Raw genomic sequence first — 134,745 nt, 5'->3', positions numbered from 1 at the left:
CAGGCAGAGTATGGCACACACAGGCCAAGTATGGCACAAACCAGCCAAGAATGGCACACACAGTGAAAGTATGACACGCAGGCAGGGTATGGCACGCATGCAGGGTAGGGCAGGCAGAGTATGGCACACACAGGCAGGGTAGGGAAGGCAGAGTATGGCACACACAAAGGCAGGGTAGGGTAAGCAGAGTATGGCACACAGGCAGGTTAGGGCAGGCAGAGTATGGCAGGTTTTTGCTGTAGTACAACCATTAATATGGGTATGGTCATGTGATAACATGGGTGTGGGTTCAAGTGGGTGCGGTTTCAAAAAGGGGAGTGGTCAAAACTGGCTTCCATTATCAGCCCTCCACCACGTAGGTCGGAAAAATTCCGGCCCTCGGTACAACAGAAGTTGGACAGCACTGGTCTAGGATATACAATATCATCTATTTGGTAACACAAGTAAATTTGTAGAAAGACCTTCAAAATGCTTTATTGAATGTAAAAATACCCAACATAGATAACCATACCAAATCACTAATAACTTTTATCTTTCTGACAGCTAAGATAACTATCGCTAAATTTTGGAAAACAACCCAAATCCCCATTTCCCATTTCAAAAACAAAACTGGGTCATGGTTAACGAACGACTAACTAGCGTTCTCACAGATAAACATGATGAGTTCATAAAGACCTGGGAACCATGGTATAGATACTCATTTCTGAATTCAAATAATTTATTTTCGCTTACTTTTTTTTTTTTATATTCAGAATTTTTTTTTTTGCATTAACAGAAGGTCCATTTACTCACATGGTTAGTAAAAAACATTACATGGTATAGAAAAATATGCCTGCATTTATAGTGTTACAATATATCGGTCAGTCTGATCATTTTATACATTCCCATATGTATATTTTTTCTATCGCGTAGTCTGAGGTGGTGTGGTATGGATATCTTCTTGGCGTCAGGTTCCAATACGTCTGATTCCGGTGCATCTAGTTGCCATTTGGTAGTGGACCTTCTTTCAAGTAAAGTATTCAACAAGAGTAGGAGGTAGAGACAGATGGGAGAAAGAGAGGTTGGATGGGGAAGGGATGTGGAGGGGAGTGTGGTAGTCAGGCATGTAGTGCTGAATGGGGGGGGAAGAGAGAGAGAGGTGTAACAGGAGAAGGTGGGGGGTCCTGTCAGGGATATTTGTGGAGTTGAAAAGAGGTATTCTTCATTTTCTTATGTGTGGGCAGAGAGGTTCGCCTAAATCCGCTTCTGTTGTTTTAGCGTTTTGGATTTTGTCAGAATGCAGATGGCCGCATGAATACGTACCTGGAGTCGGACTTCCATCCAGGTCCCGCGCCTTGCTAGGCAATAAGTATATTTTTGAGCGATATTGCGTAGTGTGTTATTGGTTAAGATTCTTACACGAGACATAGTTGCCTATAGGAATCTGAGTTGATAAATTCTCTCCAGTGAAACCATTTATCAATAAATTTTTGTGAGTCTGCAGCGGAATTTAGTTTCAGCTCCTCAAATCTGTGGATTTCTGCCACCTTATGTAGCCAGTCTCTGATTAAAGGAGAATGCAAGTGAAAATTTAAAAAGCATACTGCCCAATAGTCCTCCTATTGTTTAGTAAAAACACCACACTTTTGGCTCACCTATTCAAATATTTACTCAGTCACACTTACTTCACATTTTCTAGAACAGGCAGCCATCTCTAAAAGTATTCTCCCTTCCTTTCCCTCCTTGCTTCATACTGCACATGTGTTCCCTCCCCCCTCCCCTCTGCCAGATCCGCTTCTGATTGGCTGGTGGGCATGTGTAGCTCAGAACAGGAGACAGGATCAAGTTACACACATGCTCAGAGAATAGGAAGGCTGCCGCTGGCAGCCTACAGGAAGGACAGAGAGATTTCAGTGATGTCACTGTAGTCTTCACACTGCTGTAGGCTGCCAGCACCATATCTCAGAGAAGCAAGCAGGGATCTGGGAATTTAGATATGCAGTAAGTACTTAAAAAGAATGCCTTTAGACTTACTTTTAATTTATATTAACCTTTCATTGTCCTTTAAGGGAGCGGCAGTAGTTCTCCATTTAGTTGGTATGTTAGCTTTAGCCATATATATATAGTTACATAGTTACATAGGGTTAAAAAAAGACCATTGTCCATCAAGTTCAACCCATCCGAGTAAACCCAGCACACAACCTATACTTACCAATCTATACACTCACATACATAAACTATATACACAACCAGTAATACTAACTGTAGATATTAGTATCACAATAGCCTTGGATATTCTGCTTGTTCAAAAACTCATCCAGGCCCCTCTTAAAGGCATTGACAGAGTCTGCCATTACCACATCACTAGGAAGGGCATTCCACAGCCTCACTGCCCTCACCGTGAAAAACCACCTATGCTGCTTCAAATGGAAGCTCTGTTCCTCTAATCTATAGGGGTGGCCTCTGGTGCGTTGATTGTTTTTATGGGAAAAAAGAACATCCCCCATCTGCCTATAATCCCCTCTAATGTACTTGTACAGAGTAATCATGTCCCCTCGCAAGCGCCTCTTTTCCAGAGAAAACAACCCCAACCTCGACAGTCTAACCTCATAGCTTAAATCTTCCATCCCCTTTACCAGTTTAGTTGCACGTCTCTGCACTCTCTCCAGCTCATTAATATCCTTCTTAAGGACTGGAGCCCAAAACTGCACTGCATACTCAAGGTGAGGCCTTACCAGGGACCTATAAAGAGGCATAAAAATGTTTTCATCCCTTGAGTCAATGCCCTTTTTTATACAAGACAGCACTTTATTTGCTTTAGTAGCCACAGAATGACACTGCCTGGAATTAGACAACTTGTGATCTACAAAAACCCCTAGATCCTTCTCCATTAAGGATACCCCCAACACTCTACCATTCAGTAGATAGTTCACGTTTATATTATTTCTACCAAAGTGCATAACTTTGCACTTATCAACATTGAACCTCATTTTCCAGTTTGCTGCCCAGTTTTCCAATTTTGTCAAATCGCTCTGCAAAGCGGCAGCATCCTGCATGGAACTTATAGTTTTGCACAATTTAGTGTCATCAGCAAAAATAGAAACATTACTCTCTATGCCCACCTCCAGGTCATTAATAAACAAGTTAAAAAGCAAAGGACCAAGGACTGACCCCTGTGGTACTCCACTAACCACACTGGTCCAATTAGACAATGTTCCATTTACCACCACTCTTTGTAATCTATCCTTCAGCCAGTTCTCTATCCAATTACAAATATTATGTTCTAGGCCAATATTCCTCAATTTGATCATTAACCTTCTGTGAGGTACTGTATCAAACGCTTTAGCAAAATCTAAGTAGATGACATCAACTGCCATTCCAGCATCAAGGTTCCTGCTCACCTCCTCATAAAAGGCGACTAAATTAGTCTGGCAAGATCTGTTACATGTAAAGCCATGCTGGCACAAACTAATAGTATTGTGAACTGCAATGTATTCAACTATCCTATCCCTTATTACCCCTTCCAGAAGCTTTCCTACTACTGATGTCAGACTAACAGGCCTATAGTTTTCAGGCTGAGAACGAGATCCCTTTTTAAATAACGGCACCACATTAGCAATTCGCCAGTCTCTCGGCACCATGCCAGACCTCAACGAATCCTGAAAAATTATGTGAAGAGGCTTGGCAATCACAGCGCTCAGCTCATTTAATACCCTTGGATGAATCCCATCCGGTCCTGGACCTTTGTTTACCTTTACATGTTCAAGTCTCTTTTGAATTTCCTCCTGAGTGACCCACGCATCAGTAGCTAAATTACTAGAACTGGGTATATTAAAAGGAAAGCCTTCATTATCTGGCTCCTCAGATGTATAGACAGATGAAAAATAAGAGTTCAAAATTTCTGCTTTTTCCCCGTTCTCATCAACCAACGTACCCCCCCGTGATAATAAGGTTCCCACCCCTTCTTGCTTCATTTTTTTACTATTCACATAATTAAAAAATAATTTTGGATTCTTTTTACTCCTAGCTGCAATATCCCTTTCCATCTCTATTTTAGACCCCATGAAAAGCCTTTCCCAGTTGACACATTGCAGAGATGCCCTTATACTGGCAAAGTCTGCACGTCTAAAATTGAGCGTTTTAGTTACTCCCTTATAGAGCTGTCTCTGCAGCATTATCTCAAAGGAGACCATGTTGTGATCACTGTTCCCCAAATGCTCACCCACACAAATGTTAGAGATGAGTTCAGTATTATTAGATATTACCAGGTCCAAAATAGAATCATTCCTTGTAGGTTCTTGAACCACCTGAAATAAAAAGTTGTCATTTAGCATGTTTACAAACCTACTAGCTTTTTCTGACTTAGCCACCCCATTACTCTAGTCAATGTCCGGATAATTAAAGTCCCCCATAACAACAACTTGACCCAATTTTGAAGCCTCCTCCATTTGCAAAAGTAGCTGGGACTCATCCCCCTCATCTATACGGGGTGGTTTATAGCATACACCAATGATCATTTTCTTTGTGACCTTCAGCCCTACTGAAATTTCTACCCAAAGAGATTCAACGTTTTCATTGGTAATGTCTTTATTACATGGCTTTAAATCTGACTTTACATAAAGACAAACCCCTCCACCCTTTTTAATCACTCTGTCCCTCCTAAAAAGCATATACCCATTTAAATTCACAGCCCAGTCGCATTTTTCATCCCACCAGGTCTCAGTGATACCAATTAAATCATAATTTTCAATACATGCAATAGCCTGCAGCTCCCCTAATTTACCCGACAAGCTACGTGCATTAGCCAGCATGCAGCGGAGATTACTACTTCTTCCTCTGATGCTTACATTAGCTAAAGGACAGTTAGAGCTAAGGTGAAAATTAGTCTGTTTCCCTTGTAACAATGGAAGCTCCTTATCTGATAAACTATATGCCCCCCTCACTCCTCCCCCACAACCCTTTACTGGTCCCACTGCCCCATCTACACTAGCTTTCCCATAAGCTAACCCCCCCCCCTTGTCTAGTTTAAACACTCCTCCAGCCTCTTAACCATTCCCTCCCCTAGCACAGTAGACCCCCTTCCATTGAGGTGCAATCCGTCAGGGCTGTATAGATTGTACCCCAAAGAAAAGTCAGCCCAGTGCTCTAGGAACCCAAACCCTTCCTTCCTACACCAAGACTTTAGCCACGCATTTAGCTCTCTAAGCTCCCGCTGTCTCCCTAAACTAGCACGCGGCACCGGCAAAATTTCCGAAAAAATGACATTGGAGGACCTTTGCTTAATTTTAGAGCCTAGATCCCTGAACTCACTCTTTAAGGTCCCCCACCTACTGTTCATTTTGTCGTTAGTACCGATATGTACCAAGACAGCCGGCTCATGCCCAGCCCCTCCCAATAATGTGTCGACCCGATCAACCACATGCCGAACCCTGGCACCAGGAAGACAGCAAACTGTCCGGTTGAAGCGATCCGCTCGACAGATTACCCTGTCCACTTTCCTAATGATCGAATCCCCTATAACCACCATCTGTTTAGGCCTAGCTCTGCTCTCCTCCCCACCACTACTAGAGAAACTGGTCTCCCGGCTGTTAGAGAGATCAGCCTCATCTAGAACCGCCAGTCCAGAGTTCACACTCCCATCTTCTTCACACAATCTGGCAAATCTGTTGGGATGCGCAAACCCTGGAGCAGCCTCCCTTTTCCTTTTCCCCACACTAGATTTTCTAACTGTCACCCAGCTTACCAACCTATCATCCTTTCCTTGCTCCCCTCCCCCCATACTATCTGACCCCGCTAGCTCTTGTTCAGTAAGCAAGAGACTTCTTTCAAGATTGTCAATAGAACGCAGTGTTGCAACTTGTTCCTCTAGTGCTCTAACGCGAGCCTCTAAAGTGGCAACTCTCTCACATCCACAACAGAGGTATGCACTTTGGAACTGTTGTTCCACAACTGCATACATGCGGCAGGCTGTGCACTGTGTCATACCTTCAATGTTGCTACCACTCATTCTCCCAGTTACAGAAACAGTTAAACAAAAGTTGGTGAAAAAGGCTTTAAAATAAATACAAAACTTTGTACCTTGTTTTAACTCCTTTAGTTTGTAACTCCTGTGATTATAACTCCACTTACAGAGCACCCACTAACTCCTGTGATTATAACTCCACTTACAGAGCACCCAATAACTCCTGTGATTATAACTCCACTTACAGAGCACCCACTTAAAGAGCAATCACTTATAGAGCACCTACCACCAGAGCAAGCTCCACTGGAGTGCCAGTGGTTCTATTTATACAGTCTGTTAAGGTGAACTAATCAAACCCCACCCACCTCAAACTGAGGGTAATTACAAGGGAATGTAACTCTGGCAAACCTGCTGTAAGCCTTATAGTTAACCAAACTTTGTAAATTGGCACCAAAAAGAGCAAATACTTTTGAAAAAATTTAAACCCAATAGTTAGAAAACACAATGATTCAGAATAAAGTTAATAAAAAATACTTATCCCTTTTTTTTTGTTGAATTGAAAAAGCAGTTGATTCAGTCAGCCACCAGCCTGTTAGTATGCAAGCTCACAGAGTGCCGGTGGTTCTATTTATACAGTCTGTTAAGGTGAACTAATCAAACCCCACCCACCTCAAACTGAGGGTAATTACAAGGGAATGTAACTCTGGCAAACCTGCTGTAAGCCTTATAGTTAACCAAACTTTGTAAATTGGCACCAAAAAGAGCAAATACTTTTGAAAAAATTTAAACCCAACAGTTATATCTAGCAGTATCGGGACTAGGGAGTTCCTGTATGTTTTGGTTGGAGTGAGGGTGTCATGAAGAAGCATCGAAAGGGGTGAGTCCTTAAGTTCGATGTCTGTGATTGTTTTGATGGTATCTCGAATTGTGGACCAATAGGGAGTTAGAGCTGGGCAATTCCAAAATATGTGTATAAGGGTGCCTGGGTGGTTTCCGCATCTCCAACAGTATGGGGATATGGCACTATATATTTTATTTAATTTTGTGGGATATCTATACCATTTGGTGAGTATTTTGTAATTAAGTTCTTGTATCTTTGTGCATTGGGAAGATGTGTTTCAGCTATATTGTTATTGAGGTCTGTTTCCCATTTTTCTTTAAAGTGTGTTGCTGGGGATGGCCTAAGGCTTAGGATCAGTTTGTATAAGAGGGATGTAGCTCTTTTGGGGGCCTTATCATTAGACCAGATTCTTTCTATTTCTGTTAGTTCTGGTTTCGGTTTATGTGGCGGGAAGGTTGAGTGTATGAAATGTCTAATTTGTAGGTATTTAAACCTGTCTAAATCAGTAGGGATGGAGTCGCCTAATAAGTCTTCTATGGTTTTAAGTTGATCTTGTTTGTAAAAGAAATTTGTGCCTGAGTGCAATTCTAGCTTCCATCTTTTGTAGTTGTCTAAGTCTAGGCCCGGAGTAAATGCGGGGTTACCAAAGATGGGGAGGAGTGGAGTGGGTGTATTGCTCCATTTCCCTGTCTTAATTAATGTATCCCAAGTGTCTAAGGTGTATTTTAGTTTGATATCTGTCTTATCTCTGTATATTCTGTGGGTAGGGGATAGCCATAGTGCAGCCCAGAGTGGGGTAACGGATGATTCCTGTTCAATCCGTGGCCATAATTTAGTGGATCTGTGGAAGGACCAATCTAAGCATCTATTAATGACGGTAGCCTTTTGATACCCTTCCCAGTCTGGGAGTCCTCCGTCAAGTTTTGGGGTGCAGAGAGTGGTTCTAGCCAGTCTCGGGTTTTTGTTATTCCATATGAAGGTTTTGGTTAGGGTATTTAAGGTACGGAAGGTGTTTTTAGGGGGCGGATAGGGTATAGCTTGGGAGATGTAAAGGAATCGGGGCAGGACGTTCATCTTGAGTGAGTTGATGCGGCCTATCCAAGATAGGGTTGTCTTAGACCAAGTTTGTAAGTCAAGTTTAATGGAGTTCACAAAGTCACTGTAGTTTTTGTCTATAGTGGATTTTACGTCTGGGTATATTTTGATGCCTAGATAGGTGAAGAAAGAATGGGATATTCTAATGGGGAAGTTATGCATCACTTCCTCGAACTCGACAGGGGGAATGGATAGATTCCGGGCTATGGATTTTGTTAAGTTGACCTTGAAGTTGCTTATCGAGCCAAAGTTTTTGAGTTCATTTAGTAAGCTGGGTAGGGTAATTCTTGGGTTTTTGAGAAAAAAGAGTAAATCGTCGGTGTAGGCGGCTATTTTGTGCTCTCTTTTCCCAATTTTGATACCTCCTATATCTGGGTTGTTCCTGATTCTTGATAGAAAGCTTTCTATCGATAGTATAAATAGGAGTGGAGAAAGTGGGCATCCCTGGCGGGTCCCGTTTCGTATGTGGAATGGTAAGGAAAGTTCTCCATTAATTCGCAATTTAGCTTTCGGAGATGTGGAGATCCATGTGGAGATCCATGTTTGCATTTTAGGGCCTAGGTTGATGTGAGCGAGAGAGCTTTTGAGGAAGGTCCAGTCCACCCTGTCAAATGCCTTCTCCGCGTCAGTGGAAAGAAGCATGGCTGGGATGGACCGTTTTTTGCATTGGTGTATGATGCTGAATAATCTGTTGGTATTGTCTCTGGCTTCACGGCCAGGGACAAATCCAACTTGTTCTGGGGATATTAAGTCTGATATTATTTGGTTTAGCCTATTAGCAAGGACTTTTATTTTCGCTTACTTTTTGAATCAAATAACGAGGCAACACTCAGGAAGTATAAAAACTAAAGGAAAGTTTATTTAGATTATTTTTTGAACCATACTCTCATAGACGCTAATCTTTCTGAATTGTTTTTTTTGTCTCCATAACAAGGGACCTCAAAGGCACCTATATGTAAAGATAAGTAGATTTAATGATCAAGTCAACCGCCAGATTCATTGTTTTATTGTTTTGTCTTCAAGCATGTTATGCCGCTTTTTCCTTTTTCACCCTCTGGCCCCTTCGTTCGTTAAGATGGGACCACTTCTCTCTCCTCTCTATCTTCCTTTCTTTCTCTTTCAGGATACAAGATACTCAATACGAATACGTGTTATTTTGATATCCAACTCCCCTGGATACAATATTCCACCCCCTCAATTTAAACCATGCCTTCCCCTCATATAAGTAAAATAAGATATAAGATGAAAGGGCACCTGGACATGGAGCAAAGAGAGGGGGGAGAGAAAAAAAAGGAGGTACAAAAGGGAAATGGAGGGAAGAAGTCTACTGAAAATCCCTAGGGACACATAGCAGGCGTTGAATCGAAATAAACCTGCAAACTCACAGGTAGAATCCAGATCTCGGACAGAACTTTACAGAGTTTGGTTTTAGTTAGAGCAGTTATAATACCATCCTTTTTCCCCATGTATACATCTTTTGACTTGTACTTTACACCTCCCAGCAGGTCGGGACTCTGAGAAAGCAAGACCCCGACCCGCACAACCTCCCTCACGCCCTCCCCCCAATTACCTTCCCCCCTTCCCCCCCTTCCTTAAAGGAATGATACATAACGGATCATACTTAACTGATGATTGCATACTTTATTGATGTAACTACATGCAACTTTGTGAATCATTGACTGTAATGTTTTATGATCAATAAAAAAGTTTATAAAAAAAAAGTGCTTTACAAATATTTGCAGGTGTTTGTATAGCTGCAAATGGTGATTATAATCACATTAGTCATGAAAAAGAAAAGTCATATTTCATGTCTAGTTTAAACAGTATTGCCATTTTTTGATGTGGGCCCTTTGCTCTTAAGAGTCCTGGGCCAATACCTCTTTGCATATTTATTACAGTGGCCCGAGCTTCAACACCTATTTACAAAGTTTGGACAACTGGTATTAGCAGCAGTAGAAAATATCACTGCTTCTTCTGACTTGCACAAAAGCAGCACTAACATTTGTGTTTCTGTCTTTCTCCTTCTACATATAACTTGTACATATAACTCTTTATTGTTTGTGATATTATAACTGCATTTACCTCTACAAACAGAAAATGCTGGTGTAAATACCCTAATGTGTAAGCACCAGGGTGAATTACTTTTTTCTGCAAACTAAAGGAATTACGTAGTGCATTAAACTAAACTTTTGATAATGTCACATGTTACCATGTAGATATAAAGAGTAATTTACTAAAATCCAGGGTAGACGTGCAAAAGCACGGAGGGGGGGGGGGTTGGAGCAGTGCACTAAGTACAGTACAGGCCCCCTTTGCGGCTTGCAACCACTGCCATTCTAAGGTTGAACACACTCAGCTACTTAGTAGAAGCTACTTGTCACAGCTACTAAACACCAGAAAATACGCTGTCATAGACAATACTGGGAATTGCCTCTGCTAAAACTCACGTAGAGACAATTATCAGTAAATGATCATTGGCCATAACAGGTAGCTGCTACTGGTAGCGCTGTGTGTCTTTGCCCTAAAACTTGGGCGTATGAATGCCAAACATGTTAGGGGATGGGAAATGGATGACAACATGCCCCCCACCCATCAACGATACATGGTGGTGGGGGAGGGCCTCTGTGCTTAAAAATGGAGTGCCGAGACCTGCAGCATTTGAAAATAGAAGCCAGTGTGCAAGGTACAAAAAAAAAGCGGTTCCCATTTTCCACACACTGCCTTCTATTTGGTAAAAGTCCCCTATGAAATTACAAAAATGTACTTAATTTAAACTTGCAGTATTAGCAGCAACACTACTACAATACTATTGGTGGAGATGACACAACATTCATGCATTGCTTAATTAGCAGTGAATGTTGGAGACTTCCCTTATTTTATGTCTGTATAAATATCTATATAAAATACAGGTGAAACGGTTTAGAGTCTAGGTGCCCGGCTACAGAAAAGATATGCACCAGCACTACTAATTAATAATTAAAAATATATATATACATTTCTTTATTCTACTATGTTACTGTGATTCCTATATTTTCCATCATTTCGGAAGTTGATTTGTGGTGTTTTATAAATTTACCTCTATTTGAATTGTCAGTAATTGCTTTTTGTGCATTCTGTTCTGTTGGTCCTGGCCAAATATTAATAAATATTTTTGTCAACAGCTAAAAAAAAAATAAAAAAAAATTTACTGTTAGTTTACTGTCAGTATTTTCTCTATTCTATTTTTGTTTAATCAGTTGTCATTCTAAGGTGACATTGGCATTGTTGTCTAAAGCATTGCTATTACTTTGCAGTTTTAATAATTTGTTTTTGCATGTGGTTAACACTTCTTTTCATGTACAGGTATGGGATCTGTTATCTGGAAACCCGTTATCCAGAAAGCTCCGAATTACAGAAAGCCCGTCTCCCATAGACTCCATTATAATCAATTAATTCATAATTTTTAAATTGATTTCCTTTTTCTCTGTAATAATAAAACAGTACCTTGTATTTGATCCCAACACAGATATAATTAAACCTTATTGGATGCAAAACAATCCTATTGGGTTTATTAAAGTTTTACCCTTGGTCCCAAGCATTCTGGATAATGGATCCTATACCTGTACCAGATTACGAAGTTGCAATTGTAACTGCTTTTGTTTTGTATGAGATATTTTTGCTTTGTGTGCTGCTAATGAGTAATGAGTGAATTTTTCACCAGGCATGAATTCGTAGGGAAATTCCACATTTGACAATCAGTGGATTTTTTGCACAGTGAAAAACTCCCATTCACTTCAGGGCCCACTGACTTTCATCTAAACTGTGCAAATGTGCAGGTGGGAGTGCTTTTTTACCCTAAAAGGCTCAGAATGTAAAAGTATTCACACATACATTTCTGTGATGTTCCTATTAAGGTCACATTATAGGGGTTCTCCATCCATTTGTGTTCACAGTTCCCATAATTCTAATGAAAGGGTGATATAATTGTGGAGTGTTAAAAAGTGGAAGTTTTTTTATTCAAAATTAAAAATGTGCTGTAGAGAGCAAGAGACATCCCAGGCACAAAACAGGCAGTGAGATGCAGTGATTACTGGCACCCCAGGAACATGAGAACAGTCTATATTTACGAAACAAGCACATTATATGCAGTGAGGTGCAGTGGGTACTGATGCGAGTTATTTTACTGTAATTACTGTAAAATAAAATTGGTTTGTTTCTCAGCATGAAGCGCCACATGGTGCGAAACGCGTTAGGAGACTAGGATGCACCTGGTCATTGTTTGGTATAGTATGCTTTTCATATAATTTATGTTGTTGTTAATTTGAGCCAATAAATGTTGTTGTTTTTATTCCACTGAAAATCTTTGCTATTTATTCTCATACTGATTCAGGACTTATTCAGTGGGATATAACTAGTAGATTCTCTTTCTGAATCCTATTTATTATTTATTGTTTGTTTCTCAGCCATGCAGTCTTATGAGCTCTTGCTTAATTAACGAAAAATGAACAAAACAATGACAAAAGTAAGAAAAAATTACAAGAACAAAAACAAAAATAAAAACATAAATGTGCAATTGCTGTTTTGGAGGAAAGAGTTAACGCAGGACTGGAGCAAGGGTTATATGGATATTATAGACGCCAGGTGACAAAAAACTATTTAATTACGGCTAGTGAGTCAACCTTAAAGCTAATGTCAGACGAAGCGTCTGGGGTATATTTTCGGCAAGCTGAAAATCATTTGCCGAAAATAGCGCCATCCGCCTCTTACCTGTGCCAGCACCCAAATGAATGAAATACGCTCAGGTACAGGCACATGTAGCCGATATCCGGCAAAAAACACGAGATTTCGTATCTTTGGTGGATATCGGTCCGTGTCTACACCCGAGTGTATTTCATTCATTCGGGTGCAGGCACAGGTAGGAGGCGGATGGCGCTATTTTCGGCAAGCGATTTTCAGCTTGCCAAAAATACGCCAGACGCCTCGGCTGACATTAGCATTAGAGCATATACAGTATAGTACCTGTGGGAGTAGGTCAGCAAATGTACAGAGCTAGTGAGGATCATAAAGGTGACAGTCTGGATCAATCTAAAAGAGCAGCGAACATTCCTCGGGTCTCACCACCGACACAGAGCCTGCTAGCGCATGCGCAGTTTAAGCTGATTTCCTGCTAGCCCCAACTGCGCTTGTGCAAGCAGGGTTCATATCAGCAGAGAGACCTGAAGAATGTTCGCTTGAAGAGAAGATGTCGCCCAGGTATGCTGCTGCACTGCTCTTCTCTTTTAGATTGGGGTTTGCGATAGGGACAGTTTCTAAAGTTAGAGACTATGCGATAAGGGATAGGTGAGGGGGGTCGAGGCAGTCCGAGGGGGCTTTTCAGCCGGGGGGTGTAGTTCTCCTTTAAAAGGTTACTCCTGGCAGTTATGGGCTCCTCTACATTACAGTCCGTAACAGAGTGCCAAGCAGGTTTGGCCTCCCCTAGCCTTACTGAAAATCTGCCTATAAAAAAGTAGGTGTATTGTAATATGTTAGGATTTGTGCTCTTAGTATAATAATGTATTTCCTCTCTCACTTGTGAGAAGAAGTGTTTCTTGCAGTGTTCTGTAAGCATGTGTGCAGATTGACAATACTTAGCTGCCTGATGTTCAGCAGCGCCAGACTAAGCCAACCAGGTGCCCCAGGCAACCAGGTTGGCAAGCCCAGTTCTCCCACTGCACGTGAGCATGCATCAACGAGTATGCACAAACAAGCATAGCCGCACTGAAGATAATGAGCGGGGAGGAAATGCAGTTGTGAGGGGCACATGAAGGGAACAAGGGCCCGGACTAGGGGTAGGCAAAAGAGGTAAGTGCCTAACACCCCCTCTCACTGGTGCGCCCTAGGCACGTGTCTCTTCCGTCTACCCTTAGTTTTGGCCCTGATCTTTAGGTTTAAAATCACTGCGTGCAGGAGAGGACGCACTGGAGGGAGTTTGATTGCCATCTTGGATTTCTGCACTGTGTGGTAAATCACTGGTGCTGCTGGTAGGATCCGTAATCTCCTTCTGATCATGTGTTTGATTGGTGCCAGAGCAGGAGCTCAGCAAGAAGTGTCTACTCATATAAATGTGCAGGTCACACCCCTCTGCATATTTTTACCATTATTATACTTTCTGAGGCTAGTCTTAGTCTGTGCCACAATCCATTTTTTATTTTTGCCTTCCTGATTGCTGTTTTACAAGCTTGCCATATTTATATTCAATAAATGCAGCTTCTGCCCCCCTGACTTAGTATTTTTTAATTGCTTTCCTCTTCTTTCCTATTCATTTTCATACACAGTTAAGGTTCTCCCTTAAAGGAATAAATTAAGAACAGTAATAATTTAATATCACTTGAAATGACAACCAATTCTGTTTTAGTGGAAAACCTAATAGCCTAATCTGTTCACTGATCTGTTAATCCTAAAGCACTAAAATTTGCTTTCCTGAATTTGAAAAAAATATTTTTGTGCATTTTTGTCATTGTATTGTGAAAAATCTGATTCCAGATAAAAACCTAAAGATGACAATTTCACCATATCCCTGGTTTGCACAAAAATCCCTTGGTTTTGAATAATTTCTTTTTGTTCTATACAATATAATCGATATGTTAGAAAAATTGCAATTAGGCATTAGGAAAAAGGTATTTTTTTTTGTTCTCTGGTCTGAGCAGATGAAAAAAGAATATACATTTTTGGTCAGATATTGGGAAAAAAGGTTTTCGAGAGGCAGGTAAGAATAGTGTCAAGAATACAAGTGATAGAAGAAAATGAATTGTACTTTAAATAAAGTGTTTTTTTTTTATCTTTTTTCCCTGGCACAAGTACGGGCTATGAAAAGAAACAAATATAAAAGACTGGCGATCTATTGGTAGTACACATATACATTTCTTGCATCAATGTTGTAAACGTGACGCATACTCTCGCGAGATGAGATTTGTGACGTCGGTTGCAGCCGAGACGTTGGATGTAAATGGCGTTGTGGGACGTTTAAGCAGCGATCCAGGATTGCGGGTTTTATAAAGAAAGTTAGGATTGCTGGACGGTATGTATAGATCTAGTGTTTACAAATGGATATTGTATACAACAATTAGGCCTGAATACACTGACGTTTTTTTACTAATACTAATAATGCTTAAAAACTGTATACTTTATGGTACAAAGCCAGCAACATGTAAGTACGTTGTATATGGCAGTAACAATGTAAAAAAATCATCCAACAGTAGAACAAATACTTAGCTAGACCTTGAACATTAGTGTTATTTTTTAAATTAACCACACTATATGTGATCTTTATAGAAATGTTAGATTGAATCATGTGAATGATAAATTCAGTAAAGTGCCGTAAAGCGCTGTGGGATATATCTGTGGTGTGTATAGAAAGTAACCACATTAGAACTTGCAGTAACTTGTAGTTGTGGCATGAAGCTGTACTGTGTTACTAAATATAATTTATTGCCTGTTATTTAAAGGAAAACTATACCCCAAAACAATGTAGGTCTCTATAAAATACATTGCATAAAGTTGCTCAAATGTAGAACCCTGCTTCATCTAAATAAACCATTTTCATAAAAATATATATATATATTTTTTTACTAGCATGTGCTATTGGGTACTCCTAAATAGAAAATTGCCATTTCAAGAATTAAGGGCCACCTCCGGAGATTATAGGACTCTTATGTTCAGGAGCCAGTATTAAATTTAACAGTAAACTATGATGTGAAGTACTTGTAAGTATGTATATCTTTGTTTAACTTTTTTGGCAGAAATAGTAGCTGAAATTAAACTCTTTGAGCTTATCTGCTGGTAACCTGAACTCTCTATGCACAGAATCAATTTCTATTCCAAGAAATTGTAAAACAGTGGTTGACCTTACAGTTTTATTAGCCGACAAGGGAATGCCAAATTTGTGCGCTTACCACATAAAATTTTGGAGAAGAAAATTACAACACTCAGAGTGAGCTGGGCCAACAAACAAAAAATTGTCCAAATAATGGACCATTGTAGTGCAACCCGTGTCAAATTCTACAGCACCTTGTAAAAAACTGGCAAATGCCTCAAAGTAATAACAAGAAAGTGAACATCCCATCGGGAGGCAACGGTCAAAGTAAAAATGCCCATCAAAATGAAACCCCAACAGTTTGTAACAATCAGGGTGAATGGGCAGTACCCTAAAGGCAGCCTCTATATCACTCTTAGCCATTAAAGCTCCCTGACCACAGCGTTGTACTATGGCAATGGCACTGTCAAAAGAAGCATTAGAAACTATGGACAACTCATGGCCAATGCCGTCATTGACCGAACCTCCAGATGGGAAAGACAAATGATGAAATAGCCTAAAAGAACCAACTTCCTTTTTGGGAACCAATCCCAATGGTGAACCCTTAAATCCGAAAAGGGGGGCTATATGAATGGACCAACAACCCTAATCAAAGAAACTTCCTTTTGAATTTTTTCAGCAACCAATTGAGGGTCCACCCTAATGGATTTTAAATTATCAGGAAAAGGATGAACTCCCGGTCGGTCTGCTGAAGGAATCCAAAAACCAGACTCAAATCCCTTCTCTAATAAAATCGCCATCTGTCGCTTTGGGTACATCCTTAGGTATGGAAGCATTGTGGCTAATCTCACTGGTGTTATCTGCTCTATAACTGGGTTCCTTGGGGGATGGTTTAGCCTGACCTGACACAAATCGCTTGACACAACGAAAAGCAGGATGCCCACCCCCACAATGCGCACATTCATGCTTAAATCGACAATTAGCCTGCCAGCGACATGACAACTCATTAAAGGCCCAACAAGTATTGTATTTTACTGGGGCTTTGGCGCCTGCAGGAGGACCCTAACCCTGTGGCCTAGGAATCAACATGCCCATCCAAAGATCAATGTCCTTGTACCCCCAAGGAATGGACATTTGAATGGCCATCTTCTGACGAAAACGGTCATCGTAAATAAACCAGGCAATACCACCATAAGCTTTATAAGCTTCTAAAATAATCTCAATATGTTTGAACAACCATGGGCCTAACTGTGGCTGATTACCATTTAAAATGTTGGCATAAATGCAAAAGGCCTGCAACCAATTAGAAAAGGTCCTAATGACAGGCCTCCTTCTATCAATTTCAGTATCTTTCTTTTCTGCCTTAGCTAAAAATTCTTCAGACGCTGGCAGCAAAGAAAGCAAATCAACATACTCACCCCTGGTAATCTTGTCTTTGACTGCCTGGGGGAGATGTAAACCTAAAGGTGTAGCGTTGCATAATATAGCATTCCTAAATGCAAATTCAGAAACCCCTGTGCTTCATTGCTTTGCCGCCGCACCAGAGGTGATAACAGAAACTAAAGCATTTAAAAAATCAACATTGTCATATTTACCTATGACTTTGATCTGTTCCGGCTTCAGTCCAGCTGGCTCTGGCTGACACTTCTGTGGTGGATTCCTCTGAGGGGGAAGTGGTTGCCTGTGTGCTGGAGCCTGCTTAGCTGTAGGGCTGAGGTTGGCAGCAGGGATAGGAGCAGCTACAGACAGCTAGTGCCTGCACTGCTGGTGGAAGCTATGGCAGGGCGAGGAGTGCTACAGCTCAAGGGTACCTGAGACCCCATACTGCCACTAGCATTAGCGGCAGACTGGGTCCCAAGCACATGGGGGACATCGAAGGCCAAATCCCAGTAGCATCCAGATCAGGAACGGACCTCTTCGTCGGCGCTAACTTCAAAGCCGGCGGCTTTCTCTTGGCTGTCTTCTTTGGCTGTGGTGCCTGGCGTTGCGTTGCCATGAAAACCCAACGCTTCGCACCACTCACTCCTGCAGCACCACTCCTCGATGATGTCATTGCGTGGGGGGGAAGTCGCTTCCTCAGATGGCGGGCTTGGCGATCTGCGCAGGGCTGCTACCGATGCAGGCTGGCACTGGGACCACAAACAACGCCTGGATATCTTCATAGCCGGCTTCTGTCTGGATCCACCGGATGATCTCCTGAAGCTTGACGCTATTCTCCATAGTCGCTTGAGCTCGGACTCCTCAGTGGCTCTCCACGAAGCTGTCCCACGCTGAATGCAGGTATCCCACAGGAATTCCCAGCTTTTATACTCATAGGTTTTCCCGGGCTTAGTCTGTTACCACCAGCTTGACCCCCTTAACAACCAATCAGTATATTGTAAATAGTGTGCCCCTGTGACTGTAACTTATCCCTGAACTATACTGTACTTACACTACATTTAACTCCTTATAGGCTGTCACTCACCCATGACCCTTCAAGCTCATAGCCCTCAGGTTCCATTAGAGAGGTTATTATATGATCCGCTTATATATTAATACATATATATTAATAGTTATCATGTCACCTCTTAAGCGCCTCTTCTCCAGTGTAAACAGACCCAACAGACTTTATGAAGAACAGGCCATGTCAGACCAATTTAATTGCTTTTTATAATGAGTTTTGTAAGAAGCTTAACAGTGGGGGTGTAGTAGATGTTTGGATTTTTCCAAAGCATTTGATACCATGCCCCACAAACGATGGCTCCCTAAACTACGCATTTCGTCACTGTATATACTGTTTGCCCTACTTGTGTGCAAAGTTATCTTTATGCGATCATTAAGCTGGGCACCATTTTAATCAGTACAGGAGTAGTCAAAACTGGCTTCCATTATCCGTGTGGGCCAGAAAAATTACCACAGAAGTTAGACAGCACTGACTTAGAGGATTGTATTATAAATAATGCATCAGTGTTTGCAGATGACACAACTCTGCAGCCCAATAAATTCTATCAAGGATGTGGCATCCTTGCAGCAGGATCTTGACACTGGCAATCAGAGCGGTTAAGTGGCAGATAAGATTTAATGTGGATAAATGTAAGGTCATGCACCTGGGATGTAAAAATTTGCAAGCCACTTATATCCTTCATGGGACTGCACTTGGCAAATCTATAATAGAGAAGGACCTTGGAGTCCTTGTAGATAATAAATTTGGCTGTAGCAAGCAATACCAGGCAGCAGCTGCAAGGGCAAACAAGGTTTTGAGCTGTATTAAAAAGGGCATAGATTCATGGGAGGAAGGGGTTATTCTTCCACTTTACAAGGCACTGGTAAGACCCCATAAAGAATATGCTGTGCAGTTTTTGGTCTCCAGTGCTCAAACGGATATTATTCAGGTACAGAGAAGGGAAACTAAACTGGTGAAGGGTATGGAAAGTCTTTGTTATGAAGAAAGACTGCCCGGTTCGGGTTGTTTACACTGGAGAAGAGGCGCTTAACCCTTTTACTGCCAACAACGTACGGCGTTGCAGTAAACAACATGTGCCGTACGTTGTTTGGCACATGCCGCTTCAGCAGAGAGCTTTTAGTGATGACAGCCCCCTGGGCAACGAGCCAGTGGGTCTGTGATCGCGTCGCAGGGCCTGCCCCCAAGCAGCAGATGCGATCGCATCGCGCTTGCTGCTTGGTACCACTTCCTTCTTCCCCCCCAGCGCTGGCCGACTGACTTCTGAGACATGGAGGACAGGACTGCAGCACCAGGACTAGGCTAGCTGTTTTTTTTTTTTTTGTCTTTCATTTTGCACAGTTATATACACTTATATAAACTCTTACATACTTACACACTGTCACACAACTTTCACAAACGTACACACATGTATACACAAACACTTTTTTTTAACCACTTTGTTTTTAGTTTCTTTTCCCTAAAAACTGTTTATTATGACAGTGTGACTATTGGATCAGATATTCTGACCACTAATTATGCTGTTGTGTGACTATTTTGAATTCATCAGAATGTGTACTTTAAAAAAAAAAAAAAAAAAAAAAAAAAAATATATATATATATATATATATATATGATTTTCTGGGGGTCTCTGTATAGTTAGGGGGTGTTATGGCACATAATACGCTGTCAGGGGGCTCAGTATGCAAAAGCTGAGTTGGCAGGCGAGAAATCCATATGCGCTATTTTCATTTTGGGGTCAGTACCCGGTTCGGACTGGGGGGTGAAGGGCCCACTGGGACTCCTGTCCCAGGGGCCCTGCAGGTGCCCCCAGCCAGGCGCGTCCCCTAACCCCGCCCCCCCCCGCAGGGGCCCCCCTAACCCCCCTCAGGGCCCCCCTTCCAACGTCCTCCTCCGAGCGCGTAAATTTGACGCATCAGGGGAGGAGTAGTCGGGAGGGGGAGTGCCGCAAGGGTCGGGTCTGGGTCACCGGGGCCCACCGGGATTTTTCCCGGTGTCCCGGCGGCCCAGTCTGACCCTGGTCAGTACATACCGCAGACTTTGGTATATCTATGCATATTGGGCATCAAACTGTTCAGTAGACCTATTCCTATTTGGGGTGATTTGCCTTTGTATGCAAGAAATTGTGTGAGATAAATGCGGCAGATTGCAACATTTTTAGGCGATTTTCTGAAATGTCATAAAAATCGGCAAACAGGAAAGCTTTGCGACTTGGTACTTTGGCTTAAAAAGGAATGTGTACCCTTTATAGATTCGGGGGAATGTGTACTTTCCAAAAATATGACTTTCTGGGGTGTAAATGTGTTGATTTTGCAGGAGCTGAAATGATAGATCATATGGGGGTATGTTCCCATTGGGGCCCCTACATGCCACATATTTGGGTAAACCTATACATATTGGGCATCAAACTGTTCAGTGGACCCCTGGCCATCAAATATAGGGTGTTTTATCTTGGTACCTAATGCTATGTGGGAGATAAGGTGCTGCAAAATGGAAGCTTAGAGGGGATTTTTGGAAATGTCATCAAAATTGCCAACTTTAGAAAAGGTTTGTGGCTTGATACTTTGGAGTAGAAAGACATGGGTACTTATTTTAGATTCGGGGGAATGTGTACTTTCCAAAAATATATGACTTTCTGGGGTGAGTGTACTTTTTACTAGCTTTATCCCACATATGATGTAAATGTGTTGATTTTGCTGGAGCTGAAATGACAGAAATAATAGATCATATGAGGGTATGTTCACTTTGGGGCCCCTACATGCCACATACTTAGGTAAACCTATACATATTGGGCATCAAACTGTTCAGTGGACCCCTGGCGTTCATATTTAGGGTATTTTATTTGGTTACTTTATGACCTATAGGAGATAAGATACTATAGACTGGAAGCTTTGAAGCGATTTTTTTTTTTAAATATCGCAAATTTTGATATAAACCATTAACTTTAGGAAAGCATTGCAACTTGATAGTTTGGAGTAGACAGACAATTGCGACTCTGGATTCCCCAGAATCTATTTTTTCCAGAGATGTGTAATTTTCTGTGATAAACCTTCTGTTAGTGGAATTTTTGGCCCTGAAATCTAAAGTATGCAGCTTTGTGAAGCAGTGCTTTAGAAATTTGGTAGTGTACTCCTGGGAGTTTTTGACCTATACAAGTGAGAAATCTCCATAAAACTATATACAGTGGCTTGCAAAAGTATTCGGCCCCCTTGAACTTTTCCACATTTTGTCACATTACAGCCACAAACATGAATCAATTTTATTGGAATTCCACGTGAAAGACCAATACAAAGTGGTGTACACATGAGAAGTGGAACGAAAATCATACATGATTCCAAACATTTTTTACAAACAAATAACTGCAAAGTGCGGTGTGCGTAATTATTCAGCCCCCTTTGGTCTGAGTGCAGTCAGTTGCCCATAGACATTGCCTGATGAGTGCTAATGACTAAATAGAGTGCACCTGTGTGTAATCTAATGTCAGTACAAATACAGCTGCTCTGTGACAGCCTCAAAGGTTGTCTAAGAGAATATTGGGAGCAACAACACCATGAAGTCCAAAGAACACACCAGACAGGTCAGGGATAAAATTATTGAGAAATTTAAAGCAGGCTTAGGCTGCAAAAAGATGTCCAAAACCTTGAACATCCCACGGAGCACTGTTCAAGCGATCATTCAGAAATGGAAGGAGTATGGCACAACTGTAAACCTACCAAGACAAAGCTGTCCACCTAAACTCACAGGCCGAACAAGGAGAGCGCTGATCAGAAATGCAGCCAAGAGGCCCATGGTGACTCTGGACGAGCTGCAGAGATCTACAGCTCAGGTGGGGGAATCTGTCCATAGGACAACTATTAGTCGTGCGCTGCACAAAGTTGGCCTTTATGGAAGAGTGGCAAGAAGAAAGCCATTGTTAACAGAAAACCATAAGAAGTCCCGTTTGCAGTTTGCCACAAGCCATGTGGGGGACACAGCAAACATGTGGAAGAAGGTGCTCTGGTCAGATGAGACCAAAATGGAACTTTTTGGCCAAAATGCAAAATGCTATGTTTGGCGGAAAACTAACACTGCACATCACTCTGAACACACCATCCCCACTGTCAAATATGGTGGTGACAGCATCATGCTCTGGGGGGGCTTCTTTTCAGCAGGGACTGGGAAGCTGGTCAGAGTTGATGGGAAGATGGATGGAGCCAAATACAGGGCAATCTTGGAAGAAAACCTCTTGGAGTCTGCAAAAGACTTGAGACTGGGGCGGAGGTTCACCTTCCAGCAGGACAGCGACCCTAAAACAAAACATATCCATGTGTTAGAATGGCCCCGTCAAAGTCCAGATCTAAATCCAATCGAGAATCTGTGGCAAGATCTGAAAACTGCTGTTCACAAACGCTGTCCATCTAATCTGACTGAGCTGGAGCTGTTTTGCAAAGAAGAATGGGCAAGGATTTCAGTCTCTAGATGTGCAAAGCTGGTAGAGACATACCCTAAAAGACTGGCAGCTGTAATTGCAGCAAAAGGTGGTTCTACAAAGTATTGACTCAGGGGGCTGAATAATTACGCACACCCCACTTTGCAGTTATTTATTTGTAAAAAATGTTTGGAATCATGTATGATTTTCGTTACACTTCTCACGTGTACACCACTTTGTATTGGTCTTTCACGTGGAATTCCAATAAAATTGATTCATGTTTGTGGTTGTAATGTGACAAAATGTGTAAAAGTTCAAGGGGGCCGAATACTTTTGCAAGCCACTGTATATGTGGTATTGGCACTTTCAGGAGACATGGGACTTTCCAAATCAGTTGTATTTTTGTGCATGAAATAAGTTTTGCGACCCCCCTCTGTGTGGCCCCCCCACCTGTCTGGCTGCTTTGATGGTTTACTTTTGTGGAAGCTTTAAATGGTATCAGTACTGAGATTAAATGGCCCCCTGCATGGTTCACACGTCAGATTCAGCCTGTAATCCCCCAGTATTGTTTAACTATGTAATCTCCTGTACTGTTCACACCTTTTAATCCCTACATTGTTCACTCCCTGCAGTGTTCACACCTCAGGCTCAGGCTCTAATCACGCACATTGTTCCCCTATTCACAATAACTTTTGTTTCTGGTATGTTTGTTTATATTATGGAAAATGATTTTTTCAATTTTTTTAGACATTTAAAAGCCTATATCTTGTTACAGAATTGGAATTACACCAAAATTCTACCATATTTTGAAAGCTTAGGTTGTCCTGAAAAAACAATATATAGTTTTCCTGGGTAAACTAAAAGTCCCACTGAGGAAAGGCCCCTAAAGTTAAACAGTGCAAAATGTTCAAAAACTGTCTGGCAGTACAAGTTCCACTTTGGCCAAAACGGATGGCATTTAAAGGGTTAAGGGGGTATATGATAGCTATGTATAAATATATAAGGGGATGGTTGGATGGCTTTTTAGCAAGTAAGGAAATACAGGGTTATGGAAGATGGCTCTTAGTTCAAGTTGATCCAGGGACTGGTCCTATTGCCATTTTGGAGTCAGGAAGAACTTTTTCTTCCCCTGTGTCAAATTAGAGAGGTTTTTTGCTTTCCTCTAGAACAGCTAGCAGTTAGGTTTATATATAGGTATTAAGTTTGAACTTGATGGATGTGTTTTTTTTTTTTAACTTGACTTACTGTGTAAAGTACTTGACACAATATGATATACATAGGATTGTATTTTATTTTCTTGGTATAAGAATATGATGTATTGTACCTACTGATACTTTTAAATTATCTTTCCCTGACATATATCATAAATCTATGTAATAGAATTTTTTTTTAATTTACATCTAATTGCCCTCTAAAAACATAGCTTTTTAAGATAGTATCATTCATATACATAAATGTTCTTTCTGTTAATTTTGCAGGTGTGTCATATTACCTGCATGTGTAAAGCAAGCCTTGGAACACATTATTAAGGAGAAGACCATAAAATGGTAATGTTGCTAAGCTGTACTGCTCCCCTTCCACAAGAATCCCTCAAACTGATTTGTACCAGTATCGATATTAGAAGGCTTACTTATTAACTTGTGTGTAAAGTTATCTTTCTGCAATCATTAAGCCGGGCTCCATTTTAATCAATACAGTCTTTATTATTCATTGTTGCAAATAATTTTGTATATGAAGACAGAATGGCATCTTCAGACTGCTTTGCATCAGAATAATCTCCCATATTATTCCTACTAGTAGTGTTAATAAGCTTTTGGTCAGTAGAATCATTAAATCATTTCATATTAAATATCCAATGTGCTCTAGTGCATAAGCCATCGTCTCTTTCAAACATATATACACAATCAAATATCCATAGATCTGTGAGGAAAAGATTTTCCACCCTGACCCCCTGTATTTCTATTCTGTGGCATAGTATAATGTCTGTTTTTTAAGGGATATATTTTTTCTGGGAGCTGTTGAATTTAAATAGCTAAATAAAATAAGGGTTTTGCCTTTTCTGAGAAATGTTTCATTCATAATTTTTTGCATTCAGAATTGTTTTGTTTGTAGCAACATTTGCAGTTCATGTTTTGATTGGTGTGTCTTATAAATGCAGGCATGGAGCAATAGTATACAGGAGACTATTTAGTTTCCAAACATCCTATAATTTGTTTATTGAGATGCTGTGATATGATATGTTTAAAATGATAAAATAGATTTATTTATATATTTATGTCTTAATTTTGCTGCATTTTTTGGAACGACATGCAACTTCTCAGATGGAAGTATTCAGTTCCGGTAAGTTTTATTTTTAAACATTTTTTTAAAACGTACTAAACTTTATAATTATTCTTTATTGTGTTACTTTTGTTGCTTTTGGTAAGAGTCAGTGATTTTTTCAAATGCATGTCCCTTCTCAGTTATAGCTTTTAATGCTAACGGACTAATGCTGCACAAATATGGAAGACCCCTCATAGAGGAACATGGGGGATCAGATAGATTATGTAAAAGCATCAGGCAAACTAAGACAATGTTATTATAGATGTTAAAAAAGCTCAATTTCTGCTGTCAGTATCTATAGCTCTACACCAGGGATGTCCAATTGGCGGCCCGCGACCCCCCTCTGTGTGACCTGTCTGGCTGCTTTGATGGTTTACCTTTGTGGAAGCTTTAAATGGTATCAGTACTGAGATTAAATGGCCCCCTGCATGGTTCCTGTACTGTTTACACCTTTCAATCCCTACATTGTTCACCCCCTGCAGTGTTCACACCTCAGGCTCTAATCACGCACATTGTTCCCCTGTTCACACCTCAGACTGTAGGAGCAGTGCCAGCATTGTGTCAGTGTATGTGTCTGTGCCATACACACAGGCAGCATAGGGCAGAGAGAGTATGGCACACATAGGCAGGGTAGGGCACATACTCTGCCTCCCCTACCCTGCCTATGTGTGCCATACCCTGCCTGCCCTATGCTGCCTGTGTGTCCCATACTCTGCCTGCCCTATGTTGCCTGTGTGTGCCATACTCTGCCTGCCTTACTCTGCCTGTGTGTGCCATACTCTACCTGCCCTATGCTGCCTGTGTGTGCCATACTCTGCCAGCCCTATGCTGCCTGTGTGTGCCATACTCTGCCTGCCCTATGCTGCCTGTGGGAGGTGAACCTGGCAGGGGTTTGTTCTGGGAGTTTGTTAGATTTTAAAATAGTCGTTATATGGTCCCTAAGATGTGTAATTATGTGCTGGGGCTTGCTGTGCTATCCACAGGGGAAGAGGAGGTTGAGTCTTAATAAGACATAATATAATTCTTTCACATATGAATGAAGTGTGATATCCCTACAGTGAGCACCAACCATTTTGGGTTTTGCTGCGCTACCACCATTAATGTGGGTATAGTCTTAAAAGCTCTTGTGATAACATGGGTGTGGTTTAAAAAGGGGGAGTGGTCAAACTGGCTTTCATTATCGGCCCTCTACCGCGTTGGCCAGAAAAATTCTGGCCCTCGGTACCACAGAAGTTGGACAGCCCTGCTCTACACTATAGCTTTGGATATTAAATTTGTTTACAAAGTTATTCGAAAGAAAGAAGATCAAAACACGGCACCACCCACAGCTGTATCGGTTTGTAAACTAGGACCAAATTAAAACTTAACCTTTAATTAACCATTAAAAAATATCAAAAAAGCATTAAGGTCAGGCGGATCATGGGGAAAATTAAAAAGACAAAGGACCGCCCCTCTAGTTCGAACAGACCAATCCCGGGAACCCACCCCGGGAAGCAGCATACCCAATGCCACACCCCCCACCTCCTTTCAACTCTGTATGCGTATACTGAGAAGCATCTCATGGAGACGTTTAATCTAAAACAGTTGCGGCACTACATGGTTTCCGTTCTCAAGTCTCCCTAGCAACGCCTCTCCCAGCCAACACACTTGAGATAAAAACATTGAGGGTAATGCTCTCATTTAAACCCCCAGATCCACGTGCATTCATGAGAAAGGTCCACTCACTCTGTTTCTAAATCTCCACTTCTAATCCCCATGGAAATATGTGATAAACCCATAGCTCTCAATTCCATACTGCGACCATGATGGCATTCGTAAAAGTATCTGCTGACAGGTGGTAGTTTTTTATGTGCCTTTACATTGTCAATACTAGAAATATGCTCAAGTACTCTCTGTTTAAAAGCCTGATAGATCTTTCCTATATATATATATATATATATATATATATATATATATATATATATATATACACTGCTCAAAAAAATAAAGGGAACACTTAAACAACACAATGTAACTCCAAGTCAATCACACGTCTGTGAAATCAAACTGTCCACTTAGGTAGCAACACTGATTGACAATCAATTTCACATGCTGTTGTTCAAATGGAATAGACAACAGGTGGAAATTATAGGCAATTAGCAAGACATCCCCAATAAAGGAGTGGTTCTGCAGGTGGTGACCACAGACCACTTCTCAGTTCCTATGCTTTCTGGATGATGTTTTGGTTACTTTTGAATGCTGACGGTGCTTTCACTCGGGTGGTAGCATGAGACAGAGTCTATAACCCACACAAGTGGCTCAGGTTGTGCAGCTCATCCGGGATGGCACATCAATGCGAGCTGTGGCAAGAAGTGTCCAGCGTAGTGTCCAGAGCATGGAGGTGCTACCAGGAGACAGGCCAGTACATCAGGAGATGTGGAGGAGGCCGTAGGAGGGCAACAACCCAGCAGCAGGACCACTACCTCCGCCTTTGTTCAAGGAGGAACAGGAGGAGCACTGCCAGAGCACTCCATGAGGGTGGTATGAGGGCCCGACGTCCACAGGCGGGGGTTGTGCTTACAGCCCAACACTGAGCAGGATGTTTGGCATTTGCCAGAGAACACCAAGATTAGCAAATTCGCCATTGGTGCCCTGTTCTCTTCACAGATGAAAGCAGGTTCACACTGAGCACATGTGACAGATGTGACAGAGTCTGGAGACGCTGTGGAGAACGTTCTGCTGCCTGCAACATCCTCCAGCATGACCGGTTTGGCAGTGGGTCAGTAATGGTGTGGGGTGGCATTTCTTTGGGGGGCCGCACAGCCCTCCATGTGCTCGCCAGAGGTAGCCTGACTGCCATTAGGTACCGAGATGAGATCCTCCGACCCCTTGTGATACCATATGCTGGTGCGGGTGGCCCTGGGTTCCTCCTAATGCAAGACAATGCTAGACCTCATGTGGCTGGAGTGTGTCAGCAGTTCCTGCAAGACTAAGGCATTGATGCTATGGACTGACCCACCCCTTCCCCAGACTTGAATCTAATTGAGCACATCAATTAGGGACATCATGTCTCGCTCCATCCACCAATGCCACATTGCATCACAGACTGTCCAGGAGTTGGTGGATGCTTTAGTCCAGGTCTGGGAGGATATCCCTCAGGAGACCATCTGCCACCTCATCAGGAGCATGCCCAGGCATTGTAAGGAGGTTGTACAGGCGCGTGGAGACCACACACACTACTGAGCCTCATTTTGACTTGTTTTAAGGGCATTACATCAAAGTTGGATCAGCCTGTAGTGTTTTTTTCCACTTTAATTTTGAGTGTGACTCCAAATCCAGAGCTCCATGGGTTAATAAATTGATTTTGGGTTGTGTTAGTCGATGGCTTGTTCCTACCCAAATGACTCCTGACTAATTTGTCACGCAAATTGTGTGCATGTCGACAACAAGTCTGCGGATATTGGCCAATGGCAGGAACTAGAGCTGGATCAGTCTGCAATACGTGCCAGTGTCGCCTGAGAATCTGTTGTATTGAATTACGTTTATTGTTGAAAGTTCCAATAAAGCGTATTGTAGGAGTTGATTGACCTTTATACTTAGTCTGTAGCAGATTAGTGCGGGGTATACGGATTGCACAGGAAAATGTCCTATTGATCACATTATGCCTGTAGCCTCTATCCAACAACCGAGCTTTTAATTCACCTGCTCGCTATTTGAAAATATTGTGATCCGAGCAATTCCGGCGCAACCTTAAAAATTTCCCAATAGGGATTCCTCTTTTGGTGGCTTTGCATTTCATGATAATTCTATCTAAAACAGAGGGGTGTGTTGATGGGCGCGGCCTTTGCACCCACATACGCCAATTTCTTTTTGGGATGGTGGGAGGCGAACGGAGTGTTTGAAGATCATATGGTGGCTTTTACACAATATATACCCTTTTGGTATCACTATATAGAGAGGATTTGATCTTCTTTTGGACAGGCAGTATGGATCTACTTAAATTATTTTCTGCACTTCGTGACAATAATCTTAATATGCGTCTAACACATGTAGCAAGTCAGTATAGGATTGATTTTTTGGATGTCACTATTTCTGTCAGTTCTGACTGATATATCAGTACAGAACTTTCAACAATCAATGGCATTCAATACAACAGATTCTCAGTCGACACTGGCACGTATTGCAGACCGTTCCAGCTCTAGTTCCTGCCTTTGGCCAGGCTTGCTGTCGACGTGCACCCAATTTGCATGACAAATTAGTCAGGAGTCATTTGGGTAGGAACAAGCCATCAACTAACAGGACCCCGAATGGGACACATGCTTGTGGCAAATGTAGGGCCTGCAAGCCCATGTTTAATCTATGCCAATTAACAGATAGGTTTGGTGCTGTACATAAGTTTAAACAACACTTTACCTGTTGGACTGAAGGAGTCATTTATGTGCTCAGCTGCCGGTGTGATAAGATATTTATAGGAAAGACCCGGCCTTTTAAACAGAGAGTACTTGAGCATATTTCTAGTATTGACAATGCTTCTGATTTAGTACATAAAAAACTACCAACTGTTAGCAGACATTTTACGAATGCCATCATGGTCGCAGTATGGAATTGAGAGATATGGGTTTATTACAGTGGATCTTTCTCATGAACGCAAGTGGATCTGGGGGTTTAAATGAGAGCATTACCCTCAATGTTTTTATCTGAAACGTGTGCCTAAGGAAATACTATGTCTTTATGCAAAGCCATAATTAAAGCCATGCACTAAATAAATTACTAGGGATAGCACGTGGGGTTTGGAAGTCCTATTGGTAGCGATTTCAGCTGGTTGCTAAGAAAATTATCATTTAGTGTATGCTGCATAAATGAGGGGAAGATTATTTACAACTAGGTCAAGTTGTTATAATGGGTGAACTTCAGTTATGCAGACATTACAGCAATGGGGTAGTTAAGTCAGAAACAAGTATTTAGGTAAATACTGTATGCAAACTGACAACTTTTTATTTCAGGTAGTTCAGGAACCTACAAGGAAAGTTTTTCTTTTGAATCTTGTAATATCTAATAATGCTAAATTCATTTATAGCATTTGTGTGGCTAACCATGTAGGGCAGGGGACCCCAACTGCCGGTCCACGGGCTTCTTTCTAGTGGGCCCCCCCCGGTCCGTGGAAACATTTTTGCGCTTGACACCGGTCCTTGGAGCTAAAAAGGTTGGGGACCACTGATTTAGGGGACAGTCATCATAACATGGTCTCCTTTGAGATTATATTGCAGAAACCACTGTTTAAGGCAGTGCTGTCCAACTGGCGGCCCGCGGGCCTCTGTGTGGCCCCCCACCTGTCTGGCTGCTTTGATGGCTTACTCTTGTGTAAGCTTTAAATGGTATCAGTACTGTGATTAACTGCCCCCCCTGCATGGTTCTCACCTCAGATTTAGGCTGTAATCAGGCTGTATTGTTTAAATATGTAATCCCCTGTACTGTTCACACCTTTTAATCTCTGCATTGTTCACCCCCTGCAGTGTTCACACCTCAGGCTCAGGCTGTGATCACCCCCATTGTTCCCCTGTTCACACCTCAGGAGCAGTAGAAACCCACAAATAATCCCTGCATACTACAAAAAGAACATATACTGAGGTGGTACTGCAATTAAAACGTTTTTAAATATATAGTTATTGTGCAGACTGTTGGAGCAGTGCCAGCATTGTGTCACTGTAGGCTGCCTGTGTGTGCCATACACACAGGCAGCATACGGCAAGCAGAGTATGGCACACACAGGCAGGGTAAGGAAGGCAGAGTATGGCACACACGGGTAGGGCAGGCAGAGTATGGCACACACAGGCAGGGTAGGGAAGGCAGAGTATGGCACACAGGCAGGCAGAGTATGGCAGGTTTTTGCTGTACTACAACCAATAATATGGGCATGGTCATGTGATAACATGGGTGTGGTTTCAAGTGGGTGCGGTTTCAAAAAGGGGAGTGGTCAAAACTGGCTTCCATTATCGGCCCTCCACCACGTATGTTGGAAAAATTCCGGCCCTCGGTACAACAGAAGTTGGACAGCACTGGTTTAAGGGATTAACTGAAACGCTAAATTTTATATGTGTAGACTTAGTAAGGGCATCTCTGCAATTTATAAAATGAAAAATACTTTTCACAGGGTTGAACATAAAAGGAAAACAGAATGTCTTTAACAAGCTGCTTAACAAATTGTATAGATATCAGTATATTCCCCTTTCAAAACTATTTTGGTTTAAAGGAAAAAGAAAGGTAAAGTCACTTGGGGGTGCCAAAATGTTAGGCACCCCCAAGTGACTTTAACCGCCTACCTTTTACCCCGGGCTGGTGCCGCTGTCAGGAGAAAACAGCACCAGCCCGGGGTAGCTGCCGGCGCTTCCTCCTTCCGGCTTCGCTGCGCGCGCATGCGCAGTAGAGTGAAAAGCCGAACTTAAACATTTAAGTCGGCTTTTTCGCTCTACTGTGCATGCCCGGCCACCGGCAGTTTAGGAAGTGGAAAGCGGAAGGAGGAAGCGCTGCGCTCCAGGTGCCCCGGGCTGGTGCTATTTTCTCCTAACAGGGGCACCAGCCCGGGGTACAAGGTAAGCGGTTAAAGTCACTTGGGGGTGCTTAACATTTTGGCACCCCCAAGTGACTTTGCCTTTCCTTCCCCTTTAATAGAACCTTTGAGGTTGGTAAGGAAAAAACGTGTGTGTGTTTAACATAGTAAGTTAGGTTGAAAAAAGACGTACGTCCATCACGTTCAACCATAATGCCTATATATAACCTGCCTAACTTCTAGTTGATCCAGAGGAAGGCAAAAAAAAATTTGCCGCAGAGGGGGAAAAAATTCCTTCCTGACTCCAAGATGGCAATCGGACCAGTCCCTGGATCAACTTATACTAAGAGCTATCTCCCATAACCCTGTATTCCCTCACTTGCTAAGAAGCCATCCAACCCCTTCTTAAAGCTATATAATTTATCAGCCAGCACAACTGATTCGGGGAGGGAATTCCACAACTTCACAGATCTCACAGTATAAAATCCTTTCTGGATATTTAAATGGAACCTCCCTTCTAAACGGAGTGGGTGCCCTCGTGTCCGTTGGAAGGACCTACTGGTAAATAAAACATTAGAAAGGTTATTATATGATCCCTTTATATATTTATACATAGTTATCATGTCACCTCTTAAGCGCCTCTTCTCCAGTGTAAACAGACCCAACTTGGCCAGTCTTTCTTCATAACTGAGACTTTCCATACCTAGCAAACTCTGCAGACCAGTCAATTCTATTCAGGATGTAGCATCCTTTCAGCAGGATCTTGACCAACTGGCAATCTGGGCAGCTAAGTGGCAGATGAGATTTTAATGTGGATAAATGTAAGGTCATGCATCTGGGATGTAAAAATATGCAAGACACTTATTCCCTTAATGGTACTGCACTAGGCAAATCCGTAATGGAGAAGGACCTTGGAGTCCTTGTAGATAATAAACTTGACTGTAGCAAGCAATGCCAGGCAGCAGCTGCAAGGGCAAACAAGATTTTGAGCTGTATTAAAAGGGGTATAGATTCACGGGAGGAGGGTGTTATTCTTCCCCTTTACAGAGCGCTGGTAAGGCCCCATCTAGAATATGCTGTCCAGTTTTGGTCTCCAGTGCTTAAACGGGACATTATTGAATTAAGAGCGTCCAGAGAAGGGCAACTGAGCTGGTAAAGGGTATGGAAAGTCTCACTTATGAAGAAAGACTGGCCAAGAGGTGACATGATAACTATGTATAAATATATAAGGGGGATCATATAATAACTTCTCTAATGCTTTATTTACCATTAAGTCCTTTCAATGCGCACAAGTGCACCCACCCCGTTTAGAAGAAGGGAGGTTCCAGTTAAATATTCGGAAAGGATATTTTACTGTGAGAGCTGTGAAGTTGTGGAATTCCCTCCCCGATTCAGTCATGCTGGCTGATACGTTATATAGCTTTAAGAAGGGGATTGATGGCTTCTTAGCAAGTGAGGGAATACAGGGTTATGGGAGATAGCTCTTAGTACAAGTTGATCCAGGGACTGGTCCGATTGCCATCTTGGAGTCAGGAAGGAATTTTTTCCTCTCTGCGGCAAATTAGTGAGGCTTCAGATGGGGTTTTTTGCCTTCCTCTGGATCAGCTAAAAGTTAGGCAGGTTATACAGTGGCTTGCAAAAGTATTCGGCCCCCTTGAACTTTTACACATTTTGTCACATTACAACCACAAACATGAATCAATTTTATTGGAATTCCACGTGAAAGACCAATACAAAGTGGTGTACACGTGAGAAGTGGAACGAAAATCATACATGATTCCAAACATTTTTTACAAACAAATAACTGCAAAGTGGGGTGTGCGTAATTATTCAGCCCCCTGAGTCAATACTTTGTAAAACCACCTTTTGCTGCAATTACAGCTGCCAGTCTTTTAGGGTATGTCTCTACCAGCTTTGCACATCTAGAGACTGAAATCCTTGCCCATTCTTCTTTGCAAAACAGCTCCAGCTCAGTCAGATTAGATGGACAGCGTTTGTGAACAGCAGTTTTCAGATCTTGCCACAGATTCTCGATTGGATTTAGATTTGGACTTTGACTGGGCCATTCTAACACATGGATATGTTTTGTTTTAAACCATTCCATTGTTGCCCTGGCTTTATGTTTAGGGTCGTTGTCCTGCTGGAAGGTGAACCTCCGCCCCAGTCTCAAGTCTTTTGCAGACTCCAAGAGGTTTTCTTCCAAGATTGCCCTGTATTTGGCTCCATCCATCTTCCCATCAACTCTGACCAGCTTCCCTGTCCCTGCTGAAAAGAAGCCCCCCCAGAGCATGATGCTGCCACCACCATATTTGACAGTGGGGATGGTGTGTTCAGAGTGATGTGCAGTGTTAGTTTTCCGCCAAACATAGCATTTTGCATTTTGGCCAAAAAGTTCCATTTTGGTCTCATCTGACCAGAGCACCTTCTTCCACATGTTTGCTGTGTCCCCCACATGGCTTGTGGCAAACTGCAAACGGGACTTCTTATGGTTTTCTGTTAACAATGGCTTTCTTCTTGCCACTCTTCCATAAAGGCCAACTTTGTGCAGCGCACGACTAATAGTTTTCCTATGGACAGATTCCCCCACCTGAGCTGTAGATCTCTGCAGCTCGTCCAGAGTCACCATGGGCCTCTTGGCTGCATTTCTGATCAGCGCTCTCCTTGTTCGGCCTGTGAGTTTAGGTGGACGGCCATGTCTTGGTAGGTTTACAGTTGTGCCATACTCCTTCCATTTCTGAATGATGGCTTGAACAGTGCTCCGTGGGATGTTCAAGGCTTTGGACATCTTTTTGTAGCCTAAGCCTGCTTTAAATTTCTCAATAACTTTATCCCTGACCTGTCTGGTGTGTTCTTTGGACTTCATGGTGTTGTTGCTCCCAATATTCTCTTAGACAACCTTTGAGGCTGTCACAGAGCAGCTTTTATTTGTACTGACATTAGATTACACAAAGGTGCACTCTATTTAGTCGTTAGCACCCATCAGGCAATGTCTATGGGCAACTGACTGCACTCAGACCAAAGGGGGCTGAATAATTACGCACACCCCACTTTGCAGTTATTTATTTGTAAAAAATGTTTGGAATCATGTATGATTTTTCTTCCATTTCTCACGTGTACACCACTTTGTATTGGTCTTTCATGTGAAATTCCAATAAAATTGATTCAGGTTGTGTCTGTAATGTGACAAAATGTGGAAAAGTTCAAGGGGGCCGAATACTTTTGCAAGCCACTGTATATAGGCATTATGGTTGAACGTGATGGATGTATGTCTTTTTTCAACCTAACTTACTATAATGATGTATATTTAGTTATATATAAAAAAGCACAAAGGTGTGTCCCCCTTAGTATCAGAGGGAGATTATTTGGTTAAGTAGGGAAAAGGCAGAAATGTTATACTGTTATTTTTCATCTATCTACACTGCTGGGGTACCCTTTAATGAAGGCTTCCATTTTACTAGATCCATTTGATAGTATAACTATTGATGGATGGGCCCCCTTCTGTATGTCTATGATGTCCTCTAATGTAATTGTAATGAACAGTCATGTCCTATAGCAGGTTCGATTCTTCTTCAAAAAAGAAAGCAGCAAGTTTTATTGTACCATTCCTCTTATCATTTAATTTGCAATTCCCTGCACTCTTTCCATCTCTTTTATATCCTTTTTAAGGACTGAGGCCCAAAATGGCATTGCATGCTCAAGGTGAGGCCTTACCAGGGATTTATATAGAGGCAAAATTATTTTTCCATCCTTTGTTAATGCCCTTTTAATAAAAAACAGCAATATATTTGGTTAAGTAGCCTCTGAGCTACAAGTAGGGATTCACCGAATCCAGGATTTGGTTTGGTATTCGCCAGATTCTGGCTTTTTCGGCAGGGTACAGATTCGGCTGAAGCCATGGTACTGGCCGAACCGAATTTGAATTATAATTAGCATATGCTAATTAGATTTTGGAAGGGTTAAATGTTGCCGCATGAACACGGAAGTGGAAAATTTTTCGCCATCCAACTTTTAACTTCGGTTTGGCATTCGTATGAATCCCTTACAATAGATTCGGGGGTTCGGCCGAACCGAAAAACTGGGTTTGGTCCATCCCTATATACAGGTCCTTAAATCATTCTCAGTTCAGTCCTTCCCAGTACAATTTTGCTTCATTTGGAAAGAATGACTACAGTTATGAAAATTACAATTTTTAATTTGCCTGCTTATCTAATTTTCTTTTTAATCAACTGTCTTTTTAATAATGGTGAGAGTTTGTTTATATGTTTGTTTAATGCAGATTGATATGATTGGTAACCAAAAGATCAATTCACATGAATATAATAAAAGGACAATATCTTGCACAACCAAATTTAACTATTGCACACGTAAATACTTTAATAAAGCATTTTTTGCTTAATAAAATAAAATTGTGTTTTGTGTTTGTGGAAGCACATTTGACCCAAGCATCATTTTGCTGGGAACTGGGTACACTTAGATACTTACATAGTAACATAGTAAGTTGGGTTGAAAAAAGACATACGTCCATCACGTTCAACCATAATGCCTATATATAACCTGCCTAACTTCTAGTTGATCCAGAGGAAGGCAAAAAACCCCATCTGAAGCCTCTCTAATTTGCCGCAGAGGGGAAAAAATTCCTTCCTGACTCCAAGATGGCAATCGGACCAGTCCCTGGATCAACTTGTACTAAGAGCTATCTCCCATAACCCTGTATTCCCTCACTTGCTAAGAATCCATCCAGCCCCTTCTTAAAGTTATATAATGTATCAGCCAGTACAACTGATTCGGGGAGGGAATTCCACAACTTCACGGCTCTCAGTAAAAAATCCTTTCTGAATATTTAAACAAAACCTCCCTTTTTCTAAATTGAGTGGGTGCCCTCGTGTCCGTTGGAAGGACCTACTGGTAAATAAAACATTAGAAAGGTTATTATATCATCCCCTTATATATTTATACATAGTTATCATGTCACCTCTTAAGCGCCTCTTCTCCAGTGTAAACAGACCCAACTTGGCCAGTCTTTCTTCATAACTGAGACTTTCCATACCCTTTACCAACTTAGTTGCCCTTCTCTGGACCCTCCCTAACTCAGTCATGTCCCATTTGAGCACTGGAGACCAGAACTGAACAACATATTCCAGATGGGGCCTTACCAGCGCTCTGTAAAGGGGAAGAATAACCCCCTCATCCCGTGAATCTATACCCCTTTTAATACAGCTCAAAACCTTGTTTGCCCTTGCAGCTGCTGCCTGGCATTGCTTGCTACAGCCAAGTTTATTATGTACAAGGACTCCAAGGTCCTTCTCTTCTTCTGCAGAGTTTTGTGTCATCTGCAAACACGGATACATTACTTATAATACCCTCCCCTAAGTCATTTATGAACAAGTTAAACAAAATTGGACCCAGTACAGAACCCTGAGGGACCCCACTGAGAACCTTATTCCAAGTAGAGACTTTACCATTAACAACCACCCTCTGTACCCGATCCTGTAGCCAGCTTTCTATCCATGTGCAAACGACTTCACTAAGATCAATAGACCTTAGTTTAGAAAGCAGTCGTTTGTGGGGTACTAATAATATACTTAAAACCTTTTTGGGGTTAAGTCTCGGCCTCTGCCGCGATGCACTTCTCATTTTCTATCTTTGCCTTCCGGATTGCTGTTTTACAACACTTGTTATAGTGTTTATATTCATTAAACGCAGCTACTGTCCCCTCTGACTTCTATGTCTTAAAAAGCTTTCCTTTTTTTCCCTATTAACTTCTTTACCTCAGAGTTAAGCCACATAGGGTGATTCTTAACACTTCTAGTTTTTCTTATTAATGGAATAAATTGAGAACAGTAATGATTTAATATAATTTTAAATGACGACCATTTCTGCTCTGTGTGTTTATCAGAAAACATAAGGCCTTATCTATACCCTAAAGCGCTGTCCTTAAGGAGCTAAAATTTGCCTTCCTAAAATTCAGTGTCTTTGTTGCCCCAGTGTAAATTTGTTTCCTGCACCAAACATCAAATGAAATAACATTATGGTCACTATTACCCAGGGGTTCAACCACTTGCACATTTGTTATACGTTCTGGGTCATTAGAGATCACTAAATCCAATATAGCATGGTTCCTGGTTGTCTCCTCAACAACCTGTGACATAAAGTTGTCATGCAGCAAGTTTATAAACTTGTTCCCATTTACTGTCCTGGCAGTACTATGGCTCCAGTCAATATCAGGATAATTAAAATCCCCCATTATAATCACTTGCCCCAAACTAGCAGCCTTTTCTATTTGCAACAGGAGCCGAGCCTCCTCCTCCTCACTTACATTAGGGGGTCTATAGCATACCCCTACAATTAGTTTGGTAGATTTTTTACTATCTGTGAGAAGCTCAACCCATAAGGATTCTGCTCCCTCTGTTACCTCCATCACTTCCTCTTTAATATTTGCTTTTAATTCTTGCTTAGCAAACAGACACACTCCTCCTCCTTTTCTATTGCCCCTGTCCCTCTGAAACAATGAATAACCCCCAATGTTAACTGTCCAGTCATGAGACTCATTCAACCAAGTTTCAACAACACCAATCACATCATATTTCCGCACCAATGCCAGTACCTCCAGCTATCCCATTTTACCAGTCAGACTCCTTGCATTGGTAAACATACATTTAATACTGGTACCAGAAATTAACCCTTATTGAGTGAGAGTCTGGACCACACTGATTAGCAGGATCGTCAGTGGGGATTACAGTGTTAACCTTCACTTGTTAGCTTATTCCAAGGGCCCGGTAAAGTTTTCTTGAAGCAGTACACACCACACAATAAAGTTCATCTTGTTTGTGTCCAAGATTTTAGATATAGATATTTTTAGAAGCTTAGCATAGTCTCTAAGCCCAGTAAGCGTGAGATTTGTGGTAAGCAATTATTTGCTTGCTTAAATATAAGTGGAACTACAACATGATGATATTGATTTGTTGAACCAATGGTGACGTGAACAAAAAAAAAAAAAAAATCTTAAATCCTTGTTGTAGAGTTGGTCATCATTCATTGAAAGTGATACACTCATTACTTTTATCTTAAACTATATTTTTGCAGTTTCCTTATATTTATTTATTTAAACCTTGTTTTCACCCACTTATGGTTTTTTTGTACAACTTTTAACTTGTACCCCATTCTAAGATGAGACATATTGCTGCCTTGTTTGCACTGGAGTTGGATCCTGGTAAAACTGACCATAGTGTATGTAAATGTAATAGAGTACTTAGATTGTAAGCTCCACCAGGACGGGTCTGATGTAAATGATGTTAAAGTGCTGCACAGTAAGTTAGCATTATATAGATAAAGGATAATTATGAAATAAATATTTTTTTAATTTTGCTTCATTTTATTTTAATTCTAGTAGATTGTCCATTAAAACATTTAAAATGTATGCTGGCTTAATTATGTTTTAGACAAAAGTTCTTTGGACAAGTATATCAACCTTGAAGATTATGTTTTATGTCGAAAAAGGAAAGAGCCATTAATTGGTAAGTCAGCATATACTGTAAAGCGTAATGGCACGCCTGGGGATTTTTCAGTTTGGGTTTTTGATGTCAGAATACTATTTTCTTGCTATAAAAAAAAAAAATAATTAATCTTACGACAAAAGCATGACAAATCAGAATGCAAAAATACACTTGTCGAGATTATGTTGAAGTCAATGGCAAAATTGCTTCTACAACTGCTAGATCTTTCTTTGCTTAACTTACTTTCCCCCTGCAGTTCCTCCTATTGCCAAAACTGGGGACTGAGCAGGTGGGAGCTTAAAATAGCTTTTAAAATCTCTTGCACAGTCCCCAATTTAGATGCAGCATGCCACCCCCAGATCTTTGCAGCCTTAGGCCTGGGCCTTTGTGACCTGCCCACAAATTCAGGCCTGCAGGCATTTAACCCTTTTACTGCCAGCTGTTTTGGTCAAAGCGGAACTTGTATTGCCAGACAGTTTCTTAACATTTTGCACTGTTTCAATTTAGGAGCTTTTCCTTAGGGGGACTTTTAGTTTAACAAGGAAAACAATATATTGTTTTTTTTCAGAACAACCTCTTTCAAATCTTTCAAAATATGGTAGAATTTTGTGTAATTCCAATTCTGTAACAAGATATAGGCTTCTAAATGTCTACAAATGAAAGCAATATCATATTTTTCATAATATAAACACACATTCTAGAAACAAAAATTATTTTATGCACGAAAATACAACTAATTTGGAATATACCATGTCTTCTGAACGTGCCAGTACCAAAATATATATAGTTTTATGGAGAATTCTCACTTGTATAGGTCAAAAACTCCCAGCAGTACACTACCAAATTTCCAAAGCACTGTTCCAGAAAGCTGCATATGTTAGATTTCAAGGCCAAAAATTCCACTAACAGAAGGTTTATCCCAGAAAATTATACACTTTTGGAAAGAGCAGAGTCTGGGGAATCCTGAATAGGTAGAACTATCTGTCTACTCCAAACTGCCAATTGCAATGCTTTCCTAAAATTATTTTTTATCAAAATTTGTGAATTTTTTGAAACATCACTTCAAAGCTTCCAGCCTATTGTATCTTATCTCCTACAGGTCACAAAGTAACCAGATAAAACACCCTAAATATGAATGCCAGGGGTCCACTGAACAGTTTGATACACAATATATATAGGTCTACCTAAGTATGTGGCATGTAGGGGCCCCAATGTGAACATAAGACAGGGGGACTTACGGCACATAATACACAGTCATTGGGATTTTTTTTTTTGTAGAAACTGACTTGACAGCTGAGAACATTCATATGCACTATTTTCATTTGGGTGCCTCAACTATACAGAAAAACCCAGAAAACCATATATTTTTGGAAAGTACCCATGTTAGATTTGTCAGAATGTGCAAAGAGTCCTTTCTACACCAAAGTACCAATCTGCAAAGCTTTCCTAAAGTTTTTGTTTTTTTGACATTTCAGACAAAATCGCTTAAAAATGTTGCAATTTGCAGCTTTTATCTCACACAATTTCTTGCATACAAAGGCAAATCACCCCAAATAAGAACACCTACGGTCTACGGAACCGTTTTATGCCCAATATGCTTAGATATACCAAAGTCTGTGGTATTTGCTGACCCCAAAATGAAAATAATGCACATGGATTTGTTGCCTGCCAACTCGGCTAACTCCCCTAACTATTCAGAGATCCCCAGAAAACCATATATTTTTGTAAAGTACACATTCTGATGAATTCAAAATAAGTAAATATTTTCTACACCAAAGTACCACATGGCAATGCTATGCTTTTTAAAAACAGATCAGGAACACTAATACAGGGATAAAAATGCAATAAAACCACAAAAATTGTGCAAATCAATGAAGCAACAAAATAATACTTTTAACCCTTTAAGTGCCAGCAGAATTTGACATTTCAGTTCCCCTCAGTGCCAGACATTTTGTAAACATTCTGTGCTCTCTCAATTTAGGGGCTTTTACTGGGGGAAGGGTTACGTTTAGGTAGGCAAACTATATATTGTTTTTTCAGGAGAACCTGAGCTTTCCAAATCTGCCTTTGCCTTTGTTGAGTTTTGTTATTTCCACTTCTGGAACAAGATTTAGAGCTTGAAATACAAAAGAAAAAATGCTATTTTTCATGATATGGGGATTTATACCAGAAACATATTTTATTTTGTGGACAAAAATTCAACTGATTTGGAAAGCCTCATGTCTCCCGAACGTGCCAATACCTGATATGTATAGTTTTATTGAGATTTCTGACTTTTATAGATCAAAAACTCCCAGCAGTAAATTACTACATTTTCAAAGCATTACAGCAGAATACAGCATACTTTAAATTCCAATGCCAAAAATCCTGGAACATTAGGTTTACCCCAGGAAACTAATATTTTTAAAAGTACACATTCTGACGAATCCAAAATGGGTAACTATGTCTTCCAACTCCTAAGTACCAAACGGCAATGCTTTACTGAATTTAGACATCATATAAGGTAATGGAGGACACCTGACACTGCAGGGCTTTGCTGCAATTAGTGTTTTAATAGTGTGTTCCACTACATGTTTCGGGCAAAGCCCTTTTTCAAGTGAACAACATAACATCTGAACAAAAAAACATTTAAGTGGCTACAAGACCCAAGTCCAACCTCCCCCATCACCGCATTGGTTCCAAGCAGTCCAAAGGGAGGGGTTACTGCTCCAGGGCACTCAGTTAGGAGCCTGACCCCAAGGAAATTTTTTAAAGTCCAAAGTTATTTTTTATACATGGCCCAGGAACTACCAAGTAAATTGGTCTTCCACCATAGTGTAACTGTAAAAGAAAAACAAATTCCGGGTACAAGCACAATACATATACTGCCCATCTTAACTGATACCTATTTTCTACTTGGGTGTCTTACCACATGCTGGCAAAGTCTCACTAGGGCAGTTCATTTATATCTGTAAAAGAACAGAGGTTACCATTAGAGGTGTATAGTTTACAGAAAACATTTTACACTCCATGCATCATTTAAACCAGTGCTGTCCAACTGGCGGCCCATATACCACAAGAGGAGGGGATTAGGTATGTGGAAGAAGCCCTATAAGACAAATATTCCACACCAGATGGTCTATTTTCTAATTGATTGCCTCAGCCTAGTGTTGGGTAAAAACTATTTCAGGTTTAATGGAAAGTATTTCTGGCAAAAGCAAGGGACGTCAATGGGTTCTTCAGTAGCGCCTTCATTTGCTAACATCTTTGTATACACCCTTGAGCAGAAATATTTCATGGCACATCGATTCAGTGGTTGTATAAAATCATATCTGCGCTATGTGGATGATGTGCTAGTAATTTGGAATGGAACAAAAGAACAATTCCAAGAAATGGTGAGGGAAGCAAATTTAAAGCACCCCACTATAAAGTTTACTTATGAAATTGGGGGGACTAAGCTAAACATCCTTGATGTGCTACTGGCTATTGAGAATGGTCAGATTTCCACAGGCCTGTTTAGAAAGCCAACGGACAGGAATAACCTGTTAACTGTAAAGAGCTTCCATAACCCCAGGGTTATCACTGCCATCCCCAAAGGTCAATTTATGCGGGCACGCAGAATAACATCCGAAGATAAAAAATATAAGACAGCAGCTAAGGAGCTGATAGGCCGTTTCAAAGAAAAAGGCTACAATAAGCATAAACTCATACAAGTAGCAGAGGAGGTGCAAAAAATACCAAGGGACACCCTACTAGAAAAACCTAAAATATGTAGAGAAACTACACCGCAACCCATTTTTGTGAGCAAATACTGTGAGGCTAGTAAAAAACTGGACACTTTGGTTAAGCAGTACTGGCCAATATTGGCAGCTATTCCTGGGTACCCTGAAGTGCGGCACAGCACCATGTCTTAATTGCGTTTGCTGCTCTGGGGTAATTAAGGGTGACAAGTTTAACCATCCAACAAAAGGTTACCCTATAAAATTAAAGCATTTTTCAACATGCGATACAAAGAGTGTGATCTATATGATCAAATGCCCCTGCGGCAAGGTGTATGTTGGCCAAACTAATAGACCTGTCAAGACCAGGATAAAGGAACATAAGGGGGACATTAGAAATTTTAAAGAAGGTTCCGCCAGCGATACAGCTGTGTCCAGACATTTCCACCAGGTAAAACTTAACCAATCGCAACTGCGCTGGATGGTGCTAGAGGTAGTTAAGTACCCCTCAAGGGGGGGGGGGAATATAACAAAACTACTCTTGCAAAAGGAGGCAGTATGGATAAAAAAACTGAACAGTTTAGCGCCTAATGGTTTAAATGATGCATGGAGTGTAAAATGTTTTCTGTAAACTATACACCTAATGGTAACCTCTGTTCTTTTACAGATATAAATGAACTGCCCTAGTGAGACTTGGTCAGCATGTGGTAAGACACCCAAGTAGAAAATAGGTATCAGTTAAGATGCGCAGTATATGTTTTGTGCTTGTACCCGGAATTTGTTTTTCTTTTACAGTTACACTATGGTGGAAGACCAATTTACTTGGTAGTTCCTGGGCCATGTATAAAAAATAACTTTGGACTTTAAAAAATTTCCTTGGGGTCAGGCTCCTAACTGAGTGCCCTGGAGCAGTAACCCCTTCCTTTGGACTGCTTGGAACCAATGCGGTGATGGGGGAGGTTGGACTTGGGTCTTGTAACCACTTAAATGTTTTTTTGTTCAGATGTTATGGTGTTCACTTGAAAAAGGGCTTTGCCCGAAACATGTAGTGGAACACACTATTAAAACACTAATTGCAGCAAAGCCCTGCAGTGTCAGGTGTCCTCCATTACCTTATATGATGTCTACATGCAATTAGTGCTACAACAGGAGCGATAGCCTGCTTGAATGAGGTAGCTGTACTGGAATACTGGACTTTTGCTTTACTGAATTTAGCATTTTCTATAAAAAATTAAGAAAATTCTAAAAAATCGCCTCAAATCTTCCACTTTCAAGCATCATATCTCCCACATAATATTAGGTACCAAGAAAACACATCCTAAATATGAAAGCCAAGGGTCCACTGAACAGTTTGATGCCCATTGTGCATAGGATCACCAATGTATCTGGCATTTAGAGACCCGGCATGTGCATTATGTGCCATAAGACCCCCTAACAGTACGGAGACCCTAGAAAACTATACATTTTCCGAAAGTACACATTCTGACAAAACAAAAATGGGTAAATATATGTTTTGTATCTTTTGCAAACTACCAAACTACAAAGCTATGCTAAACAGAACGGTTTTTATGACATTTCTGAAAATCGTCACAAACCTTGCATTTTACCACATTATGTACCCCCACATTTTGTAACGTATCAACATAAAACATTCTAAATATGTACGCCAGGAGTTTACTGAACAGTTTGATGCCCAATATGCATAGATTTACAAAACTATGTGGGGTACAGAGGATGCCAAATTGAAATACAGCAGACAAAATGTCCAGATTCGAAGACAAGTAATAGTACATACCCACAATGAGACTACTGCACATTAAACACCCTGTGCATCTGTATACTCCAGGGCATGGGCTCAGAAAGTGGACCTTATTTTTATGTGAAATGCAATAAAATTGCTAAAAATAAAAAAAAATCACTAAAATCATTTTTTTTTTTTTTTGCCTAATATCTGCGGTCAGAATAACAGTTTGAGTATTTTGGCTTGGGCAAATAAGTTTTACAGACAAAGTCAAGCAAACAACAACTATGCATTACTGAAAATGCAATAAAATGGCTAAAAATGCAATAAAATACCTAAAAATGCACCAAAATCACAGAAAATGTAGTAGACACTAGGTAAAATGTGTTTTGTGTGTGTACAAGTAAGTGTGAGTGCTGTAAGTGCTGTGAATGTGTGAAACCACCCCCAAAAATGTATGTGTGTGTGTGTAAGTATAAGTGTGTATTAGTGTAATAAGTGTGTGTTTGTGTGTGTATTTGGCACTTACTTGGGGTCTAGAAGCTGAGGATCTGCAGAAGAGACACGAGCAGGCACAGCAGCAGCCCATGTGAGGGCGCGGTGCAGAAAGGAGGGGGGCCAGAGGGGGAAGCTGGAGAAGGCAGAGGCACTGCAGGGGAAAGCCACGTGGATGGCAGGTATGTGCTATGGGGCCCCTGGGCGATCGCGCCCCAGGGGCCACTTGTTCCCCACCTGTGCTCGTTGCCTAGGGGCTGGGGAACGAGTGGGGAGCCGCTCCTCCGCTCCCAAATCCGGAAGTAGAATCTACGTCCTGTGGTACTTAGGTACTTTGATACACAGGACATAGATTCTACGTCCTGTGGCACTAAAAGGGTTAATAAAAGTGTTTGTGCATACATGTATGTAAATATCCACATACACACTTACTTATTGAAATAAAGGTTGTATATGAGGTATACTGATCCAATCGTATCAAAACTACATTAATAAATACACGGCCAGTTCCCAAAATTTACCTAAGGTAGATATTGACTTCGGTGTATATAAACCCCAGGTCCTCCGCTAAGAGCCAGCACCCCGACACTGGAAATCAGAATAGTCAAGGAACTCACCGACGCTGCAGTCTGGTTCGGGTGCTTGGAGCCCCGAATTCGTAGCCCAAGGGAGCAAAACTTAGAATAAAACGGCTCTTGAAGCGCCACAACCGCCAGAGAATAAATAAAATCCGATCTTTATTCACATCCTTTTAAAAACCCAGAAAGCCTGTTCTCTGGCGGTTGTGGTGCTTCGAGAGATGTTTTCTTCTAAGATATACATGTATGTACACATCTAAAAGTTGTCAGTGTGTAAATGTGTAAATAAGTGTGCTAAAACGTGCAAAATAAAAAGAAACAAAAAAAACAAACTGTTCTAAATTGTGTGCTATATGTTTGTAAATGCATGTAAATGTATGTAAGTGTGTCTAAATGTGTGTATTAAGGCAAATAAAAGCAACATGTCCTGGAGGTAGAAGGACACAATTATCACATGGAGGGGTCCTGGAGTCTTCTGGAGGGTCAGTGTGCATAACTCATCAGGCAGCAGGAAGTGAGTGGGCGTCACTGGAGGGAAGGAGTAGCAGAGGAGGTTGGTCTTGCGTTGACCGCATCGCAGGACCGACATGACAGCCCCCCTGGCTCGTTGCACAGGGGGCTGTCATTGTTCAGAACTCTGCATACTCAGGCATGCGTGGTTGGCAGATAACGTATATTTCTGCAGTCACAAATGCCATACGCTGTTGGCAGCAGAAAGGTTAATATGTGATTGTGTAATATAGGGTTGCTTCTTCAAAGCTGATTTATTGTTTAAGACAATTTTACTTTAAAATTGCTTATTTTTGTTTTATGCTTTTCTTTCAAGCTTAAGAAATTAAATCTTGTACAGGTACCTAAACTATTACCTTTTATGTTTAGGTTTACAGTATATTGTACAAATGAATTCAGATGTTAGGTCCGAGACCGCTTTTCAGTGTAATCTTTGTCTAAAGAAAGGACCACTCTATTGCATAATGCAACATCTCAAAAGCTTCAAGCACAGACTGAATTATATTGTAAGTATAAATTCTTGTCAGGTATTTTTTCTGCTCCAGGGTTTATCCATTTTCATTGTTTTAGAGTATATTGTTATTTTGCATTGGTTGAAGATTAACTCTACCCAAACACAGCTTTAGCTTTTTGAAAAGTAAACATAATTTCAGGCAACTTTGCAATACACTTCTATTAAAAATATGCAGCCTTTTCATGATCTTTGATTTAATAATATAGTTTGGAACAGTTACCTAAACATAGCCCCCTGTTCTCTTGCTGATCTGGCTGACTACTTTGAGACTCAAAATGTAACAGTAATTGACTGTCCACTGCCTGCCTTTAGCCTGCATCCTCCAAATCCGATAATTCCCTGCATACGTGATGTCAATAAGGAAAATAACATCACAGTGCAATGCATTGGGTTAAGATGGTTCCTGCATGCTGTCTGTAAACTGTGGAGTTTTTACAATTTGTAACATTAATGTTTTAGTCCCTGCTCCCCAAATGATGCAAAAAGAGAAGAACAGTTTTGTAGCTGGATATCAGTATATAACATATTTTCACTCTTTTTGAAGGAACAGATTACTGTAATGGGTATTTTATGGGTTTCTGTGTTGTGTGTTTTTTTTTTTTATTTTATTTGGTTTCAACAACATAACAAACAGTGGTTTGACATTACAGTGTGTGAGTAAAGGCCAGAATTGCTGTAGTTGAGACTGACAATAATTGTACAAGCAATAAACGGAGACACCATAGGCACTATGCCTACAGCTTGAGACAGAATATTTAATGAAGTTTATATATATATATATATATATATATAGATATATATATATGAATTGTGGGGCATGCCCATAATAGGTATTAGGTAGAAAAAAAAAGTGTCAGGGGCCTGGCATTTGGGGCAGGAGATGGTAGGGTTTCTGTCCCTTGTTGTAACCTCAGTGGTGTAATTCCAAACTGAATAATCCTGTCTCTTGTGGAAATCAGGTAGCTGTACAGGTCATTTGTTGCATCCTCCCACTTAACGTCATCTAATTGAGGAATATCACCCTCCCATTTGTGTTTGGCTGTCTCAAAGTGTGCCCCTAGAGTTTCTATGAGCTTCTTATACAGGTCAGGCACAAGCTTGTATCTCCAATGCTTGTTGCAGTTGGAGGTAACGATATTTGTTATGAGGGATGGCTGGTTTAATTTTTTCCTTTAACTGATCCAGAGTTGGGAATGTGCCATCAATCAGGAGGTATGGTCAATGATGGACCCCATGCCTGGGCCAATTATGGAAGTCTGGTATGTGCTGGAGATGTTTAAAATTAGAAATTCTCCAAAAGGGAGAGCGGGGTGAAGGTGGGGGATGGCCATAGTAGTCAATGTAGTGGCTAGTGACCATATCTTTTGTAGAGTTTTCAAAACAGGGGGTAGTTCTGGAGGTAACCCCCGGTTTTCCTGTATGGTCTGTTTCAGGAGACCTCCATGGATCCTGGACAGTTGGGACGTAGGCCTGTGAGGGGGTTGTCGTCATTGGGGTTAAGCCAGTTATGTATGAACATTAGCTGTGCTGCATAGTAGTAAAAGTGGAGATATGGTAGGGCTAAATTCCCCTTTCTCTTGTGGGGCCATTAACGTTTTCCTGTATACACTGAGTAGTTTCCAGGCCCAAACAAAAGGGAAAAGAATGGAGTCAATGTGGTTGAAAATTTGAGAGGTCAGCAATATTGGTGGATTTTGCATGACATACAGGAATTTAGGCAAATATACCATTTTACATAAGTGCACTGAATCCCATACGCTGAATGGAAGACCTTCCACTGTGTGGGACTCTTCAACAAATTTTGGTTTGTTAGCTGGAGTTTTATGACACTTTTTCTGGTCCTCCCTGAGAAATTTTTAGGGCATATTTGAATACAGTTGAAAGCAGAAGTTTGGGCACCCCTATTTGTAACTTATTTATTATGTTGGGTTGAAAAACCCAACATACTGTTCTTCGACTTTAGCTTATTCTTCCATTTTTTCCTACTTATTATTCTTAGCGCCCCCATTTTCTAAACGCTACTTCTCCTACAGTTTTAGGGGGTACAACAACCAAAGTCTTTACACTTCGTTGCCCTATAGTGGAGCAGGTTGCTTTTTTTTTTTCTAAGCAATCCCGCCCCCATCTTTGTGGCGCCGATCCGAACACCCCAATTTTCCCATTGACTTTGCCAGGGAAGATTTTCAAACTGCTGCCACACTAACATAACATTATAATGGTTTCACCCCGAATGAAACATTGACATTTGTTGGATGACCCCAAAGTGGGAGGAGCCAACAACAGCCAATCAAATTTCACCTATTGACTTTTATGGGGGAATTGAAACTGCTCCTAATCTTACAGCTTTGAGGCTACACTCCCCAGACTTGAATCACATATTCATGGGGTCAGCCTGAATGAAAATATGATGATTGTTGGATACCCAAAAGTGGGCGGAGCTGTGAATAGCCAATCATATTTTATCTATTGACTTGGTGAAAATTCAACATTCTCACAGTAATAACACCAGGGTCCCCACACTTTGCAGGGTGTTAGGTACCAGGTAACTGCAGTATAAGGTTAGAAAAAGTGGGTGGATCCACTAACAGCCAATCAGATTTCACCTATTGATTTTTATTGGTTTGATGCCAAAGTTCCCAAACTTTGCACAGTCAGTCACTGGGTGACTACGCATTCAAGTTTTTTTTTTTTGTTTTTTTTTTTTAAATTGGGCGGAGCCATCAACAGCCAATCAGATTTTACCATTTAACTTTCAGTGGGGAAATTCAACCTGCTAGCATTCTCACAGTATTAACACCAGGGTCCCCAAACTTTTCACAGATGATCAATAAGGTACTGCAGCTTTAGTTTTTAAAAGTGGGCGGAGCCACCAACAGCCAGATTTTACCTATTGAATTTTATTGGTTTGATGCCAGGGTTCCCAAACTTTGCACAGTCACTGGGTGACTTTATACTCGAGGTTAGAAAAAGTATGCGGGCCACCAAAAGGTTAGAAAAAGTGGGCGGGGCCACCAAAAGCCAATCACATTTCTTTCATACTTTTTAGTGGGGAATTTTTAACTGCTGCCATTCTCACATGTTTAATGTCAGGATCCCCAAACTTTGCTCAGTTTGTCACTGAGTGACTACATTCCAAGTTTAAAAAAAGTGGGCGGGGCCAGTCCAATTTCACCTATAGACTTCATATGTTTAAATTTAAACTGCTGCCATTCTTTAAATATTAATACTAAGGTCCCCAAATTTTGCAGAGCTCCTCACCAGGTAACTGTGGTTCAGAGAAAGATCAGATTTTAACTAGAAAGGGAAGTTTGAGAACAAACTTCATGTTGGGTTGAAAAACATGAAGTCACTGAATGGGCTCTGCCCACTTTCTTGGACCACAGTTATACAGTAAAAACCACTGTGCAAAGTTTGGGGATCCTGGTTTTAATAGTATCTGAATGGCAGAAACTTAAATTTCCCCACTGAAAGTCAACAACATCTGATTGGCGGTTGGTGGCTCCACCCCCTTTCTCTAACCTGGAACTGCAGTTACCCAGTGACTAACTCTGCGAAGTTTAGGGACCCTAGGATTAATAGTTAAAGAACGGCAGCAATTAAAATTTAAACCAATAAAAGTCAATAGGTGAATTGTGATTGGTGGTTCCGCCCACTTTTTCTAACCTTGAGTCGAAGTCACCCAGTGACAAACAGTGGGCACCCTGGCATAAATAGTTTGAGAATGACAGCATTTTAAACTTAAACCAATAAAATTCAATGGATGAAATCTGATTGGCTGTTAGTGGCCCAACCTACTTTTCCTATTTTTGAACTGCAGTGCCCCAGTGACCAACTTTGAAAATTTTGGGGACTCAGGCATTCATTGTGAGGCTGACAGCATTTTACACTTCACCATTGAAAGTAAATAGGTGAAATGTTATTGGCTGTTGGTGGCTCCGCCCACTTTTTTCTAACTTTGAATGGCAAATACCCAGTGACTAACTCTGGAAACTTTAACAACCCTGGAATTAATATTTAAATAATGGCATCAGTTTAAATATAAACCAATGAAATCTAATGGGTGGAAATGGATTGGCTGTTGGTGGCTCCTCCCACTTGTTTGGGAACCTTGACATAAATAGTGTGAGCAAAGCAACATTTTAAATATAAACCAAAAAAATTCAATAGGTGAAGTCTGATTGGCTGTTGGTGGCTCCACACACTTTTTAAAATCTAAAAATGCAGTTCTCTAGTGACCCTGGTGTTAATACTGTGAAAATGGCAGCAGGTTGAATTTCCCATTGAAAATCAATAGGTAAACTCTGATTGGCTGTTGTTGGCTCCACCCACTTTTTCTAACTCTGAACTGCAGTTACCAGGTGACTAGCTCTGCAAAGTTTGGAGACCTTAGTATTAATATTTAAAGAATGGACGCAGTTTAAATTTAAACATATGAAGTCTATAGGGGAAATCTAATTGGTTGTTGTTGGCCCCACCCACTTTTCTAAACTTGGAACATAGTCACCTAGTGACAAACTGTGCAAAGTTTGGGGACCCTGACATTAAACATGTGAGAATGGCAGCAGTTAAAATTTTCCCACTGAAAACAATGAAAGAAATGTGATTGGCTTTTGGCGGCCCCGCCCACTTTTTCTAACCTTGAGTACAAAGTCACGCAGTGACTGACTGTGCAAAGTTTGCGAACTCTGGCATCAAACCAATAAAATTCAATAGGTGAAATCTGATTGGCTGTTGGTGGCCCCGCCCACTTTTTCAAAACTAAAACTGTAGTCCTCTAGTGACCAACTGTGAAAAGTTTGGGGACCCTGGTGTTAATACTGTGAGAATGGCAGCAGGTTGAATTTCCCCATTTAGAGTCAATAGGTAAAATCTGATTGGCTGTTGGTGGCTCCACCCACTTTCCAAAACTAAAATTGCAGTCCTCTAGTGACCAACTGTGAAAAGTTTGGGGACCCTGGTATTAATTCTGTGAGAATGGCAGCAGATTGAATTTCCCCATTGAATGTCAATAGGTAAACTCTGATTGGCTGTTGGTGGCTCCACCCACTTTTTCTTACCTTGAACAAAAATACAAAAAAACCTTAAATGCGTAGTCACCCAGTGTCTGACTATGCAAAGTTTGGGAAGCCTGGCAACAAACCAATAAAAATCAATAGGTAAAATCTGATTGGTTGTTGGTGGCTCCGTCCACTTTTCAAAACTAAAATTGCAGTCCCCTAGTGACCAACTGTGAAAAGTTTGGGGACCCTGGTGTTAGTACTGTGAAAATGGCAGCAGGTTGGATTTCCCCATTGAAAGTCAATAGGTAAACTCCGATTGGCTGTTGGTGGCTCCGCCTACTTTCCAAAACTAAAATTGCAGTCCTCTAGTGACCAACTGTGAAAAGTTTGGGGACCCTGGTTTTAATTCTGTGAGAATGGCAGCAGATTGAATTTCCCCATTGAATGTCAATAGGTAAACTCTGATTGGCTGTTGGTGGCTCCACCCACTTTTTCTTACCTTGAACCACAGTTACCTGGTGCCTAACTCTTCAAAGTTTGGGGACCCAGTGTTATTACTGTGAGAATGGCAGCAGGTTGGATTTCTGCCAAGTCTTATTTCTGATTGGCTGTTCACATCTCCGCCCACTTTTTGGCATCCAACAATCATCATATTTTCATTCAGGCTGAGCCCATGACGGTGTGATTCAAGTTTGGGGAGTGTAGCCTCAAAGCTGTAAGTTTGGCAGCAGTTTCAATTTCCCCATAAAAGTCAATGGGTACAATATGATTGGCTGCTGTTGGCCCCTCCCACTTTGCGGGTTTTTGGTTTTTTTTTTTAAAAAAACCTGAGTGCGTAGTCACCCAGTGACTGACTGTGCAAAGTTTGGAAAATCTGGCATCAAACCAATAAAAATCAATAGGTGAAATTTGATTGGCTGTTTGCTCTGCCCACTTTTCAAAACTTAAACTGCAGTCCTCTAGTGACCAAGTGTAAAAAGTTTGGGGACCCCGACGCTATTACTGTGAGAATGGCAGCAGGTTGAATTTCTGCCAAATCAATAGGTAAAATCTGATTGGCAGTTCACAGCTCCGCCCACTTTGGGGCATCCAGTAATCATCATATTTTCATTCAGGCTGAGCCCATGTGATTCAAGTTTGGGGAGTGTAGCCTCATAGCTGTAAGATTGGCAGCAGTTTCAATTTCCCCATTAAAGTCAATGATTAAAATTTGATTGGCTGCTGTTGGCCCCTCCCACTTTGGGGTCATCCAACAAATGTTGCTGCTTCATTCGGGGTGACCCCATGATTATGTTATTCAAGATGGGGGGTGTAGCTTAAAAGCTGTAAGTGCGGCAGCAGTTTGAAAATCTTCCCTGTCAAAGTCAATGGGAAAATTGGGGGGTTCGGAGCGGCGCCACAAAAAGACGGGGGGCCGGATCGCTTAGTAAAGCACAAACAACCTGCTCCGCTATAGGGCGAAGATGTGTGGGGAGTTTGGGTATTGTACCCCTAAAACTGTAGGAGGAGTAGCGTTTAGAAAATGGGGGGCGCTAAGAAGAAGAAGTGGAAGAATAAGCTAAAGTCGAAGAACAGTATGCTGGGGTTTTCAACCCAACATAACTATTGATTTTCAATGCAGACATTCAACCTACTGCCATTCTCACAGTATTAACACCAGGGTCACTAGGGGACTGCATTTTTAGGTTTTAAAAAGTGGGTGGGGCCACCAACAGCCCAAATAGAAACAACAGCTCTGGCACTCAGGAGCTGCATACGGGACTAGCCCTTTAGATATCTTTATTACGGAAATGCAACGTTTCGGGGCAAAAGCGGACCCCTTTGTGGGCCACCAACAGCCAATCAGACTTTACCTATTGAATTGTTTTGGTTTAAATTTAAAATGCTGCCTTTCTTACAATATTTATGTCAGGGCTCCCAAACTTACTACATATTCAGGGTTAAAACAAGTGGACGGAGGCGCATGCGTGAGCCAAACAAGATGTTCGCACCTTGAGTTGGCTCTGCACCGCCCTTGCACTTAATAGCTAACGGTCGCAAAATATCCCCTTAGCCTGGCTGTTCCTGTCTATCCACGGCTTTGTTAACGACTGGGGACAGCATATGGCCTCTCAGAGATCCCGTCGCAACCGACATAAACGGACTAAAGCAGCTGCAACTCCACCCACGGGCAGTCGGCCGGTAACTGCGTACCTCAATAGGCCTGAAGCCTCAGCGTCATCTCCAGATCCCACACAGATGGCCTCGCAAGGCAGCCTATTTGATGATACATCGCGTAGTTCGCCTCTACAGGGAGAGCAGTCTGGGTCCTCGGATGAGGTACTATTAAGTAAATTTAAAATTATGCTGCAACAAGAGCTAGATGTAATAGCAACTAAGATATCTTCAGATCTTGCTAAACAAGTTGCGGATCTGGGCACACGTATAGCCGATACTGAAGCTAAAATAGATGATATTATAACGGTCATTGACTCTCATGAACAAGATATCAGTACACTCCAGGCCCAGCTAAAAGAGGCCATGGACAAAATCAAAGACGCAGACAACAGGTCTAGGCGCAATAATGGGAGAATTAGAGGCCTACCTGAAACCATTATAGATTTGCCAGCCATTATACAGAACCTGCTTCAGGCCCTGGTCCCCGAAATCCCCACGGCTAGATTGGAGATGGACAGGGTTCATCGCGCCTTGCGGCCTAGACGGCCAGACGACCCACCCAGGGACATTATATTACGTTTACACTTTCACCAGACCCAGGTGGCGGTCTTGATGGCGGCTGGGAAAGCTACCAATTTAGTTTTTCAGGATCATCCTTACCAAATCTATGCGGATCTATCTCCTTCTACACTACAAAAAAGAAGAGCTATAGGGCCGATCTGCAAGATACTTCAGCAGCAAAATATCCAATACCGTTGGCTTTTCCCATTTCGTTTGGCCTTTAACCACAACAACAGGCAGCACACAGTAGCTACCCTGGAGGAAGGCCAAGTTCTGCTCGCGAAATTGGGAATTATATCTCATGGCCCCCGAGACTCGCCATCTTCGACATCGCAACCACATCTGACTCCACTATGGAATAAAGTTAGATCCAGAGCTTTCAGACTGCGGTCATCCCAATCATCCTCCATTCCACCTTGATGGTTGCCGGTTCCAGATTGCACCAACCTTACTCCCATAAGCACAGTTAATTTTTATTTTTTATTCCCCCCCCTTTTTTTTTTTTTTTTTTTTTTTTTAAAGTTTCCCTTCCTTTTCGCATATGGATATATACAAAATTGAGGCCATGCCGGCCATACAAGTATTCTTGATCGGGACACTTACACAGGTACTTTTTGTCCATTAGACTTTGAAACACGACCACTACGTTACAGGTTCTATAGGAAATTATTACATATGGCCACGGTCCCCTTTTTCTTTTTTTTTTTTTCCCTGTGCATAAGCACTATTGGGGATATTGAGTTAGGCTACATAAGTGCAGGCCGGATCATGTGTCTCCCCCTATCCGGTACTCCAAAGTCTCCCCTGACAGGGGTTTCATAGGTTTTTACCGGGACTCACAATTGTATTATTCGTACCTATGGTACAATGTTTTATTTACGGTTATTTCGTTTTGTTTAGACGGGTTAAGCTAAGTTTTTATAGATGTATATATGTATGTAGGGTTGGCTGTGGGCAATTCATGGAGGCACTGACACCAACTTATCACCATGGCCTTTAAAATCCTTAGCTTAAATGTTCAAGGCTTTAATTCACCAATCAAAAGAACTAAGGCCTTTACCTTTTTCAATTCTTTACAAGCTGATGTTATATGCCTCCAGGAAACGCATTTTTCTCATACTTCATTCCCTAAGTACTTTCATAAGAAATTTTCGAGCTTCATACTCTCTACGAGTTCTACTAAAACTAAAGGGGTTGGTATATTTTTTCATACCGCTTTAGCGGTGACAATTGATAAAAGGCTTATAGATCCTGAAGGTCGCTACATAATTGCAAATGTTTGCATAGGAGACTCCCCGCTAACCATAGTAACTTACTATACCCCTAATATTGACCAGGTCAAATTTTTTTTTCTTTTGTTATAGTAACCAACAAGGCCCATTAATACTTTGTGGGGATTCCAATTTAGTTTGGAACGACAGACTTGACCGTTTGTCACTATCTGGTAAACAAACATCCCTTAGTGCCCTCAAGGCAACTCGGTCCTTTAGCGAGCTCCTTAATTCTTTCTCCTTAATAGATGCATGGAGGGAAAAAAATCCAGAGGTTAAACAATTTTCTCACTATTCTGCCCCCCATAAAGTTTCCTCAAGAATAGATCATATATTTCTTTCTCCCTCTCTCGTTCCATTGCTCTACTCTTCTAGAATGCTAAATATCAGTTGGTCAGATCACTGCCCCATTTTAACCTCGTTATCTCAACTTCATGAACGCCCAAGAGTTAGATTCTGGAGGCTAAATGAATCATTATTAAGCTTTCCTGAAATAACAGAAAATATCAAAAAGGGCCTGTCACAATATTTCTCCGAAAACTCCCAGTCTGGGCTCACGGCCTCAACACTGTGGGAAGCGCATAAACCAGTGATTAGGGGACAATTTATCCAAATTGGTTCCCAGCGGAAAAAGACGAGAGAAAAAGCAATTCAGCTTCTTTCTCAATCCTTAGACCAATTGGTTCTTAAGCAAATGGAAGATCCCCTGGTAGATTATCAGCCCCAAATATCTCAACTCCAAAAAGAATTAGACCTACTGTTGACAACAGCAGCCGAAAAGAAACTTAGATGGGCCAAACATAAACTATTTTACACCTTAGATAAACCGGGTAGGTCCTTAGCACGCAAACTAAATAATCATGATTCCTTTCCCTCCATCCACCGCATACAGACAGCTCAGGGCACCCAAACAGGGAACCCTCTTAAGATAGCAAATGAGTTTGCTTCATTTTACCAAAAATTGTATACCAATCCAGCGCCCATATCCCGTAACACATATGATAAATTTTTTCATGATCTTAACCTCCCCAAACTTTCTCAAGAACAATTGGCTTTAACTGAACAAGAGATCACAGCTGAAGAAGTAACTAATGCTATCAGGAATCTCAAATCAGGTACCGCTCCCGGTATAGATGGGTTACCCAATATATACTATAAAAAATTTACTAAGGAACTTACCCCACATCTTACTGCAATGTTAAATAGCCTTAAGTCTGGAGGCTCACTAAGACAGGAGTCCCCTCCAAGCTAAAATTTCAGCCATACCTAAATCTAACTCAGATCTATTGGATGTTAAGAATTATAGACCCATCTCAGTTTTGAACACAGATATTAAACTACTGGGCAAAATCATAGCGTACAGAATCAATACTTTCCTCCGGTCATTGATCCACAAAGATCAAGTGGGGTTCATACCGGGAAGACAGGCGTCTGATGCAATCAGACGACTTACTCTATTAACCCATTACACTACACAATCTACTGTGCCCTCCATGCTCCTTAAATTGGATATTAGGAAAGCCTTTGATTCCCTATCGTGGGACTATTTATACTACATGTTAAATAAATGGGGCTTTGGAACTAACTTGATCTTATGGGTTAAAGCGTTATATAGAGCCCCTACAGCACTGGTTAACATACTAGGCTTCTCTTCTCCCGCTTTCCCCATAGGCCGTGGGACCAGACAGGGATGCCCTCTCTCCCCAATATTGTTTGATCTAGCTATCGAGGCCCTAGCAGCAGCGATCAGAGCCAACCCAAATATTATGGGCCTTGAAGTAGGAGAAACCCACCACAAAGTTAGCCTTTTTGCAGACGACTTGACCCTGATTGTCTCTAGACTCCTTACCACACTTCCCAACCTATATAACATACTACAGAAATTCGGAACCATATCAGGTCTATATATCAATCATAACAAAACTGAAGCGCTCAATATTAATCTACCAGATCATGCAGTGAAGCTTTTAAAACTTAACTTTGACTTTCTTTGGCAGCCTCATTACATTTCTATACTAGGGGTAAAGTTAACCAAATCTTACGACTCCCTATATAAATTTAACTACCCGGCAATGTTCAAATCTCTAGTGTCTCTCTTGGAGAAGTGGAACTCTCACAATATCTCCTGGATAGGTCGTATAAACTCCATTAAAATTACACTACGGCCAAAGTTGCTTTATCTATTTCGCACCCTCCCTATCTCTATACAGAACACAGATCTGTTAAGATTTGAAGGTCAAATTATGAAGTTTATATGGAATAAGAAACCCCCAAGAGTTAATAAGAAGACACTCTATCGCCCTCGAATTAAAGGTGGTTTAGGCCTACCAAATTTATGATACTATTACAAAGCAGCGCAACTAGCCCAAATCCCCTTAAAGGAACTGTAACACCTTAAAATGAAAGTGTATAAAAGTAACTAAAATATAATGTGCTGCTGCCCTGCACTGGTAAAAGTTGTGTGTTTACTTCAGAAAGTCTACTATAATTTATATAAATAAGCTGCTATGTAGCCATGGAGGCAGCCATTCAAAGGAGAAAAGGCACAGGCACATAGCAGATAACCGATAAAACACTATTGTATTCTACAGAACTTATCTGTTATCTGCTATGTAACCTGTGCCTTTTCTCCTTTTTTCCAGCTTGAATGGCTGCCTCCGTGGCTACACAGCAGCTTATTATATAAATTATTGTAGTGTTACTGTAGCAAACACACCAGTTTTACCAGTGCAGGGCAACAGTGCATTTTATTTTTATTACTTTAAAGCTCTTTCATTTTTTGGTGTTACTGTTCCTTTAATGCATGCTCAAACGGATACACCCCATTGGGTTTCCCTAGAGTCCCATTTTTCCTATCCCCTTTCCCCAACGGGTTTGATATGGAGTCCAAAAGCAAGCAGGCCCCCTACATGTAGCCCCTGCCTTCGGGTGACCCTGAAAACCTGGGACTCGACAGTTCAAACTTTATCTCTTAGTTCACCCCATACCCCAGCCGCCCCAATCTTGGGCAACCCTAAGTTTATCCCAGGTCTTAACTACAAACGATATACATGGTGGACAGCTAACGAAAAATGGGCAATTGGTCATTTGTTAACCAGAACCGGTCCCTTTTTACTACAAACTTTCTTAGACACCTATAAGGTCCCCCTATCTGAATGGTTCCGCACGAGACAGGTTTTGCACTTTGTACAATCTCAATGGAGTTTATCTAACCAACATGACAAGTCAGAGACCTTTTTTGAGAAGTGGTGTCTAAAAAACCCTAAACATAGGAAATCTGTCTCCATGTTATACAGTGCCTTTTTCCCAGATGATAAAGCTACAAGTCTATCATACGTTACGGCATGGCAAACTGACTTACAAACCAGCCTGTCATTAGAAGACTGGGAATCTATATGGTTAACGGTTAAAAGTTTTTCACGCAATGTTTCTCTCCTGGAGGCTAATTATAAAGTGCTCTTTAGGTGGTACCTAGTCCCAGCTCGTATAGCTAAATTTTTGCCCACAGCCGACCCAAGATGTTTCCGGGGATGTGATCAAACAGGCTCGATGTTCCATATATGGTGGTCTTGCCCTAAAGCTCAGAGATTCTGGATAAGAGTTTTTACCATGGTCCATTCTATTTTTGGGACCTCGGTCCCTAAACACCCAACTATTGCCCTATTAAGTCACAAACCTGATGCTCTCACAGTAAAACAATTTCAACTTTTAACAGTTATCATGATGGTAGCCAAACGTATTATTGCAAAAGCGTGGAAAACGAAACAAATCCCGTTTGAAGCTCTCAAAAACAAAGTTGATGGTTTCATGGCCATGGAAAAAATGTCTAGTATTTTATCAGACTCGCATAAGCAATTTATTAAAATCTGGGAGCCATGGCTCGTGTATAGATATGGAGAAGCCTATCCTACATCTCTCCTATCTCTGTAACCTTAACATAAAATAACACTATCATAGATATCGCCCACAGACAACTAATGGTTTTTCTGTTTGGTCGGATCCCCGAGTAAAAATCGTAAAAGTCTTAAAGTCATAGCTACTTACCCCGTCTATTGTATATAGTTCTAGTTATTCAGTTTTTAAAGATAACAAAGTGAGGGATCCAGGGTGCCCCATAGAGAACCCCCTGGCCCCCGACGGAAAAATCCAGACTACTTATTAAACTATGTTTACTACCTGTATCTTATCATAATGCTTTGGTACACTATGATATTGTAACTATGCTTGTATATAAGGTGATATTTGGAAAGTAGCCTGTATGTTTTTTGCTTTTTCAAATAAAAAATATATTGAAATAAAAAAAAAAAACAACAAGTGGACGGAGACACCAACAGCCAATTCATGTCCGCCCATTAAATTTCATTAGTTTATATTTAAACTGATGCCATTATTTAAGTATTAATTCCAGGGTTGTTAAACTTTCCAGAGTTAGTCACTGCAGTTCCAGGTTAGAAAAAGTGGGCGGAGTCACCAACCGCCAATCAGATGTCTCTCGTTGACTTTCAGTAGGGAAAGTTGAATTGCTGCCATTCAGACACTATTAAAACCAGGTTCCCCAAACTTTGCACAGTGGTTTTTACTATATAACTGTGGTCCAAGGTTAGAAAAAGTGGGCAGAGCCAACAATAGATCAGATTTCATTCAGTGACTTCACGTTTTTCAACCCAACATGAAGTTTGTTCTCAAAATTTTCTTTCTAGTTTCATTTTATAAGTGAAAAGTAGTAAACTACTACTGCAGAAATCAGATTGTTAATTTATTTCACAAACTTTAACACAGAGAAAAAACAAACTAGTAATTCTGGCTGTGGCATGTGCAAGAGTTTGGAACCTGAGGGCTATGAGCCCGCAGGGGCATGGGAGAGTGACAGCCAAAATAGGTTAAAAGCAGTGTAAGTACAGTAGTTCAGGGATAGGTCAATTACAGTCACAGGGGGCACGCTATTTACATTATGCTGATTGGTTGTTAAGGGGGTCAGCTGGTGGTAACGGCGGGAAAACCTATGGGTATAAAACCTGGGAATTCTGGTGGGATACCTTCATTCGGCGTGGGACATCTTCGTGGAGAGCCAGTGAAGAGTCCGACCCACCCACCCAATTTTATTGTCAACTTTTGGTGTGAAATGTTTATTAAATAAATAAAGATTAAAAAAAAAAAAGGGTATTGTCGCAGCAATATGTTGATGGTAACTGGAATATTTGCTTGGAGGGTAATTGTTACATGGTTAAAAGTCGGCCTGCTGTGTATGTTGTTATCAGGGGCTGGCTGGTACAACGGGTTGTTTGATACGGTACCAATTAACCAGTTATTTTCATTCTTGTTATATATTAAAATTAATAAAGCTGCTGCGGCCTTTTATCCCCACCAATTAATTTGTATGCCTCATTTATTCTTATTGTATAGTGCTGTCTATGCTTCCCATGAAAAACCCTTATCTGTATTTATGAACACCCCTGTAGCATAGATGGTAAACAACATTTATATCTAGCTTAGGCTAGTGCCACACAGGGTTGATTTAGTCCAAGAATTAGGCGAGTGCTTGCTCTTGTGTCATCCCTCACAGAGACTGCATCAGTCTTGATGCAGACACACTGACAGGATTTCTTTATTGATTTGCAGATGAAAACAGTTTTTGGGGGGGAGGGGTGCAGTTAATTGATTTAAAGGAGCAGAAACTGAAGTTAATGGGAATGTAATAATTTTTTGCCATTTCCGCCAGTACCTTTTAACTAAGTTTGCTAAAGTTGTTTAATATTTGTGTTAACAAATATGCATTGCTTGTTACAGCGTCAAAAGTATGACCACATCCTGCCTTTATATGGAAAAAATACTCCTTTTTATGAACAAGAATTAATCCTCAGAGAACAGGCAAAAGAAATTGAGCAAAGTGAAGGGTCAAATAAAATGAAGGTAAGTGCTATCTTAAATGGGCCATTCACATTTGAATTAAATTTTAATATGATGTAGACATTGATATTTTTGCAGACAATTTGCAGTTGGTCTTTGTTTTTTTATTTAGCTTTTTGTTCAACAGGTCTCTAGTTTGGTATTTTAGCAGCTACCTAGTTGCTAGGGTCTTATTTATAATTGCAGCTGGGGATTGTTTTGAATTAAATATGGGAATATGAACGGAACCTCCCTTCTTCTAAACGGAGTGGGTGCCCTCGTGTCCGTTGGAAGGACCTACTGGTAAATAAAACATTAGAAAGATTATTATATGATCCCCTTACAGTGGAGGAAATAATTATTTGACCCCTCACTGATTTTGTAAGTTTGTCCAATGACAAAGAAATGAAAAGTCTCAGAACAGTATCATTTCAATGGTAGGTTTATTTTAACAGTGGCAGATAGCACATCAAAAGGAAAATCGAAAAAATAACTTTAAATAAAAGATAGCAACTGATTTGCATTTCATTGAGTGAAATAAGTTTTTGAACCCCTACCAACCATTAAGAGTTCTGGCTCCCACAGAGTGGTTAGACACTTCTACTCAATTAGTCAACCTCATTAAGGACACCTGTCTTAACTAGTCACCTGTATAAAAGACACCTGTCCACAGAATCAATCAATCAAGCAGACTCCAAACTCTCCAACATGGGAAAGACCAAAGAGCTGTCCAAGGATGTCAGAGACAAAATTGTAGACCTGCACAAGGCTGGAATGGGCTACAAAACCATTAGCAAGAAGCTGGGAGAGAAGGTGACAACTGTTGGTGCGATTGTTCGAAAATGGAAGGAGCACAAAATGACCATCAATCGACCTCGCTCTGGGGCTCCACGCAAGATCTCACCTCGTGGGGGTGTCAATGATTCTGAGAAAGGTGAAAAAGCATCCTAGAACTACACGGGAGGAGTTAGTTAATGACCTCAAATTAGCAGGGACCACAGTCACCAAGAAAACCATTGGAAACACATTACACCGCAATGGATTAAAATCCTGCAGGGCTCGCAAGGTCCCCCTGCTCAAGAAGGCACATGTGCAGGCCCGTCTGAAGTTTGCCAATGAACACCTGAATGATTCTGTGAGTGACTGGGAGAAGGTGCTGTGGTCTGATGAGACCAAAATAGAGCTCTTTGGCATTAACTCAACTCGCTGTGTTTGGAGGAAGAAAAATGCTGCCTATGACCCCCAAAACACTGTCCCCACCGTCAAGCATGGGGGTGGAAACATTTTGCTTTGGGGGTGTTTTTCTGCTAAGGGCACAGGACAACTTATTCGCATTAACGGGAAAATGGACGGAGCCATGTATCGTGAAATCCTGAACGACAACCTCCTTCCCTCTGCCAGGAAACTGAAAATGGGTCGTGGATGGGTGTTCCAGCATGACAATGACCCAAAACATACAGCAAAGGCAACAAAGGAGTGGCTCAAGAAGAAGCACATTAAGGTCATGGAGTGGCCTAGTCAGTCTCCGGACCTTAATCCAATAGAAAACCTATGGAGGGAGCTCAAGCTCAGAGTTGCACAGAGACAGCCTCGAAACCTTAGGGATTTAGAGATGATCTGCAAAGAGGAGTGGACCAACATTCCTCCTAAAATGTGCGCAAACTTGGTCATCAATTACAAGAAACGTTTGACCTCTGTGCTTGCAAACAAGGGTTTTTCCACTAAGTATTAAGTCTTTTTTTTTTAGAGGGTTCAAAAACTTATTTCACTCAATGAAATGCAAATCAGTTGCTATCTTTTATTTAAAGTTATTTTTTCGATTTTCCTTTTGATGTGCTATCTGCCACTGTTAAAATAAACCTACCATTGAAATGATACTGTTCTGAGACTTTTCATTTCTTTGTCATTGGACAAACTTACAAAATCAGTGAGGGGTCAAATAATTATTTCCTCCACTGTATATACTTATACATAGTTATCATGTCACCTCTTAAGCGCCTCTTCTCCAGTGTAAACAGACCCAACTTGGCCAGTCTTTCTTTATAACTGAGACTTTCCATACCCTTTACCAACTTAGTTGCCCTTCTCTGGACCCTCTCTGACTCAATCATGTCCCGTTTGAGCCCTGGAGACCAGAACTGATCAGCATATTCTAGATGGGGCCTTACCAGTGCTCTGTAAAGAGGAAGATTAACCCCCTCCTCCCGTGAATCTATACCCCTTTTAATACAGCTCAAAACCTTGTTTGCCCTTGCAGCTGCTGCCTGGCATTGCTTGCTACAGCCAAGTTAATTATCTACAAGGACTCCAAGGTCCTTCTCCATTACGGATTTGCCTAGTGCAGTCCCATTAAGGGTATAAGTGGCTTGCATATTTTTACATCCCAGGTGCATGACCTTACATTTATCCACATTAAATCTCATCTGCCACTTAGCCGCCCAGATCGCCAGTTGGCCAAGATCCTGCTGCAAGGATGCGACAGAATAGTCCACCAAGTTTAGCAGGTCCCCTTAATTTGGACAAAGCTATTTTCGATTTTTTTTTCATTCCAAATACATTTCACGAGTGCAGAATCTAGCTTTCTAATATCTGAGTGTCTAATAAGTAAAGGTAAGCTGATTAAAGAATATATCATCTTAGGAAAGATTAAAGTTTTGAAATAGATCACCCTGCCTTTTAAATTTAATGGGGAATGTGTCCATTTTTTACACATTGAGATGATATTATTAATGATAGTAGTAAAGTTCAAGGAATTCACATTATTTAAATCTATGGGAATGGTTAAGCCCAAATATGGAGTTGCATTTTTGGGTGTCTTAATTGCAGCTTTTTTAAAGGAGAGCTAGATATAGAGCCAAATGGATTTATTACCTCAGTCTTGTCAACATTTACTTTATATCCTGAAAAGGACTGAAAATTCACAAGCATATAAAAATACAGCTTTAAGAGAGTTTTTGGGATTTTTTATGATTAGCCTCAAGTCATCTGCAAATGCTTGTACCTTAAGTTGCTGCTTGTTAATAGTGATACCTTGGAAAGCCTTAGAAGAATTGAAAGCTTTAATCAATGGTTCTAATGCTATATTAAATAATAAGGGAGATAAGGTGCAGCCTTGTCTAGTCCCCTTAAAAATGTTTAAGGTTTGGATTGGGCACCTCCTAAAATGACTTGAGTTTTGAGATTAGATTAAAGATATTAGGGCTGAGTCACTAAAGTGCGTTTTAACGTGCGCTATTTATAATTTAATGTTGTTTCTTATAAATTTTTGCGACTTAACGCACGATTCACTATTAGCACACTTGCGCTAATTTCCGTTCGATACTGCGTGCGATATTGTAGTCGCGCTAGATAACGTGTGCGCTACTTTTCGCATGCGCGCTAAATAACGCACGTGCAGCGCAGTATTTTTCGCATGCACGCTAATTATCGCAAGTGCGATAGCTTTTACACGCGCGCTAATTGTCGCGACATTACGCACGCGGCAATCGCCAGCATAAAACTGGTGACATTTTGCCCTGGGAGAGCACAGAAGTGCTAGAGAGGTGCTGTATAAATGTTTATTTGCAAAAAAAAACCCCCCAAAAACAATAAAAATATAAGTAAGAAAAAAAAAAGAAGTGCTAGAGATAATAAAATAGGGGGGGGGCATTTAAGAATATTTAGCCAAATACTTAGGGGTCCGTTTTCTAAAGTGGCTTAAATTAAGTGGGAGATTTTAGACACAGAATAAATGGCAAATATGTTATGGGCACTTTATTAAACGGGAACGGGAATAATTAGACATTACCCAGTTCAAAAGTAGTAAAATAACAAGTTTTATTTTAACAATAAAATTTAAAACATTAAAAACTTTGGCCTTGCTGGCCTTGATTTCCCCCACATCCTGCTGCAGCTGGGCCATGTCCCCCCCGGAGCTTGGCCAACTGGGCCTTTATAGTGTTCAGGTCCTCCTGCACTGACGAAGTGTGGGGTCAGTCCATCCAGGTGTTGTTTGGGTCCCCACATCTTCGGTCTGTTGTGAGGGTGGAGGACCTGGTGCCCAGTGTTTGGCCTGGGGAGAGTCCAGAGCCGGTGGTGTAGCTGGGGGGGACTCTGCAGCGTGGGGGTCCTCGGGGGACTGTGGGTCCTTGGGGGCCTGAAGAGCCTCTGCAGCCTGGGGTGCCTGGGGATGAGGTGCTACGTCCAGCTGAAGTTCTGTGAGATAGTATTGCAAGATGTTATTTTGTGTAATATATTATACATATATATATATATATATATATATATATATATATATATATATATATATATATATATATATATATATATATATATTCATACACCATCATAAATAACGGGGCCCCTCACAACAACATTTTTTGGGCCCCCCTCCCCCTGTGAACCCTCACATCAATACAAAGGACACACAGACATTGTTAGCCAGGGCCCCCTAAAACATTCGTTGCCCTTCCCCAAATGACTCATACTATGGGCCGCTCCCTGCTGCTTCCCTGCACACCATAAGGAACAATAATACCTGGGTGCCTGTGGCAAATCAAAATCTAGACAGGCATGGGGTGACGGCACACACAGGATTTTCACAAGGAGTCACGAAGATGTGAAATAATATTAAGAGGTTTATTGTGACCAACGTTTCAGTTCCTCACTGGCATTATGGTTGAACGTGATGGACGTATGTCTTTTTTCAACCCAACTTACTATGTTACTTTCGTCATCCCTGACATTTCTTACATTTGTACTTTTAGTTCAAATTACTTGCTAAATCTTTTACTGAATGTATTCTGTAAAAGCATAATAAAGTACAATAATTACCTTCCGCAATTTCAGCGACCAGATCTAAATTCCTGCGCTTCAGATCCGACCATATGCGCTGGAGCAGGCGGAGGTCCACATCAAGGGCAAACCTGGCGAGCAACCCATCTTTGAGCTCGTGCAGGATCGCCCTCTTCCTCTCGTGGACCCCTAAGGGCCCCAGCGGCAGGCTGTCCTATCCTGAGCGCAGGAAAAAGGTCACAATATAGCGCCTCTCCCCTGGTAGCGGATCAGAAACCCCAGGCATGATGCTCTCTGTAATGTGACTGCAGGCTCAATGACACAAAATGGCTGCAAGTCACACATGTCACGAGATTACAAAGTCGCTACAAAATGTCCGCAAGTCGGGAGATTACAAAGTCGCGACAAATGAGTCGCCAAAATATACCTAGTAATGTATTTATGGTGAATAAATATTTACCGCTATAGTACTGCATATTACGGCGACTAAATATTTACCGCTATAGTACTGCATATTATGGCGACTAAATATTTACCGCTATAGTACTATATTTTATGGCGAAATTACAAACATGCCAAAAATTTCGTAAAAAAACACATACTTGAATAAATAACACTGCTAAGTCCATAATTTATTGCCAAAAACTCATTAACTGTACTTTTCTATAATTATCACCTGTCTGAAGTAGATGTTAATTTTCGCATAGACCAATGCGATATTTAGCGCGCCTAAGTGTTTGTGAATCATGCATTCGTATTCATTTCTGCGCGGAAATTAACGCATGCGTTAAAACTAACGCATGCGGTAGCGCGAAATTTAACGCATGCGATACGCGACTTAACGCACGCGGTAATACTATTGTGAATCGCACGCTAATTGTCGCGACTTATTTAAGGCAAAAAAAGTGCGATAAAATTTATCGCACTTTAGTGAATCAACCCCATTGAATGTAATGGTAAAATGGGCCATTAACACCAAATAAATCCAAACAACTGAAAAGATAGTCCCAAATCAAATTAACAAAAACTTTCTCATTATGGAAATGTAAGGAATCTTCTGTTTCTTGGTAAAAAATATTAAATTGAGTAAAGCTCTTATGTTCTAACCCTGATCTATTTTTAATAAAACCATTTTGAGCTTCGGAGATAACAGAAGGAAGGATCAGGGACAAACTATCAGCCAAAATTTTTGATAATAACTTAGTATCTTGATTTAATAGAGATATTGGCCTATAAGATGATGTATAAGATCTTTCTCTTTTTCGGTATAACTTTGAGACTAGAAAGTTCACTAGAGGAAATTTTTTTACCACGTAGTAGAATATCATTAAATAGGTTAGTTAGGAAAGGAGACCTTTTGTCCTTCAGAAGTTTATAAAAAGTAGGGGGGAGGCCATCAGGACCACCCACTTTTCTAGTTTTTAAATTATCGATGGCATCAGTAACTTCTACAATTAAAATTAAGATCTTGTAATTGTTCCAAAGAAATTTGGGGGATCTTGCAGTTAGTTAGAAACAATGTCTGTCTTGTTATGTGAGTATAGATTTTCATATTAATTTTTGAATATATCAACTATTTTATTGGGATTATTAGTTAATACATTGATTTTATCTTTAATTCTACTTATTTTAGTATGTCTATCATGTAATGTTGTTTGTTATATTTTGTAGTTTGAAATGCAAATAATTTGCCTTTTATTTAAATTACTATATTTAGCTTGTATTTATGAAGCAAAAAAGGGGTTTCTAAAGTCAGTACAGGCCTTGAGGTCTTCCCTCTCCTCCGAAGAGGGAAATTATTTAAAGGAGAAGGAAAGGCAAAAATGAAGTAAGAAAGTTTTCAAATCTGTCCAATCACAGTGCCTTGAGATTCTGGCCCTTCAGTGCCCTTTCTGCCTGTACCTGCAAGGGAGCTTCAGCTCCGGTGTGTGCTTGTGTGTAAGGGGAGGGGGAGACGAGGCAGGGAAAGCTGAAGCTGCTTGTTATCTACTGTGCCAGGGGGTGGGAAGGATGAAGCTCGGTGTAGGTGTGTGTAAGGTGGGGGGGGGGGGAGATCAAGCCCGTCTGCTGTCCTAAGGGAAAAGGAAAGGGGAGGATCCTTTCAGAACCGGAAGTCTCAAATGTACCCCTTTAACTGCCAATGACGTACGGTGTTGCAGGAAAAGGCTGTATCTGCCAATGACGTACGCCCGAACGTCTTTTGGCATGTGCCGCTTCTGCAGAGAGTTTTAAGCAATGACAGCCCCCTGGGCAACAAGCATGGGGAGCTGTCATGTGTGCCCTGCGACGCGATCATCGCAGGGCCGCCCCGCAAGCAACAGATGCGATCGCATCGCGTCTGCTGCTTGCTCCCCGGTTCCTGTTTGCCTCCCCACTCACCAGGACTGCAGCAGGACGGACTGCCATGCGATCCCTGCTTCTGGATAGGAAAGTGTGTTTTATTTTTTGGATTTACACACTTACACACACTTACATACATTTATACCTACATACAGCACACAATTTAGCACTTTTTTTTTCATATACACTCATATACACACATACTGTCACACTTTTTTTTGTATTTTTTTCCTTTTTACCACTCATTTTTAGTTTAGTTTCCCTAAAAACTGTATAAGTGTTCCTGATCTGTTTTTAGCATAGCTTTGCCTGGTGTTCCTATTTGGGGTGATTTGCCATTGTACGCTAGAAATTGTGTAAGATAAATGCGGCAAACTGCAACATTTTTAGGCGATTTTCTGAAATGTCAAAAAAACCACTAACTTTAGGAAAGCTTTGCAGATTGGTACTTTTGTGTAGAAAGGACTCTATACCCATGTTGAATTTGTCAGAATATGTACTTTCCAAAAATATATGGTTTTCTGGGTTTTTCTGTATAGTTTGGGGGCGTTTCTGGGATGAGCGTACTTTTTTGTAACATTATCCCACATAAAGGATGTAAATTTGTTGATTTTCTGAAATGACAGATCATATGGGGGTATGTTCCCATTGGGGCCCCTACACGCCACATATTTGGGTATACCTATACATATTGTGTATCAAACTGTTCAGTGGACCCTTGGTGTTCAAATTTAGGGTGTTTTATCTTGGTACCTAATGCTATGTGGGAGATAAGATGCTGCAAAGTGGATGCTTTTGAGGGGATTTTTGTAAATGTCATCAAAATTGCTTCATTTAGAAAAGCTTTGGAGTAGAAAGACATGGGTACCCATTTTAGATTCCGGGGAATGTGTACTTTCCAAAAAAATGACTTTCTGGGGTGAGCATACTTTTTACTAGCTTTATCCCACATATAATGATGTAAATGTGTTGATTTTGCAGGAGCTAAAATGACAGATCATATGGGGGTATGTTCTCTTTGGAGCCCCTACATGCCACATACTTTGGTAAACCTATACATATTGTGCATCAAACTGTTCCGTGGACCCCTGGTGTTCATATTTAGGGTGTTTTATTTGGTTACTTCATGACCTATAGGAGATAAGATAATGTAGACTGGAAGCTTTGAAGTGATTTTTTTTTTTTAAATTTCACAAATTTTGATAAAAACCAATAACTTTAGTAAAGCATTGCGACTTGATAGTTTGGAGTAGTTGTGCCTATTCTGGATTCCCCAGAATCTGTTCTTTCCAAAAATGTGTAATTTTCTGGGATAAACCTTCTGTTGGTGGATTTTTGGGCCTTGAAATCTAAAGTTTGCAGCTTTCTGAAGCAGTGCTTTGGAAATTTGGTAGTATACTCCTGGGAGTTTTTGACCTATACAAGTGAGAAATCTTCATAAAACTATATATATTTGGTATTGGCATGTTCAGGAGACATGGAACTTTCCAAATCAGTTGTATTTTTGTGCATAAAATAATTTTTGTTTCTGGTATGTGTGTTTATATTATGGAAAATGTGATTTTTTTTTTTGAAATTTTTTTTAGACATTTATCTTTTTACAGAATTGGAATTACACCCAAATTCTACCATATTTTGAAAGCTTAGGTTGTCCTGAAAAAAACAATATAAATATAATATAATATAATAAACTAAAAGTCCCCCCGAGGAAAGGCCCCTAAAGTGAAACAGTGCAAAAACTGTCTGGCAGTAGAAGTTCCACTTTGGTCCAAAACGGCTGGCAGGGTTCTGTCCATGGTTTTTATCTTGTACATTTGATTTCTAAATTATACTATTTACATAACAAATGATTCACTAAAATGAAATTTACTAAAATATTATTCTTGAACCAACAAATGGATTTTTTTTTTTTTACTGGGCAGTCATCTCAGTGCATTGTTCCTGATTCTGAGCTTTCAGAAGGAACCAGTGCTACACATTAGAACTGCTTTCAAATAACCTATTGTTTCTCCATGTGAAATTTCAAAAATTAAATAAAAGGAAAATCTGTTTCCGCCGTTAAATGTATTTCAGTGCAGGATTCTGCTGAAGAAGCTCTATTAACTGATAGGTTTTGAAAAAAAATAGCATTTTCCCATTACCATATACCTTTATGAGGCTTTGAGAACTGCAAAGCATTTGGTGATATATGGTATATCTGGTGGTCATGCCCTGTGGCACAAGAAGTTTGGAATGCAGCAGCACAAATTATCTGCTAGTTAAAGGACACGTAAACAGGACACTTTATGATCCTGCTAATCCATTTGAGGTCTTAATGCAGTGTTGGACTGGCCCATCAGGATACCAGAAAAACTTTTGGTGGGCCCAGGTGTCAGTGGGCCCTCCTGCTAACCCAGCCATTTTCTTTGTATGCCTTTTTCTCGGTCGTCCCTAGGCAGCACAGGTACTAGTGGGTTAATGCAGTCTTCCCATTAGGAAGCAGGATAACAAAGAAAAAAGGCTAGGGTCTGTCCCCTGACTCCCCTCCTTCTTCCCTGCATTAGCCCCACCTCCAACAGTTTTTTTACTATCCTGCTTCCTAGAGGCAGGAGGCTTGGGAGCTTTGTTCCCTTCAGTTTACTTTATTTTTCTTTATTTTACCTTTATTTTTTTTCAGGTTACCTTAAGCTATTTCGCTTTATTTCTTTCTTTCAGGACACAGTCCCTTCCCACCACAGCAGGCCACTATGCTGCCAGGGAGTTTGTAGTTACATTTAGTGCTTTTGCACTGCCAAAGTAAGGAGAAAAGGGCATGCTGCAGCGCTGCCAACATCAGAAGGAAGGGGAAAAACGGCATGCTTCAGCGCTGCCTCTAAGCTTCCTAAGCGGGTACATGGTTGCACGGTATGCTGTAGCGCTACCTCAACCGCCCCCAGCTGTCCCGCACAGAGACAGACCATAGCGCTGTCAGAGGAACTACCAGGACTTCCCTCATCCGCCCACAGGCACTCTCCTCGCATTGGGTGCACTAAGTATAATTGTGCTGTCTTTTCAAATATGTCGCCATTTTTTCCTTACATGCACCAACCGGAAGTTCGGGTTCTCAGCATGCCGCACGCTTCCTCTAAGGCACATACGGCAAAGAACACCAGGATGCAAGTGAAAATTCCGCACAGGGTTCCTTTGCACAACAGGAGGACGCATAAAGGGCAATTTTAGTCCCAAAGCTCCTAAGGTACGGGTAGTACAGCACACCCTCTATCCTTTTCTCCTCCTGCACTCTACTAAGCTCTATCTAGACAGCCTAACAGGGCTTCCGACAATTCCAACTCTCCCAGACCTGACACAACAGACCCACCAAGGTCCACAGACCCAGCTCACGGCACGGGAAAACGGCACAATAAGCGAGCTAAACCCAGGGAACATTCCCAAGACACTAAATGGAGCAGACTTTCTTTTCAACCTACAGAAATTCCATCAGACATTCCTGACTGGTTTAAACCCTTCCAAACAACATTGCTGGGTATTTCTTCTTCACTTGATAAGCTTTCTGCCATACAACTAGCACACCAGGGTACTTCATCAGACAAGAATATTACCACTGGCCCAATAACCAGTTAACTGACAGTCCCCATTCAGCCAGAAACAGAGGGCTATACCTCTGATGAAGAGAACCTAGCCTTCAGTGACTCAGAAAGTACAGATCCGGTCACCCATTCAGCGGTCCTATCCCATAGATCTCAGGCTGAAGCTGTTAACGTCTTACTTACAGACATGTTTCAAACCCTGGGCATACAAGAGGAAGTGAAAGAGCAAAAGACACTAGATAGGCTCTTCCCGCCGACACCAAAAACATTTTCCAGTACATGAGACCGTAAAAGAGCTCATTAAAAAAGAATGGAAAACTCTGGATCGCTGATTGGCTAAAAACAAAAGAATTGACACCCAGTATCCATTTGACCAAACTCACAAAGACTTATGGGATAACATCCCTAAGGTTTGACGCACCAGTAGCCAGACTGGCCAAACGCACCACCATCCCTCTAGAAGACAGTATGTCCTTTAGGGACCCCATGGACAGGAAGGCTGAAAATTTACTCAAAAACATTTTTTCTTCCACTAATTAAGCTTTCAAACCTACAATAGCCTCAGCTTGTGTGTCACGCACGGCAGTCTTATGGCTAGAAGAAGCCCTTACAGAGGTTACAGATGAATCATTTGACATGCACGCACAGCTGTCTAAGATCCTCAATGGGGTCCATTTTCTCTGCCATGTCGATCGGAGCCAGAAGGGCCCTCTGGATGAAGACCTGGAGCGCGGATCTGGCTTCAAAGAAAAATTTAGTAGCCATGCCCTTCACAGGTGCCTCCCTATTTGGCCCGGAATTATCAACAAGATCACAGGTGGGAAAAGTAACTTCCTCCCTCAGGATAAGAAAACACGCCCAAGCGGTCCTTTCGTTCCACCGGTTATAACAGACGTTCCCCTCAAGACTCAAGACCACAGAGCACATACTTAGGCCCCACAAAAAGCTACCTTTCCAACAAGAAACCAACTTGGAACACTCAGACGCCCCTTTAAAGGAGCCTCAGACAAACCTCCCCGGGATGCAGGAGGCAGTAGGGGGCCGCCTCTTTCTATTCAGGGAGGCATGGCTATCCACAACTACGGACAAATGGGTCCATCAACTCGTTTCTTAGAGATACAGGATCCAATTCCATCACAATCCCCCTACAAGTTTTTAGAATCAAATACACCCCCTACAACTCAAAAGAGACTCGCTCTCAAGCAAGCCATTAAAGCCATGTTACTTTCCAAAGCAATCATACCAGTCCCAACTTCAGAAAGGAAAACAGGCTTCTACTCAAACCTCTTTCTAGTCCCAAACAAGGACGGGTCATTCAGACCAGTGCTCGACCTGAAGGCCTTAAACAAATTCCTGTAGGTACCATTATTCAGGATGGAGTCTCTCCGATTGGTAATAGCCAACGTTCAACAAGGAGATTTTTTCACATCCATCGACCTTCGGGATGCTTATCTACACGTCCCAATCCACCCGGACCATCAAAAATACCTACGCTTTGCATTCGCAGGAAGACATTTCCAATTTCAAGCCCTCCCCTTCGGACTGGCCACGGCTCCCCAGGTCTTCTCGAAGGTGATGGCATCTTTAGTGGCCTACATGCGACAACAAGGACTACATGTTCTCCCCTACCTGGACGACCTTCTACTACGTGCTCCGTCCCACTCTCGATCTCTCGCCCCCGGACCAACAAATGCATACGCATCCTAGAAACACATGGGTGGCAAATACACCTCAGAAAAAGTACATTGATCCCTACGCAGTCCATTGTCTTTCTAGGCGTCCTTTTCGACTCCAGCCAACAAAAGGTTTTTTTCACAACAGAGAAGCAGATATGCCTCAAGGTGGCTGCACAACAAGCCATCACCTCGTTCACACTCACCGCAAGAGCCTGCATGCGACTCCTGTGTCTGATGACCTCAACCATAGAGGTAGTCCCTTTCGCCCAATTTCACATGCGACCACTACAACTAGACTTCCTCAGACAATGGTCAGGACTTCATCACGACCTCAGAAGCCCAATGTTCTTGTCCCGCCCCACAAAATGCTCTTTACGATGGTGGCTCCAACCCAACAAACTAATGGGCAGGACCTGCTCATTCACCAATTGGGCCGTAATCACAACAGACGTCATCTTACTCGGTTGGGGCGTGTTCTTCAACCACAGAATGGTACAAGGAAAATTGTCGCCACAGGAGGCGAAGCTCCATATCAACTTACTAGAAGTCCGAGCTGTATACCTATCCATCACTCACTGGGCAAATCTCCTACGTGTACGCCCAGTCAAAATCCAGTCAGACAACACCACCACAGTGGCTTACATCAACCGCCAGGGAGGCACAAAGAGTTGCGCCTATACCCAACATCCACCCAATCCTCCGCAGGCTTCTTTAGTTCCAGACGACAGCCATAGTCCTCACTCCATTCTGGCCATGAAGATCATGGTTCTCCGACTTCCAAGCACTAGCAATAGCACCACCTTGGAGGCTCCCTCTAAGACCGGATCTCCTCCACCAGGGCGGAATCCACCACCCTAGGCTGGAAAACCTGACTCTCATGGCATGGCTATTGAGACTGCCATCTGGTCACAGAAGGGCTTCTCCCATAAGGTAACATCCACGCTTATGAAAGCCCGTAAACCAGTCACTGTAACATCCTATCACCGGATCTGGAACACTTTCCTTACGTGGTGCACAGAGGGGCAACGCAATACTTTCAAATGCCATATCCCCACACTACTGGACTTCCTCCAAGAAGGCCTTGACAAGGGCTTGGGAGTTAACTCTCTAAAGGTAAAAGTGTCCGCTCTTTCATTACTATTTCAACACCAACTCATGCTACATCAAGATGTCAGAACATTCCTTCAGGCTGCAACACAGCCTTTCACCTGAATCAGGAGATCATTCTCCCCTTTCTCTGTCTCAAGCCGTCATCTCCACAAGAACGACTTCTCCACAACCTAGACGTGGTGAGAGCACTAAAGTTCTATATTCACAGAACAGCAGACTTCCGCAAGTCAGACTCCTTATTTGTCCTATATGGTCCCCAACACAAGGGTGCTAAGGCGTCCAAGGCATCCATCGCCCGCTGGATCAAAAGCCTAATTACTTCAACCTACTGGGACAAGGGTTTACCTATCCCATTCAAAACCTTGGCACACACTACCAGAGCCCTCAGCATGTCATGGGCACTGGCCAACGCAGCATCCGCCGAACAGTTATTTAAAGCTGCGACATGGTCCTCCATACATACTTTCATGAAGTTTTAGAAGTTCAATGTTTTTTCTTCAGCTGAAGCAGTTTTCGGCCACAAAGTTCTTCAGTCTGCGGTGAGGTCATAACGCTCACCCTCAGTTGCCATGTTAGAGCACCTACAGACTTCTACTGTTTTTCTATGGTTATAGGTTTTCTCTGTTCCTACTCCCGTTCTCTAAATATCCCACCCACTCTCTTTGCTTTGGGATAAACCCACTAGTACCTGTGCTGCCTAGGGACGACCGAGAAAAGAGGATTTGTTTACTCACCGATAAAGCCTTTTCTCGGAGTCCCGTCATCGTAAATCTATGTATATTAGGCATCAAACTGTTTGGTGCACCCCTGGGATTCATATTTCTGATATTTTATTTTGGTCCTTGGCAACATGTGGGAATTGTGATGTTGTAAAATGTAAACTAAAGTTTGGCAAAGCTTTGCAGCTCATTGGCATGGAGAATAATGCTCTTGTATCCATTTGAATTTTGGCCAAAAACACACTTTTTTTTAGTGACTCTGCTCTTTATAAAATGTGAATTTGTTGATTTTGCAATAGCTGAAGTGACATCAATGACATTTCGTATTTTCGTTTTGGGATCTCCAGTGGGCATCAAATTGTTTAGAAGAGCCCTTCTGTTTATATTTTATTGATCTTGGGACATGTAGAAAATACAGTGCTGCAAAATACAGGCTTTGAGAAATTTGCAGATAATTTGTCAAATAAAATTTGGCAAAGTTTTGCAGCGGGATAGTTTGGCATAGAAAGACATTTCCCTGTTTTGGATTTACCATATGTACTTTCCAAAAATATATGGTTCACCTGTATATTTTTGCAGTAATACCCCAGATTAAATGCAGTAAATGTATTGTTTTTGCAGTAGCTAAACTGACCACCATGCCAGTCTGCATTCATTATTTTGTTTTTGGGGCTCTACATGGCACAAATTCCTTTTATATTGCTTTTTATTGGTACCTAATGACAGCTGAGAAATATGATGCTATTTTGGATAAACCAGAATATGTACTTTTTTTTCGTCAGGTACCTATTAGAGGATTTTCTGAAGTGGTGCTTTAAAATGTCCATAAATCTATACATAATTGGTATTGCCATGTTTGGAAAACATGGAGCTTTTCAAATCAGTTGTGTTTTATGCATCACGTTTTGTTCTTCCTGCATTTGGTGCTTGTTTGCACCACAGTATAAACTAGTAGAATAAACGTAACACCAAATTTTTTTAAAAAATTTAACATTTGGTGGTTACATTCTCTAGCGATTTAGAAGAATGCTTTGAAGGTGATTTACAGGTTTTTTTTGTGCTGGTTCAGGGAGAGGAGCGAGCAGTGAACACTGTTTTAGCTCCTGCTCTGTTTAGATGTCTGTGTGAGTGGAGATTGCAGAGATTGTACAGGGAGGGGGAAGCTGAGCCCTTTTAATACTTGGCAAGGTTAGTATTCAAAATCTTCTTAAGATATGAATATTTCTGTATGATAAATTTGCTAATAAAAATGTTTTGAAGGCATGTGTTTATTGTAAAATATTTGTGTTACTGGTCATTTAAGAGATCCACATAGGGGAACACAGGCAGGCTAGAAAGGGAAGTTTGAAAACAAACTTCATGTTGGTTTGAAAAACGTGAAGTCACTGAATGAAATCTGATTTGCTGTTGTTGGCTCTACCCAGTTTTTCTAACCTTGGACCACAGTTAGGTAGTAAGCCACTGTGCAAGGTTTGTGGACCCACTTATTTAAGCCAATGAAATTTAATGGATAAAATCTGTTTATGGCCCAACCCACTTTTTCTATTTTTGAACCGCAGTCCCCCAGTAACCAGCTTTGCAAAGTTTGGGGACGTAAAAATTGTGGTACTGACAGCCCATAGAAATTTTATGGGTGAAAATGGATTGGCTGTTGGTGGCTCTGCCCACTTTTCTAACCTTTAACCTTAGTCCCCCAGTGACCGGTACCCCGGTATTAATACTGTGAGAATGGCAGCAGGTTGAATTTCCCCATTGAAAGTCTATAGGTGAAATCTGATTGGCTGGCAAAGTCAGTGGTAAAATTGGGGTTTGCACCACAAATAGACGGGGGGCGGATCGCTTAGAAAAGCACAATCAACCTGCTTTGCTGTAGGACAAGAAGTATGTAGGAGGAGTAGAGTTTGTAGAAAGGTCTATGTAAATACAGCCATAAGCACGCATCGAAACACTGCTTATGGCTGTATTTACATAGACCTAAGTCCTCTATCAAAAGAAACAGGGTTTATTTTCTTCTTTTGTCAACACATGTTCTTTAGTGTCAAACTTCTTTTTGTCTGAAAAACTCCTCAGGGCAGGGGCATGAGTCTGCTCAGTTTGCTAATCTCTACCTCTCCCCCTCCCTTTTGCTCCCCCTTCCATCAGAATTTGCTCCCCCTTCCAACTCTTTGTAATCTGAGCTACCAGCAGCTAGAGCTGCAGCAGGGAAGCTATTGAGACCAAGATGGCAGCTGCTATCCTAAAGGAGAAGGAAAGGCTAGTAAAGAGTTAATCTCAAAATGCAGGCATACCTTCAGTTGTCTCAATAGTGCCCTTAAGTCTCCCCATATTTCAATAGTTCAGATGATCAGAAGCCAAACAGGAAGAAAAAATGCTGAGCTGGGTAGATCCCTATAATGCAATGCTCCTGCACAGACACTGCGACCAGATCTTCAGTTAGCACATGCGCACACTCCCCCTAGGGCCCGGTTGCCATGGGACACAGCAAGCAGGAGCGGTGAGCTGTGAGGGGGTAACGGTGAGCGCGGGTGGGGGGAATCAGTAGGGGACTGTGCAGTTGGTGTGTGAGCAGGGGTGCGCTCCTGATATGTGCTCAGTTGAGCGGAGCGGTGCTCAGAGAACAGAGCGGGGGGTGGGTGGTATCTGAGAGTTGGTGTGTGAGCCGGAGTTGTGAGCATGAGCAGTAGAGACAGTGAGGGAAAAAAAATGGGCATCCCTTGTTAAAGGAACAGTAACACCAAAAAATGAAAGTGTATAGAAGTAACTAAAATATAATGTGCTGCTGCCCTGCACTGGTAAAAGTTGTGTTTTTACTTCAGAAAGCCTACTATAATTTATATAAATAAGCTGCTATGTAGCCATGGGGGCAGCCATTCAAAGTAGAAAAGGCACAGGCACATAGCAGATAACAGATAAAACACTATTGTATTCTACAGAGCTTATCTGTTATCTGCTATGTAACCTGTGCCTTTTCTCCTTTTTTCCAGCTTGAATGGCTACACAGCAGCTTATTATATAAATTATAGTAGTGTGACTGTAGCAAACACACCAGTTTTACCAGTGCAGGGCAACAGTACATTATATTTTTATTACTTTAAAGCTCTTTCATTTTTTGGTGTTACTGTTCCTTTAAAGACGGTGGCGCCGTACACTTAAACACATATGTAGTTTGTAGTTAGTGTATCTCTGTAAATCTTTCATTAGGCAAGCCAGGAATATAGCGTTTTTACACGGCAATAGTAGTACTATTTAATAGTGTGCTTAATAGATTTTGACTTTCCTTGTCTTTTAAACAGAGGGAGCTTCTAGAGCTGTTTACTCATGGTAAAGCTTTCTGCAGAATAAATATAGCTTCTAGCTTGCATTAATGTCTAATCTATTGGCAGTGAAATGCCTTTGCTTTTCCTTTAAAGCAGTACTGTCCAACTTCTGTGGTGCAGAGGGCCGAAATTTTTCGTCCTATATGGTGGAGGGCCGATAATGGAAGCCTGTTTTGACCACTCCCCTTTTCTAAACCACACCCACTTGAACCCACACCCGTGTTATCACATGACCATACCCATATTAATGGTGGTAGTACAGCAAAAACTTGCCATACTCTGCTTTCCCTACCCTGCCTATGTGCGCCATACTCTGCCTGCCCTATGCTGCCTTTGTGTGCCATAATCTGCCTGCCATATGCTGCCTGTGTGTGCCATACTCTGCCTGCCCTATGCTGCCTGTGTGTGCCATACTCTGCCTTCCCTACCCTGCCTGTGTGTGCCATATTCTGCCTGCCCTATGCTGCCTGTGTGTGCCATACTCTGCCTGCCCTATGCTGCCTGTGTGTGCCATACTCTGCCTGCCCTATGCTGCCTGTGTGTGCCATACTCTACCTGCTCTACGCTGCCTGTGTGTGCCATACTCTGCCTGCCCTACGCTGCCTGTGTGTGCCATATTCTGCCTTCACTACGCTGCCTGTGTGTGCCATATTCTGCCTGCCCTATGCTGCCTGTGTGTGCCATACTCTGCCTGCCCTATGCTGACTGTGTGCTGGCACTTGCTCCTACAGTTTGCACAATAACTATATATTAAAAAACTTAAATGCAGTACCACCTCATATATGTTCTTTTTTTAGTGTTTATTTGTCGGTTTCTACTGCTCCTACAGTCTACTGTCTGAGGTGTGAACAGGTGATCAATGTGGGTGATTTCAGCCTGAGCCTGAGGTGTGAACATTGCAGGGGGTGAACAACGTAGGGAGTAAAAGGTGTGAACAACACAGAGGATTACATTTTTAAACAATACAGGGGGATTACAGCCTGAATCTGAGGTGAGAACCATGTAGGGGGCCAGGTAATCACAGTACTGATACCATTTAAAGCTTACACAAAGGTAAGCCATCAAAGCAGCCAGACAAGTGGGGGGCCACACAGAGCGGGGTCGCGGGCCACCAGTTGGACAGCCCTGCTTTAAAGGGTTAATATAGATGTCAAGCCTATAATCACATTCACCAGAGCCAAACAATGCTCAAATTTTTATTATCAGTATAGGATCTCTTACAGAGAACCTTCAGGACAATAGGTTTTCCAGATAAGGGGCCGTTCTATTAGCAAATGCCTTAAGATTACTTAAAGGAAAACTAAAGCCTAACTAAAGAAGTAGGGCAGAAAAGATCTAAGCCTCCGCAGATGCCCAGTAACTCCCCATCTTCTTTTCTGTTGATTCCCTGCACATTCTCTGTGCTGCTGTTTTTACTGAGTTTAGGGACCGACTACATGGATAGAATATACTGCATGAATAGAATATAAATGTAACAGTAAAAGGCTGATTAGTAATTAATTCAGATTCACATTAAATGACAGATCTGAAACCAGGGCAACTGCATCAAAACTGGATAATTAACCCTGTAGAATCAGCTTTTATGATAGACATATCTAATTTTCTGCTTGATAATTTGCAACGACCCCTAAGCTCAGCCACTAAACAGTGCACTGAGCATGTGCACTGTCCCAGACAGTTCTAACAGAATCCAATATAGGAATCTACTGTGACAAATGTAAAGACTTATAATCATTATTTCTTTAGAGATGCTGGAACTTTAAATCAGTCCAGTCAGTTTATTATATAAAATATGGCATTTCTGGCCATATTCATTTTTTGGGTTTAGTTCTCCTTTAAAACATTTCTCATCAAATATGGTTGTTTTGCTATCAGAATGATTAATGCTAATGTCATGTGCTGTTGTATTAAGCAAAATCAAATCAGTTAAAAAGGAAGATATGTATATTATATGAGATTATATTTATCTATATAATCCTAGATAATGTGTTTTCTCAAATGTTTTTTTCTAGTTCTCATACCCATACTTCATATGAATGCTTAAATACCATATTTAACAATGTATGCATCAATTAAAAGGAATCATTTTCTTGTCTCCTAGATTTCAATAAACCTCACAGCCACTGGAGTTTATAAAGACGGTAAGTTATTAACTCAAATTGTGAAGCATGAGAAAAATAGTAATTTAAAAGTATAACTTTCTGCATATATTTATATCTATAATATATATTTATTTCCTGATATTTATATTGCTCTGATTATGCATAATTTACATAAGTCCCTGCCCCAGTGGAGTTTACAATCTAAAATCTAAATTCACGCATAACACAGTAAGACCAATTATATCACGATTCAATGAACTTGTATTATATGACCTTGAATGTAGGAATTAACCACAGGAAACCCACACAGACACAGGAAGAAAATACTGCAGATAGTGCCCTGGCTGTAATCACACAGGACCCCTTCACTGCAGGGCAGCAATGCTACTCACTAAGCCACCTTGCTCCCCGATTAATATTTATCAACCCATGAAAACCCAAACTTGCAAAGCGTAATAATTGATATATGTATTTGCATAAAGGCAGTGCTTCTCTTTTGTCCCAGCATGTCTCATTATTCATAAAATTCCAGTGCAGTTATAATAATGTTCTGTGCATGTCATGAGATAGGCCTGTAAGGGTTAATCAAGCAGGCCAAGGTATCACAAAAATCTTCCCCCTGTGACAGAAACAGTATATGTGTAATTTACTACGGCCGTTCATACAAGTCCAAACATGATTAGATTTGGGTACTCGGTTTGTCAGATAGGAGTATCTGGGCAGGGGCAGGTCACACAGTAGTGATGTTTAGTCTGTATGGGACCGGTGGGATCATTTAGAATTGATGAATCTAATTTCATCTTTCTATTATGTTCCCACAAGGAGTTATGGACATTGGTATCATTGGACCAGTCCCATACACTCAGTCCATACACAGGAGGCCATAAAACTCACACTGTGTCCTGCTAATGGTGACACCCCTTGCATTCCTGAGGGAGGGAGAGTGTCCAGTTACCTGATCCCCTGCAAACTGGGATAAATAGTCAGCTCTTCTGACTATACGCTGATATTCTGTGGAGGACCAATTTCTATTGGAAGTTTATCCTGTGGTTTCCCCTTGCCTCCAGGACTAGAAGGACTTTGCTTGGTATAGTATAGGACTTCTATATTTTTCCCTTTTATTTTAAAACTCTTTGTACTTGTTTTACCGTATGTCCTTTTTTGTAACATCTTGTTTTAATTTGCACTGTTATACTTTTTAGAATATTAAATATAAAATTTAATAAGTTTGTCCTTGATGCTCTAAAACGTACCTAACCTCCGAGTGTGTAACTGTGTTGTGTGCCTTAGCCCTCTGTATGCTGTGTGCTGATTAACCCTGTGACTGCTGGTAAGGAGAGTGTGTGTGTTGGTTCTTTACATTAACCCTTTCTCTACCAGTGTGCTTGGCATCTCTCATTGCCAGTGTAAGAAGTATGAGAGTGGTGGCAGCAAGTTGTGTATGAGTTTGTGAGTCAGGGGTGTGAGACTGAGCAGGGGACCCTCTAGACAGCCACGCCTACAGTCACGTGCGTCTGAACTGCCGTAATCGTGTCTACTTATAAGAAAAAGTAGCACAAATGCAAAACATGGAGCTATCAACAACAAAAACTATAGTCGAAAAGAAAATTCAGCACAAGCCCATTTCATTGAAACAAGGGGTTATGCTGCCATTTTAAGATGTCTGTATGGTAGTGATGTTATCTAAACAATACTACTGTGCCAACCAAGTACAGGGGTGTCTTGAAAGTGGGGTTATATCTGTGCTATAAGTTGGGATATTAACTCAAAACAAGCAACACATTAAAGGAGAAGGAAAGGCTACCAAAGAGTTAATCTCAAGCTGCAGACATACCTTCAGTTGTCTCAATAGTACCCTTAAGTCTCCTCAAATTGCGATCGTTCAGATGATCAGAAGCCAAACAGGAAAAAAAAACGCTTGTTACTGCGTGGATTCGAGCGAAGGGGGGGGGGTCAGGGCGGTGTTACTGGTTACTGCAGGAATTCGAGCGGAGCGGGGGGGGTGTTACTGGTTACTGCGGGGAATGGAGTGGAGGGAAAAGGGTATGGGCATCCCTTTTTAAAGATAACGGGCGCCGTTCACTGAAACAAGTATTTAGTTTGTATTAAGTGTATCTGTAAATCTTTCATTAGGCAAGCCAGAAATATAGCGTTTTTACACAGCAATAGTAGTACTATTTAATAGTGTGCTAAATAGATTTTGACTTTCCTTGTCCTTTAAAGGAACAGTAACGCCAAAAAATAAAAGTGTATAAAAGTAACTAAAATATAATGTGCTACTGCCCTGCACTGGTAAAACTGGCGTGTTTGCTACAGTAACACTGCTATAATTTATATAATAAGCTGCTGTGTAGCCCCGGGGGCAGCCATTCAAGCTGGAAAAAAGGAGAAAAGGCACAGGTTACATAGCAGATAACAGATAAGCTCTGTAGAATACAATGTTATCTGCTATGTGCCTGTGCCTTTTCTGCTTTGAATGGCTGCCTCCATGGCTACATAGCAGCTTATTTATATAAATTATAGTAGACTTTCCGAATTAAACACAAAACTTTTACCAGTGCAGGGCAGTAGCACATTATATTTTAGTTACTTTTATACACTTTTATTTTTTGGTGTTACTGTTCCTTTAAGTAAGTAGGCCTTCTTTTCATCACTTTGGAAGTAATACCTTTACATTTCCAGTACTATGCTGTTTGATTTAATAGACTACCCTTTTATAGCATGCTTTATTCAAGGCAGCTTTAATAGAATACATTTCTGCAATGATTAAATGTTGTTCATTTATCTTTTTGGTTTAAAGAAATGAGCTAGAGCTCTAAGGTAGCCTTTATGTAGTATCAACATGGACAATTTAGTGGACTGCATCTTCAAGTTGCCATATCTCTTGGCTAAGATAGTAAATGTTTGTTGGGCATTAGCTGGCACTTAAAGAGAATCTTCTTCCAAAAACAGTTGTTGCATAATGAAAGAATGTATTTGTACGCAAATTTCAGGTATAAATTTGTTAAATATTTTAAAGGGGTTGTTTACCTTTCCTAACTACTACCCATAAAATGTTAGATTATGATCCCCCAAGACTGCTAGCCTATGTCTCACACAGATTATGTCTCTGTTTAGTAGAATGTGCCATTTAAAAATTACTGCAATCGCTGCAGTTCCTGAGAGACATCAAGTTTTCAAGGGGGCAGATCTTTTATCTTTTATGCAGTGCAGAGCGTCCTGACATCAGAGACTGCACTTTTCCCTTACTATCTCTTTCCCTTACTATGCTCCCCCAGCAATTTGTATGAAATCATAAAAAACTGCTCACTGAGGCAAACCTGTTCCCCCTTCCTCCCCCAGCATGTGTGGCAAAAGATATTACCCTGTCTAAATCTTTCTGATAGTTCACATGAAAAGCCGCTCTCTGAAAACAAAACCTCACTCGCAGCAGCATCCCAAACAGTAGCAAAGCTTGTAAGAACCTGTTACTTCCTGATAACATATCCAACCAATCGTAGAATAGCATGCAAAATAGGATATAAGATGTTGACATGCACAGTACTGCCAGTACTAAGCATTACGCAGAGGTTCAACGTGTTCATACAGTAGTGTGTAAAAAGTGGTCGGCAACCCCCTCGTCTGGTGCCTCTACTAACTCCTGCCCTAGACAGAAATGCTAACTTAACAGGTAATTTTCTCAAAGACAATTGAAATTTTCTAAAGGCATACATTACTGATTTACTTAAAATTACCTAACCTGGACTAATAATTGCACTTATTTGAAGATGAACAACCCCTTTAAGGTTGTTTATAAATTAAATTGCAACTGAAAGTAGAATTTGTGTATACCTTACTGTTCTTTGACTGTGACTCTTGAAACAGTGTATCAGAATTTAGTTCTCCTGGTTCATTAATTAGCTGGTTCCTGTTATATCAGGGGGCTCAAACTCAATTTACCTGGGGGCCGCAGGAGGCAAAGTCAGGATGAGGCTGGGCCGCATAAGGGATTTCACAAAAAAATTGGCTTTCAAGGGATAATGCAAGGCACGGCGGGCCGGAGCTGCTGATTGCGGAAATGGCGTTATGCCATCATAACAGTTATTATGGGAAGACGTTCTGTGTGCACAATTAGCTCCTTAGCAGCTAATTGTGCACACAGAACGTCTTCCCATAATAACTGTTATGATGGCATAACGTCATTTCCGCAATCAGCAGCTCCCGCCCGCCGTGCCTTGCATTATCCCTTGAATCGCAATAAAAATCGCGATCCATTCATTGCTTTTGAGAAGGCGTTGGTGCGGGCCACAAAATATTGTACCGAGGGCCGCAAATGGCCCGCGGGCCGCGAGTTTGAGACCCCTGTGTTATATTGTCATAAAATAGTCCAGGGAATATAAACAACCAGGCAAATATTTGTTTCAGTAGCAAATTACAAAACTTTTTGGAAGAGAATGTTTTTGTTTAAATGAATGTTTAATTTTTCAGATTTTTGGAAATATAACCTGATAAGACATCAGAAGTAAGTTTTCAGTATTTAAATTTATCAAATAAATGGTAAATATTTTTTATTCTAAGTTTTATTCTATGTCTTAATAGGAATAGTTCCTCGTTATTGCTTTTGCTAGTTTTTCAAGAAACCTTGTTAAAATTTATTACTGCATTTGTCCTTAAACTGGGCATCTAAAGATCTGCTTGTTAATTGTGTTGCTAACCCATGTTCTATTTTCTAGGATGAGTGCTTTGAAAGAAAAAGTAAGTTTCATAATATTGTAGCCAGAAATGTTCAGTAACATCAGGCTTCATTGAAGTACATTCATTTGTCGTGTTTTGTTAGTCTCGTTACATGTCAACTCTGCAATTAGAATCAGAATTTAATCATCAGCCCACTGTAGCAACAGCTTATATGACCGACACATCTAATTTTCTGCTTAATGGTTTGCGTCTCAATAGATGGCCAGAACACACTGGGATATATAAAATAATGAACTCCTTTGACTATATGAAGGCCTGAGTAATTACCCAGTTTCAGTAAGGTTTAGTTGTTTGTTTAATGTTTTTGGTAAATTTTTGACCTAGAGACATGCCTGCTTTAGCATAAACTTTACAGTTACATGGATTAACATGTTTACTATGCTACATTTCTGTGAAGGCCTTTTACCATGAGGTTATAAATGTGGAAAATTGTAATTACTTTTGTTAAGCACATCTGACACCCATGCATAGGGTACAGGGTCAGCCACTTTTTGGCATCTTATTTAAAATGTATTTGGGTATTTAGATTTGTTGAACCTCAATAAGTTTCTGACTGCACAGCGAGTTTGGGAGCTGCTAGCGAGTGTTGCATGTAATCTAAAGTGTTGCATGTAAATTTAAGTGTATAGCAGGCGTTTAAAACAAAAAAGGCGTTTGGGGTTTACTGTGCATGCTGGGAGTGCTGGTTGAAAGGAGAAAGTAAGTGCAATTAACTAACTGCTGTGTGACTTGTAAGTGCTACCTGGCTGATTGAGCATACTAATTAAGGGGGTGGAGTAAATCTGGTAAATTCTCAACAGACATTTGGCTGTTTGATTTGAACCTCAATAAGTTTCTGACTGCACAGCGAGTTTGGGAGCTGCTAGCGAGTTTTGCATGTAATCCAAAGTGTTGCATGTAAATTTAAGTGTATAGCAGGCGTTTAAAACAAAAAAGGCGTTTGAAACTTAAAAGGCACTATACAAGGGATTGCACTCGGGAGACTGTAAGTACCCAGTTGCAATATGAGTTGCAGTATGATTGCTGGTGTTACTCAGTGTGCATCTTGTCGCATGTATGTGGTCCTGGAGCAGCAGTTCCATGCAGCATTTACTTGTGAGAGATGCAGGTGGGTTTTCCTCTTGGAATCTGAGGTGCAGAATCTAAGGGGGGAACTGGCAGCACTGAGGGCAGCTGCAAACATGGGGGAGAACAGGAGGCTCACTGAGCAACCACTGGCAGGGGCCGGTGTAGTGGGGGGGGGAGAAGGGACAGTGGAGGTTAATGAGGGAGACAAATTTGTAACAGTTAAGAGGGGCAGTAGGGGACACAAGGGTAGGGGGGCTGGTTCAAAGCTTGTACAAACCAACAGATTTGCCGCGTTAGGTGAAGATGCTGGGGAAGGCAGCTCTGAGCTGGCGTGTATGGAGCAGGCTGACTCTCAGAGCACCCTGGGAGCCGGCACCTCTAATACAGGTGGGGGGAGTAGTGCTAGGAAGGGAAGGCAGGTTATAGTTGTAGGGGATTCAATTATTAGAAAGGTGGATAGGGTAATTTGTCGCAAAGACCCTACATGCCGAACTGTGTGTTGCTTGCCTGGTGCTAGGGTTCGGCATGTGGTGGAACGAGTGGACAGATTGTTGGGAGGGGCTGGGGAAGACCCGGCGGTCTTGGTACACATAGGTACCAATGACAAAGTTAGAGGAGGGGGGAAGTCCTCAAGAACGATTTTAAAAAGCTAGGTGCAAAGTTGAGGGCGAGGACTTCCAAGGTAATTTTCTCAGAGATATTACCTGTGCCACGAGCAACATTAAGAAGGCAGCGGGAGCTCAGGGAGATTAATGCGTGGCTGAGAGATTGGTGCAGGGAGGAGGGCTTTGGGTTTCTCCAGAACTGGGCTGATTTCTCAATCGGCTACAGGCTCTTTGCCAGGGATGGGCTGCACCTCAATGATGATGGGGCAGCTGCTTTGGGGGAAAAGATGGCTAGAGGGTTGGAGGAGATTTTAAACTAGGAGTGGGGGGGAGGGTGCAGCGGGAAATTCTGTGGTAGACAGGATAGATGAGGTAGTGGGCATAGTAAGGGAAATTGGGGGAGGAGACTTGCTTCGGGATACTGATAATGGCAGGGAGGCCCATAAGTTGTTTACACGTCATTCTCACGCCGGAACCAGTATTAAATGTATGTTTACCAATGCAAGGAGTCTGACTGGTAAAATGGGAGAGCTGGAGGTACTGGCGTTGGAGCAGAAATATAATGTGATTGGTGTTGCTGAAACTTGGTTGAATGAGTCTCATGACTGGGCTGTTAATATTGGGGGGTATACATTGTTTCGGAGGGACAGGGGCAATAGGAAAGGAGGAGGAGTGTGTCTGTTCATTAAGCACAACTTAAAAGCAAATATTAAGGAGGAAGTTATGGGGGTAACAGAGGGAGCTGAATCCTTATGGGTTGAGCTTCTCACAGATAGTAAAGAATCTACCAAGCTAATTGTAGGGGTATGCTATAGACCCCCTAATGTAAGCGAAGAGGAGGAGGCCCAGCTCCTGTTGCAAATAGAAAAGGCTGCTAGTTTGGGGCAAGTGATAATAATGGGGGATTTTAATTACCCTGATATTGACTGGGGCAATAGTACTGCCAGGACAGTAAATGGGAACAAGTTTATAAACTTGCTGCACGACAACTTTATGTCACAGGTTGTTGAGGAGCCAACCAGGAACCATGCTATACTAGATCTAGTGATCTCTAATAACCCAGAACGTATAGCAAATGTGCAAGTGGTTGAACCCCTGGGTAATAGTGACCATAATGTTATTTCATTTGATGTTTGGTGCAGGAAACAAATTTACACGGGGGCAACAAAGACACTGAATTTTAGGAAGGCAAATTTTAGCTCCTTAAGGGCAGCGCTTCAGGGCATAGATTGGGGCATTATGTTTTCTGATAAAAATACAGAGCAGAAATGGTTGTCATTTAAAATGATATTAAATCATTACTGTTCTCAATTCATTCCATTAATAAGAAAAAGCAGAAGTGTTAAGAATCACCCCATGTGGCTTAACTCTGAGGTAAAGAAGTTAATAGGGAAAAAAAGGAAAGCTTTTAAGAAATATAAGTCAGAGGGGACAGTAGCTGCGTTTAATGAATATAAACACTATAACAAGTGTTGTAAAACAGCAATCCGGAAGGCAAAGATAGAAAATGAGGAGCGCATCGCGGCCGAGGCCAAGACTAACCCCAAAAAGTTTTTTAAGTATATTAATAGTAAAAAGATGCAGGTTGAGGGTGTGGCCCCATTGAGTTATAATAACAATATGGTTACAGCGGATACAGAAAAGGCAGATGTGCTTAACCAGTTCTTTTCTTCTGTGTATACAGTAGAGGAGCAAGTGGGCCAAGTCTCACCCAATAGCTTCACTGTTGCCTCAGCTCCAACTACACAGTGGTTGGCACAGGATATGGTGCTTAAAGGGTTACACACGATAAATGTAAACAAGGCACCTGGGCCAGATGGAATACACCCTCGGGTACTGAGAGAGCTAGGGGCAGAATTGCAGTGGCCCTTGTTTCTGATATTCTCAGACTCGCTCTCATCAGGTATGGTACCTAGGGATTGGAAGAAGGCGAATGTCACTCCCATATTTAAAAAGGGAGTAAGATCTCAGCCTAGCAATTATAGGCCTGTAAGTTTGACATCCGTGGTGGGCAAGTTATTTGAAGGCTTGTTAAGGGATCACATTCAAAATTATGTAGTGGAGAATGGCATTATGAGCAGTAATCAGCATGGCTTTATGAAGGACAGGTCATGTCAGACCAATTTAATTGCTTTTTATGATGAGGTAAGTAAGAAGCTGGACAGTGGGGATGCAGTAGATATAATCTATTTGGATTTTGCTAAAGCATTTGATACCGTTCCCCACAAACGACTGCTTTCTAAGCTAAGGTCTATTGGTCTTAGTGAAGTCGTTTGCACATGGATAGAAAACTGGCTACAGGATCGGGTACAGAGGGTGGTTGTTAATGGCACATTCTCTACTTGGAGTAAGGTTCTCAGTGGGGTCCCTCAGGGTTCTGTACTGGGTCCACTTTTGTTTAATTTGTTCATAAATGACTTAGGGGAGGGTATTATGAGTAATGTATCAGTGTTTGCAGATGACACAAAACTCTGCAGACCAGTCAATTCTATCCAGGATGTGACATCCCTGCAGCAGGATCTTGACCAACTGGCAATCTGGGCAGCTAAGTGGCAGATGAGATTTAATGTGGATAAATGTAAGGTCATGCACCTGGGATGTAAAAATATGCAAGCCCCGTATACCCTTAATGGGACTGCACTAGGCAAATCCATAATGGAGAAGGATCTTGGAGTCCTTGTAGATAATAAACTTGGCTGTAGCAAGCAATGCCAGGCAGCAGCTGCAAGGGCAAACAAGGTTTTGAGCTGTATTAAAAGGGGTATAGATTCACGGGAGGAGGGGGTTATTCTTCCCCTTTACAGAGCGCTGGTAAGGCCCCATCTAGAATATGCTGTTCAGTTTTGGTCTCCAGTGCTCAAACGGGACATTATTGAGTTAGAGAGGGTCCAGAGAAGGGCAACTAAGCTGGTAAAGGGTATGGAAAGCCGCAGTTATGAAGAAAGACTGGCCAAGTTGGGTCTGTTTACACTGGAGAAGAGGCGCTTAAGAGGTGACATGATAACTATGTATAAATATATAAGGGGATCATATAATAACCTCTCTAATGTTTTATTTACCAGTAGGTCCTTCCAACGGACACGAGGGCACCCACTCCATTTAGAAGAAGGGAGGTTCCATTTAAATATTCGGAAAGGATTTTTTACAGTGAGAGCTGTGAAGTTGTGGAATTCCCTCCCCGAATCAGTCGTACTGGCTGATACATTATATAGCTTTAAGAAGGGGTTGGATGGCTTCTTAGAAAGTGAGGGAATACAGGGTTATGGAAGATAGCTCTTAGTACAAGTTGATCCAGGGACTGGTCCGATTGCCATCTTGGAGTCAGGAAGGAATTTTTTCCCCTCTGAGGCAAATTAGAGAGGCTTCAGATGGGGTTTTTTGCCTTCCTCTGGATCAACTTGTAGTTAGGCAGGTTAGGTATAGGCATTATGGTTGAACTTGATGGACGTATGTATTTTTTCAACCCAACTTACTATGTTACTATGTTACTATGTAATGGTCCTAGCTAATGTTTTTTTTTTTTATAACATATCTGCATTACTCTTCCTATCTGCTAGATTTTACATTTAGCTGACCAACAAGAGGCCGTCTTAAAATATTTGGTAAGTTGTCAGCATTTTTTTTTAATCAGTACTGTTTAAAAAGGATTTCTGTTGAAGTAGCAATCATGACACATGTTTAAAACTAAGTTTTCATAATACATGACAAAAAGCCTATCCTAGAAATTTGACTACTATAAAATACAGGCTACAGAGCTTAAAAACACTTAATTTTTGTCAACTTTTGTTAATTTTTGTTTTCCCAGCCTTTTATAATATTATATGGTCACAGAACTCCCTGGTGACTTTAGAGCCGAGTTTATTTCTCCCTTCTTATATATTTTATGCAATCACTCAATATAATTTTTTTTAAACATGCTTAACAGAAATTACCAAGTAGCAATCAAAATTATCTTTGGTCTAGGTCATATGGTTTCAGTGTCAGTTATAGGGTGTACTAACAACAATCATAAATGTATCCAAAATGTAAAAAAATCTGTGATACCAAAAGGACAGAGGTATCTCTGTATGGTATCTGTGCTTCTCCGTCCCAACTGCATCATAATCTTCATAGCAGACTTCACAGTAAGGCAAGAAATCTCAACAGAGCAAAAGCTGCATCCCAATAACTATAAAAGAGCATAGTAAATCTACAATTGCATTAAAGCAAAAATGATTAGAAATTACATTAAAACATTTTAAAAACTAGGATTCTACACGGGCTTCTATTCCAATACATCTATATAAATATCCATATCTTTCCATATTTATAAATACCTTTTAAAGGAGAAGGAAAGTTTTGGCATTTTACTGCCGATCGATTTGCCACATTAGTGCCACCTAGAACAATATATTTATTCTGCAGGAACCATTAACATACCTTAGTAAACAGCTTTAAAAGCTTTCTCTGTTTGCTTAAGATAGCAGCTGCCATTTTAAGTTGCTGCAGTCCTGCAGTCTCTAGACGTTATAGCAGAGATCACACATTCCTAAGGGAAGGAATTCTTAGCATTTTGGTTGGAGGGGGGGGAGTAAGAGAGAGGAGAGAACTGTGCAGACTCTGGCTCCAGGAATTAAGGCTGTTTCTGAAAGAGGAAGTCAGACACTGGAACATCATGTTTACAAAAAAAAGACAAGAAATCCTGTGTTTATTTTGATAGAGAACTCAGTGCAGCATTACTGTAAGTGCTTATGGCTGTATTTACATAGACCTTTGTGATAAAGCGTATTTAATTTTTACCTTTCTTTCTCCTTTAAAACAAAATTAAATTAAAAAACCTCACATAAATCCACATTATCCACTGTTTCATCTATATTATTATCTATTCCAAACATTGTAAATTTAATTTCCTTTACACCATGTTCACTTTCAAGTGATTTCAATGTTTATACAGATGGGCACTTAGCTGGCTTATTGTGTGCCATAGTGATCCCCACCCAGTGGCTCATGAGCAACATGTTGCTCACCAACCCCTTGAACGTTGCTCCCCCGTGGCCTCAAAGCAGGTGCTCATTTTTGAAATTCTGGTAGAGAGGCAAGTTTTGGTTGCATAAAAACCTAGTTTAATGCCAGACAGAGCCTTCCGTAGGCTGGCAGTCCACATTGGGGCTGTTAGAAGCCAATTATAGCTCTTATTGCTACCCCTAATTATAATTGGGGGTATTACTAATATCACTGCATGATTTGCACCACAAAAAAAGCCATATACTTTTCTAAGCCACATTATATTGTTATCTTTAAAGGAACAGTAACACCAAAAAATGAAATTGTATAAAAATAATTAATATATTATGTACTATTGCCCTGCACTGGTAAAAGTTGTGTCTTTGCTTCATAAACATTACTACAGTTTATATAAATACCCTGCTGTGTAGCCATGGGGGCAGCCATTTAAATTGAAAAAAGGAGAAAAGGCACAGGTTACTAAACAGATAACAGATAAGAAGCATAGATTCCCATTGTATTCTACACAATTTATCTGTTATCTTCTTATGTAACCTGTGCCTTTTCTCCTTTTTTCAATTTAAATGGCTGCCCCCATGGCTACACAATAACTATTTCTATTAACTACAGTAGTGTTTCTGAAGCAAACACACAACTTTTACCAATGCAGGGCAACAGTACATTATATTTTAATTATTTTAAAACATTTTTATTTTTTAGTGTTACTGTTCCTTTAACTTTTAACTAGAATAGGATCAGCCTGTACAGTATTCCAGTTTCTTTTTATACTGTTACTTAAATTGTAAACCATAAAACATCTTGCTCCTTCTATTTCCTTAGATGTTAGTTTACCTTTATTTATGTCTTATTTTGTTTTTAAAATATCTATTTTTTCAATGCTGTCTTTTAAAAAAAAAAAAAAAAAGATATTTTATGAACATAAGGAGGAGAAAGGAAGACCTAAAAAAGTTAGGAAGTGAAATGTATTTTAGGTTAGGGTTTTCAGTTTCAGCAAATAAAGCTATCTGAGTTATCATAAAACAATGTTACTTGTGTTCTGTCTGTGTGCAGGATTCCTTTACAATTAGATCCCAAGAAGAAGCAAATATTGTGCAGGATCTAACCAACAAACTTGAAGCTGCGGTGCAGGTGTTTAATCAGTATACTAAACAAAGCAGGGTATGTTCACCCTTAATTTGCATTAAAGAAAAAATGTTGATATATTGTAATTTTTACAAAAAATGTATTGTAAATGTATATAACAAGTTGTGTTAATATGTTTAAATACAGTCATGGCCAAAATTGTTGGCACCCCAGAATTTTTTCAAGAAAATCAAGTATTTCTCACACAACAGTATTGCAGTAACACATGTTTTGCTATACACATGTTTTAGTCCCTTTGTGTATTGGAACAGAACAAAAAGGAAATAAAGCAAATTGAACATAATGCCACCCAAAACTCCAAAAATGGGCTGGACAAAATGATTGGCACCCTTAACTTTATATTTGGTTTCGCACCCTTTGGAAAAAATAACTGAAATCAGTCGCTTCCTATAACCATCTATAAGCTTCTTACACCTCTCACTGAGAATTTTGGACCACTCTTCCTTTGCAAACTGCTCCAGGTCTCTCTTATTGGAAGGGCGCCTTTTCCCAACAGCAATTTTAAGATCTCTCCACAGATGTTCAATGGGATTTAGATCTGGACACATTGCTGGCCACTTCAGAGCTCTCCAGCTCTTTGTTACCATGCATTTCTGGGTGCTTTTTGATGTATGTTTGGGGTCATTGTCCTGCTGGAAGACCCAAGATCTCGGATGCAAATCCAGCTTTCTGACACTGGGCTCTACAGTGTGACCCAAAATCCTTTGGTAATCCTCAGATTACATGATGCCTTGCACACATTCAAGGCACCCAGTGCCAGAGGCAGCAAAACAACCCCAAAACATCATTGAACCTCCACCATATTTCACTGTAGGTACTGTTCTTTGTAGGCCTCATTCCGTTTTCGGTAAACAGTAGAATGATGTGCTTTACCAAAAAGCTCTATCTTGGTCTCATCTGTCCACAAGATGTTTTCCCAGAAGGATTGTGGCTTACTCAAGTACATTTTGGCAAACTGTAGTCTTGTTTTTTTTTATGTCTCTGTGTCAGCAGTGGGGTCCTCCTGGGTCTCCTGCCATAGCGTTTCATTTAAATGTCGACGGATAGTTCGCGCTGACACTGATGCTTCCCTGAGCCTGCAGGACAGCTTGAATTTCTTTGGAACTTGTTTGGGGCTGCTTATCCACCATCCGGACTATCTTGCGTTGCAGCATTTTATCAATTTTTCTCTTTCGTCCACACCCAGGAAGATTAGCTACAGTGCCATGGGTTGCAAACATCTTGATAATGTTGCGCACTGTGGACAAAGGCAAATCTAGATCTCTGGAGATGTACCCGTAACCTTGAGATTGTTGATATTTTTCCACAATTTTGGTTCTCAAGTCCTCAGACAGTTCTCTTCTCCTCTTTCTGTTGTCCATGCTTAGCGTGGCACACACAATACAAAGACTAAGTGAACTTCTCTCCTTTTCATCTGCTTTCAGGTGTGATTTTTATATTGCCCACACCTGTTACTTGTCCCAGGTGAGGTTAAAGGAGCACCACATGTTTATAACAATCTTATTTATCCACAATTTTGAAAGGGTGCCAATAATTTTGTCCAGCCCATTTTTGGAGTTTTTTGTGACATCATGTCCAGTTTCCACAATCTCACTGCCCTCACTGTAACAAAACACCTACGCTGCTTCAAATGAAAGTTTTGTTACTCTAAAATAAAGGGGTGGCTTCTGTATCGCTGATCATTTCTATGGGAATAAAGAACATCCCCTATCTGTCTATAATCCCCTCTAATGTACTTGTACAGTGTAATCATGTCCCCTTGCAAGCCCCTTTTATCCAGACAAAGCAACCACAGTCTAGCCTCATAGTTTAAATCTTCCATTCCCTTTACCAGTTTAGTTGCATGTCTTTGCACTTTCTTTAGCTCATTAATATCCTTGATAAGGACTGGAGCCCAAAATTGCACTGCATACTTACCGGAAACCTATAAAGATGCAATCCCTTGAGTTAATGCCCTTTATGTAAGACACTACAGGTATGGGACCTGTTATCCAGAATGCTTGGGACCTGGGGTTTTCCGAATAAGGGATCTTCCTGTAATTTGGATCTCAATATTTCAAGTCTACTAAAAAATCATTTAAACATGAATTAAATGCAGTGGTATTGTTTTGCCTCAAAAAAGATTAGTTATATATTAGTTGGGACTAAGTACAAGATACTGTTTTATTATTAGAGTGAATACTGTTTTATTATTAAAGTTAATTTTTTAAACATTTTTAATATTATTCAAATAAAAATATTTGGGAGATGGTCATTCCGTAATATGGAGCTTTCTGGATAACAGGTTTCCGGATAATGGATTCTATAACTGTACTTTATTTGCTTTAGTAGCCAGGGAGTGATACAACTTTTTATATACAAAATCCCTAGACCCATCTCAATTGAGGATACCGCAAACACACTACCTTTTAGTGCATGACATTTATTTATATTATTTCTACCAAAGTGCATAACTATACATGTATCTGTATCATGAAGAAAAATAATTAAAAAAAAAAAAGTGGCATAACAGAGATCTGTTATCAGGAAACCTATTATCCAGAATATTATTTTATGTTTAAATAATTTTTTTGAGTAGACTTAAAGGAACAGTAACATCAAAAAATTAATGTGTTTAAAAGTAATTAAAATATTATGTGCTGTTGCTCTGCTGTTGTTTTTGCTACAGAACAGCTACTATATAAATAAGCTGCTGTGTAGCCATGGAGGCAACCATTCAAGCTAGAAAAAAGGAGAAAAGGCACAGGTTACATAGCAGATAACTAGTAGATAAGCCCCATATAATGGGGGTTTGTCTGTTATCTGCTAAGTAACCTGTGCCTTTTCTCCTTTGAATGGCTGCCCCCATGGCTACACAGCAGCTTACTTATATAAACTATAGTAGTCTTTCTGAGGCACACACACCAGTTGTAGCAATGCAGGGCAACAGTATTGTAATTACTTTTATACACTTTCATTTTTTGATGTTACTGTTCCTTTAAGGCATGGTGATCCAAATTACAGAAAGATCCCGCGCATTCTAGATAACAGGTCCCATACCTTTACAATATATACACATGCTTTCATCATCTTTGGACAAGATGAGTTAATATTTGTTCTTATATTATACTTCATTAATTTAATTGCATGTATTTGTTTATGAGGTTATGCTTAAAACATTTAGCCCATTTTTTAAAACTAGTAGCTGCAAAGCATAATTCCTTCCTTTTACAAATCATGGGTACGGCACCACAAATTTTTGGTGCACCTTTCAGTGCACAAAAGGGGTTTTCTTCAAATTCTGTTTGCAAGACTCATAAAAGGCATTAAAGCAGTTAAGGTAGGATATCTATGTAAATGCATGAGGGGACCATGTAAGTCACCAATAGATCCTTTAGAACAGTGCTGTCCAACTTCTACGGTGCCGTGGGCCGGAATTTCTCTAGCATACATGGTGGAGGGCCGCTAATGGAAGCCAGTTTTGACCACTCCCCTTTTTGAAACCACACCCACTTCAAACCACACCTATTTTATCACAATGGTGGTAGCACAGCAAAATCCCAAATGCTTGGTCCTTACTGTGGGGATATCAACCATCATTCATATGTGAAAGAATTATGTCATATTAAGATATACCCTTAAATTCCATATGCCTCCTCCTCCCCTGTGGATAGCACAGCAACCCCCAGTACATAATTACACACCTTAGGGAAATGTGGCTATTTCCAACTGCTAACAAACTCCCACAACAAACCCCTGCCAGGTTCACCTCCCACAAGCAGCATAGGGCAAGCAGAGTATGGCACACACAGGCAGCACTCTGCCTGTCCTATGCTGTCTGTGTGTGCCATACTCTGCCTGTCCTACCCTGCCTGTGTGTGCCATACCCTGCCTTCTCTATGCTGCCTCTGTGTGCCATACTCTGCCTGCCCTACCCTGCCTGTGTGTGCCATACTCTGCCTGCCCTACCCTGACTGTGTGTGCCATATTCTGCCTGCCCTACCCTGACTGTGTGTGCCATACTCTGCCTGCCCTACCCTGACTGTATGTGCCATACTCTGCCTACAGTACCTATCTCTGAGGTGTGAAGAAGTGAACAATGGGAGTGATTACAGCCTGATCCTGAGGTGTGAACACTGCAGGGGGTGTACAATGCAGAAACTAAAAGGTGTGAAAAACACAGGGGATTACATTTTTAAACAATACAGAGGGATTACAGCCTGAATCTGAGGTGAGAGCCATGCAGGGGGGCAGTTAATCACAGTACTGATACCATTTAATGCTTACTCAAAGGTAAGCCATCAAAGCAGCCAGACAGGTGGGGGGCCACACAGAGGGGGGCCGCCAGTTGGACAGCACTGCTTTAGAAGAATGAAGGATTTCCATTGAGATTAGAAGAAAGGGGGTTACATCTTAAGGTATAAAAGGATTTTTTATAGTAAATTGGGATGTTGTTGTACAGGTATGGTATCTTTTATACAGAAATATAGGGATCTGAGATTTTCCAGATAAGGGATCTTTCTGTAATTTGAATCGCCATACCTTAAAGGAGAAGGAACGGCTAATAAAGAGTTAATCTCAAGCTGCAGGCATACCTTCAGTTCTCTCAATAGTGCCCTTAAAGGACAAGGAAAGGCAAAGTCACTTGGGGGTGCCAAAATGTTAGGTACCCCAAAGTGACTTTAATCGCTTACCTTGTACCCCCGGCTGGTGCCCCTGTTAGGAGAAAACAGCACCAGCCCAGGGTACCTGGAGGGATGCGCTTCCTCCTTCCTGCTTCGTTAAGCTGTGACTCTACTGCGCATGCACGCGCGGCGATATAGTAAGGAGGAAGCGATCGCTGCTACCCCGGGCTGGTGCTGTTCTCTCTGTACAGGGGCACCAGCCCGGGGTAAAAGGTAGGCAATTAAAGTCACTTGAGGGTGCCTAACACAAGTGACTTTGCCTTTCCATGTCCTTTAAGTCTCCCCATATTTCGCCTGTTCAGATGATCAAAAGCCTCATAAGAAAAAAGAAATGCTCAGCTCTGTAAAGAAAATTTTCATAATGCCACGCTCCTGCACCAAGACCCCTGTACGTGTGCAGTTTGTAAGACTATGAGGAAGCTTCCTGCTGAATAGCTCAGATCACACATTCCTAAGGGGGAGAGGGAGTTCTTAGCATTCTTGTGGGAGGGGGGAGTAGGAGAGAGCAGTGCAGACTCTGGCACAGGATAAAAGGAGACATGAAATCCTGTTTTTTTTATAGAGGACTCTGCAGCATTTCTGAGAGTGCTTATGGCTGTATTTACATAGACCTTTCTAATAAAGCTTACTTTGTTTTTACCTTAGTTTTTTTTTTTTTTACTTCTCCTTTAACCCTGCTAAAAGTCATTTAAAAATTAAATAGACCCAGTAGGATTGTTTTGCCATTAATATGAATTCATGCAGCTCAGTAAGGCTTAAGTCCAAAATATTGTTTTATTATTGTTTTATTTTTTGTATAAAGGATCTCATACCTAGAGAATTCTCTTTTTGAAGCAGTTAAAAATTACACCGCTTTAGAAAAAGTGAGAAAATATTAGGTTACTGAAGTAATTCTTACCATAAAGTTGATTCAGATCAACTAGATGGGGGCTTAAAAAATCTTTTTATTGTGCCTGCACCTGAAAACAATGAATCCACTCGTGTACAGGTACATGCAGCCGATATCCGCCAACAAATGTGAAGTCTCACATTAGTTGGCAGATATGGGCTGCGTGAGCCTGCACCCAGGCAGATTCAGTGCTTCCAGGTGCAGGCACAACAAAAAGATTTTTCAAGCCTACAGGTGAATTGTCAGCCTGCACTTAAAGGAGAAGGAAAGAAAAAATTTGAAACCAATATATTTGGAAAGGGCATCAGCCCCTGTCTTCAATCGCTATATTAAAAACTTACCTGCTGCTTTTGGATCGGCGCACAATCCCTCCGAAGATTCGCCCGTGTTTGTAGTTTGGCGCCGACATTTTCAAAATCGATGACGTCACTTCCCCCTTCGCCTTCTCCTAATGCGCATGCGCAGCTTCGTGACCCCTGAAGTAACGCTGCAGACTGGCGCGCTCGTCTGTCAGCAGCAATATTTGCCATATTTGCACAGTAAGTTTGGGGAAAGAAGCGCTCAGGTTTTTTTCATTCTAATTGCACTTGAGAGGGGCTATTAGTGTCAAATTGATTGATATATGGATATTATGGATATATGGATAAAAAAAAAATTAAAAAAAAAAATAAATTAAATTATGTTTTATTTATGCTGGTTTTATGTGGGATGGCTGGTGGCTGTGGGCTGGCTGGGGATGAGGGACTGTGGCTGTGGGACAGTCGCTGTGGGACAGTGGCTGTGGGATGGCTGGGGATGAGGGACTGTGGGGTGGCTGTGGGATGGCTGGGGATGATATTTGATTATAGGATGGATTATAGCCTCGGGGAAGGGATGGGGCTGTGGGATAGCAGGTATAGTAGGGAGAGATAGTGCCTATAGTAGCAGTGGGGGGGATAATAGCCTCTGGGAAGGGACTGGGGCTGTGGGATAGCAGGTAGCAGCTTTCTGCTCTATCCAACACGATTTCAGCACAGCAAATGCAGCCAGAGGCACCGTGCAGGACTAGAAAAAACACAGGAGCATTCCGATTGGACAGCAGATTGAAGTGGGCGGGGCTAAGGGGTGAAACATTTTTTCAGAGACTGCAGATCTTGAAAAGAAAAAAAAAAAAAACGGAGCTCTCTGCTGTGCACTGAGCATGTCTGTGTCCTGGACAATCTGTGTTCAGTGAGACAGGAAGCTGCACAGGCTTAGAGCAGGTACTGCATTTACTGACAAGACTTTTCCATGTCAGAGCCAGATGAAGCACGGTGAGTTCAGGAAATATGTTAAGGACTGTGTTAAGGCTAAGTTATTGAGCTCATGTTGTTTTTAGACTTTCCTTGTCCTTTAAATACAATCTTACAATCCACCTTGTGGGGTCTTACCATAAAATCAGTTGCAGCACTGATTTAAAGGGCTGCTATCATTCCTTTTCTTTTCCACGCTTTTATACTAATCATTATTGGAGGACAAAACACAGCGTGCAGTAGTACTTGAAGAAAGCAGTGCTTCAGATGTTTTTTTGCTGCAACCCCCTTTTCTGGCAGGATGCACTAAATTTTGAAAATCACTTAAGTATTTACTGCTGAGGTAGATTTAATAGGCTTCATCATACTGTATATGACTCTAGCATATTCTACAATGCTTTCCAGATATTATTGTTCACATCAGTGTGCACCCCAGATGAGTTTCAATCTAAGGCCCCAATTGTATGCAGAAACTAATTTTATATTATAGATAGTGCCCTGACTGGTATCAAATCCAAAGCTAGCCATGCACGTACCGATAACAGGGTCGGACTGACCTTTGCAGCGCTTCCCCTGCCCAACTGTTCCTCCCCTGATGCGTTAAATTTACAAGCGCTCAGGGGAGGACGTCGGGTGGGGGACCCTGCAGGGGGTTGGGGGATGCAGGGGGCACCTGCAGGGCCCCTGGGGCGAGAGCCCCGGTGGGCTCTGCACCCCCCAGTCCAACCCTGACCGATAATATCGTACAAAACCTTGTGGTTGTGGTGACATAGAGATATGCACACGTGACTCTTTAGAGATTTTCTTAAATGTACATGATGATGTTGAATATGTTTTCATATTACGACTAATGAGAAAACCAGTGCACATGGATATTTTATAATGTGGATTGTGAAATGTTTCCTTTTGACCTTGCAATGTGATTGTTATAATGTTTCCTTTTTACTTATGCTTTGACCAATGATTAAAGGGAGAAACCAGGTGCATGGATATTCTATACAGTGAATTGTACAAAGCTCCTCTTTGCATTTAGCACTTTGTTGGGGGAGTGGCTTAAAGGCTCGTCCCTATTTATACCTTGTGTGCTACATGTTAGCTCGTTAGTATAACATCAGTAGTAGGAAAACTTTTGGAAGGGGTAATAAGGGATAGGGTACTTGAATACATTGCAGTTCACAATACTATAGGTTTGTGCCAGCATGGTTTTATGCGTAACAGATCTTGCCAGACTAATTTAGTCGCCTTTTATGAGTAGGTGAGCAGGAACCTCGATGCTGGAATGGCAGTTGATGTCATCTATTTGGACTTTGCTAAAGCGTTTGATACAGTACCTCACAGAAGGTTAATGATCAAATTGAGGAATATTGGCCTAGAACAGTGCTGTCCAACTTCTGTTGTACCGAGGGCCGGAATTTTTCCGACCTACATGGTGGAGGGCCGATAATGGAAGCCAGTTTTGACCACTCCCCTTTTTGAAACCACACCCACTTGAAACCACACCAATGTTATCACATGACCATACCCATATTAATGGTTGTAGTACAAGAACTAGCGGGGTCAGATAGTATGGGGGGAGGGGAGCAAGGAAAGGATGATAGGGCAGTAAGCTGGGTGACAGTTAGAAAATCGAGTGTGGGGAAAAGAAAAAGGGAGGCTGCTCCAGGGTTTGCGCATCCCAACAGATTTGCCAGATTGTGTGAAGAAGATGGGAGTGTGAACTCTGGACTGGCGGTTCTAGATGAGGCTGATCTCTCTAACAGCCGGGAGACCAGTTTCTCTAGTAGTGGTGGGGAGGAGAGCAGAGCTAGGCCTAAACAGATGGTGGTTATAGGGGATTCAATCATTAGGAAAGTGGACAGGGTAATCTGTCGAGCGGATCGCTTCAACCGGACAGTTTGCTGTCTTCCTGGTGCCAGGGTTCGGCATGTGGTTGATCGGGTCGACACATTATTGGGAGGGGCTGGGCATGACCCGGCTGTCTTGGTACATATCGGTACTAACGACAAAATGAACGGTAGGTGGGGGACCTTAAAGAGTGAGTTCAGGGATCTAGGCTCTAAAATTAAGCAAAGGTCCTCCAATGTAATTTTTTCGGAAATTTTGCCGGTGCCGCGTGCTAGTTTAGGGAGACAGCGGGAGCTTAGGGAGCTAAATGCGTGGCTAAAGTCTTGGTGTAGGAAGGAAGGGTTTGGGTTCCTAGAGCACTGGGCTGACTTTTCTTTGGGGTACAATCTATACAGCCCTGACGGATTGCACCTCAATGGAAGGGGGTCTACTGTGCTAGGGGAGAGAATGGTTAAGAGGCTGGAGGAGTGTTTAAACTAGGCATGGGGGGGGTTGGTAAGCTAGATTCTTATGGGAGAGCTAGTGTAGATGGGGCAGTGGGACCAGTAAAGGGTTGTGGGGGAGGAGTGAGGGGGGCATATAGTTTATCAGATAAGGAGCTTCCATTGTTACAAGGGAAACAGACTAATTTTCACCTTAGCTCTAACTGTCCTTTAGCTAATGTAAGCTGTAGAGGAAGAAGTAGTAATCTCCGCTGCATGCTGGCTAATGCGCGTAGCTTGTCGGGAAAAATAGGGGAGCTGCAGGCTATTGCATGTATTGAAAATTATGACTTAATTGGTATCACTGAGACCTGGTGGGATGAAAAATGCGACTGGGCAGTGAATTTAAATGGGTATACGCTTTTTAGGAGGGACAGAGGGATTAAAAAGGGTGGAGGGGTTTGTCTTTATGTAAAGTCAGATTTAAAGCCATGTAATACAGACATTACCAATGAAAACGTTGAATCTCTTTGGGTAGAAATTTCAGTAGGGCTGAAGGTCACAAAGAAAATGATCATTGGTGTATGCTATAAACCACCCCGTATAGATGAGGGGGATGAGTCCCAGCTACTTTTGCAAATGGAGGAGGCTTCAAAATTGGGTCAAGTTGTTATTATGGGGGACTTTAATTATCCGGACATTGACTGGAGTAATGGGGTGGCTAAGTCAGAAAAAGCTAGTAGGTTTGTAAATATGCTAAATGACAACTTTTTATTTCAGGTGGTTCAAGAACCTACTCGGAATGAGTCTATTTTGGACCTGGTAATATCTAATAATACTGAACTTATCTCTAACATTTGTGTGGGTGAGCATTTGGGGAACAGTGATCACAACATGGTCTCCTTTGAGATAATGCTACAGAGACAGCTCTATAAGGGAGTAACTAAAACGCTCAATTTTAGACGTGCAGACTTTGCCAGTTTAAGGGCATCTCTGCAATGTGTCAACTGGGAAAGGCTTTTCATGGGGTTAGACACAGAAGGAAAATGGAACATCTTTAAAACATTGCTTTGCAGGTATACACAACAGTATATTCCCCTTGTAAGCAAGGAGAGGCATCGCAAAGCAAAACCCTTATGGCTGAATAAAAGAGTTAAGGTCGAGGTTGGTAATAAAAAACGTGCTTTTAAAGCATTCAAGTTAGCTGGGACAGCGGAAACTTTCATCAGGTACAAGGAAGCAAATAAAGCATGCAAAAAAGCTATCAGGCAAGCTAAAATAGAGATGGAAAGGGATATTGCAGCTAGGAGTAAAAAGAATCCAAAATTATTTTTTAATTATGTGAATAGTAAAAAAATGAAGCAAGAAGGGGTGGGAACTTTATTATCACGGGGAGGTACGTTGGTTGATGAGAACGGGGAAAAAGCTGAAATTTTGAACTCTTATTTTTCATCTGTCTATACATCTGAGGAGCCAGATAATGAAGGCTTCCCTTTTAATATACCCAGTGCTAGTAATTTAGCTACTGGCGCATGGGTCACTCAGGCGGAAATTCAAAAGAGACTTGAACATGTAAAGGTAAACAAAGGTCCAGGACCGGATGGGATTCATCCCAGGGTATTAAATGAGCTGAGCGCTGTGATTGCCAAGCCTCTTCACATAATTTTTCAGGATTCGTTGAGGTTTGGCATGGTGCCGAGAGACTGGCGGATTGCTAATGTGGTGCCGTTATTTAAAAAGGGATCTCGTTCTCAGCCTGAAAACTATAGGCCTGTTAGTCTGACATCAGTAGTAGGAAAGCTTCTGGAAGGGGTAATAAGGGATAGGATAGTTGAATACATTGCAGTTCACAATACTATTAGTTTGTGCCAGCATGGTTTTATGCGTAACAGATCTTGCCAGACTAATTTAGTTGCCTTTTATGAGGAGGTGAGCAGGAACCTTGATGCTGGAATGGCAGTTGATGTCATCTACTTAGATTTTGCTAAAGCGTTTGATACAGTACCTCACAGAAGGTTAATGATCAAATTGAGGAATATTGGCCTAGAACATAATATTTGTAATTGGATAGAAAACTGGCTGAAGGATAGAGTACAAAGAGTGGTGGTAAATGGAACATTTTCTAATTGGGCCAGTGTGGTTAGTGGAGTACCGCAGGGGTCAGTCCTTGGTCCTTTGCTTTTTAACTTGTTTATTAATGACCTGGAGGTGGGCATAGAGAGTACTGTTTCTATTTTTGCTGATGACACTAAATTGTGCAAAACTATAAGTTCCATGCAGGATGCTGCCGCTTTGCAGAGCGATTTGACAAAATTGGAAAACTGGGCAGCAAACTGGAAAATGAGGTTCAATGTTGACAAGTGCAAAGTTATGCACTTTGGTAGGAATAATATAAACGCAAACTATCTACTGAATGGTAGTGTGTTGGGGGCATCCTTAATGGAGAAGGATCTAGGGGTTTTTGTAGATCACAAGTTGTCTAATTCCAGGCAGTGTCATTCTGTGGCTACTACAGCAAATAAAGTGCTGTCTTGTATAAAAAAGGGCATTGACTCAAGGGATGAGAACATATTTTTGCCGCTTTATAGGTCCCTGGTAAGGCCTCACCTTGAGTATGCAGTGCAGTTTTGGGCTCCAGTCCTTAAGAAGGATATTAATGAGCTGGAGAGAGTGTAGAGACGTGCAACTAAACTGGTAAAGGGGATGGAAGATTTAAGCTATGAGGTTAGACTGTCGAGGTTGGGGTTGTTTTCTCTGGAAAAGAGGCGCTTGCGAGGGGACATGATTACTCTGTACAAGTACATTAGAGGGGATTATAGGCAGTTGGGGGATGTTCTTTTTTCCCATAAAAACAATCAGCGCACCAGAGGTCACCCCTATAGATTAGAGGAACAGAGCTTCCATTTGAAGCAGCGTAGGTGGTTTTTCACGGTGAGGGCAGTGAGGCTGTGGAATGCCCTTCCTAGTGATGTGGTAATGGCAGACTCTGTTAATGCCTTTAAGAGGGGCCTGGATGAGTTTTTGAACAAGCAGAATATCCAAGGCTATTGTGATACTAATATCTACAGTTAGTATTACTGGTTGTATATATATAGTTTATGTATGTGAGTGTATAGATTGGTTAGTATAGGTTGTGTGCTGGGTTTACTCGGATGGGTTGAACTTGATGGACAATGGTCTTTTTTCAACCCTATGTAACTATGTAACTATGTACAGCAAAAACCTGCCATACTCTGCCTGCCCTACCCTGCCTGTGTGTGCCATACTCTGCCTGCCCTACCCTGCCCGTGTGTGCCATACTCTGCCTTCCCTACCCTGCCTGTGTGTGCCATACTCTGCCTTCTCTACCCTGCCTGTGTGTGCCATACTCTGCCTTCCCTACCCTGCCTGTGTGTGCCATACTCTGCCTTCCCTACCCTGCCTGTGTGTGCCATACTCTGCCTTCCATACCCTGCCTGTGTGTCCCATACTCTGCTTGCCTTATGATACCTGTGTGTATGGCACACACAGGCAGCCTACAGTGACACAATGCTGGCACTGCTCCTACAGTCTGCACAATAACTATATATTAAAAAACTTTTTAATTGAAGCACCACCTCAGTATATGTTCTTTTTGTAGTGTGCAGGGATTATTTGTGGGTTTCTACTGCTCCTGAGGTGTCAACAGGGGAACAGTATGGGTGATTACAGCCTGAGCCTGAGGTGTGAACACTGCAGGGGGTGCACAATACAGAGATACAGTGATACTACTATCTACAGTTAGTATTAGTGGTTGTATATATAGTTTATATATGTGAGTGTATAGATTGGTATGTGTGGGTTTTGTTTGCTGGGTTTACTTGGATGGGTTTTACTTGATAGATTCTGGTCTTTTTTTCAACCCTATGTAACTATGTTCATTATCTTGTTACTTGATAAAGAGACAGGAGCCTCGAAACGTAATTGATCTGATTCAAGTAATAAAAGGTGAGGTGACAGTGAACACAATGGTGAGATCAAAAGAGCTGTCTGATGCCTTCAACAAGATGATTGCTGCAGCTTATAAGATTTAGGAAGATATAAAAGGAATTTTAAACCATCCATTCCACTGTCCGGAAAATAGTCTACAAGTGGAGGACTTTATAAACAACTGCCAGTATGCAGACCGTAAGATTCTAAAAGAAGTCTTCAAAAACCCTAAAATGTCATCATGGGACCTACAGCAGGCTCTTGCTACTGTTGATGTTAAAGTGCATGCCTCTACAATCAGAAAGAAACTGCACAACTTTAACTTGCATGGTAGGTGTGCAAGAGCAAACATCAAGGCCAGACTGAAGTTTGCCAGAGAGAATGTAGACAAACACCAGGACTTCTGGAATAATGTTCTTTGGAGAGATGAGTCTAAAATTGAATTATTTCAGAACAGAGGACATGTTTGACATAAACCAAATACCAGCAATACTAGCTATTAGGGGGTAGGGTGTCTTTTTCATCAGTTAGAATAAACATTTTTGTTGATATCTTTTGTTTAAAGGAGAAGGAAAGGCAAAGTCACTTGGGAGTGCCAAAATGTTAGGCACCCCCAAGTGACTTAAATCGCTTACCTTCTCTCTGTACAGGGGCACCAGCCCGGGGTAGAACAGCACCAGCCCGGGGTAGCAGCGATCGCTTCCTCCTTCCTGATCGCTCGAGCGCGCACGCGCGCATGCGCAGTAGAGTGAAAAGCTGAACTTTAACAGAGAAGTCGGATTTTCACTCTACTGCGCATGTGTTTGTCCGGGACAATTGGCTGCAACACAAGTAGGAAGCGCTCTCGACAGGTACCCCGGGCTGGTGCTGTTTTCTCCTAACAGGGGCACCAGCCCGGGGTACAAGGTAAGCGATTTAAGTCACTTGGGGGTGCCTAACATTTTGGCACCCCCAAGTGACTTAGCCTTTCCTTGTCCTTTAATTAAGAGATCTTTTGAGTAAATCAAGGTTAATTTTTGTTGTTTACCTGCAATTAAATAAAATTAAAGAACTGAATATTTATTGGGGTGTCCTAATTTTTTTCACGTGACTATATATATATATATATATATATATATACGTTATTTTCTATATAATTCAACACGCCTCCAGTTTGCTTTGTAAAACTCCAATAAAAAAAAAAAAAACTTTTTTTAAAAGGGAATGTGAGCAAAGATTAAAAGGTACTTCCACATGGACTTTAACTGTCAGAGTTTTGTCCCCTGACAAGGTACAAAAGCTTCTGACTGGAGAGGTAAATATTTATTTTGTTTCTTTGGAGAGTTTAACCCTTTTAACGCCAAGCACGTAGCTCCTACGTGCTGGCATTAAAAGGCGTTAGGCGCCACGCACGTAGGAGCAACATTTTCTTTATCCTGCTCTCGTTTTCTGCGCTCAGCGCTTAATCCGAGCGCAGAGAACGATCGCAGGATAAAGAACCCCCTAGAGAACAAGCAGAGGGGGGTAAGTGGTGGCCCCTGGGGCGCGATCGTCCAGGGGCCCCACAGGAAACGCCAGCTCTCTTCCTTCTTCCTGCGCTCCCTCCCTTTGCTCCCCTCACTTCCTGTGCCACCCACTTAGGATTTTTGGTTGCAGAAGCTGCAGTCCTTGGGTCTGATGTCTCCCACCAGCGATCTCCAGCATCTTGACAGGGGGTAGGTGCCACAAACACACACACACACATATACACACATATTGCATTAATACACACTTATACTTACACACACACTTACATTTTTTGGGGGGTTTCACACCTTCACAACACTCACACTTGCTTGCACACACATGCACATAAAACACATTTTGCCATGTGTACACACACACTTACACACTTATGTAATTTTGTTGTTTTTTTTTACTGCATCATTTTTATTCTTGCCATATGGATATTTTGTCTGCTGTATTTCAATTTGGCATCCTGTGTACCCCACATAGTTTGGTAAATCTATGCATATTGGGCATCAAACTGTTCAGTAGACCCCTGGCGTTCATACTTAGAGTGTTTTATGTTGGTACGTTACAAAATGTGGGGTACATAATGGGGCAACATGCAAGCTTTGTGCCGATTTTCAGAAATGTCACATAAACCGTTCTGTTTAGCATAGCTTTGTAGTTTGGTAGTTTGCAGTAGAAAGTTGTATTTACCCATTTTTGTTTTGTCAGAATGTGTACTTTCGGAAAATATATGGTTTTCTAAGGTCTTCGTACTGTTAGGGGGTCTTATGCCACATAATACACATACCGGGTGCAAAAATTGCATGAGCTGGAGCGTCTTATGTTAAAATTCATATGCACTATTTTTATTTGGGTGCCCCTGTACGGCACGTAGTTTGGCCAATATATGCATATAGGGCATCAAACTGTTCAGTAGACCCCTGGCGTTCATATTTAGAAAGTTTTATGTTGATAAGTTACAAAATGTGGGGGGTACATAATGAGGTAAAATGCAAGCTTTGTGACGATTTTCAGAAATGCCATAAAAATCGTTCTGTTTAGCATAGCTTTGTAGTTTGGTAGTTTGCAGTAGAAAGTTGTATTTACCCATTTTTGTTTTGTCAGAATGTGTACTTTCGGAAAATGTATGGTTTTCTAGGGTCTCTGTACTGTTAGGGGGTCTTATTGCACATAATACACATACCGGGTTCAAAAACTGCATGAGCCGGAGCGTCATTTGTGAAAATTCATATGCACTATTTTCATTTGGGTGCCGCTGTACTCCGCATAGTTTGGTAAATCAATGCATATAGGGCATCAAACTGTTCAGTAGACCCCTGGTGTTCATATTTAGAGTGTTTTATGTTGATATGTTACAAATTGTGGGGGTACATAATGGGGCAAAATGCAAGCTTTGTGACGATTTTCAGAAATATTATAAAAACCATTCTGTTTAGCATAGCTTTTTAGTTTGGTAGTTTGCAGTAGAAATATGTATTTACCCATTTTTGTTTTGTCAGAATGTGTACTTTCAGAAAATATATGGTTTTCTAAGGTCTTCGTACTGTTAGGGGTTCTTATGCCACATAATACACATACCGGGTGCAAAAATTGCATGAGCCGAAGCATCTTATGTGAAAATTCATATGCACTATTTTTATTTGGGTGCCCCTGTACGGCACGTAGTTTGGCCAATATATGCATATAGGGCATCAAACTGTTCAGTAGACCCCTGGCGTTCATATTTAGAAAGTTTTACGTTGATACATTACAAAATGTGGGGGTACGTAATGAGGTAACATGCAAGCTTTGTGACAATTTTCAGAAATGCCATAAAAACCGTTTTGTTTAGCATAGCTTTGTAGTTTGGTAGTTTGCAGTAGAAAGACGTATTTACTCATTTTTGTTTTGTCAGAATGTGTACTTTCGGAAAATGTATGATTTTCTAGGGTCTCTGTACTGTTAGGGAGTCTTATTGCACATAATACACATACCGGGTGCAAAAATTGCATGAGCCGAAGCATCTTATGTGAAAATTCATATGCACTATTTTTATTTGGGTGCCCCTGTACTCCGCATAGTTTGGTAAATCTATGCATATAGGGCATCAAACTGTTCAGTAGGCCTCTGATATTCCTATTTGGGGTGATTTGCCTTTGTATGCAAGAAATTGTGTGAGATAAATGCAGCAAATTGCAACATTTTTAGGCGATTTTCTGAAATGTCATAGAAACCACTAACTTTAGGAAAACTTTGCAGATTGGTACTTTGGTGTAGAAAGGACTCTTTACCCATGTTGGATTTGTCTGAACGTGTACTTTCCAAAAAAATATGGTTTTCAGGTGTTACCCTACATTTCTGCAGTTTCTATCCCACATAAAACTGCCATGTGTTTATGAATTAGGTAAAGGTAAGCCATGAAATTAGTGTGCACAAAGTATATTTTGGGGTCTCTAAGTGCCATGTGCTTTGATAAACCTATGTACAGTGGGCATCAAACTGGTCAGTAGACCTCTGGGGTTCATATTTTGGGTGTTTTATCTTGGTACATAATGACCTATAGAAAATAAGATGATGCATATTGGAGGTTTGAGGTGATTTTTGGAAAAAATCAGCAAACTTAGGAAACCTTTGCGGCTTGGTACTTTGGAGTAGAAAGACACAGGTACCCATTTTAGATTCGGTGGAATGTGTACTTTCCAAAAATATATGGCTTTCTGGGGTAAGCGTACTTTTTTGTAGCGTTATCCCACACAATATGATGTAAATGTGTTGATTTTGCAGGAGCTGAAATGACAGATCATATGGTATATGTTCACATTGGGGCGCCTACATGCCACATACTTAGGTAAACCTATACATATTGGGCATCATACTGTTCAGTGGACCCCTGGCGTTCATATTTAGGGTGTTTTATGTTGGTACCTAATGCTATATGGGAGATAAGATGCTGCAAAGTGGAAGCTCTGAGGGGATTTTTGGAATTGTCATCAAAATTGCTAACTTTAGAAATGCTTTGCGGCTTGGTACTTTGGAGTAGAAACACATGGGTACCCATTTTAGATTTAGGGGAATGTGTACTTTCCAAAAATATATGGCTTTCTGGGGTGAGCATACTTTTTTGTAGCTTTATCCCACACAATATGATGTAAATGTGTTGATTTTGCAGAAGCTGAAATGACAGAAATGGCAGATCATATGGTACATGTTCACATTGGGGCGCCTACATGCCACATACTTAGATAAACCTATACATATTGGGCATCATACTGTTCAGTGGACCCCTGGCGTTCATATCTAGGGTGTTTTATGTTGGTACCTAATGCTATATGGGAGATAAGATGCTGCAAAGTGGAAGCTCTGAGGGGATTTTTGGAATTGTCATCAAAATTGCTAACTTTAGAAATGCTTTGCGGCTTGGTACTTTGGAGTAGAAACACATGGGTACCCATTTTAGATTTGTGTACTTTCCAAAAATATATGGCTTTCTGGGGTGAGCATACTTTTTTGTAGCTTTATCCCACACAATATGATGTAAATGTGTTGATTTTGCAGAAGCTGAAATGACAGAAATGGCAGATCATATGGTAAATGTTCACATTGGGGCGCCTACATGCCAAAAATATATGGCTTTCTGGCGTAAGAGTACTTTTTTGTAGCTTTATCCCACACAATATGATGTAAATGTGTTGATTTTGCAGAAGCTGGAATGACAGAAATGATAGATCACATGGGGGTATGTTCACATTGGGGCCCCCACATGCCACATACTTAAGTAAACCTATACAAATTGGGCATCAAACTGTTCAGTGGACCCCTGGCGTTCATATTTAGGGTGTTTTATCTGGTTACTTTATGACCTGTAGGAGATAAGATTCTATAGACAGGAAGCTTTGAAGCAATTTTTAATACATTTCACAAATTTTGATAAAAACCAATAACTTTAGGAAAGCATTGCGACTTGATAGTTTGGAGTAGACAGACAGTTCTATCTATTCTGGATTCCACAGAATCTGTTCTTTCTAAAAATGTATAATTTTCTGGGATAAACCTTATGTTAGTGGAATTTGTGACCTTGAAATCTAAAGTATGCAGCTTTATGGAGCAGTGCTTTGGAAATTTGGTAGTGTACTGCTGGGAGTTTTTGACCTATACAAGTGAGAAATCTCCATAAAACTATATATATTTGGTATTGGCATGTTCAGGAGACATGGGACTTTCCAAATCAGTTGTATTTTTGTGCATAAAATATTTTTTGTTTCTGATGTATGTGTTTATATTATGGAAAATATAATTTGTTTTCATTTTTTAGATATCTAGAAGCCTATATCTTGTTACAGAATTGTAATTACACAAAAATTCCACCATATTTTGAAAGCTTAGGTTGTCCTGAAAAAAACAATATATAGTTTTCCTGGGTAAACTAAAAGTCCCCCCAAGGAAAAGCCCCTAAAGTGAAACAGTGCAAAATGTTCAAAAACTGTCTGGCAGTAGAAGTTCCACTTTGGTCCAAAACGGCTGGCAGTGAAAGGGTTAATAAAGCAAGGGCTGTAAACATCCTTTGTAATAGCGTAGATATTTTGCATACTATTGCAACAACTATCAATAGTTCTGTTTGTCTAGTATGGGGGTAGTTATTTAAATCACCAGTGATGCTGCAAAGACACAAACTGTGGAGAGTACAATTGTGTGAAAAAGTAAATACACCCCTTGGCAATTTTTTACTTTTTCAGAATGTAGATGTTTGATATTCATTTCCACAGTACTGATATAATATAACAAACATCATGCACCATTAGTGCACCAGAGCAGGAGGCATATGACTAGACAAAGTTCTTGGATCTTGGAGGAAGCAGTCTTATTTAGTTTGGTTTACTCTTTGAACAAATTTTAGATCCCTCTAAGACTGCGAATTTAAAAAGATTGCCACACAATAGGACATAAGTAGTTCAGAAGACAATTTATAGGTAGAGAAGATTTCAAATAACTGCTGGGACAGCCAGGAGAAGTTGGCAAATTCAGCTCAATTGCAAACCACAGGAAGCGGAAAGAAGTCTCTAAGAATTCCAGAATTTCATCAGGGGACCTACAGACAGCTGTTTCCACTACTGAAGTCAAAATTCTACAATTAAAGTCTACCATTAAAAAGAAGAGCTCAAGAGGCCTTTGCTGTTCAGAAAGAACATTAGGACAAGACTAAACACTTTGGCTCAGGACAGGACAATGTGCTCAGGAGACACCATACAAAGTTATTTGGCCACCGTATCAGAAGACCTGGTTGGTGAAAACTGAAGGCTAGGTACAAAGGTACAAACTGTGTAAAGCATTGTACCATAAATGTTATGGTTTTGGTCTACTTTGCTGCTTGGGCAGCTCAGCATAGAATCCACTATGAGTTACCAGAGTACAAGGATAATATGATATAATTAAAGCCCATCAAAATATTAAACCTCAACTGAACGTACAGTCATGGCCAAAAGTTTTAAGAATTACATAAATATTGGAAATTGGAAAAGTTGCTGCTTAAGTTTTTATAATAGCAATTTGCATATACTCCAGAATGTTATGAAGAGTGAACAGATGAATTGCATAGTCCTTCTTTGCCATGAAAATTAACTTAATCCCAAAAAAAACCTTTCCACTGCATTTCATTGCTGTCATTAAAGGACCTGCTGAGATCATTTCAGTAATCGTCTTGTTAACTCTGGTGAGAATGTTGACGAGCACAAGGCTGGAGATCATTATGTCAGGCTGATTGGGTTAGAATGGCAGACTTGACATGTTAAAAGGAGGGTGATGCTTGAAATCATTGTTCTTCCATTGTTAACCATGGTGACCTGCAAAGAAACGCGTGCAGCCATCATTGCATTGCATAACAGGCAAGGATATTGTGGCTACTAAGATTGCACCTAAATCAACAATTTATAGGATCATCAAGAACTTCAAGGAAAGAGGTTAAATTCTTGTTAAGAAGGCTTCATGGTGTCCAAGAAAGTCCAGCAAGTGCCAGGATCGTCTCCTAAAGAGGATTCAGCTGCGGGATCGGAGTGCCACCAGTGCAGAGCTTGCTCAGGATTGGCAGCAGGCAGGTGTGAGCGCATCTGCATGCACAGTGAGGCGAAGACTTTTGGAAGATGTCCTGGTGTCAAGAAGGGCAGCAAAGAAGCTATTTCTCTCCAAAAAAAACATCAGGGACAGATTGATCTTCTGCAGAAAGTATGGTGAATGGACTGCTGAGGACTGGGGCAAAGTCATATTCTCAGATGAAGCCGCTTTCTGATTGTTTGGGGCATCTGGAAAAAGGCTTGTCCGGAGAAGAAAAGGTGAGCGCTACCATCAGTCCTGTGTCATGCCAACAGTAAAGCATCCTGAGACCATTCATGTGTGGGGTTGCTTCTCATCCAAGGGAGTGGGCTCACTCACAATTTTTGCCCAAAAACACAGCCATGAATAAAGAATGGTACCAAAACACCCTCCAACAGCAACTTCTTCCAACAATCCAACAACAGTTTGGTGAAGAGCAATGCATTCTCCAGCATGATGGAGCACCGTGCCATGAGGCAAAAGTGATAACGTTGAAATGTTGGGTCCATGGCCTGGAAACCCCCCAGATCTTAATCCCATTGAGAACTTGTGGTCAATCCTCAAGAGAAAATTCAGAGTCCTACCGTAGGTTCCAGTATTCAAAGGAAGTACTCATCAACAGGTAACAGGCCCCGTGCTGGCTGTACAACATTCAAATTCAATCCAAATAACCTGGAGAGTACACATGTTCTTCAGTGCAACAGTGTCATTTATTGAGAAATCATCGCACTATGCAGTGCGATGATATCTCAATAAATTACACTGTTGCACTGAAGAACATGTGTACTCTCCAGGTTATTTGGATTGAACAATCCTCAAGAGGCGGGTGGACAAACAAAAACCCACTAATTCTGACAAACTCCAAGAAGTGATTATGAAAGAATGGGTTGCTATCAGTCAGGATTTGGCCCAGAAGTTGATTGAGAGCATGCCCAGTCAAATTGCAGAGGTCCTGAAAAAGAAGGGCCAACACTGCAAATACTGACTCTTTGCATAAATGTAATTGTCGATAAAAGCCTTTGAAACGTATGAAGTGCTTGTAATTATATTTCAGTACATCACAGAAACAACTGAAACAAAGATCTAAAAGCAGTTTAGCAGCAAACTTTGTGAAAGCTAATACTTGTGTCATTCTCAAAACTTTTGCCCACGACTGTATACCTTGCAATTTGACAATGATGTTAAAAATCCCAGTTGATCTACCAATGAATGAATAAAACGTAAGAAATGGAGGTTTCTGGAATGGCCAAGTCAAAGCATAGATCGAAAGTCCATCAGGATGCTGTGGCAGATTTTAAACGAGCTGTGTATGCAAGAAATTCCTTTCAAACATTGCACTGCTGAAAAATTCTGCATGGAGGAGTGAGGAAAATTTTCTCCCGGACTCTGGTAGACAGTTAAGCATTTTCAAGATTAATTTGGCATACTCATTGAAAATGATGGGTAGAATGTGCTGCATTCCAGTTTCTTTACATTTTGATGTGATCGAATTTCAAGCTTTTTCTTAAGTAAGCACACATTTCAATTTACCAAATTTTCAACTTTTTTCAAATGAGAAAAAAACTTAACTGAGAAAATTCAAATTTTGATAAATCTGCATCCTCATGCTTAATATAGTTTGGTTTACCAAGCTATTGCTTTGATGTTTTTTTTCCTCTTTTAGACTTAATGTATTTAAATAATCAAGAACAAATATACAAAGAATTATTGTTGTCAGGTTCCTTAACTGGTATTTGTGCCTGTTCATCAGTTAAGGACACCAGACCATCATCCTCCCATACCAGTGCATCCCCCCTGTGGCAATTTGTGCACCTTGAAACTTACTGATTCCTGATACTAACTTGCAGGGCCAGATTTAAAGGGGATCTATCATGAAAATCAAATTGTCCGAATGGATAGTGCAGATGAAAATATTAAAATCTTCAAATATATTTCTTTATAAGAAATGCTTACTTTTTAAAAAAATTAGATATTATTGCATAGAGTTAGGTTTCTTTCTCTGAGAGACAGTTCAAGCAATTGCTGAATGGGAGTGGCTACACCCTTGCTGTGATGTCACTTAGCAACTAGCAAAGTCCCACCCTCCCTCCTCCATACTGAATAGCATCCTCACATCAACTGTTATTTTGAAAGCTCCTTCTGAGATATGTAAGGCGGTTCTCTTCATATACATGAACCTTCTGATTTTATTGGCAGAGTTATGCCTGCACACTCAGTCAAATACAGACAGTTGAGAGTTTGCTAAATAGTGTACTGATGTTTATGTAATGTTTAAAATTTTGTTTTTTTGTTGAATATCTGGTTCTGTATATGTATGTATGTTTTTATTTATATGGTGTTACTTATGTATGCAGCACTGTACAGCAGAATAAATTAATACAACACGGGGTCATTTTTATAATAAATATAAAAATTACAATTACAAAAGTATCAAAGAGACAAAAGTAAAGAGGTCCCTGTCCTATAGACTGTATCTACTGTCTGTAAGTAGAATCCTGTTATTTACTAATTTCCTTTTCCACAACTTACAGTGGCTTGCAAAAGTATTTGGCCCCCTTAAACTTTTCCACATTTTGTCACATTACAGCCACAAACATGAATCAATTTTATTGGAATTCCATGTGAAAGACCAATACAAAGTGGTGTACACGTGAGAAGTGGAAGGAAAATCATACATGATTCCAAACATTTTTTACAAATAAATAACTGCAAAGTGGGGTGTGCGTAATTATTCAGCCCCCTGAGTCAATACTTTGTAGAACCCCCTTTTGCTGCAATTACAGCTGCCAGGCTTTTAGGGTATGTCTCTACCAGCTTTGCACATCTACAGACTGAAATCCTTGCCCATTCTTCTTTGCAAAACAGCTCCAGCTCAGTCAGATTAGATGGACAGCGTTTGGGAACAGCAGTTTTCAGATCTTGCCACAGATTCTCGATTGGATTTAGATTTGGACTTTGACTGGGCCATTCTAACACATGGATATGTTTTGGTTTAAACCATTCCATTGTTGCCCTGGCTTTATGTTTAGGGTCGTTGTCCTGCTGGAAGGTGAACCTCCGCCCCAGTCTCAAGTCTTTTGCAACACTTTTAGGCATTTTACAGAAAAGTCATAAAAACCACTAACTTTAGGAAAGCTTTGCAGATTGGTGCTTTGGTGTAGAAAGGACTTTTTACCAATTTTACACATGTGTTTGATATAAGCAGGTATAACGCAGATACAGTCCGTTCTGTAACATATGCCAAGCAAAGCAATAACCATAAGAAAGCAATAACCTAATCTCCCCTTGTGGCAGTTCCCTATTGTACCAGTTTTAAAGCACTCACAAAAACTTTTACATTATATCAGCAGACAAAACGTAAGTCCAATCAAAAAGGCAAACCTTTGAAAAAAGTCTTATTACGTACACAAACACGAGCTTTGACAACCCACAAGATGTACCATACTGAGAGGAAGTGACATGTTTCCACAATATGCACATGCAATAAATATATAAAGGGGGGAAAGTAAGGCAATGTACAAAGGTCCTAGCTGATCACTTTTTGGCATATTGTGTAAAAAGGGAAATGTATTCTTTAATGAGATAGGTCTAATGTGAATTGAAACTACAAAACCTTATACATTTTTATTGCTGTATACAGAGTTGGTGGCATCTGAAGAAAAGCAGTTCTGTCAATCAAAGTTTAGGGCACTGGTATGCAGGGTGAAATTGTAAAGTAGAAAAATAGCGCCTATACTCACAGATTATAACATGAGTAACACCCCCTATGGTCGGGGTCCTGCTGCTTGCTGCTCCCTACTCCCTACCTCCCCCCCCAAGTGCTACTGAGATGGTCAGCACATCGCTAGCACCCCCCCCCCGCGACAAGTGCTGCCGCTGCTACTGATATGGTCGGGGTCCTGCTGCTCCCTACCTCTTATGCTGCTCCAGTTTCCAACTGGCCAGCCCTCGGCCATCGGAGGTGATCCGAGGTGGCTCTGCTACTGCTGCGTCTGCACCTAGCACCTGCACCTAGCACCCCCCCAACAAGCGCCGGCGCTGCTACTGAAATGCTCGGCACATCAGAGTAGCACGACAAGCGCCGGGGCTGCTATTCTATTGAGCTGGTGCTGCTGGTCCCTACCTCTTGTGCTGCTGCTCCCTGTCTCCAAAGCCACAGCCTGGGCAGCCCTCGGCCATCGGAGGAAGGAGATGATCTGCACTTCAGGCATGCCTGCACAACTGGAGACACGGAGCAGCAGCACAAGAGGTAGGGAGCAGCAGGACCCCGACCATATCAGTAGCAGCGGCAGCACTTGTCGCGCGGGGGGGGTGCTAGCGATGTGCTGACCATCTCAGTAGCAGCGCCGGCACTTGTCTTATTGGTTGCTAGCATCTGCACAGGTGCTACCGATGTGCTGACCACAGTTGCGGCGCTTACTTTCCATGCCTATTTCCATGACCATTCCACCCCTACAACATATCTTTTGCCCACAAAATATTAAGACAATGTGGTTTACAAGGACGCCAAGTGTTGTTCACGCAGTCCTGGTGTCCTGAGAAAAACCGTTTAAGGTTAAAGGACCTGTGCAGATGCTAGCAACCAATAAGAATTTGAGCTTCACCTGTCAATCAAAACCCGACTCCGACTTAGAGCTCAGTGAGATACAGAGTCAAAGAATGTGTGCAGCCAGTCAGATACAGAAAAGCATACTATAGCAATGAAACGATTCATAACTTTTAATCAATCATATTTACAAAGTTGACTGTTGTAATGAGATCAACCTTATATCAAAAAAAAACTTTAATGATAGTTCCCCTTTAAGTAGGCAGAAACAGTAAATGCATGTGCCTCTTCTGTTAGTTTTCTGTTTGTTTTACTTTTTGTTTTACTTGCATTTGTGTTTTATTTCATTATACAGACAGAAACATCAGATTCATACAAAAAGAACAAGAAGCATGAATACAAGGATAAAGAATACCCAGAAAACAAAGGTATTTGTTGAAGGACGAAGTGAAAATACAACATTGCTAATGCTTAATGCTAGTTTCTCAATAACCATTTTGTTGCTTTGGCTTTCCTAGGGAACAGTGGTAACAAAGCTTAAAGGAGCAGTTTTAGTTTAAAAATCAAACTGGGTAAAATAGATAGGCTGCGCAAAACAATGAAAACTTTGAGGCAAACTTTTCTCACCCCCATCCAGAAGCCTGTTACTCTGAATGATCTTTATCTAAAACTTCTGACAAGCAGCAGTAGAGAATACTGCTCTGATTGGTGGGAGATTCAGTGCTTTGCTCACTGTAGCTGCTTATCAGAAGTTCTAGGCATCGGGCACAGCCTTCCAGATGGTGGTGAGTAAAATTATTTTAGGTTCCAACTCCATGCTGTTTATGTATTCAACCTAGCCCCAGAGTAAAGCCGCCTTTTGTCTGCAGCTGTAGCCTTTTTCTTTTCCTGAAGTTATCGGCAGTGCCGTAACTCTTCAAGGCAGGAGGATCCAAGGGTCCTCCATCCACCTTTCCCTAATCTGCAGCTACCAACATTATATATTTATGTAGAGTTCACAGGGGGTCACGTTGAGTGTCCTTTTATTAATTATTTGATTATTGAAACTTAGCAGTAGCTGCTGCATTTCCCACCCTAGGCCTATATTCGAGTCAATACGTTTTTCCAGTTTTCTTAGGTAAAGTTAGGTAACTTGGCTTATGTTCAGGTATATACGGTAATCTGTAAGGGCTGGAGTGGGCAGATGTCTAACATAATGGGAAGAACACTACTTCCTCCTTTACAGCTCTCTAAGTTTTTAGAGAAGTGTGAATTGTTGTGAATTGTTGTGAAACCCCTGGGGTAAGGGGATGCCGTTTTGCCATCCTATCCTTAACACGGTGGTTTCACAGTAGTTCACACTTCCAGTCATGTACTTTAAAAGATTAACACCTGCATCAATGATTATCATGGTACCATTGTGACTGGATCATACTTTCTTATATCTGTCAGTTTTAGCCAAAACCTAACTGAATAAGTTCAATGGAACCATTGTGATTGGATGTCTGTGACTTAACTACCCTCAGGGGGTTAAATGCCGGGGAATTCTCTACCAGTCACTTGGATGAATGGTGAAACATTTTCCAAAAAAACTCAGAAAAATCCAATTATTTTAGACTTAATTTTGCTAGATGTAATAAAAGTATAATGTACTGTTACCCTGTGCTGGTAAAAGTTGCATGTTTTTCTTTAGAACCACAACTAAAGTTTATAAAATACCCTGCTGTGTAGCCATGTGGACAGCCATTAAAGCTGCAAAAAAGGAGAAGAGGCACAGGTTACATACCGTTGTAGTCTACAGAGCTGATCTGCTATGTAACCTGCGCCTTTTGTGCTTGAATGGCTGCCCAGTTGCTACACAGCAACTTGTAGGGGTTTAAAATTAACTTTTGGTATGACATAGACATTGATATTCTGAGACAATTTGCAATTGTTTTTCATTCTTTATTCTTTGGTTTTTTCCATTATTTAGCTCTTTATTTAGCAGCTCTCCAGTTTGCAAATTCAGCAGCTATCTGGTTGCTAGGGTATCATTGCCTTAGCAACAAGGCAGTGATTTGAATGAGAGACTGGAAGATGAATAGCAGAGGGGCTAAAATGATAGCTAAGGAACAAAAAGTAACAATATTATAAAATTGTAATTGTAAGCTTCCAAAGCAGTAGGGTTTGGCGACCCCTATTTGAGAACTGGAAAGATGTAGATGAGAAATGCAAATACTAAAAAAAAAAAAAAAAACTATAGAACATAAAAAAAATACCAGAAAAAAATTCCAGGACTTTGATTTTGCTAGATGACACTGTCTATGAGATATTTGTTACCTAAAGAAAATGTGATAGAACTTTCTCAACACAAGCAGATATGCTGACACATATGGCACTGTGTCAAGTAGCTGTGTGATGAATACTGTAACAGAAAGTTGGCAGTATTTTCCTATTTGGAGCATGTAGAGGGTATACATGTATGCAAACCCCTATAACATCATGGCTGATATTTCATATAGTTACATAGGGTTGAAAAAAGACCAGAGTCCATCAAGTTCAACCCAAGCAAACCCAGCACACACAAACCTATACTGACCTATCTATACACTCACATACATAAACTAAATATACAACCACTAATACTAACTGTAGATATTAGTATCACAATAGCCGTGGATATTTTGCTTCTGCAAAAACTCCAGGCCCCTCCAAAAAATCCAGGCCCCTCTTAAAGGCATTAACAGAATCTGCCATTACCACATCTCTAGGAAGGGCATTCCACAGCCTCATTGCCCTCACCGTGAAAAACCACCTACGCTGCTTCAAATGGAAGCTCCGTTCCTCTAATCTAAAGGGGTGGCCTCTGGTGCATTGATCGTTTTTAGGGGTGTTCTGTTTTCCCATATCTGCCTATATTCCCCTCTAATGTACTTGTATAGAGTAATCATGTCCCCTCGCAACCGCCTCTTTTCCAGAGAAAACAACCCCAACCTCGACAGTCTAACCTCATAGTTGAAATCTTCCATCCCCTTTACCAGTTTAGTTGCACATCTCTGCACTCTCTCCAGCTCATTAATATCCTTCTTAAGGACTGGAGCCCAAAACTGCACAGCATACTCAAGGTGAGGCCTTACCAGGGACCTATAAAGAGGCAAAATAATTATTCATCAACTAATTGTTTTTTTATAGAAATATTGCAGAATGCAAAGTAGTAAGGAGCTTTTTGTTTAATTGACCTAACAAAAGAGTAGCCACACATAAGCACTGAGCAACAATTTATTTATTTTATTTGTGTGCTTTAAGGTCATAAAAGGAGAAAAAGAAAATCTCCATGGAAAGAAAATCAAACATATTTTGCTGCTATTGCTTCCTGCTCAGATGAGGTATTGAAACCAGACTCAGATGGAAATTCAGCCACAGCAGAGGAATGCAAAGAAAGCTCAAAAGCATTGAGATCTTCTATGGATATTTTGTCTTCCTTCACTTTGTTTTCCGACGCAGCATCTGGTAACAAACAACATACTGGTTGAAGAGTTGCATTTCATATATAAACTTTCATTAAGTTTATATGATATGTGAATTCCTATTTCAGATTGTCATAAAGGGGTAATTTAATTCTATGCTCACGTGTTGTCTCTTTTTAGACCACTTTAGTGCCTCTTCAACAGTATTAAACAGTTACCCACTTAATCAGCCTTTATTTATCAGATAGCTCTTCTATGGATGTTCTCTAATTCCATAATCTAGATTACCAGTGCTTTGTAAAGAATACAAGTTAACCTCTCAGCATATGAATGTTTATCCCTTTCAATGTAGGTGAACACCTTGGTGACCCTTCCATCTGCTAATTTGCAGTGCTTGCTGTAGTTTATTATCTAAAAGTAACGCTGTTTCCTTATTATCAAGTATTTGACAGACTTTTTTCTATCTGTCTATCTGCAAGGGTGACACATCCTGAAAGGATTTAATGTTCTGAACAGTTTTGTGTCATCAGAAAACACTGTGGCACCCCCCTCAAAGAATTTTTCTCCAAGTAAAGAATGCTTCATTGATAACCACCCTTTGTGCACGATTCTTTAGCCAGTTTTCTATCTAAGCACAAACAACATAAGCAAATCCAACAGACCTTATTTTAGAGAATAAACACCACTGTTCAAGTTCCTACTTACTCTATTATTAAAAACAAGTACATGTGTTTGACTTACTACATTACAAAAGCAAGCTCAGGTGTTTGTCTTGATTTGTCCTTCATAAATCCAAGCTAATTACTACTTACAATGCCTTTCTTATAATCTTTAATGTGGTTCATAATAATTTCATACTACATATCCTAAATTGACAGGCCTTTAATTAAAGTAATTTATAGGCCTAGTCACTAGTTAAAAACCATTTGGAGGTTTTAACTGCAGTGATGTGTTAGGGTCCCTTTCATTATGGGTAGCACTGGGTATAAACTGTCAAGTACCTACAGTTTTGTCAGGTCTAATACTAAAGAAGGGATAAGTCAGTGCAGCACTCTACATGTTGCAATTCTGCACTGCTCCATCATTTTTGGTGAACTATAAGGCTTACAGCAAGTTTGCCAGAAGTTGCATTACTTTGCAGTAACCCTCAGTTTGAGGTGGATGGGGTGTGATCAATTGCACCTAAACACACAGAATTAATAGAACCACTGGGATTCCAGTGGAGCTTGCTGCTTGCGGCTCTGTAAGTGATTGCTCTTTAAGTGGGTGCTCTGGAGGTATAAACCACAGGAGTTTTAAACTAAGGGAGTTTAAAACAAGTTACAAAGTTACAATTTATTTTGATTCTTTTTTTCCCCTGGTTTTGTTTAACGATTTTTCTTTAACTGGGAGCATGAGTGGCAGCAAGATTAAAGGTCTGACTCACTGTGTGCCACATGTATGCAGTTTTGTAACAACAGTTCCAAAGTGCTTACCTCTGTTGTGGATGGTAGCAAATTGCCACTTTAGAGGCTTTGTGTTAGAGCCCTAGAGCAACAAGTTGCAACATTGTGCTCAATTGATAATCATAATAGTAGTCTCTTGCTCAGTGAGCAGGAGGTAGCAAGGTTAGATAGTTTAGGGGAGGAAAACAGCAGCAGGGTGATGAGGCAGTAAGCTGGGTGACAGAAAATCTAGTGTGGGGAAAAGGGAGCATCCCAACAGACTTGCCAGGTTGTGTGAAGAAGATGGGAGCATGAACTCTGGAGTGGCAGTTCTAGAGGCTGATCTTTCTAACAGCCAGGAGACCAGTTTTTCTAGTATTGGTGAGGAGGAGAGCAGAGCTCGGTCTAACAGATTGTGCTTATAGGGGATTCAATTGTTAGGAAAGTGGACAGGGTTATCTGTCGCCTGGATCACTACGGCCAAACAGTTTGCAGTCTTCCTGGTGCCAGGATTCGGCATGTGGTTGATAAATTGTTGGGTGTGGCTGGGTATGACCCAACTGTCTTGGTACACATTGGTACTAATTGGTACTAAAATGAATGGTAGGTGGAGGACCTTAAAGATATAAGCTCTAAGGAAAGGTCCTCCAATGTTATGTTTTCTAAAGTTTTGCCTGTACCACATGCAAGTTTAGGGAGAGAGCAGTAGCTTAGGGAGCTGAATGTGTGCCTTAAGTCTTGGTGTAGGTTTGGGTTCCTAGAGCACTGGGCTGATTTTAGTTTGTGGTACAATCTATATAACTGTAATTGATTGCACCTCAATGGAGTGGGTCCACTGTGCTAGGGGAGAGAATGGCTAAGGGGCTGGAGGAGTGTTTAAACTAGACAAGGGGCGGGTGGGAGGTGAGCTAGAGTTTTATGGAAAAGCTAATGTAGATGGGGCAGTGGGATTAGCAAGGGGTCATTGGGGAGGAGTGAGTGAGGGAGGCATACAGTTTACCAACTAAGGAGCTTCCTCTGTTAAAAAGGAAACAGCCTAATATTAACCTTAGATCTATCTTTGTTACCTAATGTAAATATCTGAGGAAGAAATAGTAATCTCCACTGCTTGCTGGCTAATGCACGGAGCTTGTCAGGTAAATAAGAAGAACTGGAGTCTATTGCATGTACTGAAAATTATGATTCAATTGGTATCACTGAGACCTGGTGGGATGAAACATGCAACTGGACTGTGAATTTAAATGGTTACGCCCTTTTTAGGAGGTACAGAGGTATTGAAAAGGTGGAGGGGTTTGTCTTTGCTAGTGTGGAATGCCTTTGGGTAAAGATTTTAGCAGGGCTAAAGGTTACAAAGAAAATTATCATTGGTGTATGCTATCCCCATATAAGTGAGGAGGATGTGACCCAGCTACTATTGCAAATAGAGGAGGCTTCACAATTAGTTGTTATTATGAGGGACTTTAACTATCCATACATTTACTGGAGTAATGGGGTGGCCAAGTCAGAAAAAGTAGGCTTGTAAATATGCTAAATTACAACTTTTTACTTAAGGCAGTTCAAGAATCTACTAGGAATGATTCTCTTTTGGACCTGGTAAAATCTAATAATACTGAACTCATCTTTAACATTTGTGTGGGTGAAGTTAGGGAACAGTAATCATAACATGGTCTCCCTTGAGATAATGTTGCAGATAGCAAGTATACAGGTCAGTATATTTCCATTGTAAGCAAGGAAAGATATAGCAAAGGAAAACTTTTATGGCTGAATAAAAGTGTTAAGGTCCCCATATACGGGCCGATTGTAGCTGCCGATATCGGTCCCCTTGGACCGATTTGGCAGCTTATCGACCCATGTAGGTGCAGAAACGAGGGGCCTGGCCGACCGATATCTGGCCTGAAATTGGGCAGATATCGATCGGGCAGGTTTGGCCAAACGATCGAATTCGCCTACATGTTATCTGATATCGCCCACCCGTAGGTGGGGATATCAGGTGAAGATCATCTCGCTTGGCGACATCGCCAAGCGAGCGGATCTGCCCTTGTATTGGCAGCTTTAGTGTTGAGGTTGGTAAGAAAAAACATGCTTTTAAAACATTAGCTGGGACAGCAGAAACTTTCATTCGGTACAAGGAAGCAAGTAAAGCATGCGAAAAAGCTAGGCAAGCTAAAATAGAGATGGAAAGGGGTATTGCAGCTAGGAGTAAAAGTAATCCAAAATTATTTTTTAAATATGTAAATAGTAAAAAAATGAAGGGTGAGACCCTTATTATCATAGGAGGGTCACATGGTTGATGAGAACCAAAGGAGGACGACAAGGAAAAAGCAGAAATTCTGAACTCTTTTTTTCATCGTTCTACACAACTGAGGAGCCGGCTAATTTAAGGTTTTTCCTTTTAATAGACCAGTTCTAGTAATATAACTACTGATGCATGGTTCACTCAGGAGGAAATTCAAAAGAGACTTGAACATGTAATGATAAACAAAGGTCCAGGACCACCATCCAGTCCTGGATTTTTGCATTTAAACGAGCTTAATGCTGTGATTGCCAAACCTCTTCACTTAATTTTTCAGGATTCATTGAGGTCTAGCATGGTGCAGAGAGACTGGCGAATTGCTAATTTGGTGCCGTTATTCATAAATGGATCCCATTCTCAGCCTGAAAACTATAGGCCTGTTAATCTGACATCCGTGGTAGGAAAGCTTTTGGAAGGGGTAATAAAGGGATACTTGATTATGTTCTAAATCGCATTACAATAAGTTTGTGCCAGCATGGTTTTATGCATAACAGATCTTGGCAGACTAATTTCATTGCATTTTTTGGGCTTTACTTACATATTTGATACAGTATAGCACAGAAGGGAAATTATAAAATTGAGGCATATTGACCTAGAACATAATATTTTTAATTGGATAGAACATTTTCTGAATGGGCCAGTGTTGTTAGTGAAGTACTGCAGGGGTCAGTCCTTGGTCCTTTGCTTTTTAACTTGTTTATTAATGACCTGGAGGTGGGCATACAAAGTACTGTTGTGCAAAACTATAAGTTTTTGATACAGGATGCTGGCACTTTGCAGAGCGATTTGACAAAATTGGAAAACTAGGCAGCAAAATGAAAATGAGGTTCAATGCAAAGTTATGCACTTTGGTAGAAATAATATAAACGTGAGTTGTACACTAAATTGTAGTGTGTTGGGGGGATGCTTAATTGAAAAGGATCTGGGGATTTTTGTTGATAACAAGTTGTCTAATTCCATGCTGAATGACACTAATGTCATTCAGTGGCTACTAAAGCAAATAAAGTGCTGTAAAAAAATCAGATTGACTCAATGGGTGAAAACATTATTTTGCCTCTTTATAGTTCCCTGGTAAGGCCTCGCCTTTAGTATGCAGTGCAGTTTTGGGCTTAAGTTCATAGACTGTCAAGGATGGGGTTGTTGTTCTGGAAAAGAGGCGCTTGCGAGGGGACATGATTACTCTGTACAAGTACGTTAGAGAGGATTATAGGCAGATAAGTGAACGTTCTTTTTTCCCATAAAAACAATCAACGCACCAGAGGCCACCCCTTTAGATTAGAGGAACGGAACTTTCATTTGAGGCAGCGTAGGTGGTTTTTCACGATGAGGGCAGTGAGGTTGTGGAGTGCCCTTCCTAGCGATGTTGTAATGGCAGGTTCTGTTAATGTCTTTAAGAGGGGCTTGGATGATTTCTTGAACAAGCATAGTATCCATGGTTATTGTGATACTAAAATCTACAGTTAGTATTGATGTTGGTATATATGGTTTATGTATGCAAGTGTATAGATAGGTCAGTATAGGTTTGTGCGTGATGGGTTTACTTGGAAGGGTTGAACAAGACACTAGTCTTTTCAACGCTATGTAACTATGTAGCTAATATGGTTTTCTTTTATTGTTTTAACGTTAAAATATTAAATTGTTAAAATATTGTAAATACAGGTAGTTTTGTTTTTTTTTTAAATTAACTTCTTTACTCACCTAAAGATTAGAATAATAAATCCATAGTTGTTCATATTCTGTATTGTAGATCATGTGAAGGGTAAGTATTGTTCATTTTAACATGTGTTTGGCCCCCTCTAAAATCCAGTTGGTATAATGGTTTATAACTAGTGTGAAGTAAGAGAAACTGTGTCTTTGGTGGCTAAGCTCTGAAATATGTTAAGCCTAAGGGGTATATTTATCATGCTGTGAAAGCATTACCGGTGATGTTGCTCATAAGATGCGTTGCTTTGGTTTATAATTTTATTATTGAAATCTAATTGCTGGTTGGTTGCCCTGGGAAACATCACCGGTAATTCTTCATTCCACTTTTTACACAGCATGATAAATATACCCCTAATTGTGACAGTATTCTTGATTAAACAAATATTTACAGAGCCGCTTATAACTGAAGTAGTAAAGTGCCGAAATCAAAACAAAAAGTATTTCCAAGCAAACTGCATTCATTTTTTTTTTGGAAGCAAATAGACATATAAAAAATAGAGAAAATATATGTAGTAGGTAATTACACTGGTGATGGTTTATTTTTCTCTTAGTATAACTCTTCAGTACACTGTGTATGTACTATGTGCATATAGCTGTTTATTACTGACTATCAACATTTATTTTTCTATTTGAAAAAGAGTTTAAAAGTGAAACCAGAAAAGCAATACAGGATAAACAGTACTTGGCCCATTGCTCATCTGTCTCTGTCAGCGAGGAGTTTAAAGAATCTTCATTTGATACAAGAGAAGCCCCAGAAGCTGATGACGAGAATAAAAACAGTGTTAAGACATCAGAACAGATCCAGTCAAGACCTGCCTGGGTCTGCAGGACCAAAAGTACTGGTAAATGTAATTATTCAGTCATCATTGTGTAAAATTACAAGAAATTGTGCAGTATTTATATACATATTTATGTTCCCTAAATGTTGAATATTTAACTGTAATATAAATATAACCACAATGTCTTCAGTCTCCCAATCAGACTTTTGAAGCGCAAGACTGTACAGTCACTACCAGGCATAAGTATAAATCTACATTAAACTTGCTAAACTTGCATTTTAACTAACTGTTAAATCCTGGTTTTGTCACCATTGCTTGCATTTGATCCTGCATTATAATTATTATATATTGACATTAGGAAAATGAAAGGGGTCAGGTATTTGACCCCTGATATAGCTCATTTAAGCTTGTAGAGAGAGGAAGTTTTACTGGATGTGTTTTTTTCTTTAGGTTATAAAGAACTGCATAGTAAGTTAAAGTAAAAGTAAATATGAAGTAGTCCTGCAGTTCCAAATTGGCAGATCTAGGCAGGCATGTTTTTTTAATATGAAAGAATCTTCCAGCGACTTCAGTGAAAACAGAACTTAAAATCTCTCAGAGACACTGTCCCTGCTTTATTGAAAGAAAAAGTTTTACAGACAACTAAGTAGTAGTAGTGTTTCCTCACTGATTATGTTGTTGGTCATACTTCTCTACTTCTAATGTCTTGGTAACAGTGTCTGGACTGCAAAGTTATATTTGCTTGTAAAGGGGTGTTTTGTTTTTTTATTTTTAGCAATATGAAAGCTAAAAAAGTGGTACAGGTATGGGATCCCTTTATCTGGAAACCAGTTATTCAAAAAGTTCCGAATTACAGAAAGGCCATTTCCCTAGACTCCATTATAAGCAAATTTTTAAAAATGATTACATTTTTCTCTGTAATAATAAAACAGTACCTTGTACTTAATCCTAACTAAGATATATTTTTTAATAATTATATTAAATATATCTTAATATATATATTTAACATTCCTTACTGGAGGAAAATTCAATATATATTCAATATATAAATGATTTGTACATACCTCCCAACAGTTCGAAAATGGAAAGAGGGGCAAAAAGAAATGCTGCGCATAGCGCGGTGAAGTTTTTTATTGACCACACCCATCTTTGCAAACACATCCCCTAAATACCACTCCCTTTGACTAAATTTGCCAGATTATCTAAAGTTTGAACACATTTCTCGGGGTTTTGGGGTCTTGTTTTATATGTTTTGTTAAAAAAAAAAAAAAGCTGACATTGCCCTTTTAGGCTGCAAGTCTCAGTTCCCTGTGAGAAATGTGAGAAACAATGTATCTAAATGCAGCTGAAGCTTGTTTAACTTTCTGTGCTCTCTGCCAAAAAATTTGTATCTTTTTAGCATTCATTGCAGGAGATCAAAGGGAAATGAGGGACATAACAGTAAGAATCCAGGACTGCGGGTTGAGCTGTCAAAACAGGGACTGTCCCACGAAAATTGGGACAGTTGGGAGCTATGTTTTTAGCAGACTTAAGTTATGGAGATCCAAATTACGAAAAGATCCCTTATCTGGAAAACCCCAGGTCTCAAGCATTCTGGATAACAGGTCCCATAAATGTAATATATGGGCAAAATAATCTTTTAATGATTTGTGGGAAAACCCCAAATCATTAAAAGAAGCAAAATTGTATTTATGAGCAAATATGCTGCAATTAGGGCATATATTTGTAATGCTTTTATAAAATTGATAACAGTTTTGTTGATTGCATCAGATTTATTTCAGAATTTAAAAAAAATATACAGTATATTTAAAAAATTATATTGAAATTTAATTTCAATATAATTGTGTCTATGCTTAAACAAGAACTCTAAAAATTAATATGGCTAGTAATGCTATATTTTATATAATAAAACTGACTGCACTAGCCAAAAGTACTAATGATATAGGTATTTACATTTGTCATAGGAGCTCCTCATGCTGGATTCTGTTAGAACTGCCTGGGACAGTGCACATTCTCAGTGTGCTCTGAACAGCTGTTGAGAAGCTAAGCTTAGGGATTATTGCAAATTATCAAGCAGAAAATTTGGCTGGCCTGTCATATAACTGATGCTACAGGTCTGATTGAATTCTGATGCTAATTGCACTGGTTTCAGAGCTGCCATGTTATGTGAGCGCGAATGAATTACTAATCAGCCTTATACTGTGACATTTCAAATCTATATATAGAGTATATTGTGAGTCGATCCCTAAGCTCTGTAACTGACAGCAGCATAGAGCATCTGCAGTGAATCAGCAGAAAAGAACATGGGGAGCTACAGGGAGCATCTTTGTAGGTGCAGATCTTCCTTTCTAGAGGGCTATGGTTGCCTTGGGCTGGTATAGAAGCCCAAAACATATTGTACAACATTTTAGCCTATTTCTTTAGTTAAGCTTTAGTTCTCCTTTAAGCCTGCATTTTAAACAAGTGTAATTTTTTATATTAGGTAGCCATTAATGCAACTGTAGATACCTCACATAAAGGCCTATAAGCAATAAAATAAAGCAAATCTAAATGCTAAATCTGGTAAATATTGTTTATTTTTTAGGCTACAGAAATACTAAATGGGAATCACTGTTTGCAAATGATGCATCTTCTCAGAAACCATTAACTCCATTCAAATGGGGTTCAAAGTTGACATCTTCATTTGATAGTACAAATATAAATCCTGCAGATGAACAGTCAAAAAGAAGAGCCTCTACAGAACTTCTGTCATCGTTTACCTTGTTTAATCGGGGGAACAGCACTGACCAAACACATAACAGTGATCCATCATGGACAAGACTTTCAAGTCCACCTTCAGAAGATAACTCTAGCAACTCACATAAAGGCAAAGATAATTGTAAAGAAAAAGACCTGGAAGATAATGAAGATTATTGTGCAGCTGATTCCTCCTGTTCTGTCACCTGTGATATGGATGCATATGTAACTCCAGTTAAAGATCAAATTTATGTTTCAGTAACCCATAGTAATTTAAGCAATCCTCTGGGTGATATAGATATGACAAAAAAACCTAACCAAATCACAGCTGGGCAAAGTGCAGACTTTCAATTAGAAAGAGATGAGAAGACAGAAACAGAACAGGATTTGTGTAAAAAATCTTGTGCACAATATCTAGATATTGAGGATGCCACTACCAGCACCCCACAGGCAAACATTGCTCACACAGAAAGCACACCACTTACTCCAGAGCTGCTTCAGCTTCTTAAAGGCAAAGATGTGAATCTTATTACTGAAACTCTGAAGACCATTTCTCCTTTTTATCCTGCTCTTCAAAGTAAGTTTCTTATATTTGTATAACTCATGTAGTATACACACCCTTAAGTGAGTTTAGAGTTGATTTATTTTCCATTCAGTGACCCTAGAATTAAGTTTAGGATAAATATATTTCCCTTGCAATGTTACCTGATCTTTATCACAGCAAGTCTATATGATCTGTTATATAAAAACCTTTAATATTCTGCTTGACTGCATCCTATCAGATTTTTTGTCAAGATTGTTTGAATGTTGCTAAAACCAGCTAAAAACTGGTCTCTTCTTTTATTTTTGTTTTATCTAGAGGTCAATCTTGAAGAGTTGGCAAAGGTTATAAGTGAAACTGGAGCATTAGAGTGATGCATACTGCAAGAAAAACAAGAGAGATGAAATGCAGTCCTCAAACAATATTGTGTAGCTTGTTCTCAAGCAACATCTATAACAGATTATCAGTACTACTTTGTGCGCCAACAGCATGTCTTAACCATATGATCTTTTTTTTGTTTTTAATTTCTGCAAGCTGTTTGGTGTCATAGAATGTGACAGTAAATCTTTCTGAACCTACCTAAATGGCAACAAGTTTCAGAATTGGCTTGTTTGTTGGATATGTGTGCTTTATGTCCAAGAGAATATGCTATTTGTGCATAGTGAGCCACAAAAGAAGCCCCATTCTAAAGCAGCTGCAACTGTATAAACATGAAGGCAAATAACACATTATCAGAAGACCTTGTTGCTGCCTTGGCAGACAAAACTGTATTGCAGTTATCTACTAAGTAATGTGTGTAAGCGCTGACAAGGTTGAGTCCTGATGTACTGTGTTTGGAATAAACTTGGCCTGCTGTTTAACTAGACCAAATTATTTTTGGAAATAAAGCAATTCGGTGTGGCATCAACCCAATTTGAAATTATGATAATGCTCCATGAGATTCTCTCAGTCAAGACTGCTTAACATTATGCTTGTATGCATTTTTTTTGACTGCTTGAAGATTTAAGTATGTCTCACAAACACATTGTGTTTGCTTATTATAATGGCTTAAGCCATTATGAACCAATCAACATTTCATTGACTGTGTTTTCATGTCACATTCCAAGATGCATTTCTGCTACAGTGGATTAAAACAAGAGGTAAAAGGTTCATCAAAAGCCTGCTTGTGTTGCTGTATGATGCCATCTCCTGAAAACAGTAAAACTGAAACCGAATGATAGCATAATTGATTTACAGTAGTACTGATGTTACTTGTAAATTTAGTTCTGAGTTCCTTGCTTAGTAAAATTTATAAAGAAGAGGTTATTACACTGCACAAAAAAAATATAAAAAGTTTTAATGTAATGAGTCATTTGTTTTTTTTTATAACATTTATCGGTGCTTATATTTTTGTTTTCCTACATTTGATATGCATTAAAGTATGTCCAAAGTCCCTTTCCATTGTGTATAATTAGTACATAAAAGAATGGTTTAGTCTTTTCCATAAGTATTATTGACACTGAAGGTTGAGGCAGTTCTCTAAATAAACTGTGTTATTAAAATTAGCGAACTGCATTTTTTGCAAATTCACACATCTACTTAAAAAGGAGTTGGGTTGGAAAAGCTCATATTGTTTTCAAGGTAAAATATTACTGCTCCAGTAAGTTCAGCAATGTTATTTAATTTAAGATTTTAGAATATTTGATGGTCTTACGGATCATTTGTGCCAACCCCTTGAAATAACAGATACATTTTTATCAAAACCACATATCTTTTTTTTTTTTTTTTTTTTTTTTTGTAACTTCTTTTTATTAAACATAATACATAGTTTCAGTCAAAGAAAACATGTAATATAGGTATGGTATGTCTTTATTGATAAGTAGGTTTTGGTTAGGTAGGAAAAGGGAAGAGAGGGATTAGTAACTGAGGGAATAAATTGAGGTAAGGAGATAATACCAGTTAAGTCCATTGTCTATAAGCAATATTGCCTTATTTTAAGATGAGGTCTTTTTTTTTTTCCCTTTTTGTTGGTTATTGTTGTTGGCCATCTTGCGGGGGGGGGGGGTACTGTAGTTTCACGGTATATGTTCCATTGTACCTATATTTTATTGTATTGCTCCTTTTTGTTAGTCATTTCAGGCTGCCATTTGTTCTATTGAGGCTCTTACGTCCATGTTTTGTAGTATTTGTTTAATTTCGAAGGGGACTCCTGTTTTCCTCCCTTTTGCTATGAGTGTGGTGGTCACATTTAAAATGTGGAATAGGCGTTTTCTTTGGGGGTTAGGGATAGTTTCCAGGAAATGCATTATCAGTGCTGCTTCTGGTGTTTTTGGTAAGTTTATTTGTTAGTCCTTCGTTATTATTATAAAGACTTGTTGCCATATGTTCCTTACTCTTGGGCAGTGCCACCACATGTGTATCAAAGTCCCTTGGTGGTCACATCCTCTCCAGCACGTGGTGGGATATGTTGCTGAGATGTGGTGTAGTCGATATGGTGTTAACTGCCATCAATATAAGAGGTTTTTGGCTGACTTTAGGTGGTTTGTGCATCTAGTTGCTCTAGTTGTTATAGAAAAGATCCTATCCCATTGTTCTGAGGTAAGTTCCGTTTGTAAGTCCAGTTCCCATTTTTGCATACCGGTAAATGGATACTTGTAGTCCGGTGGAAGTTCTAGTAGAAATCGGTAACAATCTGAAAGAATGCCTCTTATTCCTTTTCCGATTTTACTGCAGAGATGTTCTATTCTTGTTGGTTGTCTTTTAGTTTTGTGGTTCGGTGTATTTTTGTTTAGAAAATGGGTAATTCTTAGGTATGCATATAGTTCCTTATTGTGGAGTTTAAATTTTTCTTGGAGTTAGTGGAAGGTGCGGTAGGTTGTGATAAAGTATAGGTCTGAAATGGTGTTGATACCGCTATCCATCCAGCTCTGTAGTGAGAGGTCTGTAATAAGATGCTGTAAGTTGGTGATTGGGGTTAGCGGTGAGGGGAATTTACCCAAGTCCCCTAAACTGTTTAGTTAGTCCCAGGTTGTGAGGATCGGTTTAGTTGTGGGCAACAATGGGGTAAGTCCTTGGGCCTATCTTTGGGTGGAAGCCAAAGGAGTTGAAGTAAAGTCATGTTTTGTATAAGGCATGTTTCTATTAAGAGCCATTTTTTGTGGGTTGTAGGGTAATGCATCCTGATGGCCATTTCTAGTAGAGAGGCTCTATAGTAAAGCTGTATGTTGGGGATTCCCAGGCCCCCTTTTAGTTTGGGTTGCTGTAAAACCTTGAAAGCTATTCCGGGTTTCATATCTTTCCATATAAAATTATTCATT

General features: G+C 40.7%; 1 protein-coding gene across 12 annotated transcripts; it reads left to right on the top strand.

The window, feature by feature from the left end:
* Nucleotides 1-14,758: 14,758 nt before the first annotated feature.
* LOC100145148 (uncharacterized) lies at nt 14,759-132,883 on the top strand. Of its 12 annotated transcripts, XM_012964277.3 has the most exons (17): nt 14,759-14,913; nt 23,975-24,043; nt 24,818-24,836; nt 38,784-38,858; nt 43,203-43,242; nt 46,229-46,365; nt 61,150-61,272; nt 80,851-80,890; nt 85,319-85,352; nt 85,564-85,585; nt 90,816-90,860; nt 93,313-93,420; nt 118,903-118,975; nt 121,812-122,015; nt 128,032-128,241; nt 130,757-131,485; nt 131,768-132,883. In XM_012964277.3, the coding sequence occupies exons 5-17, from the start codon at nt 43,209-43,211 to the stop codon at nt 131,821-131,823; spliced, it is 1,815 nt and encodes a 604-aa protein (XP_012819731.1). In that variant the 5' UTR covers nt 14,759-14,913; nt 23,975-24,043; nt 24,818-24,836; nt 38,784-38,858; nt 43,203-43,208; the 3' UTR covers nt 131,824-132,883.
* The last annotated feature ends 1,862 nt before the right edge of the window (nt 132,884-134,745 follow it).

This window comes from Xenopus tropicalis, chromosome 6, assembly GCF_000004195.4.
Source record: "Xenopus tropicalis strain Nigerian chromosome 6, UCB_Xtro_10.0, whole genome shotgun sequence".
Classification (NCBI taxonomy): domain Eukaryota; kingdom Metazoa; phylum Chordata; class Amphibia; order Anura; family Pipidae; genus Xenopus; species Xenopus tropicalis.
The sequence above is the reverse complement of the archived record's forward strand: the minus strand, read 5'-3'. Positions and strand labels throughout refer to the sequence as shown.

Bases quoted from the DNA above. Each gene is read 5' to 3' on its own strand.
- LOC100145148 (XM_012964274.3), top strand. The intron at 38,859-46,228 runs GTAAGTCAGCAT...TTTTATGTTTAG, and splicing joins AAGGAAAGAGCCATTAATTG to GTTTACAGTATATTGTACAA. The intron at 90,861-93,312 runs GTAAGTTGTCAG...GTCTGTGTGCAG, and splicing joins AGGCCGTCTTAAAATATTTG to GATTCCTTTACAATTAGATC.